Here is a 144,179-nt window from a genome sequence, read left to right on the forward strand (position 1 = left end):
ACGGTAGTTTAGACGGCAGTCGTCGGAAGTACCATGGCCCGGCCGTTGATATATATTGATGAATTGTTGATGACTCCTCGATGAATTGTTGTTGAACTGTTGATGAATTGTTGATGATTCATCGATGAATTGTTGATGAATTTGTTGATGATTCATTCAATAATTGTTAATGGATTGTTGTTGATGACAGCCTAGGACATGTCCATCAACAGTTTGTACTGTTGATGAATCGTTGATTAATTTCTGATGACTGGTACTGCAGGACTGCAGCACTCTCCTACGCATACAGCAACTTGATGTGACTCAAAATACCGATTTCGTAATTGAACTTGATATACCCATGCAGGTATTATAATTTCAGTCAGATGTTTGCAACGCAGTGAAGGAGGCACCTTCGACTATATAAAGTATATATATTCTTGATCAGGATCAACAGCCGAGTCGATCTAGCCATGTTCGTCTGTCCGTCTGTCCGTTTCTACGCAAACTCGTCTCTCAGTTTTTAAGCTATCTGAATGAAACTTTGAAGTTAGTCTTCTATATACTCTCACTCGTATATATGTCGAAACGGGCCGGATCGGACGACTATATCATATAGCTGCCATAGGAATGATCGGAAAATTTTTACAAAAAAAATTATAGCATTTTCAGTTTTCAACAAAATTTGATTAAATTTGATATATAGCATTTAACTATACTCTACAATTTTGCATAAAATTTTATGAAAATCGGACTACTATATCATATAGCTCCCATAGGAACGATCGAGAAATTAATACAATAAATTTATAACTTTTTCAGTTTTCAGCTGATTTTCATAAAATTTGAGGTATAGCCATTTTATATAAGTCTTATTTTTGTGTCAAATTTCATGAAAATCGGACGACTATATCATATAGGTGCCATACAAACGATCGTTTGATGTAGAGGAAAAATGCAAATCTGTGAATGTAAAATTACAAATATAATATGTATAGGTGAATGAAATGAAAGCAGGTATTACTTCATTGTTTTTTAACACAAATATATATAATTTATATTGTATGAATTCCTATTCATAGAAGTTCTATCTGCAAGGATATATAAACTTCGGCGTGCCGAAGTTAGCTTCCTTTCTTGTTACATTTATTTTATGTTAAGCCAAAGTCAAAGCCATGTGCTTTTGTTTAAGAGATTGTAAAGTCTTTGGTGGAACCGCCTTTGAGCTACATGAACCTTTTAGAGTATTATGTGCAAATTATAATGCTTTTACACACTAATCTCTTACGTAGATGGTCTTCCCAAACTAAAAACTTTAATTCTAACCCACGTAGTAACACTACTAGCACTAGCAGCACGACTAAAATTAAGGAATAAGCTCAATTAAATACACAAATAAGAATATCAGCATGCTGAATGGGAAGTTATTGAACACAAGATAGAAGATTAAATTAAACACGTGCGTTCACTTGGAAAGATGAAGAATGATCAACTGTAACGACTGTAGAATTTTAATATTTCAGAACTTAGGACTTCATGTAGGTATTGTTTCAGCACACGCAATGATGTACATATGTGTATTCTTATGTATGCGGTGGCCGCTCATATGATTAAAAAGTTTAAAGTTTAAAGTTTAAAGTGTAAAGTCTTTGGTAGAACCGCCTTTGAGCTAAATGAACCTTTTAGAGTATTATGTGCAAATTATAATGCTTTTACACACTAATCTCTTACGTAGATGGTCTTCCCAAACTAAAAACTTTAATTCTAACCCACGTAGTAACACTACTAGCACTAGCAGCACGACTAAAATTAAGGAATAAGCTCAATTAAATACACAAATAAGAATATCAGCATGCTGAATGGGAAGTTATTGAACACAAGATAGAAGATTAAATTAAACACGTGCGTTCACTTGGAAAGATGAAGAATGATCAACTGTAACGACTGTAGAATTTTAATATTACAGAACTTAGGACTTCATGTAGGTATTGTTTCAGCACACGCAATGATGTCCATATGTGTATTCTTATGTATGCGGTGGCCGCTCATATGATTAAAAAGGTTAAACAAGCATTAAGTAAAGATACCGTTCATGTACCTAAACAAAATATGGGAATATTCTAAAACTTTCTTGAGCAGTAGAGGTGGAGAGCTATCGATGGCACTATCGACACTATCGATGGTTTGGCGCTATCGCACCGCCATCGATGGCAGCCCTGCACTATCGATAGTTTTGCACGCGGCTTATCACATCACAAAGAAAAAATAAAGTTGAAAGTGGAACGCCAAAATATAGTGAAAAGCTAAAGTACAGCTGAAAGTAAAAATCTCCTAATGCTCTTTTTAAAAAAGAATTAGTTTTGTACTTCTTTTCCGCTCGAATACACAGTTCGACGATGTACTTTTTATACAATCCCTAATCAAAAAAATAAATAAATAAATTAATTTTTTATTTTTAAAGAGTTAAAAATATAATAAAGTTTTGTTCGAATTTCATTTTATAGCTTTTTTTACATCTAAAAATTAAAAAGCATAACACTAGCGATAGTACTATCGACACTATCGATGGTTTGAGAAAAATAATCGCTCACTATCGATTGCGACGACTATCGATAGTTCTCCACCTCTATTGAGCAGACCCCAATAAAGTTAATTGTTACTTAAGCTTGTTAATATTCTTCAAGCAGCAAAACTCCATAAAAAAGGTAGTAAAAAGAAGAACAATTTTCGGTGCTTTCGCTTGAAATTAACATAAGAGAAATGTTGCAAGAGATACATACATATGTACATACATATATGTAATGCGTTACCGGATCAAAAAACTTTACAGCTTTGATTTAAAGAGAAAAATAATGAACCGTATATATTTTAAAAGCCAAGATGGAGAAATATGTAAGGGAACAAATATTATTTGCATGGAACAATTTGCTTACCGGCAAGAAAATGTTGGAATTAGTAATTGCCTATCATATGCGGCTTAAGTCACAAAAGTCATGTAAAACACAAAAATAATGTCTTGTGTGTCGATGGCTGTGCTGTGTCTTCAGCTCCATAACGGCGAATACATCAATAAATAGTATTCCAATATCCAATTCGTTTGAGTTCCTCTTAATTTTACTTTATAAAGCTTATTTACAGCAAAAAGCAGGCTGAATTTTTCAGTGTGACCATTTGCGCGCATTTTCTTCAATTTCTTTGGTCACGACAAGCAGTGAAAGAGATCCAAAGGGAACGGACATATTTGAGCGCCGTTCTGTAGGCCTGTAGACGACGTGAAATCAAAATATTAATTAAGTTTCACGTCAGAAAACTCCTTGCTGAACTCTTTTATTTTATTTCCACAGCTCACACACGTAGTAGTTGTTGGATTAATTCACCAAACATTCCTACGGTAGCTATGTATATGCTATGGTGATATTTCTAACCTAAAAAAAAGTAATTATAATTTTTCGATCTTTCCTATCGCATTTATATAATATAGTTTTATTATTATTTTTTTATATTACTCATTTGAACATCCTAATTTTGTATTTTATACATAACAGACCGAATAACTTAAGTCAAATGATTACAGGCAATCAATTTATTTTCAAGCTTAAATTTAGTTGGCCGACAGCTGATAAGTACACAGGGGGATAAACAAATGACCGAGTCATCTGCAGTAACTGCGTCTATACTCTCCCACCATGTTTCAGGGATGTAATTTTATTTCAGTGTAAACAAATTTTTTAATTTTTTTATAACATATTAATTTTTATTGAATATTAATAAAATTGTGTAAAAATGATCGATTTAATATATTTTTTACACAAAACTACATGGTTCTTTTTGCATGGCTCAAGCGATCAATGCATCTATGCAGTATTCTATGATTCTCACACTCTTTTTCAGAAAAACGATCTGGAAAACCGAATTTTCTGTAAAAAGTGTTGGAAGTATACATATTTAGTATACTATAAATAAAAAATTCCAATATCCGTAGATATCCTTCAGTTTCAGCGTTTTATATGTAAAAAACACGCTATTTTTAATAGGTAATGTTAGTACCTATAAAGTTAAATTTCAGAGAATGTGCACAAAAGTGCACTTTTAAACTAGCATCAATGTAACAAGTTTTATGAGAGCATTTCAGGGTTTTCACTTTGTAGGTCTTTTTTTTTTTTTAATTTTAATTCACTAAAATTGTTGTTTTTTTATAGGATTAAAACATAAAGAAGATTATTGGGACACCACAGTAAGGCGGTCCTAATAACATAGCTGACTTAAGAGCTGTTGACTTAAGAGTGGCGTACTCTGGTAAAATTTCTTGTATGTAACATTACAAATTTATGTTATTTGAATACAAACAGGTTACAAAACATGCAATTTAACGACTTTTACAAAATGGATTTTGGTCAGAAAGTCGTTCGCCCCATAGTGCACCGTAGAGATAAAAGCTCACACACCAACAAAGGCGAGAAAAGATCAATAGAGTCCGCTTTATTCTCGGCAAGATAACCAAGAGTGAGGCTGAGGGAAAGACCGAACCTCGGGACGCCGAAGACCAGGCCAAATCCCTCGCGTCGATCGCGGAATACGAAACTTATAAATCGGCTAACTCAGGCAAAGTGCAATAGTTCACAGCACCTAGGAGGGCGAAGGACCCACAGGGTAGAGCAACAACCTTCGTCAGCAAAGCAAAGAAATTCAGTGAACTGGCCAGAGACAGTCTGGCTATTGCCCTGGTGCATGACCTTCACGCCGACGGTAGTCTGCCGTCTGAGAAGTGGGGGGTTATTGAGGACATTTGTGTAGAATAATATATGCGTTAGGCTGTGAAAATTTGACTATTTACAAAGAACATGTAAGCAAATATGGCAAGGAATAGTTGAAATATTTAAAAGTATCTCTTAAAGCACTTGTCGATGTTTAAAGTTGTATTCTTGCACCTAATTTTCTCGAATTTCTACTATTTTAAAAAAGACACCTATTTATACTTTATTTTTAATATATTTCCCCTTTGTGAAACAAAAATTCATACGAGAGTCTCTGAATCTCCGTCATCTAATTTATTTTAATGTAGTGGTAATTGTATATACCACAATCTGCAGTTTTTCTGTTGTTGCACAGACAAAATTGTTGGGAGCCTATTCATTTTTGTTGCACAGAAGCCACTTTAACCATATTTGTTTACGATTTGAACAGCCAGCAGCTGTTCGATCTGCTGTTATCGATTGGTGGGTTGAAATGGAGCTCTGTGAAAAATCTCAAAAGTTTCAAACGGATGGAATGTGTGTTCTTAATTTAAAGTTCTTAAAGTACGGTAGAGCAAGATGCAAGTTGCTTAGAACGGGTGTACCGCAGTTTTAAAGGGCAATACAGCAACACGAAATCAAAATACTAGAAAGTTAGATGGCATTAAGAGATTCCTTACTGTACACTTTAAGTTTTTTTTAAAGCAGGTTGCAAAAAATAATAAAATGAGGAAGAAAAGAGATAACGGGTAATATAAATATCAATAAGAAATAAATAAATAAGAAAACCGTAGGTCGTCAAGCACCAAATGGGACAGCTCCGCAGTTCGCCTTGCAGATTTCTGAGATCTCGATGCACCCGCTGCTGGTTTTTTAATTCAATTCAATCTGGCAAATAAATGAAAAATGAAAAACCTGTATCGGGTGCATTACACTGTGTACAGTGGGAATACGGTATTTTCTCAACTTTATGACATTCAACGAGGTATTTTGCTATATTTTGTAACTAACTAACTGCGGTCACACGATATTTCTTATTTAGTTTCGCACGTGTTTTTGAGTTTGTTATTAAATTGAGTATAAATTCGAAATGGGATTTGGACGGCCTAGTGGTAATGGTTCTGGCAGAGGATTTCGTGGCGGCGGCGGTGGATTTAACAGAGGTGGCCCTCGTGGTGGACGAGGAACTTTTGATAATGGTAATTTATTTCTTTCTTAAAAGTTAATTTCATACTAAACACATAGTATAATTTATAGGCCCACCAGATCGTGTCATTCCATTGGGCAACTTTGTTTACTCCTGTCAAAACGATTTGGTCTGCAAAGTCGAAATCCAAGATGTCCCGTATTTTAATGCTCCCATATTTCTTGAAAATAAGGAACAAATAGGAAAAATTGATGAAATATTTGGAACAGTTCGTGACTTTTTCGTATCCGTCAAATTATCGGATAACGTCTATGCTAACAGCTTCAATCCGAATCAATCATTATATATCGATCCTGGCAAACTATTGCCAATCGCTAGATTTCTTCCTAAGCCTCCACAACCGAAAGGAGTTCAGAAGAAGTCCAGTCGCGGTGGAGCTGGTGCTATGTCTGGCTTCCGGGGTGGTTCAACCCGCGGTGGATCAGGTAAAGTCAATAAAATACATCAAGTTTTGTACTGTATTAAATATATTATTTTTGTATTATCGCTAGGTGGACGCGGCGGTGCGAGGGGTGGCGGAAGAAATAATTTTGGAAGCGGCGGTGGATTTAGAGGGCGTGGCGGTGGCGGAGGTGGATTCAATAGAGGAAGAGGAGGCGGCGGTGGCTCCTCTGGCGGACGTGGGCGTTGGTAGTTCCTTTGGTGATGTCAAAACTTAAATCACAAAGAAAACCTAAAAACTATAATGTGCTCTGACTTTTCATTTAATTATAAAAAATTTAAAAACAAATTTTTTCCTTTTTAAAAAAAATAAATAACATTTATACACTAAAGAACACTGTTTCAAAACAGAGAGAGAGTGAGAGGCAAATGGCTTAGAACCAGTGCGGCCACTTTTTTTATTTAAAAAATAGCTAAAATTTAAAAGTTAAGAGGTTTTTGAGTCCTTAATATTTTCTCTTATTAAGAACCAAACATGTTTAATGATGTGAAACCTACCCATTGAACTAATGTCTTTTGTTGCTCAATTTCGCTTTCACTGTTGTCTTGCAATAGCTGCAAAATGCCCTTGTCTCCGTCCGTCTTATCCCTGTGAGGCCAAGCGGAAAAAATCGAAATATGTACATACATTAAAAAATAAATTCCCGCAATTCTAAATTTTTCCTGCATCTCAACTAAAGTCGGCCTTGCTTAAACCGGATGTACTAAAAATGGATGTTGGAGATTTCCAGAGCGGGTGTGAGAAATAAATTAAATTTTAATGAAGTACGATACGAAGAGGGTAAAACTGTGGTGGGTAAATTTTGAGGTCATAATTTGTTGACAGGTTATTATAATTTTAGTCAGACGTTTGCAACGCAGTGAAGGAGTCACCTCCGACCATATAAAGTATATATATTCTTGATCAGCATCAACAGCCGAGTCGATCTAGCCATGTCCGTCTGTCCATGATTCTTTTTAAGGTTTCCCTCTTTCATACAAATATTGTATTTGTCTTTGATAATTTAGTTATATGAACTGTTTCAGCCGTTGTGAACTTCAGAGTTCGTATTTTTCGCACATTATTGTTCATGGAAGGATTTATCATTCGAAATATTTTATTTAAGCACAATATATTTTATAAACGTTAAATCTAAAACTGGCTAGATTTAAGGCTATAAGCTGATGCCACTGTATTAGCTTTTCAATTTCCAAATTTGCCAGATCTGCCTGAAATGAGCTGAACTAATGGCACTGACTTCTACCTATGTTAAATGTAAACAACGAGCAAAACTGTTACTGTTCGATAACTCTAACTGCAGTATCTTATTGCATTCTGAAAATGTAGCCTTGTTGTTGGTAGTTTTATATACTATGTTTATGCTATTTGATAAAAGGAACAAAAAAAGAGAAAATGCGAAAGCCAACTGTAAATTTATTTTTTAATATTGTGTCCAGACCCGCTTTGACTTGTTCAATTCTCCTTCGCGACTTGGGCCATTTCGGGGGGAAAGCATACCATTCGTCCTTTCCCACAGCTCTATCATCCCAATCGGAGGAACTACCTATTAGGTCAATTGCGTTTTAGCAGGACTCTATTTTGTAACAAATTTTGACCAAAAGGCAGTTATGCTTTGGTTCAGTATCTGGTTGAAAAATGCATTTTTTAGCAGAAATACATGTACTATCGATCACTTCTGCACTATATTCTTTTCAAATGTTAAAATTTTGCTTCCTTTGCATTATTCCATCGATTAACACCAAGGGACCAACTCCACTTTTACAAATGGACCCCCAGACCGTAATTGAGCCACCCCCGTGCTTGACGGCTTGTCATTACTTGGTGACTGGATGTTAGGATCTCTGGCCAAATACCAGGATTGGCCATCAGAATCAAAACGATAAATTATTCTTTCGTCCGGTTACATAGGGTTAGGAATTTATTATGTCTACAGTATCCCAATCAGCAAAAGTCCAATGTTCGTGAGCTGCAGCAAAGTTCATGATGCAAATGAATTTTTAGTTAGGAATGGTTTCTTTTTCATTTCCTTAGCATTTAGGTGCCCATATGACGATATTCGTTACCTAAAATTTAATTCTGCGTGTATATCTGTATATATTTATATAGCCTCTGCAAACCATTTGGCGATTGTTAAATCGCCGCTTGCCAAGAAGAGTCTTCTGAAAGTCGCGGTGGCGACTGCTGGAGGATTAGTCTTCCAGGCAATCATTTGGCGATTTTTGAAGTAACGCCAAAAACAAAGAAATGAAGGAATATAAAACAATGTACCGGTGCTTAGAGGCAAAGCAGAGAATGCGTCCGAGAGCAAAGAAATTTTACAAACACAAATCCCTTTGCTTTTGAGAGAGAATAGAAATAAGCACCACTTCTTTTAAAATTTCTCTGTTCATTTGGTCGGACTTTGTTCTTTTGCCTTTGCGGTTGATCTTTGGTACCTAATTTCATTCGCAATATATGAAGAAGTAAAACTTTTATATTGTTTAATTAAATGTAATTAATTTTTAGAATTTACAATATTTGTTTTGAACTGACACTTGCTAAATTGAGAAAAATAATATGACATGAATAAAAACAGAAAAAAGACTTCTGCAAGTTCTTTAGAAAAGTCGCTTTCGTGCCCAATTTTCTTTCGACGGAAGATCAGAAATCTTCTAGAAGAGTCGCCTGCGACTCTTCCGCGATAGAAATGGTTTGCTGGGCAGATGCCTTGTACACACCCACGTTGACCATCGTCACTACGTTAATAGTAGTCCAAAATGGTAATACAAAATATACATAGCTACACTTTTCAACATTATTGTTTTTATTATTAAAGCGTACATAATGTATTTTAATTCTATATATTTCAAAAATGTTCATTATTTTTCAAGTATTATATTTACATAATCGCTTACGTCTGTGTGATTTCTACCAATGTTGTCATTATGTATTATTCACTTAAATGGTAGTGTAACATTTATTTATTATTATATCTTTTAATACATATTGTTGTTAACCCTTGCCTCTATCTATCAGTCCAATAATTATATATTGACTTAAAAAGTTGTTAATTGCTACATATGTATATAACTTCTTAGCTGCAAATAATAGTTAAAGTTATATAATATTCGTACATTATTGATATTATATACTATATATACATATTTATACATAGGTCTATTTTTATATGGTTTCCAAAACTGTGTGTTATTTTCTGTATTATTCAAAGAAAGACGTTTGTTTCCTAACTTAAATACTTAACTGACTCGAGCAAATATAACACTAAAACATAGATTAAATTATTATAATTAATTAATTATTTATAATTAACATTACATTTTACATATGCTAAAAACTGTGACTTCAATAAATAAAAATATATCAAGTAAATATTGCAAAATCGTTCCAACAAACACAAAACCATGAAAAACACAGAGGTAATGGAAGTATGAATGTGCACTTTTTAAAATAAAAATTTTATAAAAGTGATATTTTAAAACTAAGTATATTTTAAAAATAGGAATATAGGGCAAATAGGGTTCCAGTTGAATAATTTTGAAATTATATCTAATTTATGTTGTAATTTCCTTATTAGTTAATTTTGTTGTGAAGTCGAAACATATATAATATGCATTAAACAGTCTTTTTAAATTGGCAATGGCTTTTTATACATTGTTCCAAATATATAATTAATACATCATGTCCTCTCAAGATCATTCCTAAATATGGATTGAAAGATTGTTGCGAATTTACTTTTTTCTTTTCTTATATACAATATCCACACATGACTAGAGCCATACATAAATCCGTAATTATTTTATCACAGCAATATATATATATTTTCTTTTAATTTTGGGGGTTATTCCCGTTTGTGTAATCTAAATAATGTAGATGCCCTTTACTTTTCCAGAAATACGCATGTTGCTAAATATTTTGAATTTATTATTTATTTATTACATATTCGCGTTCGATCTGAATTGTTTATTTTTATACTTTTTAGTTTAGGTATGATAGTTTATTTAAGAAAATATAATAAATGTTATCTGTGGCGCAAATCATCGATTTGAATAAAAAAAACACACAAAATTATGAGGCGCGTATTTAAAATTTAGACTGAAATTAATTGTTTATATATATATTTTTAATTCGTTTTTTAATATTTTAATTAATTTTAGCACACAATCAATAATAATAATTAAATAATACAATACACAATGCCAATTTGTTGACTAGCCGATTGAGTTTTCGATTTCTATTCATTTATATATTGTTTTGTGCAATTTATGAATGATTGATCTTGGATTTACATAAGGCTCTAGTTTTTAATTTTTTTCGTGGGCTTTAAATACACAATACAACATTTTTTGAGATATGATGGAGTATTTTCTTATTCTTACGGAAATCGAGATATGTTTAATTAAGTACATAGTGATAGCCAAAGAATAATTACAGAAAAAACTAGGCACAATTAGTTCATTCATATTGTGATTTCCAAACAAAAATTTTAGTAGAAAAAAAAACAATGGTTTTTAATTAAGAATTATCATTTTTGTTAAAAAAAAATATTTATAAAAATGAATCTCAAGACTAGTTAAAAAATTGCAATTCAATGCGCCCTAAGCACTTGTAAAAAATAACAAACATTACCAAACAAATGATCGTTTCGTTAAATAAGTTAAAATGTTTGCTATATATACTCGGGGTTTATTTATGTTTGGAATAGTAAGTAGTTCTATCAGGTCTTATGGTCAATAAATTCGTAAGCATTTGTCAGTATTAGTACGTTCTATGTGAAATTGTTTGTCTATTTACAAAGGTTTATATGTATCTTTATAAGGTGCAACATTATATCATCTTTCTTTTTAAGATAATAGAAAAATAAATATTGAATTAAGGCAAGTCCCGAATGACAAAACACCTTTTGAATCGAAAATTTCCCAGAAATGTATTTTATATTAAAAGTAGACTAATAACAAGAAAAAACTGAAAGGTTTCTTATTTATTGAATTTAAGAAATCGATAATATGTTTAAGTTCTTTTAAATGTTAAAAGAGAACAAATAAACCATAAATATTGATATAAAGCTTACTTTGGGAAGATTTAGTTGTTGTACCCTTGCAGTTTACAATTAGAACATTGAAAACCGATATTTCATTTCAATCAAATGTAAAAATCATAAATGTAAAAAAAACTAAACTTGCTGATTTTCCGAGCTTCTCATAAAATTGAAAACATATTGAAAAACTATAGGTATAATCAGAGTTGATGAAAAAATGTTGAAGAACAGCGGAATTATATTTTATAAAATTTAGTTTCCCGATATGGCAGCTATATGATATAGTAGTCAGATCCGACTTGTTTTGACTTATTCATTAATAAGCCACTAGATCAGAAACTTTGGACTAAAATTAAAATACCCTGCGGGATTATAATAAAACTTTTACTTAAGACATATTAATATTGCAACAAAATGGAACATTTACTTAAAAAAAATACCATGAATTCGGGATATTTACTATTGTACTATTTTACTTTCTAATGTATTTAAAAAATCCATTTAGCAAATAAAGGTATATAAATGTGTTTTTTTCTGCAGTAGTTTTTATTGATTATGTGGATCTATTTGGCATTGCCTCTAGCTTGGGATAGATCTGAATATCAGGCTTCTCTATGTTAAACAAAACAGATATATGAATCTTTATTTGGCCTCTAACGGAGCTGGTCTTGTAAAGTTTTGTGCAAAGGGATACCTTATAGATTTAAATTTATTTCATAAAAGAATCAATGCTGGTGGTAGTTGGCACTAAGTAGTATTTATTTGATGGCCACTTTTTACGTAAGAATGGCGACGCGATGATTGAGTCGAGGAAGATTATTGCACACTGTGTTTTTATACAATTCTCAAAAAGAAGTCTAAATAAAATATTTTGTTGCTAATTTTGTACCCTATACTTCTGACGATCGGCTTCAAAGAGAAGTTATGACATTAAAGAGGGACATTTATTAGACATTCTTTGCAAGAGACTCTAAGAGCATGCTAGTATAAAAGTCTCGGAACCCGTTACTTTAAAGAGAAATGTACGATAACATGCGCACACAAACAACGGAACCCTGTACACGTGTGTACAGTGCTGAATCTCTGTTAAGAACTGTTCTCTGTGTCTGTTATGAAACGCTGATGGCTCCAGTTTCTGTAGCGCCGGCGCCTGAGGAAGTCGTGCTGGAAGTATTTGATTGCTGATGGTGATCAGCGGATTTTTCATGACTACTATCACATTCAGCAGCCCTGGGTTTTCCAGCATGATGGGAATTTATGGACAACATTGCCGTTGTCGTTGCATTGTTTATGTTACTACAAGCCGCTGTCACTTTACTTCTGTTATTTACCGCAGTCATATTCGACATATGTGCAGCATTTATTAACTGTTGTTGCTGCTGAAAATGTTGACTAAAGCTGCTCTTTAACAGCGACGACGGCTGGTGATGATTTGTCAATTGATTAATACTCAGGGGATTATTAATGTCTCGCGGATTAGCACCAATTGGATTTCGTATAATGTTTGGCATTACGGGAATTGGAATTGGGGAATTGCTTAAATTATTTAAGCTACTATTATTACCGAGGAATGGTTCTAGCTTATTTGTACCTGTACCTGTACCTGTACCTGTACCTGGACCGACGGCTGTTGTTGTGGCAAAAACAGGACTCAACCCCATTCCCAGATGACTAAAGCGATTGCCTAGCATCATAGCGCGTTCAGCTAGAGTTGAGGAAGTTCCGCCTCCTCCTGGAATACTGTTAGCTCCTGGAATACTGCTGTTAACCCCTGGAATACCAGTGGTTACGGGCGAGACTGTACTTGAGGTACTTGGGGTAGTGCCACCACTTCCACTCGACGCTGAGGCTGATGTAGACGATGCAGAAACTGATGCCGAACGTTGTTGCTGCTGCTCCGTAGCATTAACATTGATCAATAGAGCACCTGGATTTGGTGTAGTTGGATTAATAAAATTAATCATATTTAGAGGACTGGCCAGGCTCGTGGTGGTGGTCGATGGACTCTGCGCAAAACTGGACATGGATCCATGATCCAAGGATTCCGAATCATCATCTATTTTATTTGCAGAGTCGTCAGCATCCACACTTCCACAGCTTCCATTGAGCTTGACATCATCATCGTCATCATCGTCGTCATCGTCGTCGCTTCCATGATCATCCATGCCGCTGCCATCTTCCAGAATTCCGCTATTTCCATTCATTGCCTCCATATAGCGAATGCATTTCTTCTTGCGTCTAAAACAAATAATTTTTTTTTAAATAAAAAAAAAATAAATAAAAATTGTTTATAAGTTTATTAGTGTTTAGAAAACTTTTTGTAATCATAAAAGTGCAAAGATATAGACATTCCAAAAATATTGAATACACAAACACAAGAGAATTTCATGCTCAAGTTGGATTTCGGTACTCTTATTTGAGGACACTGGTAAAAATGTAACACACAAAAACACATATTTTATAATTATTAATAATAATTATAATTAAATTAAAGTAAACGCATGCGTCTCTCGAGAAAAAAATGCAATAAATATAAATATAAGCTTTTATTCTGACTAAAGGGGGACTTTATTAAACCAAAGAAATAACGAGAACGGAAGCTAACTTCGGCACGCCGACGTTTAAATACCCTTGCAGATTGCAATTTGATCATTAATTATTAATACAATATAAATGATACACATTTACGTTAAACAAGAAAGGAAACTACCTTCGGCAGACCGATGTTGTATACCCTTGCAGATAGCAATTCAGTCGTCAAAAATAAATATAATATATAAATTATAAACGACTTAATGCCCAGCTTCATTACATTAAAATATGCATATTATATTTACAGTTTTAACTCAAAGTATTGCTTCATTCTCTACATTTAACATTTTATGGCAGTTAAATGAAAATCTGTAAAACAAATAATGGCTATTTCAGGGGAGATGAAAAACAGCGAAGTTATAATATTTATACATCATATTATGGCCAAAAATGTAAGACCGAAATTTAAATTTAAATAAAAATGGAAAACAAGCAAACTCATTTTTTTTTTTTTGTATTTTGCTGTCGTTTCTAAGGCAGCTATATGATATAGTCGTCTAATACGGCCCGTTCCGTCTTAACAACTAGAGAGAGTATATATACTAGTTTTGCGTAGAAACGGACAGACAGGCGGACAAACGGACATGGCTAGATTGACTCTGCTGTCGATGCTGATCAAGAATATGTGTACCTCATAGGTTCGAAAATGTCTCCTTCACTGCGTTGCAAAATTGTATTACACTGAAAGGGTATAAAAACTATTAGTATTGTAAATTGTACATTAAGAAGACTATAAAATGCTCTATCGTCAAGCTCAATAGGTGATATAACCGGCTGTTCCCGAGTCAACTATAAAAGCCATAGTTTTTCTATTATAAAGTATTCATTAGAAATAACAAAAAAAAAATATATATATATATATTCCTAAAAACTGGCAAATCCTGATATTTTTCTTTAGAAAGAAATTAAGGAAAAAAAGTAAATTCGTAATCAGAATTAAAGCAATAGCAGGCTACTCAATCTCCCTTAAAAAATGACTAGATACGGATGCTTGATATTGGAACGAAATTATTTGAGCTTTTAATATTTTATAAATATTAACCATCTATATATAATACTAGAAAAGCACATCCGATTAAATAAATTAAAATTAAGAGCCTATTGGGGTATCTTTAAAGACATAATATAGTTAATGCTAGTGGTGCTAGTACTTCCAATTAAATAATTAAATAATAGTTGTAATATGTGAAGCCTTTTGTCAAACAACATTCAAATAATTTACTTTTTTAATTAACATCAAGTATAGAACAACGGGTAAAACGAACAACAATATTACGTCTTAATCAAAATGTATATCAGGGTTTTTTAAACGAATTATCGTTATTAGTATTATAATTTGGTAATTCTTTTTGGAAAACAAGCTTAAGAGTCAAATAGATGACTTATTAAAAAAATATATATAATTATATCACATATAGCCGTTGACAGCAACCGACTATGATGGTTGCATTTGAATCGATAAAAAGGTAGGTCTAATATTTTCAATAAATAATTCTTGAGTAAATAATAAAGATTAACAATATATATTTCCTTCTTTTTCTTCTAAGTTGGTCGATATAGACCGCATTTTGGCATTTGATAACTAAGGATCCGACAAACGCAAATCTGAAGAAAAAATACTTCCCTAACTCTGAATTACAAATTCATTCTCTGAATTACAAATTCACATAATGAATATAACTCCCTACCTACACGTTTTATAATTATAGTTTTACGTTTTCAGTTTTGCATTTTCCTCTGCATTTAACGATCGTTTGTACGGCAGCTATATGATATAATCATCCGATTTGAAAAATTCTAAAAGCGAAATTTTATCATAATTCAAGAATGGCAGCTGAATTCGGCAAGCCGAATTATGTATACCCTTGCAGTTTGCAATTCGATCAATAATAATAAATACAATTAAAAAACGTCAAGGAAATTCGTACTTATGTTAAATTCACATTGTATATATGTATATACTATATTTACAGATTAGCAGTTACAGTTTTACATTCACAGTTTTGAATTTTCCTATTCATTTAACGATCGTTTGTATGACAGCTATATTGTATATCCCTAACTTCATAAAATTAAAAGCGAGACTCTGGAATAATACAGAATGTTTGTATCTGAAATTTGATACAAGTTTGTTGAAAACTGCAATAGGTTCAAATTTGATGTATACAAATTTTCCGATAGTTCATAAGTCAGCTTTATGATAATAGTCTGATCCTGCCCGTTTCGACTTATATTCAAGAGTATATAAAAGACTAACTGGATATTTTTATTCGGATAGCTTTAAAACTAGTTTGCAAATAAAATGTCAGACAGACTAGAAGGCTAGATCGAGTCGGCAGTTAATGCTGATCAAGAATAAATATACATACTTTATAGGGTCGGTAATGAATCCCTCACTGTGTTTCAAAGGTATAAAAATATGCAAGGGTATAAAAATATCTATATTAGCTTAACATTTTCAAAATGATTGAATATATTTTGATTAATTTGTTCATTATTAATATTGTATTTAATATTCTTACAAAGAGTTTTTTTTAACTATTCAAATATATTCGGAAAAACTTTTTTTCATGCAATAAATAAATGTATATATATAAATATATACATAAACTATATATATAGCTTATAACCCTGATATGCATTTGTATTATTATTAATTGTTTGATATTTTGTTTAATTACTGGTCTCTCTCTCTCTCTCTCTGGGGCGTTGGAGCATTTTATTAAGATCTCTTGTTATTATATTTGATCCTGGGATCTCTGGAACGTCAGATTCTGTCCCTCTTGAATATTTTTCTTGTGTTGTTGTAGAGATCGATCCCTTACAAATTGACATATGTCGGTGGTGCTTGTGCCTGTGCTGGCTGTTGTGGCGACAGTTGTTGCGAGCAAGCTGCGATCTGTATGCCATTTACTGATCCGTTTCCATTACTGCCGTTCGGAGTCGCCATCATTAATTGGACATGCGTATGAGAAGACGAGGTGGATGATGATGAGGAGGACGAGGAGGACGATATCGCACCGCCAACAATACCACTTACAATGGGTGCCAACATGTTTACAACGCCAACACCGACACCGACACCAGCACCTGGTGAACTATTACTGCTCGTGGTCAAGCTCATGCCGCCTCCTCCATTATTATTGTTGCTTACAGTTGAAATGACGCCCAAATTGGGACTTCAGTCAACACGGAAAAGTCAATAAAATGTAGTCCAATAATTAATATTTATAAATCACATCATCAGGGCAGGCATTAGAAGGATGGGGCAGCATCAAAATATTTGTATAATTATAAAAGGTCAGTTAAAAGTAAGCCTCTTTAAAATTTCGAAATTAAAAACAAATTTGTAGACATAAATATTAGTTTAATGGGGGTTCTTATATTGATATTTAATCCCAAATAATATCGTTAATAAGTAATTAATTGTAGGATTAAGCCGAGTAATCGGATATATCATGTTTTGGCTTAAGGAATTATGTATATTTTATGTTATTACTAAGAACATGTAAAATTTTGGTGACCCCTCTATCAAAAATCAAATATCAATATTAAAACATATATTTATATTTCTTTGTATAAATATAAATTAAAAAATAATACTTATGGTAAGCTTAGATTGTTCTGTATATGTACAAGCATTACCCGCCGAATCATTCAGTTTATAAATAATATATAAATTAATGAAGGTAATAATAAATTATATTCATTATTTTGGGGTTGCATTTATCGTGATTACTGATACAATTTTAATAAAATATAATATTTATGTTAAAATTAAAGAGAATACCTATACTTGTGTCAGTGTGTGTATATTTTTTTTAAATTGTGGGACTGGTTCGAAAAAAAATCTAATAATTATATTGTGCAATTTTAGTCTTAATTATAATTTTATATAACTTAATATTTTATTAAACCAAAATTCACGCAAGGTACAGACAAATACCGATTGAATGCGGCATAATAATCACAGCAGAAATAAAAATATATATTTATTATTTTAGCTAATAGGCATTATTAATCTCTGAGCAACCCAACTTTTCTGAAAAACGTTTTTTCCGCCTGAAATGATGTTAATTCTTAAAAATTCCGGTATTCGCATATTCAAATCTTATGCTTTTCATGAATATAATTTATTTCAATGGACATGAAAACTTGCGTGAATCTTGTGTAAGCACAATGTTGTGTATTATTTAATTTAATATAATACAAAAAAAGGAAAAAATAATAAGAAAACATACCTGCAGGGCTTGCACCATTGATTTTGTTGGTCCAATCCAAAACGAGCTCGACATTTCTTCATATTATTCCCTGGTAAAAAAATAGGTACACGTATTTATTATACCTTTTATATATAGTATTTTCATTTGTAGTTTTATTAATGACTGGTTAGGACTATATAATATTAGTGATTACAAATAATATTTTGAGAATAGTTAACAGATTAGGAGAAGTCTACTAATAGCAATGCTAAACTGTCACAAAATAAAGATAAAAATGTCTATAAGCATGCAGCATGCCACACATATATGGACTTTTGTTTTTTAGTAACTATAATAAAGCAGAAGACGTTTTTAAGGGGGTTTGTTTCCTATATTTTTCAATTCTTAATTTGGTATTGGGGATTTGGTCTAAAGTCTCTATTGTTAATCCAATTATATTTATTGTGAAACTTATTTCCGATTAAAAATATATTCATATATTGTAATATTTACAGGTACAATTTTTGTTTAGCATTTACATTAAAAAATATATATAGTCCGATCGTCCAGTGTCTCTGTCAGTATTAATACTTTAATCGATATAATTTTGGCTCTTATATAAACGGATTTGGTTGTTTTTATATTGTAAAAGAATAAAAGAACATTTTTGGTCTAACCTCCTTCGTTGGTATCTTGCTTCCGCTTCCGCTTCTTGCCGCGAGAAGCATTGGTGCGAGAGCTCCAATCGGGATACATCTGCATGTGCAGCTGGCGTTCCCTTCGCGCCAACTCGTAATATTTCGCCTGCTCCTCACGCCCCAAAGCATGCCACTATGGGTTATTCGTTATTTTTCGTGTGGGATATATATATTGTACAACAGTATATAGTATGCAAACATGTATATCGCAATTTATGGAAATATATTTAACCAAGCTAGTTTTAATATTTATTTGAGGTAATTTCTTCACAAGAAATTAAGCTACCTTTTCGTTTCTGAATACTGTTTTATGATAAGGTTTGTTCCCGTAACCTTTACACAATAATACTTTAGTTTCAACTATATGAACAACGCAAAGGTTAAGACCTTTCAATAAAGGTTATATAGGTACTTACTAAATGATAAAACTTCAAATTAATTGTTTATTAAATATTAAATGATGTACGAATATTTTAAAGAATCTTATCAATCTATTTTGTAAATATCTGAATTCAGAGATAGGAGTTATATCCCTGATAGTTCTCCCTAGTCTTTATCTTAATACACCTGTCGTGCTGTTCACGGTCTTAATAGTGTCCTTCAAAATATTAGAGCACGCAAATTACAGTCATCCATGTTTTTTAACGCAGTCTAGAATCGGTCACTCAGCAACATCTGAGCACGACTCTTTTGGGTGAGTACACGGCAAAAATGTTTTTAAAAAAGCACTGCCCTATATGTAGGTCTTTGTAAAAGTGATTACGCTTGCTGTATGCGAGGAAGAAAAAAGGAAAAACCAAGTAAGGAAGATACATACATACATGTACATATGTATGAATGTTGTCTAGAAATGTACAAAGTACGAGCAGTAAAATATAGCATAAATTCAGATTAACTATGGGCATAGAATTTATGTTCTGGGCAGGCGCAGGCATACTTAAACAAACATACTTTTGCCAAGTGAGTACTGCAGACAAAGTAGCTCGGTACGGAGTTGAGCTAAATAATTTGATTTTTGCGCTCTTTTCATTCTCAACGTTTCCGTTGATGATCGATTTTTTTAAACAGTGTTTGACGGATATTTGCAAGGTCTGAAAATCTTAATCAAAATATTGGGTCAAAATATCTGTTATGCCTGGCATATTAATTATAATCTTTTTCCATACTATAAAAAAAAATACAAAGATCGATAGTTTTTATGATCAAGTTCTTAAAAAATTAAACATATGGGAAATTTCGAAACCCAATTTGCAAATACCCTATACATTTACAGAAAACCCAAGCGATAGTATCGAAAAAGTATCCCGGAAAAAAAATTGTTTTTCCGTTCTACTATACTATAAACTTGTTAGGCAATGGACTTGATCGATTTCAAATACGGTTTCGGGCGCATGCTTTTCGCCAATTTGATATATATTTCACAGGACGCGCCCAATTATATTTATAATAATAGTTGAAGAGATTATAAAGCAAAAAATTCGTTAGAAATTAAAACAAATTTTAAGCAAATATATGTTCCAATAAGCTGTTCCTTATTAATATATATAATTGTGTCCAAAATTTTGCCAATATTATTAATTTTTGGTGTGTTTTGTGTGTTTGTGTCTGTACATGTGTTGTTTTTAGTCAATTTTTTTGCAGCACTAATTATTGAATATTTAATATGATAGCTATGTGAGACGGATGACATTTTTCAAGGCTGTAATGTACCACATAAATTTAAATTCAAATATCCGATATCCGATGCATACATTACTGTTCTCATCCAGAAGACTGTTGAAAAATGTTTGGCATTCCCTTTCCCATTCAGAATAAAAGTATCATTTATCCCTATTTCATATACAATTATGGAAGCTGTTCTGTACGTATATAACATATAACTGTACGTATATACCATTTAAATTTTAAAACATTTTTATGTGTGTCTATTTAAATTATCCGTTAAATGAGTTGCCGTTTTTAAGGTTTCGCGTAGCATAAGTGTCTAGTTTCACAAATCCCAGTTGGAAATATATTTTGTAATAAAAATGTATAATTACAAAAATGACAAGATATAAATAACTAATTTTACATCGATTATCTAGAGTTAGGCTCGGGTGTTCAAAATCTATCTGCAAAATCTACTAAATCAAAGGTTGTACATCTTCCAAGTGAGAGTTTATATCAGCTTTAAGATATTAATTATGATACTTCAAGTATTTACACAAATTATATTAACTAACTGTTAATTTCTAATATTTTTTGTGGGTTAGTTGTTGATGTTATATGTGTGCTTTGAAGTTGGTATGTGGTGTGTTAATGAAATAATATAAAAAAGGGTTGAATAAATGCAATAAAAAGAAGAGTGTGTAACAATTTTTTTGTTTTGATAAAGAATTTTGTGCAATACCTCCCGAATCCGTTGTCGATCTGTCTTTTTTACGCTTTTTCTTTTTCGAGACATAACCGTAGTTATCCCGAGCGCTCCACCCCGGATATAATTCCATATGCAATTGTCGCTCTTGTCGAGCTTTTTCGTAATATTTGCTTTGTTCTTCACGGGATAGTTCGTGCCACTACAAAAATATATTATAATATTAAAATAAAGAAGGTAATTAAACAATTCCGTTAGAAAAAAATATATTTCTTTAAAATGATTTAATTTCAAGACTTTAAAGTTTGGTAATATTTTCGGCATTTATTATTTTTAATTTAAAGCTCGGTAAAACACTCTTTTTAAATCCAGCCAAACTAATCTATTTTTGGCTTAAAATTTGCGTAATATGAATTATTATGAATTATTTAATGAAATACATAAGGTCTTACCCGACGCCCCAATATCTGATTGATCGCCGCTGATTCCTTAAGTGTACATTCGGCCACCACTTTGGCCCTCATCTCCTTCATGTACAGCATGAAAGCATTTAATGGCTTCTTGATATGAGGTTTCTTCTTATCATTTGATATATCTTTCGAAGAGTCATTCGATTGATTACTCGATGTATTTTTTGTATCCAAGTTTCTGCAATAAATATGTATATATGAAATACAATAAATATGAACATTATCGGTATATTACAGCAAAATGTAATAAACAAGGCTTAATAATAATATTTTAGATAAGATAAATGTATTGCATATATTGATAAATATGATAATTTCAATTACATGTTCTTCAGCTTGGTTCCGTGATATTTGGTACTTAGATCAAACGGAGCATCTAGGATGGGTAATAACTCAGATTTGTTCATACTAGATCCAACATGTTTGAACATGCTGTTGGTACAGCTTTCCCTTACAGATGGTGTGGGCTTCATAATTATTTCAGATATTTTATCTATCGTTTTGGCGTTAGATGAATATTTATCGCTATTTGTTGTTGTATTAAGATTAGTTAAATTAAATACATCTGTTGGTTTGATTTTTTTACGATTTTGGCTTAGGCCCAAAATACCAGCAATTTTTCCCGAGGGTTGCGAAGAAATTCCATTCAAAAATTCAGAACGCTCGTTGATAATGTTATTATTCGTAAATAAACTCTGTGGAGAACTCATACTATCATTTTCAATAGTTTTAATGGCTGAAGAAGACAACGAAGCGTATTCTAAAATAATTTCCGCTGCTGTTGTACAATTCTTAACATCTTCCTTGTCGTTGGTAGGAGAGATGTTTCTTTTTTTCGTATGCCAAATGCAGTTGGGTTGGGTTAACTCTTCGCCATCATTTTTATCGTACAAACTATGCGTGTTGATCGCTGATGCTAATTTTAATATAATGTTCTCAATTTCATTGAGAGTTTTGGGCTTATCGTTTTTTTTAAGGTCAATTGGATTCATATCTTGGCTTTCTTCCGACAAAGCTATGGCCGCTAAAGCCATTATCGTATGCGTTGCGGTTGGAATCGTTTCTTTGGACGACGACAGGCCCAAGCGTTGTAAGCTCCGTAGGTAATACAGCTCCGAACTGCTCCATTTATTGTATAAACGTTTCACTTGATCCAATATCGTGTCAATTGCCTTGCAATTGTCTGTTAATTGCCTTCGAACTGTTGCCTCTAAAGCAGAGTCGGTAGTATTTACATCGATCCTATTAGTGTTCCATAAGTTATTTTGGAATTTTACGGACAGTAAAGAGAGTTTTTCCAGTCTACTTTTGACTTCGTTGAGTATATTTTTATGTTCCGTAATAAACTGACATGTGTACTGTAAGTCGTGTGATTTTTCATACTTATTTTCCTTAACATTTTTAATACTTTGATCCATATGTACTATATGATCTTGAAAGTTCCTTTGAGTTCTATTATCAAAAAAAGGTTGATCTTCGCATCTTAAGCTGCCTTCGTCTCCGTCTGCACTGGGTAACTCGTTGTTATTATTATTATCTTGGGAAGATGGTGTCGGTGGCAGATCTTCTTGTCGTATTATGGTTTTCTTTGCTAAACTCGGAAACGATGTATTCATTTTATCCATTTTTTCCGTTTCGGGCGACTCCTTGGGCTGGAATAATCGAGCATAGAATAGTTGAGTGGCCAAAATTTGCTGATCGGAGCATTTCTGTTGATTATATATGCAAGAAAATAATTCACTTCGATTTCGAAACATCTCATCCTCTGGACAGGCAGCTGTTTCTTGCTGCATCGGTGGCCAGAATTGTTGAGGCTGTCGTAAAAGAAGCTCCGATAATGCGGAAGGTGTTGTTTTGGCAGGGTATTCTTCCGTCGATGTGTGGTTATTATCTTCGTTGCTTCTTTTATATATACTAAATGGCTTGACAAGGTTTTCGTTGCTAGGTAAGGCTCCGAATCCAAAAATAGCGTCCACAACGTCGGTTGTTTTTTGCGATGATTCATACAAATCATTTAAAGAAGAATATTGACGTGTTTCAATGTGGCCATCGTCTTCATATGTATTTGGGCTTAACTGTATTTCCTTAAAGTCCGAAGATGAATTGGGCATTATTATTGGTTATCTTCAACCAAGACAATTACTGTAAAGATCCTTTGTTTGTATTAGTTCGATTTAAAGTTTGTACTTTCTAGAAATGAGCTCCATAGGCACTTTTTCCAAAAAATGTTATATTTTTTATTTGTATACTCTTGCAGGTTTGCAACTCAATAAACTCTTGGTCAGTATCAATAGCCGAGTCAATCTACCCATATCCGTCTGTCCGTTTTTTACGCAAACTAGTCTCCCAGTTATGAAGCTATCTATCTAATTAATGTAAATTTGAAGTTAGACATCTATACACCTCGTATATAAATCGGAACGGGATCGGATCGGACGACTATATCATTTAGATGCCATAGAACCGGTCGGAATAAATATAATAAGAATGGTTAACTGTAATGAACGTAGGAATTACTTTGTTGCTTTTAACACAAATATTATATTATTTGTAATTTATTACTAATTAATGATCGAATTGCAATCTGCAAGGGTATACAAACTTCGGCGTGCCAAAGTTAACTTCCTTTCTAGTTATATCTTTGCAGGGTATTATAATTCAAGTCACAAGTTTGCAACGTAGTGAAGGAGTCATCTCCATATACAGTATATACATATATTCTGTATCAGCATCAACAGCCGAGTCGATCTAGCCAAGTCCGTCTGTTGGTTTCTACGCAAACTAGTCTCTCAATTTTAAAGCTATCTGAATTAAACTTTGTAGTTAGTCTTCTATGTACTCTCACTCGTATTTATGTCGGAACGGGCTGGATCGGACGACTATATCATATAGCTGCAATAGGAACAATCGGAAAAATTTTAGAAAAAATAATTCTTACTTTTCCAATTTTTAACAGATTTTTATATAATTTGAGATATATCCATTTAATATTATTCTAAAATTTCGGTTTTAATTTAATAAAAATCGGACGAATATATAATATAGCTGCCATACAACAAATTTTTTACTGTTTTTTAACACAAATATATTTATATTGTATTAATTCCTAGTGATCGAAGTTCTATCTGCAAGGGTATATAAACATCGGGGTGCCGAAGTTCGCTTCCTTTCTTGTTTTTTTTTTATAGAGCTAAATTCTGGGTTAACTTTTATTGTCTTAGCTTCTGCGTTGTAATTACTGTTTTTGCTTATGCTTTTTTAGTTACAAAAAAATCTATAAATCCGTATTATATTAAAATTGTATTAATTTAAAATAATTAATCAGCCGAGTTTGTATTTAAATTTAATTTTGATTTAAAATTGTTGCCAAAAGTGTGCCCTTAAACTTTTTACAAGATTTGCAGTTGATGTTAATTCGCGCATAATGTAAATACACACTTTTATTTATTTATTTTTTTTTAATATTTTGGTTTAGATTTAATTTCAAGGGTATTTTAGTAACATTTCAAAATAAAGAAAAGGAAATGAAAAGCTCTGTCAGTCTTTTAATTATTTATCCCAGCTATCAGCACTTAAGGTTTTTATTATTGCAGCTCTGTTTAATGTAACTATTGTTTGAAAATACAGTTTAGTATCTCTCCGCTTATGTAGATTTTCTTAAAATTGTATATACTGGCACAAACAATATCTCTCTTTTCGGGAATTAAAAGATAAAACTTAACGATGGCGAAGCAAGCTCTTTCTCTCCGCCTGAGAGAGAGGAAGAGAAACGAATTACATGGGACGAGCCATTGCGCAGGACCTTTCCCTCATTGAAAACATTCGCTCACAATAACTCGTAAAAATAAATGAATATAACTTAATAAAACACTAGAGTAAGTAAATATTTTAAATTGTTCGCCACAAGTCGTTGTTTTACAAATATATTTATAATAACTAAATCGTTCTGCAATTCTTGTTGTTAACATTTGATACATTTAATTTTTGCAGGGTAGAAAAGAATCTATAAATGTTTATCTACTTGTTGATAGTTTTCAAGGATTAAAATCGAATAAAGTTAATCGATTTTTCTTCAGTATTTGCCATCCCCAATATGAGAGAATATACTAGAAAATACTACTGCTGAACACCAGCACAAAATATACCGCTTCAAACCCTTAAATCACTGCACTTATGAATTTGACAATTTATTTAAATGAATGTATTGTTCCGTGTATACAAACATTTGATTTTAGTACCCACGCAGGCTATTAGGATTTCAGTCAGAGGTTTGCAACGCAGTGAAGTATTTTATAAAGTATATGTATGTATTCTTTATCAGCAGCAACAGCCGAGTCGATCTAGCCATGTCCGATTTTTACGCAAACCATTCTCTCAGTTTTGAAGCTATCTCAATGAAACTTTGCAGTAAGTCTTACTCATATATATGTCGGAACAAGCCGGATCGGACGACGATATCATATAGTCGCCATAGAAACCATCGGAAAATTCTTAGAAAACAAATCTTAACCTTATACGTTTTCAACAAATTTTAACCAAATTTAAGATTTGGCCGTTTTATATTATTCTAGAATTTTGTTTACTATTTTGTGAAAATCGGACGACCACATCATATAGCTGTCATATGAATGATATAGAGATATAGAGAATCACAGAGATTATCCATAAGGTTTTCACAGTTTGGTAAATTTCTCAGTTTGTAATCCATCATAATTTAACCGATAGTAATGCGTTGGGTCTTTTATTGAACACTTTCTCAAGCTGGTAAAAACTTGAAAATTCACTACGTAAACGTAAACAAAGATGACATGGAAACATTTAATAAAATAGTGAACTCCTTATTCGACTAAATGCCTGAATTACTGGAAATATCGACGATGTTTCGCGATACTTAGACCCAAAAAAGTCAGGGGCAGAATGACAAAAATAGGAATTTAACCTTATGAAAGGATCTGATATATTTAAATGCAAACGCAAGGACCAACAATTGCATATAAATATCTAATTAATGTTTGAATTTGATTACATGGGGAAAAAAAATCTAGTACAAAAAGTAAGCCACACCGACCTCAGAGTCGCTGAACGACTGAAAATATCGTACATGAAGTTTGTATGGGAAAAATCTGTTTTCGATTTTCGATATTCTCAGTAGTTGTCATTTAGACCATGATACAATTATACAAGGTAGTCTCGTCGGCTGCCTAACCGTTCGGCTTATTTTCAGTGCGTTCGTGTTTGTCAAGCAGAAAGGTTGTGTGCGGACGATTTTTTTCTTACTATTAACCCTTGTGTGCGATGTCGTTCTGCTAAGAACATAAACATTAATTTAGATAAAAAAATTTTACTTTAAGATTCCGATATATTTTAAAATTAAGAATTTAAACAAAAAAATAGCTTTACAAAAACAAAAACAAAGATTAATGTCAAATTCCAAACTATTAAAAATTAAGTTATAAAACACTTCAACTCTTTTTACTATGTATGAACAATTTAACCCCCATGGACCATCTAAGGGCTAAACTAAAAGCTCTTTTGTCGTTTCACTCGCACTTACTACGCAGACTCCTCTCACTCGCACTTGTTGTGAGTAATGAATAGCGGAGTGCTTTTGCCGACGAGACTACCTTGTATAATTCTACCATGATTTAGACTATATGGAGTCCGCTAAAAAAAAGCATTTAAGCTTTAAGTACTTAAAAAAAAACTCGCCGGAATTTTTTTAACCTTGCTGGGTATGGGTATATGCTGATACCGAAATTCTAAAATAATATTAAATAACTGCAAAGTTTCAAGAATATATATGTACAGTGGCTCACAGCTTATTTCGTGCAGAGGTAAGCTTGAAATTCAAATTCTTATAGCTAACAAACGGTAAGAGATATCAACAAAATTTAAATGCAGTTTTGTTAAGTAGGAGTTAGGAATTTATTAAGACACTTTATTATTTTTAAATACTATTAGTTAACTCTAAAATCTAAAACAAACTAAAAATAACGAATTTTTTCATGTCACAGCTTATTTCGTGCAAGAACTTTAAGTACTCTAAATTTGTAATTCGTTAATCTTAAATAACTTTTTCTTGTTGCAATCCATTAGAGAAGATATCAACTTATATATTTATAACTTTTTAACGTTTGGTTACACTGAAAAAAAAAGTTTTCTTTGATTTACCAAAATGAGCACGCGTACACCCATGGAGCAGAGCAAATTGGTCCTAAATCACATTAAAAATGAAAAAACTAAACTTATTTTTGCTGAAATAGTAAACGTGAGCTATATTCTTGGCCAATATATCATCCAATGCTTCAACCGAGAAAATCTATTAGCAGATAAAGGCCAAAATGCTCAGAATAAAACTTTTTCAGGTATGGAGAAAAGGCGAATTATACCAAAAAATTAATTAAATTAATTAATTAATCCCTAAAATTGGGCACCAAAACATGAAGTAGATATTGAACATGAAATGGGAAAAGGTTTCGTCCGCCGCGACTTGCGGAAACACAACTTTAATGACCGAGTAGCCCGCAAAAGGCCTTTTATTAGGCCGAAGAATCAGAAGCGCAGGCTTAAATTTTCCAACGACCATGTAACTCATCCGTTATCGATCTGGAATGATGTTATTTTCATAGACAAGTCCAAGATCAACATTTTGGCCCAAAATTAGGAAGGGTGGAATTCAGTATTCTTGACATCAACTAAATACAGAGCTGCACACTAAAAATCTAATACCTACGGTCAAGCATGGTGGCGATAGAATCATGGCTTGGGGATGCATGGCGGTATCCGGAGTTGGAATTTTGGCGTTAATCGATGGAACTATGGACAAACATAAGTACCTTTAACAGTTGAAGGATAATTTTGACCAGGACGCCAAGAAATTCAACATAGAGGAGCTACCAATTTTACCAGGATAATGACCCAAAGCAAAAATCAGATTTTCTGCAGACCTGGATGCAATGGAACTGCCCTCACTTAATGGATACACCTGCCTAGTCTCCTGACCTTAACGTCATTAAGAATTCGTAGCCAATTTTGGATCCTGGTATCCGCAAGAGGTCGATACCCAACCAATAAGAGCTCAAAACAGGCCTCTTCGAAGAATGGCCCAAGATTCCAAAGAAACCAACGGAAAAATTTGTTTTTTCAATGGAAACTCGTTTTAAGGATGTAATTAAGCAATATGGAGGCCACACAAAATATTAAGTTTATTATTATAATTATAATTTAAGATCAAGTTGTTTGCACGAAATAAGCTGTGACATAAAAAAAGTCAGTATTTTTTTTGTATTTTAGTTTTAAGCGTTATCTAATGGTATTTAAAAATAATGAAGTGTCCTCATAAATGCCTAAATCCTACTTAACAAAACTGCATTTAAATTTTGTTGATACCTCTTACCGTTCGTTAAATATACGAGTTTGAATTTTAGGTTAACCTTTGCACAAAATAAGCTGTGAGCCACTGTACATATACATGCATACTTATAGTGTTCGGAGATGACTCCGCTGCGTGCAAATTTCTGGCTGAAATTGTAGTACCCTGCAAGAAAGGAAGCTAACTTCGGCACGCAAATATAAATATAAATTATTTATACTTATGTTAGAGAACAATAATGTTATGCCAGCTTTCTTTTTTTTAACCTATATATAATATATTTACAGTTTTAGGTTCACAGTTTTGCATTTTCCTCTATATCTAACAACAGTTTGTATGGCAGCTATATGATTGTCCGATTTTCATAACATTTTACACAAAATTGTAAAAAAAAATGTAAAATTTATCCCAAATTTAATAAAAATCTTTTAACAACTAAAAGAGGTATATTTTTTTGTAAAAATTTCCGATTGTTCCTATGGCAGCTATTTGATATAGTCGCCTGATCCGGACCGTTCCGATATATGTACAAGTAAGAGTATATAGAATACTAACTGCAAAATTTCATTCAGATAACTTTAAAACTGAGTTTGCCCAGAAATCGACAGACGAACATGGCTAGATCGACTCGGCTGTTGATGCTGATCAAGAATGTATATACTTCATATGGTCGGAGGTGACTCCTTCACTTCTGACTGAAATTATAATACCCTGCAAGGGTTTAAAAACTCCAAAACATTTTCTTGTAAAATGGCTGGGAGTTTATTTTTTGCAGCTGTTTCATTTATATTATTTTTGTGCAAAATAAATTTTGTTATACGCAAATTTATAGCAAAATGTTGGTATTTAGTGCAAAACATTTTGAAGATTTTTGATTGATAATTACATCAAGTTGCAGTTGAATATGTAGAATTACCATATTGTGATAAGAATGGTATCCGATATTAATATATGTACAACATATATAAAAACAAAAATAATTTCATGGAAATTATGCAATATGGTACGCGTTTTGTACTGTGTTTTCCAACAATTATAATTGGTTATATTATGCATAATTCATGTTTTTTTTTTATTTTTAAGGAAATTTAACTATTTGCCATCAATTTAAATTCTAGCATTTAACATGGCATTAGTATTGTGTTTAAGGACACATGAACTGGAGACCAGGGCGTGGCCAAACATTTTAGATACTCTTTATTTTTGGGTCAAGTGTCGTTTGTAGGGAAGCCAGTCGATATGGAACTTAAATGTTTGAGTTTTAAATTATTGAATTATTTAAATAATAAATTATACTGCAGACTTTACTGCTTTAGACAGTAAGTGAAGAGTGCAAAATAATATGCAACAAAAAGTCAGGTATTTTATTAAATTGAATAAAATATTTTGTATTTAATTTGCTCCTTAGCCACCTTAGATTTTTCAAAAAAAAAAAGCCACCCAGAAATTTATTTATAGAGCTTAAAGTGTAGAATAATCTAATAGTGAAAAAACTGTATGCGAAATTCGAGAAAAATGTTTCCAAGTTTCGAAATTCGAATGTTTTTGGGGGTTGATTTGTGAAAATGCGCAGGCGCTACATTTAATGAGAGGACCAATGAGAGAGTTCTTCCATATATTCCTTCAAAAGTCTTTTCCATTTGTATTCCTCATACATATGTGTGTGTGAATATGGGAGGCATTGTAGGAAATCTCCTCCATTGGTAAATTAAAGATGGCGGATGTAAATTTTGCGCCCTTAACTCCTATACCTCCTTAGACTTTTACCCTTTAAATTTAAACGTTAGAAATACCTTTAATGTAAATAAGCGAAAAATGTATTGAGGAAGCTAATGTTTTCTTAACTAGAAAAATAGTTTTCAACACTTAGTGAAGGGAACTATATACTACTCTCTTTATCTCTCTCTATCTCCAACTTAAGATATATTAATAATACCTCATAAACGAAAAAACAAGCTTTAAAACTAGAAATGGTATCGTTTAAGTTAAAGAATTTTACAACTAACAGGATAGGAAGCCAACTTAGCCATGTTAATAAAAAACGTAAGCCTCTATAGTAGAAAATCTTGCGCTTGGCCTTATAAAAAATCATTGTGTTATAGTTCTGTCTTTTTACATGGAATTGGTTAAAAGATGTTAAAGTGGGAGCGAAACTATAGCGAGAAATATTATCTCTTCTCGTTTCGCTTTGATTCCAGGCTCCACCAAGATCTCAGGCCTCGCACGAGCGAAAAGCTTGATCGAGAATACATATACTTTATGGGTCAAATATGACTAAACTATTTTACGGGTACTCGGTATACAACATTAGTCATATGTACATATTCTATACAACATTCAACAGCACTCACCTTGGATATCTATTATTCGTTGTTGAATCCTGATGAGAACCACAATCCTGTTTTGAGCTGCTTCCCACAATTGCCGAATGTGAATTCAGAACATGATGAGAGGTTGCATGTACTGAAGGCAGTAAACTGGGTGAAAATCTAAAAGGAAAGTCGCTGCGTAAGGTAGAAGATATTCCATAAATATTAATAGTATCATGAAAAGAACCTTCCATAATTGAAAATTTATTTTTATTAACATTTATAAATTAATACATATATGACAAAAAAAACATTTACCTTGGTAGCGTCGTATTTATCGGTAAAGACGAGGGATATGGTGTTCTAAAACTAGATGCTGAGTACACTGAAGGTGTGTGCCTGTGAATGAATTAATATAATAATAATAAAAAATATATAATAACAACATACCAAGATGCCACTTGTGACATGTCCGACCCCAGCATTGGATATGGATATTGCCCAGTCGCAAATGGGTATAAAGCTGGTCGAGTTAATCCTAAGAATATATATAATATATAAAAATAAGAGTATTATTTAAATATTTGTAATTTAAAACATGAAAAGAATATAACATCGGGACGCCGAAGTTTGTACACCCTTGTAGTTCGCAATTATTCCAGATTAATACAATAATACGTTTATATACCCTTGCAGATAGAACTTCGGTGACTTGAAATTAATACAATATAAACTATATATACTAATGCTAAAAAACAATAAAGTAATGCCTGCTTTCATTTCTTAAACCTATACATATTATATTTACAGTTTTTCATTCATTCCTCTATATCTAACGATCGTTTGTAAGGCAGCTATATATATATATGTATATATACGGTAGTCCGATCCGGCCCGTTCCGACATATATACGAGTGAGAGTATATAGAAAACTTACTGCAAAGTTTGATCTAGATAGCTTCAAAACTGAGAGACTGCGTTGCAAACTTCTCACTGAAATTATAATACCCTGCAAGGGTATAATAACTAGCTTAGGATAAAGGTCGAAAAAGGTTGTGCTTAAAAAAATAAATTGGTTCAAAAAAACAAAAACAAAAAAAATGGTGAAGACACAGTTGTCGAAATCCGACACTCCGTTCAACGATATTTAAAAAAACCTTTGGTCGACACTTTTCAAATGAAAACTTGTTCTTCTTCCTTTGTCTGCATGTCTACCTAAATCAAATTGCTGTTCTATTATATTTTTATATACTATTTAATATACTTCATAGCCCTTAAGATTGCTCACACATATATATTTCAAATTTTGCTTTCTTAAGAATCCTAGAATCACAAAAATTACCATATCTGAATTTACCTTGACAATTTATAAAACCCAAAAAATCATGTACCTTCGAGACGATGAAATGCAGTTAAATGGAAAGTTTGTATACTAAGAAGGTTCGTTTTCTAGGGGGTCAAAAAAATCGCTTTCGGAATTCTATGGATTGAAATAAACGTTGTCCAAGAAACCATACCACTAAAATGAATTCTGATGTCCCTCGTTTTAACTACCCGAGGGACACCTTCATTTTAAAGGATGGTTTCTTGAGCAAAGTTTCCTATTCCGATCCATAGAATCATATGTGCCTAAGCGATTTTTAAATCGACCCACCCTATTGTATACCCTTGCAGATTAAAAATGAATAGAATATAAATTATATATTTCTGTTAAAAAAAATAAGAATAGATCCCTTCTTGTATTACTGTCACCTGTATTTATTATATTTACAGTATTAGAGTCACAGTTTTGCATTTTCCTCATTATCCAACGATCATTTGTATGGCAGCTATATGATATAGTAATTCGATTTTCATTAAATTTGTAACAACATTTTTGAATAATATAAAACGTCTACTTTTCAAATTTGATCAAAATCTGTTGAAGTCCAATCCGGCCCGTTCCGACATACATATATAACAGTGAGAGTTTATAGAAGATTTATATAGAAACGGACACACGGACGGATAGACGGACTTGGCTAGATCAAATCGGCTGTTGATGCTATAATACAAGGAAGTGTATATAGAAGAGTAATTGCAAAGCTTCAGATAGTTTTAAAACTGAGAGACTACTCTCCGTAGAAACGGAAAGATGGACGGACGGACATGGCTAGATCGACTCGGATGTTAATGCTGATCACGAACAGATAACTCCTTCACTGTGTTGCAGATTTCTGACTGAAATTATAATACCCTGCAAGGGTATAAAAATCGTATATAGTTACACAGTATTTTCGACAATTAAGCACGCTTCCAAAGCCAGCCTGCCTCTTCCCTTATTTGAAATTGATAGTAATTCACAAAAATCACACTTAAGGGTTGCGTGACAAGCGAGAACACAAATATATTAGGGGAGGAAAATATATAATATTGCTAATAGGGCATGACCCTGCTCCCGGCGCTCTAGAAAATCTCTATTAAGGGCAGAAAAAAAGAGAATGCATTAAAAACATGTTGCACTCAACCACATAATAATGACATCTTTTTGTCGCTAGCTTAATTCATGGGATGGATGTTCCTCTATAGAACACATTATTACGTAGCCCGCGGGTAGCCCCGGGAGGGTTAACTCCCCTTCTTAGTTTTGAAATTTGTACAATTGAACTTGAAAACGACAACACAATAGAAAACATTTTAAGAGCAGAGACAACACAGTCTAGGCGGGGCTTAGAAAATAGAAAGGACAACAAATTTTCAATTTAAATTAAAATTCTGTTTTGGAAGCGAAATAATCCTATATTTATTCGTCTACTTTTACGGCCGGTGCTGATGCTGACGAGAAAGCATCCCTTTTAGTATAACAGGATATTTTTTTATCAGTTAATCAAAAAGCTCGGTGCCAATTTTTGTGAAAGAAAAATGTTTACAATTTATGGAACCAAACAGAAGAGCTTATATTTTCATGTCCGTATATTCGTATGGCTGTCCAACAATTCGGTACTATTGGTACCAGTCTTTTAGCTTTCAAAATGGATGTAGCTTAAAAGATCGGAATATTTACAGACAACTAACTGGCTATATTTAAAAATATTTTCGTCATCTCTTGATTCGAAAAATGTAAGCGAATGTAATATGACAATGGACAATGCTTCGTTATTTTTATACCCTCGCTGGGTATTTTAATTTCAATCAATAGGCAAACTAGTCTCTCAGTTTTAAAGCTCTCTGAATGAAACATTGCTGTTAGTCTTCTATGTATATATTCTCACTCGTATATAAGTCGGAACGGGCCAGATCGGCCGACTATATCATATATCTGCCGTATGGATGAACAGAACATTTTTAGGAAGAGAATTATACCTCGTCCAGTTTTGAACATATTTAAATCACATTTGAGATATACCCATTTTATATTATTCTAGACTTTCGGTATTAATTCTATGAAAATAGGGATATTATATCATATAGCTGTCATAAGAACTATAATTATAGTTATGATTACATTATATAATTATAATAATAATAAATATAATAATTATAATAATGAAACCGAATTTAATAAATCTAAGGACTTTAATACTGTTATCCGGAAAAGCCAAACGGAGAAATGGGAACGCCTCTGCAACGACGTCAACACTAACCCGTGGGGGCTGGAGTATAAAATCGTGATGAAGAAGCACAACACCGGAATTGGAGGAAGAGCAAATGAACCATATAGTCAAAACACTATTCCCCGCTCACGCAAATAGCAAAGCGAGATCTACTCCATCAATAGCAGAAGCACAGATCGAGCTCATCATAGTGGATGAGCTACTGGGCCCGAGAACACCCCAGCAGAGGTCCTAAGAGTAATCGCGGAGAGCAGACCCCAAATCCTGATGGATATGTTTAACGCGTGCATTCCCAGCGTGAAAATTCAGACGCCTGGATGATGCAACGATTAGTTCTGATAAATAAGGGCAAAGGAGATCCCCTAACCCCATCAGCTTATCGACCACTATGCATGTTTATCACAACCGGGAAGCTACTAGAGAAAATGATCACGCCACGACTATCAGCAGGGTTTGAAAGAGGTAGGGGTCTTTCCCCAATGCAGTATGGCTTTAGACCAGACAGGTCGACCATTGGAATTCGTTAACCAAGCGCTCAGTAGCCTAGCAACACTAGACGGTAGGAACGCATTCAACAGCGTTAAATGGGACAACATAATTGACGCTCTGAAAAGACGATTCAAAGTCTCAGGATACCTGATGCGGATAATACAGAACTGTCTTGACCACCGACGACTACTGTATTGAACCAAGGCAGGAGAGAAATTTATACAGATAACTTCGGGAGCGGCACAAGGATCAATACTTGGACCTGAACTATGGTACGCAGCCGACATGGTCGCAGTCGTCACAGCTCGAAACACCGAGTACGCAAGTTGAAAACTGACATTCAGTGCTCACATACAAGAGACGATTAAGCGGGCGACCGAGACTACAAAGGCGCTTAGCAGACTCATGTCAATCGTGGGCGGCCCCTTAATATCAAGACGAAAACTTTTAATGAAGATAGACCACGCAATCATGCTGTACGGGTGTGAGGTCTAGGTAGGAACCCTTGGGACACCTGCAGGTCAAATCTCTGCTGGAGGTGCAAAGAACCATGGCTCTACGAATTACTAGAAATTACAGGCGCTATACCAATCAACCTATTGGCCAAAAAAGATCGCGAAAAAAGATCTCTGAGAGAAAAAAAGAAAACAGATTCGTAAAAAAAAATTACAAAAAACATATAAGTTTCTATAAAAAAGACGAAAAAAGGACATAAATATTTTATAAATTTTAGTTTAATTCGAAGAGCTCTTCATCTATATTTTTGTAGATATATCTATATTTTTTTCATAGCCTAAGTATAAATCTCTTTCAATGTCATCTTCAATAATATTTATTTCGGCATCAGGTGGAGTTACTTTCGTGCCTAAATAATTTATGCCGAACATTAAATCTCCGAAAAGATTAGTCTGGTTGGAATTATTTGATTCGAAGTTTTTATTAATGCGTTGCGTGACTTCCAAAGTAGGTTTTTGTAAAAAATCAAATAAAATCAGTGTAAAGGTCAGCTTAAATCGCTGCTTTGTGATAATATTCATCTAATGCTGCCCTATTGAAATGCACCTTTAGTTCAATCCATTCATCTAAAATGCGTTTCACTGCATGCTCAATAGACTGCCACCTAGTGTCGCACACTCTAGTTATCTTAAGAAGTTCCTTAATAATAATAAATATATTCAAAAATCAAAATTAGCTAAAAATTAATTAAAATAGGTATCATAATTAAGAAACGGTTGGGACAAGCATATGGACAAAATGAATTATTAGCAAATAACACACAAATTAAACAATTTCAAAAAACTTATCGAATACCGAAATTCGGTATGAAAGCGTTGCCACATAAATACTATAAATTGCATAGATATTATTCAAAAAAAAAAAAAAAAAAAAAAAAAAAAGCTAACTTCGGCACGCCGAAGTTTATATACTCTTGCAGAGAACTTTGACGACTAGGAATCAATACAATATAAATTGTATATATGCTAAAAAACAATGCAGTAATGCCTGCTTTCATTTCATTCACCTATAAATATTATATTTAATTGTATTAATTGTATTTAGAAACCGACAGACGGACATGGCTAGATCGACTTGGCTGTTGATGCTGATCAAGAATGTACACCTTATATGGTGGGAGGTGTCTCCTTTACTGCGTTGCTACCCTGCAAGGGTATATAAAAAAAAGGAAAAGAATGATAAAAGACAAAATAAAATAAAAATGGATACATTTTAGGATAGATGTTTCGAAATTGTTGCGGACAAAGCAGTTTAATAAAGGAGAGCGAACCAGCGTGGAAACACATAGCAGGAATTGTGGAGAACATCCTCAGATCTTAGAAGCCAGATCTGAACGAATCAACTGGGAAATCTGGACGCAGACAGAAAATGAGAGCGTGTAACACTTAACTGGCACCTTGAAGTAATGCGAAAGCTTTTCCGAGGTGGATAAACGACAGAAAGCGAGGGGCAGGAGGTTATTAATAGTATTATTATTATTACTATTAATCTTAATATTATTTTTACTATTATTCTTAATATTATTATTATTATTACAAACAAATATCCTAGTTTTACACTCGAATATGCCGCATTCAGCGTCTTGACTAAAGTTTCCTTAATAAACTGGCAGTTTAAAATTCAATGAAATTAATAATATTCCCTTGATCATATATTTATCCCGACTGATCCAACAATCTGTAGTAAAAACAATTTTTCACGTTTGTTCAATACTTTTTAAATAAAAAAAAAAAACTGATACCATCGCAATCCTTGTTATATTGAGTGTTGTGCCTCATATCATATCATTGCTATTAAATCTAGAGTAATGAATAGAGGCAACAACAATGTCGAAGCAAGATGAAATTCATCCGATTTAAAAGTGGACTCTACTATGGACTCCCAAGGGTTGTTTTCGGATCACATGCGAGACCCTTGCGACGTTATTTTAACCACTTTGCAAACAGCGCCGAGGGCGGTCTCATCTTTTCATCCTTGAAAAGGAAAAACGCCTTTTTTTGTTAATGAATATTAGTTTCAGCATTTAAACTTTTACTATTTGTACTATAATAATTAATAACATTATATTTCTTTGTAAAAACATAAAGAAAAAGCTGGTGGGTAACTAAAAACCTAGACAGAAAACTATAAAACAGCACAATCAAGTTCACATGTTGAGTACAGCCTTCCTCATCCACTCGAAGCTCTATACTGGCGTCATTCAATTATGAATTACTTGGGTCATTATTATTATTTATTGAAAAGGTTTATAAATCCGTGTAATCCATGGGACCTCGGTAAATGCAAGCCTTTTATTTACGCCGCTGGTTGTTCCCCTGGTTGTTCCCATTCTGGTTCCCCTGGTTGTTCTTATTCTGATCGGTACATTTTTACCGAAACCCACCACAAAATCTATTCAGAATCTGCAAACAATGACGTAAATTTGGCTGAATGAATGGATCATTTGCCATATAATAATTTACAACCTTACCATGAGCAATTATTATATTCATAATTTGTTTGAATTTTGTGTTGTGGTTGGTTGATTTATAGGGTGAGAAAGTCAATAGCTTCATAGAGAGTGGGGTTAACCGCAAAACAATAAACAAAAATACTTATAATATTAAGAATAGAAATAATATTGGAAAATTAATAATAATAATAATAGTAATAATATTGCGACAATAATAATAATAATAGTAATAATATTGGGACAATAATAATAATAATAATAATAATAATAATAATAATAATAATAATAATAATAATAATAATAATAATAATAATAATAAGAATATAAATAATAATAAGAATATAAATAATAATAAGAATATAAATAATAATAAGAATATAAATAATAATAAGAATATATATAATAATAAGAATATAAATAATAATAAGAATATAAATAATAATAAGAAAAGAAATAAATAATAATAATAACAAGAAAGGAAGCTATCTTTGTCACGCCAAAGTTTTAATACCCTTGCAGATTGAAATTCGATCACTAGGAATTAATGCAATATAAATTATATATATTTATGCTAAAAAATAATGAAGTATGCTTTCATATCTATCACCTGTACACATTATATATTTACAGTTTGACATTCACACTTTTGCATTTTCTTCTATTTTAAACGATCGTTTGAATGACAGCTATATGATATCCCTTCAGTACCAAAATTACTTTCCTGACCGATTCCTGGTATCATGTTCGAAAAACAAAGGGTTTCGGTAACAGAACTCCAAAGCAAAGTAGGCAATTCTACCTGTGTTCGGCTACTGCCGAACAACAATTGTTGTTTTCGAAGGGATTCGGAGCAGCGGTTCCGAAATTAAAGTGAGATGATGAAAAATATTATTTACAGAAAAAAAAGGATCGATAGTCTCGATGTTGAAATCGATTTTTTCCCAGCTCTAATGACAGCTGAAGTATTTACAAGTGTTTTGTATTGTAATTTATTATTTAAGTGACTTATTTGTATTTAGTTAATAAATTCATTTCCAGAATTGCTTTTGAACCTGGACTCTTTTTTAACTTAGACGGTGTGGACGGGAAGGCCATCATATTTCCATAATTTGTTTTCTGTGTAATTTGTGTGTATATTTTTGGAAATATTGTCCATTTGATTCTAACAAACATATACATATGTATTTTAATTATATTTTGACTAGGCAACAGCCGGAAGGAAAGACCCGTAACATACGTTATGGGAAATGAAAGAAGTTGTACTAAGAAAAATTGTGGTAATCATAGAACAAATTAAAAAGTTTTTAAATAAATAAATTACGCCAGCTATTTTCTATGGGGCGGTGGGTTCCGCGGATCTTCTACACGTTTTCCTCTGGGATTCCTGGCTGATTCTACTCTAAATTCCCCTACACTTCCTTGGCGATTCCACCTGGTATTCCTTTGAGAGTCCTATCTGATTCCGTCTCGAATTCCTGGCTGATTCCGTTCAGAATCAGGTTCGAAATTCCCTTCTGATTCACGGGGGAATTCGTGTCGAAATTCACGACAATCTCCTAGCAGGATTCCTTACTGATTCCCGGATAATTCCTCGGGTAGTCCGAACTCAGGTTTTCTAGTCCGTTTCAGGACGGTGGCCTCTCCAATCCAACCTGATTCAGACCTGAATCCAAAAGGAATCTTACTGAAGGGATAGTAGTCCGTAAAATGTAAAAACAAATTCTAAATAAATATACAGTGGCTACATATTAAATTTAATGAAAATCTAGTAAAAACTGGAAAAGTTGTAATTTTTTTCATAAATACATATTTTCCGATCATTCCTATGACAGCTATATGATATAGTCGTCCGATTCGGCTGTTGCGAAATATTTACGAGTGAGAGTATGAGAAGGCTAACTGCAAAGTTTCATTGAGATTTCATTGAGCGTCAAAACTGAGGGACAAGTTTGGGTAGGAACAGACGGACATGGCTAGATCGAATCGACTATTGATGCTGATCAAGAATATATATAATTTATCTGGTCGAAGATGACACCTTCACTGCGTTGCAAACTTCTGACTGAAATAATAATACCCTGCAAGAGTATAATAATAATAATAATAAATAGGAATAAGCTGACCAAATACATACAGTCGGAAATGACTACTTCTCTGCGTTTCAAACATTTGGCTAATATTATAATACCCTGAAAGGGTATTAAAATGTTCAGATATACGCCAAGGATAATAAAACCAGTTCCCATCAACATAAACTGTAATATATACAATACTTATAATGCTATTAAATTTTACTTACCAATTGCCTTGGGATCAAGCTGATATGGCGGAATACCGCAGTGCGCTGGCGGTGGTGTTGCTAAAGGATCGGCATTGTGGCAAAAAAATGGCGGCAGTCCAATTTTGTTGGCCTTAAAAAAAAGTAAGAGAAGAATATGGTTACGCCTTTATTAAAATAATCAATAAAAAAATCTTAAAGAAGTGAGATAAAAGTGACAACTATATTTTACACTAAACATTTTTGTTCTTAATTTTTAACAATTAACACTTACATTTCCCTCAAATATGCCGATAGTTTCAATGGTAGCAATATCATATAAGCATCCGATTTGCATAAAACCAAAAACCAAACCAATAAAAAAAAATATATATATAAATATATATATATGTACAGCTGTGTTCACCGAAATAGGAGTACGACCGAAGAACTACTATAAAACGTTTTTTTTGCATCCTCCTTTTTTAAGTTTATCTCTTCCACATTAATTTTGTAAAATGGAACAGAGATAAGTTTTAAGCAAAAGTTCCGACAGATTAGCTCTATTTTTGTGTTATTTTGCAATTTTTTTCCTACGTGAAAATCGTTTTGGCTATTTACTGATACATCAGTTTTTGATTTTGTTAGGCATACAATTTTTTCTAATTGTTCTAAAAGTGAGTTTATTTAGGTTCGTTATTACATTTCATACGCAACTAAAAAAAAAAAACAAATATTTGCTTTATCATTTTTGTGGGTAGAGGACCTCGCTTCTTCAAGACAGAAAGAACACGAGGTTATTCGGGTCAAAAAGGAAGGTAGATCGCATAAAGAAATTCCAAGAATCTTTAGATTGTTTCCAGACTGTTTCTAATATCTAAATGTATGCCCGAAAAACAAGGAAAGTTTTCGCACAAACCAAAGAAGTCCGACACATACGCAAAGCAAAGCTTATCCGTTTGCATCCTCTAGGGATAAAAAAGGGGTCATTGGCTTGGGAATCAATGATGTGACCATTCGTTCTTCACTTTTTCAGAACAATTCGAATGCGTGAAGGCCACGGAAGGTGCCAATACTTGAAAAATGGCATATCAAAGTCAGGGTGAAGTTCGCCACAAATCACTTGAACTGGCCACTTTCCAAATGACGTAATATCCTTCGGACAGACAGTCCGAACTCGTTTTATTTAGTGGAAAAGGATTAAGACAATATGTCCGTCGACCTCCAAATATAGAATACCACCGGAACCTTACGCTGAAGACTAAAGCACGATGGCCTTAAAATCACGATAGGGGCCTGTCTGCTTTTCATGCAATGTTGTATGTAGGTCCCATACATATGATCGATGGGATCACGGAACAACATGGATATGTAAAAATATTAAAAACTGTCATGCAGCCGAATGCCGAGGAAAAAATGCCATAAATGTTGACATTTCCGCAGGATAATGATCCCAAAAATACCAATAACGTGGCCACAGAGTGGTTTAGTAATGAAAAAGGTAATGTAATGCCATGGCCAGCACAGCCCTTGGACTTCAATTCAATCAAACACTTATGGGGGATCGTCAAGCGCTACGTATCAAAAGACTTCTAAGACGCAGCTTTGGGCAGTTGTGAAGAAGGCATGGGGGAAATTCCTCTCCAGCGAAAAAATATTAAGTCTAAACCAAATTGTATTACAGTATAATAGGGTTACTTAAGATATTTTGATATTATAACATTTATTTGTAGTTTCTTTACTTCGACTGCTATTTCAATGATCAGCATAATTTATACTTTTTTGTTAATTTTTAGCTATATCTTCTAAAACGTTTAAGTTACCCAAAGGAAATTATTATATTATTAATAACTAAATACACTAATCCTTTATAAAAAAAACTTCTTATTCAAGTAGTATTTGTGACAGAAAAAAATGGTTTAAAAAAATCATCTAATTTTTCCTGTTTTCGAAATATTTTCATCAAAAATAAAGTATACGCATTTTCTATTAATTCAGAACTTCAGTTTCAGTCTTTTTTTTTTTAATCGGAAGACTATAATATATCTGATAGTTAAATGTAGAGACAAATGAAATACTGTGAATTTAAAATTGAAGCTTTTACTGTAATTTTAAATGTAAATATAATATGTATAGGTGATTGTGACAAAGGTAAGCATTACTTCGTTGTTTTTTAATATAATTACATATACATAGTTTATAGTGGATTAAATATTAATGATCTTGCAATCTGTAAGGGTATAGAAACATCAGCATGCCGCAGCAAGCTGCCTTTCTTGGTTTCTATTAATTTCCCGATCGCTTCTATGTCAGCTTTACACATACACATTCTAAAATTATAAAAAAATGTCAAACTGTTGATACTGATCAAGAATATCCATATAGTATTCCGTTGTGTTGCAAAGTTCGGATTAAAATATAATACCTCTTGCAAGGGTATAGCTATACAAATTGCATTTCTTTAAAATTTAGTATTCTCTTAGTGCCTACTTTATTTATTTAAATTCTAGGTTGTTTTTAAAGGGTTGCAGACCTTTTCATTATTTCTCTACTCTAATTATAACTACAGGGTATTGAAAAACAAACAGCACACAACCAATAATACTAACAAGCTGTAGACAGCATACAGCGGCAAAACGATGCAATGAAACTGAAAATTTTCTTTGAAGTCGCCGCCGCTTAATAGAATATGAAACGTGCCGCCAATGCTCGCTGCTTTTTTTGCTTCTGTTGTTACTATATATGCGATATCACCCCTATTTCAGAGATAGGAAATATACATGGCGACGGGGTTCATTTGCTTTAATTCTTACTTATGGCTAAGTAAGAATTTTTTAATATATTGTTCGGTGTTAAAGCTTGGAAAGAAAATATAATGTATTTAATTGATTTGTTGAAAGCAAGAAAGGAAGTTACCTTCGGCACGCCGAAGTTTAAAAACCCTTGCAGGTAGAACTTCGATCCCTAGGAATTTATACAATATAAATTATATACATTTATTTAAAAAAACAATGAAAATGCATGCTAACACTGCATTCACCTATACATATTATATTTACATTTTTACATTCACAGATTTCCATTTTCCTCTATATTTAACAATCGTTTGTATGACAGCTGTAATGTTAAATGGCTGAAAACTGAATTTATAATTTAGTTGTATTAATTTCTGGATCGCTCCGATGTCTATATAATATGGTCCAAATTTCATAAAATTTAAATAGATATTCCAGAGAAACACTTCACAAAAATCTATTGAGAACTGGAAAAGTTAAACTGTTTTTACTAAAAACTTTCCGGTCGTTCCTATGACAGCTATATGATATAGTCGTCCGATTCGGCCCGTTCTGACATATATACGAGTGAGAGTATATAGAAATCTAAGTAGTTGTTCAGTTAGCTTTCAAACTAATGGACTATTTTTCGTAAAAACAGTCAGATAAGGCTATATTGACTCGGCTGTTGATGCTGATGGAGAATATATATACTTTATAGGTTCTACCTCCTTTACTTTTGACTGAAATTAAAATATCCTGAAAGCGTATAAAAATAATCAATAAAGAACTCTGGATTTAGATCGACCGTTTTTAGAAGATAAAAAGATACAATCAGATGTACATATGAATGTAACATCTTTTACACTGTGGACGGCGATAATGTGCGCGATTAAACTACAATAAATTCTCTCAGAATTGAATCAAACAAAAACACAGCTAAACGCTTGACTTTCTCAGCTCCAAAAATGACTCGATTAATAGAAGAAGAAGAAAGGAAACTATACAGAACGCCGAACTTTGCAGATTTCAATTTGATCATTAATAATTAATATAATATAAATTAGTTAAATTCGTATAAAAAACAACGAACTAGTTCCTTATTTCATTACAGTAACCTATACTTTTTATTTTTACAGCTACAATTTGGTATTTTCCTCTACATTTAAAGATATGTATATGATATTGTCTCCCGATTTCCATAAAATTAAAACCGAAAGTCTAATAATATAAAATGGCTATATCTGGCGAAGGCTGGTGAAGAATACATAAACTTTAAGTTAAAATAAATGAATATAGATAGAAAGGTTACACCACTTGAGAATTGTTAAGAAATGTGTATTATTTGATTAATATTTGATTACAAATTGCAAACTTTATGGGTATACATATGTACTTTGGCGAAGTTAGCATCCTCTTTTGTTTTTGCTTTAGGTTTTTTCATTCTATTCCGTAAGTAAAACGCATTGTTTTTCCTTTTTCCTTGTCCTTAAGCCTCCCTAAACGTTGGTTGCTTATCGTTTATCTCAGATGAACAGAAAGGAGTAAGTACTATAGACGTAATAACAGACTTTAAAAAAAACACCCCGAAGCTAAAAATATGAGTATTCGGTATAAGATTTATTCGAAAATTGCAAAACCAACCCCCAAAAAAATGAGAAAAAATGGCGGTGATTTTTGTAAAGTTGAATTTGTAAAATTCATTAAAAAAGACTACACTTGAACGTTAAAAAAATAAAGGATAAAGTGTGTGCTGCACAAGAAGACTACTACTACTACTGTAACACTACATAAATTTATATCGCAACCAGAAATATCTTGATCAAAATGTATTTATCGAGCTCTTTTAAATTGCATACTTACAGAACAAAAAATATAAACTAATCGTTTTAATCAATTTATTATTTGCCACTAATATTTTGTGATTGTTAGTAGTAAAATTCGTTACATCACTTTTAGCACACCTTGTCAAGAGGTGTTCCTATTAATATAATACTAATAATTTGTTTAAATATTTAGTCAAAATAGAAATGATAATATTATGATGATAAAATTAACTTACCATTGTCACTGGCAGACCATTTGCAGCGCCATTTGCATACGAGTAAGGTGAGACCAGGTACCCCATATTGAAGCTTGGCGTGTGCGTATCGAGCTTATCTGAAATAATATTAACATTTATACTTATATTTATCTATTTATTATATCTTATATATATCTATATTTGTTTATACGTATGTGTATCTATTTCATTCCAGTAACTAAGCATAATATAAATATATGTGATAGACATATATATTTATGTACATTTATGTAGATTTAGCCATGTAGCCATGTATAAGTCGGATCGGGCTGGATCGGACGACTATATCATATTGCTGCCAATAGAACGATCGGATCGGAATTAATACAATAAATATTATATACATACTTTTGTTAAAAAACAATGATGATAAATACAATTACAAATTATAACCAGGATCAACAGCCGAGTCGATCTAGCCATGTCCGTCTGTCCGTCTGTCCTTCTGTCCGTCTGTCCGTCTGTCCGTTTCTACGCAAACTAGTCTCTCAGTTTTGAAGCTATCTCAATGAAACTTTGTAGTTAGTCTTTTATATACTCTCACTCGTATATATGTTGGAACGGGCCGGATCGGACGACTATATCATATAGCTGCCATAGGAATGATCGGAAAATTTTTACAAAAAAAATTATAGCATTTTCAGTTTTCAACAGAATTTGATTAAATTTGATATATAGCATTTTACTATACTCTACAATTTTGTGTAAAATGTTATGAAAATCGGACTACTATATCATATAGCTCCCATAGGAACGATCGAGAAATTAATACAATTAAAAATTATAACTTTTTGAGTTTTCAACAGATTTTTATCAAATTTGAGGTATAGCCATTTTATATTAGTCCCAAATTTTGTGTCAAATTTCATGGAAGTCGGAGGAAAAATGCAAATCTGTGAATGTAAAACTGCAAATATAATATGTATTGAAATGAAATGAAAGCAGGTATTACTTCATTGTTTTTAACACAAATATATATAATTTATATTGTATGGATTCCTAGTCATAGAAGTTCTATCTGCAAGGGTATATAAACTTCGGCGTGCCGAAGTTAGCTTCCTTTCTTGTTTTTAACAAATTTTCATCAAATTTAAAATATTGTAGACTTTCGGTTTTAATTTTATAAAAAGCTGGAGGGAATGTATTACAGCTGCAGTAGAAACTATCGTTAAATATAGGGGAAAATGCCAAACTCTAACTGTACAACTGCAAATATATTAAGTATAGCTGAGTGTAATGAAAGTAAGAATTACTTCGTTGTGTTTTAAGAGAAATATACAAATTTAAGTTAGATTCTCTTCTTTTTTTTTAATTTAAGTTTTACATTTTACGTTTACAATGGTCACAAGAATGAATTAAAATTTAAACACCAAACCTGAAAGTAAAATCCTGCAAAAACATTCAACATGAAACCCAAATCCAACACAATGAGACTTAAAAATTCCAACGAACAGCCATTAATTTTCAAGGATACACTGCTATATAAAAATTGCTACTATTTATATATATATATATTATAAACATATTTTTGGGTTTCATATTAAATGATTTTGTAGGATTATATATATTATCATATATATATTACATAATAATATAAATAATATATATCATAATAACATATATACGATTTTTTGTATTACATTTTTAAGATATTTGAATATCTCAATAAGGATTTCTAAAATGTATAAAATATCTTAAAAAATTAAATATCTAAAATGTAAAATTATCTTTCCTCTTTTATTGCTACCATTTTGACAACAACTGTATCATAAGTGCATTATCGACCAAAGTACCAAAAAAGTCTTCTCAAGAAATGCATAAGAATGTGTTATATGAATATAAGTACACATTTTTTCTTTGGCGATACTTAAATATACATATATTATTTGAATCACATAATTTCCTTAAACATAAATTTCTTATTTATCTGACTTGAACGTAAAACAAGGATAATTACGGTAACGTGGCGCAAAAGTTAGGCTTAGTACAGATCTGTTTCTGTTCTGTTTCACTGTAAGAGCTTTTCTCACATACAACTATAAACAAAAAAAGCAATATATATATATGTATATATATATACATAACAAAAAAAAAGTAAAGTAGCGTATCCGACGGTGAACGATCTTCATCACCTTGTTAGCACCATGAATATTGGTGGATGTGGATCCCAAAGTTTGAGTCAACACAGAGCAGCCGGTTTTTTCGAAGCTCCACCTTCTTCCCTCTTTCATCTCGCTACGCAGTTGTCTCTCTATTAAAAACATACTCTCTTTAAGTGGACTCTCCGCTCTGCTCTGCATCTACAACTCTACGTGCAAGAACGTTATTAAGACAATGCCTCTACAACCAACACACAGATGTATACATACATAAGTATAAATGTACATACATGTATGTATATTGTTTGGACGTCGTACATCATTTGTATATTGAGAAAGATTTTATAATTTTCCAAAACAGTGATTCTTGTAAAAACGTTTTCACTTTCAAAAGTAAATCTTCTTATGATTCAAAATACAGTTTATACCATACTTTTTACAGCATTTTTTAAGCAAAACCAATATTTATTGAATTTTTATTATATTGGGTTAAATCTAGTTAGAATATTTTTTCAGAAAGGAACACAAGATTTCTTATTTTAGGTATAGCTACGTATGTATGTGAGTCTAAATGTTGTATTTTAAAAAATAAATTGTTATTGTGGCTGAAGGCAAGGCTCGATGAAAATGAACTTACATTCCTTAAATTATATATTTTAAATGTTTAGTAATTGAAAATATATACTTACTGAAGACAGGGCTGTGGTCGGCCCTAACCACTTTTTGACTCTTTTCCTATATTGAAAAAGGAAAATAATTTAACAATATTATAAAATTGAAGCAAAATAAATAAATACTACAGATGTATCCTGTCAACTGTTTATGAATTATTTTTACAAAAGTTATAGAATATTTTAAACTTATATTGATGTTTTTTAAGCGCCAAACAACCAAACAGTTCACGGGCATCCTTTCGTTAAGGTAATAATAGATTTGTTTATCTCACCTCACTTTCCGTTAAATCAATTAGGCTTGATTTCTCTTCAACTAATAAGTTTTCAGACGAAATTTTATCATCTTCACGATCCCCTTCGTCCTTGAATATTTTAACCTCGTCTGTGCTGCATAAATCATCCCCAGATGATCCATGCCTGGTGTGTGTATGCGGCATTTTTCGCTCCTTTCCCAGGTGTTTGTTTGACGACGGTTTATTAGTTTATTAACTTTACAGTAGCGAGTAACCTATATACATATGTATATCCATAACGCTGATCGAAGACACCCAGCTGAAACCTAAAAAACGGCAAACAAATAACATATTGTTGTCTTTACGATAAAATATCAATATCAAATAGATTTCATTTTGCAAATTTAAAAGAAGACAAAAAGAGATTTATTTTTGAATCCAAATTTTGTAAACACTAAATTTTCAAATATAAATTGTATTTGGTAAACTAATATTATTCTCACTCTAGAACTGCATTCTCAATAGTTTTCTTACTGAAAATGTATGTTTAATAATTTAATAAAAGGTTGCCCTTTCGTTGAGTTAGAACAAATATTTGTAATTAATTGTAATTAAGGAACTTTTATTAAAAGTGTTTTATAAAAATAGTGACTTATTGACACAGAATATTTTCAGTTTTTGCCAGAGCTTTACTATAATATAAAGTGTTATCAGTGTGACCTCGGCTGTATTCTGTGGATTGCGTTAGCTACCTGGTAAAGATCACATCGTAAGATTTTCATGGATAGGTAGGTAGTTCCAAACTACATGCTTGTTAAAGAAAAAAGGAAAAAGAAACTCCTCCATAAGGTGCAACAACAACAAAGAAATATACGCATCGGGGTCGCAAGACTAATGACACAACGAGTTTCTATTTTAAACGAAGATGATTGTGTGGATATCAACAGGTAGAGACCAAAAATACAACACAAAATATGCGTGTAAAACAGAATACAGAAAACAAATTTATTTTTTTACGCAAATAAATAAATAAATAACAAAGTAAATGCCACATCGATGTGTGTGTATAAATGGTATACATACGATCCACACGTATGATCCTCATTCTTGCATATATGTATGTATGTATACCATGAGGCGTAAAATACAGACGTAAGTATGTATACATACCAATGCAATGGAATTCTTGTGAATTTTAAAACTACGTGAGGCTTTTTTTGAGAAATTTTGATAGAAATATATATAGTTTATGTTTTGTTACTTACTTAATATTTGTGCATTAATATCCAAGCGATAAAAACACAGTATGATGTACTCTGATGTTTTTGTACATTTTGATTTTACTAAATATGATAATAATATGCCGTCGGCCACTCATGGCTTCTACAGTTTTCTTCAGTGATTGCAGACTTTTAACGACGACAACAACGTGTTGCAAAATTAGGAAAGGCAAATATTGCTGTTATTTATCTTCTTCAATTTACAAGAAAATCAATCTTGATGTACACAACAGTTGTACACATATCATTTATAAACACACACACGCACGAGTAACGAATGAATGATCGCAATCACTGGTTAGGTCGGCTCCCGATTTACACTCACATATTTATACATTTCTTGTGATATACATTCACAGTATAATTTAAAACAATGTGCATATATATACATATGTACATTAATATTTATACATCAAAGCACAAGCTGTCGTAACCACAACGGCGGCACGCACATAATAATTTTACTTTGCAACTTTTTGTACTTGTTGTTGGGATTCAATTCATTTTAAAATTATTAATTAATTTATTTTTATCAAACTGGCACGAAATTAAAGGTATATTAGTGATAAAAACTTCAATCGCGCTTAACAACAAACAGAATCGTGCCGCACATCCGCATGTTTCAAAATTTTTTTTTGAATAAAATTAGAGATGCAACCTACAGTAAGAGTAATCGATGATTTTAAAATGGGCGATATAGTCTAGATTTAGCTTGAATAAAGCTAAACTAGCAACACTGACCCAAAGCCAACTACATATGTGAAGCAGAACCGAAAATATTTTCATAACCGATGTTTCCAGAAACATCGGTTATAAGGTACGGCATGGTGAGGAGAGAAAGAGAGCAAGGGGCAAATAGTTTCAAACGGCTGTTTGTCATCCCCGTTTTAATGACCTGTACGGAAACCCGAATACAAAAATACTAGAAATGTTGATGGCGTTAGGAGATATTTGACGGCACACTATTAGTATTTCTCGAGCGGGGTGCGAAAATTAAAAAATATATCTCAATGCTCCCGGTACAGATTTATTAATCGCCATTGTCAGGTGGATAACGTGGACCATGTTGGATGCTATAGGATTTCAGTTGCCAGCCTTATCGGGACTAACCCGATAGGTACCCCGAAGGAGTACATAAGTATGGCCTCTGGTGCCGCCATGTTATTTCAAGATCGAATTATCCGATATTCTTGTACAGGTATTCCGGATTTTTATCATATTAAGAGGTCTGGGAAACTTTATTTGCCTTTACCTACATATTTAATTATATTAACTGTATCAGCTCTTCTGAATTAATCTATTCCTGACATTTTTGTTTAACAATTTTATGTGAAAAAGTTTAATTATCCGGTGGAGCATACAGTGTGACCACTGTTGCTACCATGTTCTTCGCTGAAATGGACACCGATCCACCCTTTCGCATTGCATAGTAAACCGAGCTGTCTAAAGTCTGGTACTAAAATAAGATAAATTCTCCAAGCGGCAAAACGCAATATAAAACAGAAGGAGAAAAGCCATCTCAGCTTTCACTTGGGTAGGTACTTACATAACATAAATATGGCGACCGAAAAATTTATAGCGTTTCCATATTAAAAAATAAACAGCTGTGATTTTGTAAGCAAAAAATTTAATTGCATATATTTTGAAAGTCATGATAGATACATAAAAAAAAGCTTGCATGCAGCTCTTTCCAAGCCGGCAAGTAAAGGTTGGAATTAATACGTGCATTAATGACAACGCCCATATTATCAGATTTAATTCAAACAAGAAAGGAAGCGGCACGCCGAAGTTTATATACCCTTGCAGATTGAACTTCTATGACTAGGAATCCATACCATATAAATTATATATATTTATGTTAAAAAACAATGAAGTTATACCTGCTTTCATTTCATTCCCCTATACATATTATATTTGCAGTTTTACATTCACAGATTTGCATTTTTACTCTACATCAAACGATCGTTAGTATGGCACCTATATGATATAGTGGTGTGATTTTCATAAAATTTAACACAAAAATTTAAGACTAATATAAACTGGCTATACGTCAAATTTGATGAAAATCTGTTGAAAACTGAAAAAGTTATAATTTTTAATTGTATTAATTTCTCGATCGTTCCTATGGGAGCTATATGATATAGTAGTCCGATTTTCATAAAATTTTACACAAAATTTTAGAGTATAATAAAATGGCTATATTTTAAATTTGATCTAATTCTATTGAAAACTGAAAATGTTAAACATTTTTTTGTAAAAATTTTCCGATCATTCCTATGGCAGCTATATGATATAGTCGTCTGATCTGGCCCGTTCCAACATATGTACGAGTGAGAGTATATAGAAGGCTAACTACAAAGTTTCATGCAGACAGCTTCAAAACTGAGAGACTAGTTTGCGTAGAAACGGACAGACGGACAGAAGGACAGACGGACATGGCTAGATCGACTCGGCTGTTGATCCTGATCAAGAATATATACCCTTTATATGGTCTGCCTCCTTCACTGCGTTGCAAACTTCTGACTTAAATTATAATACCCTGCAAGGGTATAAAAAGGGATTTAAAATGCGAAAATAAACTGTTATTGGGAGTCGATGTTTATTTGCCATCAGATGTATAGCGGCGAAAAATAAATAAATATTATTCCAATATCCAAACCGTTTGAATTCATTTTTAAACCACAGATCTACTATCTCAGTTTAGGTCACCTTTCCCTGATCGCTCAACTTCAGCTCGCAGGAAACCTTGTGCTAGCAAGAAAGAAAATCTTGCCCACTTTATCTTCGCAGATAAAAGAGTTCCCTCGAGGACTCCCTGCACCTCTAAATGGAGCTTAACTAGGCGGAAGACGTTGAAGACACTGCAAAAATCCTTGAGAAAAGGATCAAGGATGCAACAGAAGAAGTCTCCGCTTATCAGCCTTAAGCGTCGGCTCAGGAGGGAGTACGTGAGAACGTAGACCCAGGATCTGAGGGGGATTCTCCGCAGGCTCGAAAACAGGATCAGAAAGCTTCTCAAACCACCGGCAAAGCTCTCTTGGCAGGAAGCTGGAGAAAGCGACTCCGAATCTCGACATACACTATGCCCTCTGGAAGTTTACAAGGAGGTACTAGAGACAGGCTGCCTCGAAATTTCAGTTTAGAAAGTTGACGTCTCGTGGGCACGATCACCATGGGACCAAGCAGCAGAATGTCTGGAGAAATGATTCTGTCCCGTTGAAACCTCGTGGGTTGGCAGAGTTGAAAAGTTCACGGCCACCCTAGAAGCTCCACACCAAGTGTCCCCTCCAATCCCTCCAATCAAGTTTCCTGAATTGAAACAGAAAATTAGAAAGCTGAAGAGCCGAAAGAGTCCTGGTCCGGATGGGATTACTAATCGAATGGCGAAGCTTCTGCCAGGTCGAGCAGTCATATTGCTGGTCCTGATCTTCAACTCAAATGTGCACCTAGGATACTTCCCTCTCTCACCCCTAAAACATCGAAAATAAATATATATATCGAAATGTGGGTCCATTTTAAGACCTCGCCCTCTAATACTAGTATGAGACTAGAGATTTCATTATGGATTTTAAAGCTAATGCATTGACCATGCATAGCCGGAAAAATAGATAGATCTACATAAAATAAAGTAGATACCGATAAAATATACCGCTTTAATAAAGTAAAATTGAATTTAAATAGTACATTTGGCCAGCTCATTAGAGGTCTAAAGTGAAAATGGTCCCGCAAAATGTATTATTTTTTAGCCGCGTTCTTAAATTTATATAGATGATATATTCTGCGCGAGATATCAGACTTGGTCAGCGCTTTACAGCGGCTTTGTTTATAAAATCACCAATAAATGGGATCATTAGCTTGTCTAGTAAATGGGTAGGACGAACTCCCAGATAGGGGCACGGATAGACACGTAGACGTCAGCCTTTCTAAACGGAAACTTTGATTCAGCCCGTCTCTAGTACCTCCTTGTGAGCTTCCAGAGGGCATAATTTGTGTCCGGATTCGGAGTCGCTTCCTCCAGCTCCCTGTCAAGAGAGCTTTGCCTGTGGTTTGAGGAGCTTTCAGATCATGTTTTCGAGCCTGCGGATATGCTTCTGGCTGATAAGCGGAAGCTTCTTCTGTTGCATCCTTGATCCTTTTCTCAAGGATTTTTGCAGTGTCTTCAACGTCTTCCGCCTAGTTAAGCTCCATATAGAGGTGCAGGGAGTCCTCGAGGGAACTCTTTTACCTGCGAATGTCAGATCCTGTGGCCAAGATTTCCTTTCTTTCTAGCACAAGGTTTCCTGCGAGCTGAAGTTGAGCGATCAGGGAAAGGTGACCCAAACTGAGATAGTAGATCTGCTCAATGGTCAGTCTACAGTATTGGACTCTAAATTAAATTTGTTGCCTACAAAATCACATCTGTTTATATTTTAATATGGCATATTTTAATATGGTACCCGCCCGAGCGAAAGCTGAGATGGCTTTTCTTCTTCTCTTTTGTATTGCGTTTTGCCGCATGGAGAATATTTACCTTACTTTAGTACCAGGCTTTAGGCAGCTCCCAGATGGTTTACTTTACTTTACTTTACTTGCCTATCTCTGAGATCTCGATGCTCAGCGCACAGTTTATTGAACGACAGGTCGATACCGTGGACCATGTTGGATGCCATTGGATTTCGGTTGCCAGTTTTATCCGGGACAGACCCGATGGATACGCCAAGGGAGTACATAGGCATTCTAAACCAGTGAACTGCTATTCAACAGCAAGCGGGATATTAGCAGGATCACGGCAGTCATCACGGGACATTGGGCGATCGGTTTGCACGCCATGAAGTTGGGACTGCCATGCAATGCAATCTGTAGAAGCTTTAAGCAACCTACAGAGCAAGAGACGCTGGAACATCTGCTCTGCTTCTGCCCAGCGCTAAATCACATCAGACTTCGCCACTTTGGTGCCTACCAGATGGAGTCACTGGGAAGCATAGGAAAGCTGAAAGTTTCGGCAATCCTAGGTTTCCTTACTGTCTCTGGGTGGTACTGATAGTGAACAACAACAAAAAACAGACGGAGTGGGTCAAAAAGGAGCTTAGCTCTAATTGGAGGCCCCAGTATTGGGGCTCACCACTGAAACTTATCTACATAGGCATTGCTACTGGTGGCAACATGTTCTTTTATGAACCTGTCACCGATCTACCCGTATCGAGTTATCCGATTTTCTTGTACAGGTATTCCGAATTTTTATTAGACGCCCGGGAGCTGTCCAAGGGAGGCGCCACCGCTAGAATCTATGCCAATAGCTTTAGGAAAAATTTTAATAAAAAACCAAGCATCAAATGTTTAACGTAGCTTAAGTTTAAAAAAAGCAGAATCAACAAAGTATGACAGCAAAATTTGCCCTCCAAAAATGTTGAAAAAAAGTGGAAACAGCGATCACACTTCGAAAGAAAAAATACGGTTTGGAAAGGTGAAACTGTTTCGCAGCGGAAAAACCTAATTTTTTTAATGTTTTATCGCTCTTTTCACTAGTTATTCAGCATTTTTTGGGGGTAACCCATCGGGCTAGGCCCGATAAGGCTGGCAACTGAAATCCAATAGCATCCAACGATTAATAAATCTGTACCTGGAGCATCGAGATATTTTCGTTTTCTTTTAGGACCCCGCTCGAGAAATGTGTAGTGTGCCGTCAGGTATCTCCTAACGCCATCAACATTTCTTGTATTTTTGTATTCAGGTTTCCGTTTCGAATTATTTCTCTTGGTTGTTTGAAATTATTTGTCGGAACTAAAATGCTACAATTCTTAAAAATATTAATAAATATGTTTTGGCTTCTTGCGCTGCAAAATTAAAAAAAAAAAATTCATTTGAATGTTAATTATATATGGTTTGTTGAACATTTAATTTACGGTCTTTTGCGTACTTTAATGCATGACGAGGACTTTGGAAATACTAATAATTTATCTTCTGAATTCGACCTTTGTATTAAATCAAAATTTTGAGCAAAATAACATATGTAGGTGCGTCATTCAATATTTTAATGAAAGCATTATTTTGTCATTCTTGAACCCACTCTAATATATCAGGATAATCCCTACGGAACCATTCCTTGGCAGTGGTGGCAAAGTTCGGTGATGCCTTGCACTGCAATTTGCTTGGCCAATTGTGGAATAATTTTAATACCTTTTACCAAGCAGTTGTTTGAGGTTTACAAGACATATACATAAACATTGCGATAACTGACGCAATGAAAACAGGAGGACGTCTGACAAACTTTGGTATTGATATTGCTTTGTTAACAAACATGAATTGGCTCGTGCGTTAGGGCCTTTTTATTTTTTGATTGAGACTGCACAACACTGGTTTCCTTCTTTTGACAACTGGTTGTCAACGTGCCTCCACCTTTTCCGGTTTTATCCGTTCAACATGGCAGTCGGCAAAAATAAGGGTCTTTCCAAAGGCGGCAAGAAGGGCGGCAAGAAGAAGGTTATTGATCCATTCTCACGAAAGGACTGGTACGATGTCAAGGCCCCCAACATGTTTCAAACACGCCAAATCGGCAAAACCCTCGTGAACCGTACCCAGGGCCAGCGTATCGCTTCGGATTACCTGAAGGGTCGCGTTTTCGAGGTTTCCCTAGCTGATTTGCAAAAGGATATTGATCCCGAGCGCTCCTTCCGGAAGTTCCGTCTTATTGCCGAGGACGTGCAGGACCGCAATGTGCTCTGCAATTTCCATGGCATGGATTTGACCACTGATAAGTACAGGTCAGGTTTATGTGGTTTATACATCTATAAATATATATATATATATAATTCAATTCTTATTTATGATGCAAATATAGTGATCTCAATTAAATTAATCAAAAACAATGTTCCTTCAGGTCCATGGTTAAGAAGTGGCAAACACTGATTGAAGCTATTGTTGAGGCCAAGACCATTGATGGTTATCTCCTGCGTGTATTTTGCATTGGCTTCACCGCCAAGGATCAGCAGTCGCAGCGCAAAACTTGCTATGCTCAGCAGTCGCAAGTCCGCAAGATTCGTGCTCGTATGACTGACATTATCACCAATGAGGTCAGCGGAGCTGATCTGAAGCAACTGGTCAACAAGCTCGCTTTGGACTCGATTGCTAAGGATATTGAGAAGAACTGTCAGCGCATTTATCCCCTGCACGATGTCTTCATACGCAAAGTGAAGGTGCTGAAGAAGCCCCGTTTCGATGTCTCGAAGCTTTTGGAACTGCACGGTGATGGTGGCGGCAAGTCCACTGAAGCTGTAGTTTCCACCGAGGGAGCCGTCATCGATCGTCCCGAGGGCTATGAGCCACCAGTCCAGGAAGCTGTCTAGAATTGCTTTTCATATGTGTTGCTGCTAAAAGAAATACACATCTAATCCACACAAATAGGAAAGTGTTTTCGTTTATTTTTGTAGTAAGTACTTTGGGATTTCTACTTTATATATTTAGGTTACAAGATTGATCGCTCGAAGCAGTATACAGTGTGAGTTTAAAAAATTTCCCATAATAGATAAGCCATTCTTAACATTTTTAAATTTCAGGAAGAAGACAGCGGATCGAAATCGAGGCCATTTCTACATTTTGGTATGTATATTAATGTCAATTAATATTAATAATATAACAAGAGTGGCGTATGCATTTTTGGAGCTCCAATTATGCATCTCGATTTTTGAGTGCGAACTCTTGCCAAACGTTTTTATATAAAAATATGAAGTTTTGTTTTATGTGATGAACTTTTATTTTTCGTCTCTTATTATATGTGATGAAGATATTGTTTCTGAAACCCACTTTTAATTTACTTATATATAAACTTATTGAAAATGTTATAATCTAACAAACTAATTGTTTATTTTTTTTTTGCTTTTTAAGGTGAAGGCGACAGACGAATACATGCTGAACGTGCTAAAGTACACTACAGATGTACACCCAGATGTGAAAAGAGCCTAAACGTTAAGTCATTTTTATACCCTCTCAGGATATTATTATTTTTAGTCGGAAATTGGCAACGCAGTGGAGACATTTTCGACACTAAAGTATTTTACATACTACGCAAACTAGTCCTTGCAGTTAGTATATATACTCTCACTAGTTTATACTTGAATGTCGGAAAGGGCCGAATCGGACGACTTTATTATTCAGATGCCGGAACATTTGTATACCCTTGCCGGGTATTATAATTTCAGTCAAGTCACCTCCGACTATATATAGTATATATATTCTTGATCAGCATCAACAACAGAGTTGATCTAGGCATGTCTGTCTGTTCGTTTCTACGCAAGCTAGTCGCTAAGTTTTAAAGCTATCTGAAAAAACTTTGCAGTTAGTCTCCAAATTTTCCGATTTTCATAACTTAATATCGAAATGGAATAAGTTTAAAAGGCTACATCTTCAATTTGATGAAAATCTGAAAAAGGTTTAATTTTTAAGTGTATTAATTTCTCGATCGTTCTTATGGCAGCCATATGACATAATAGTCCGCTTTTTATAAAATTAAAAAAAAAAATAGAATAATATAAAACGGCTATATCTTAAATTTAATGAAAATCTGTTGAAAACTAAAAAAGATAATTTTTTTTTAGAAATTTTTTGTTACGAGTGAGATTGTATAGAAGTTTCGTTTAGATAACTTTAAACTAGTTGACGTTGAAACGGACAGACGGACATGGCAAGATCGAGTCGGTTGTTGATCCTGATCAAGAATATATATACTTTATATGGTCGGAAATGTCTTGATCTCTGCGTTGCAAATTTCTGACTAAAGTTATAATATCCTGCAAGAGTATAAGAAGATATTAATTAGAACTTAATTTTTTTGGTTACTTAGTTATTAAAAATAATAATAATAATAAAAATGTACTCTGTTTCAGTTACTGTTACTATTTCATTTTTCCTTTGTGTTTTTAATTAAATAAAAATGAAAAATTGCGTCTATTCAGTTTAATATTTTCCATTTCAATCTTTTTGTGCTTCAAGTTCGGATATATTGACACATTTAAAAAAGAAGTGCAACCAAACAATACTGAACATATTTGGAAGACCGTCTATTTCTGTTTTCAGTGATTTTATTGCCTGACAATGAAATACCCTTTCCGCGGCGGAACTGCTTGCAGGTATGGCATGAAATGCAGAGGCTAGCTTCGACCATTCAGTTCGTAAGTTTTTCATCACTTGATAGCTTCAACATTTTCGCTATTGGGTACCCTTTTCCTTGCAGTACCTGTCTATTTCGTCTAGTGCGGTTTTTTCAATCTTAGCATTAAGTGGCAACTAAATTCGGAAAAAGGTAAGCTTTTTGTGTTTAAGTTATTAGAACTATGTGGGCTTTTTGGATTGCGTGAACAACTTTTAGTATTTGTTTAAGAGCTATTGTAGGTTTCAATATGATCTGCACACAATAAATTGATTTCAATCAGGCAATTCTTGAATCTGTGGTGCAGGTGCCTTATGCCGTACACTATCATTTTTCTTCCACATTTCGTCGAATAATTTGTTTTCCAATAAGGCAACCGATGAAAAATCCTCAATATTTTTACAATATTTAAACATTTTGAAAATTGATGCCATGACGGAACACAATGACGGAGAGCTGCAAGTTTGTAGTTTGTTGAGTCTTCAAAACACCCGAGTATTTTTTACTTAATTTATTTAGCATTTGGTATTCTTTTTCACCGGTTGCTTATTCCTTCTTTCGTCACATGTGCGAGTACCATCGGCACCGGCCAACGAAAAGTACCTGGTGTAAGAAGCATAAGAACAATCTGTTAATACAAGATGAGTTTATTTTATTTAAAATAGTCTTCTTCTGCTTTGTCGAACGAGTTTTTCAGCTCGTTGCCCGATATGGCCGCCAGTATGCCGGTGCAAGCCTTTTGAATGGTCTCTACGTCTGCAATACGCTTTCCTTACATCGGCAAATGCATTTTTCCGAAAAGGTAGAAGTCGCACGGTGCCATATGTTGATGGTCTATGGTTGATGGTTAAAATGTGATTTTCAAACAGTCAAATAGTCGGACACAAGCGTCGATCGCCAACGCCAACTTCCATCTTCGCGATATTCGGGCCGAACATGTCGAATACGGCGCACCAAACGCTTCAAAACTCCAAGATAGAATACCGCATACCGAATACCGGCCGTTTTGGCAAATTCTTTGTGGAGAATACCGTTGGAATCATAAAAACAAATCAGCATTGTCTTCACTTTTGATTGATTTGGGTTTCGGCTCGTCCGGCGCCTTCCATTCAGCACTCTGGCGTTTCGTTTCGGGATCATATTGAAATCACCATTTTTTGCCACCAATCACAATCTTGTAAAGGAAGTTCGGGTCTTTTTTTACCTCTTTAATGATGTCCTTTGAATGTTGAATTCTGAGGAATTTTTGGACGTCAGTCAATTTGTGCGGAACTAACCGTGCACATACCTTTTGTAAGCCCAAATGTTCGGTCAAAATGCGATAAATCGATGATTTGGAGATGTTCAATTCTATTTCAATGATGATTTCGGCTGATTTTTTATGAATTCACGCACAGTTTCGATGGAATTTTCGGTGATAACGGATTTTGGTTGTCCCACATGTTCATCGTCATTTACGTCTTCACGATCACTTTAAAAACGTTAAATCCACTCGTGCACTCTGCTACGGGATAGGCAATCATCGCCATAAACTTGTTTCATCAATTGAAACGTTTCGGTAAAAGTTTTACCAATTTTAAAACAAAATTTAATGTTGGGTCTTTGTTCGAAGCTCATTTTCGCATCGATGACAAAAACATGCCGACACTTAAAATGCAACAACCTCACTTCCAATAGATGAAATGTCATGAAATTTTTACTGGAAGTCGATAAACGATAGCAGATTCTAACGCACCAGTTGACATATAGATGGCGGTACTAGAGGGCGCTAGATTCAAAAAGTACTGTTTACATTGGAACTCACCTTGTATGTGATCCGATGCTATAAATATATGAGCATGAATAGAGTGGTCAAAAGTGACACTCTTGTGGTTCTTCGCTTCCCACACAATCCATCCGTGTGAAACAGTTGGTATTTTTCGCAGATGTGAAACTCCGATTCCCACAGAGCTACATCTCCATTCGAACAGCTGTGGCACATCCAAAACGTAACATAACTGCTTAAAGTACCTTTGACGGAATAAGTTAACAACTATTTTGGAAAGTTCAACAAAAAAAATTCAAATAGCGTCATTTAATGTTGGCTCTATATTAAAATGAATTAGAATTAGAACAAGACGCATTCCATATTTCATTCGTTCCTTGCCATCTTTGTTTACATTTCCGTAGTGGTCAAATTTTTACCGACAAGAATAATTCAGTGTTGCACCGAAAAACTATTGCCTAACTATCGTCAAAACAAGTCCATAAAATTCGGATGGAAAAAGGATGAGAAATTTCGGAACGGAAAAACTATGGACCATCCGTTCAACGGATAGAGGAAGGCAAATGGATCTCTGTGTGAAGACCCTCCGAACTGAGAGTTTTGGCATTGATCTGTTGTTTTTAAAGTGTGATAATAGATGAAAAATAATCCGTTTTTTAAATATAATTTATGAACGACGCAAACGGGCTTAAAGACGTTTTACAAGTGAAGGGGAAAAGAGGTTAGCCCTTTCTTCATCACTTACAAACTGTTATAGAAAAGGGCATTTAGGTTCTATGAGTTCTCCATATTTAATATTTATTGTCAGTCTAAAATAGTTGAGCCTGGTTCTTTTTGATTAAAAATGTATTTGAAAATTATCTATTCTTAGTGCCTAAGGACAGGAGAGTCTGCCAGTCCCTGCGAACAGCCCGGAAAACAAGGAAGGTAGTACACAGTTTTCTAGAAGTGTGATCATGGCATCATGGTGTCGACGTTTCATATCCAATTTCAAAGAACATGACGACGCTCTCCAGGACTTTATCAGATAAGGAAAAAATTCGAATGGAAGAAAAATTACCAGAAATCATTTGACAGTCTAAAAAATCCTGAATAATGTGCTAGTTCAAGGTACCATTTCGGAAAGAAATTAATATCAGTGGAAGACGTGTTATTAGAGACATTCGGATAGAAAGGGCCGACGGGGACAAGAGACACCTGCGTGACAGAAGAAGTCAAACAGGTACTTGCGGAAAACCATCACATGGCAAAAGCCGGCCAATTAGGGACTTTTAAAACGATGAGAAAGGTAAAAAACTCGGAATAGATCTGCGGTTACCGATAAACCTCGATTACGAGAGTAATGGAACCGGCGGCGATGACGGAAGGAACGCGAAAGGGGTAAAGATGGAACAGCGCTCAACAGCCCAGGAGGAGGGCATAGCACCCCCAGCCAAAGTAACGGTTGCTCAAACAGCAGAAGGAAAGTTGAAGATATCGCTCGCTGCGCGGGAGCCGGATGGAGGTCGCGCCGAAGCATGGTCGTCGATACCGAATCGGGCAGAAGCGCCAAAGACAACACCGATCGGGCAGCAGTACTACGCACCATGCTCATGCACCTAAAATAATGAGCAGTAGGAGTTCGACCTGGTAATACAAGGAATCTAAACGTAGTAGTCTACCTCTCAGTTCGGTTTACGGATCCATAGCAACTTTTAGGCCATATCTCGACCTTCTCACTTTGATAGTGCTCAGGGCCTTTGATTTGGATGGCTTTAGATCCCTTAAACCATTGGAAGTCCTCAGGGGCTTTTAAACTATTCTTACCTTAAAAGACTCCGGCATGCGATTCGCATACCCAGGTCCCGACCTGAAGCAGACATCGCCGCGACTCATTGTTCGAACCATTAAAAGTTAAGATTATCATTACTGCCTAATTACCCCCACGTTATATCCTGGGACCTTTTCGGTATCTTTTCCATCAAGCATACCTGAACAAAATTAAATATCTGTGACAAATCCTGGCCATCTATGAGCCACCCGAGCACTGACCGATCGTTCCAAACCTTGCCCGAATCCTTGCAAAGACAAATTTCCAAATTCCACTAGGCGTTGTGCTGCCCTTCCTGCAGTCGGTTACGCGTGGATATTTAGGGGTTCAATTCCGGGGTTGACTGCATACAGCAGTGTCGGACGCACTACCGATATGTTAACCCAGTGCATAAAAGTGGGGTAGAGACCCAACGTGCTGCTAAGCATCTATTTCGATGTGTATATTATATATGTATATATGTATATGTATATGTATATGTATATTATTTTATTATCTCCCTGGCTGCTGTTTCTGTAACCGAGCTGAGGGCCGATGGACAGACTCTAGTAAAACTATGCTTACGTCGTCTGCATAACCTGTTATCTTTGCTCTGGAATCTCTTGATCAGCAGATTCCATAGGATTTCGAAAGGGCCACACCTTGTGGCGTGACTCTGTTTGCTCCCTTCCATTTTACTCACCTACAACTTAGAATGTTCCTTATCCAAGTGGCTTCTTCTAGATGATTGTAGATCTGTTGGGAGATGGCCTTGTGCGCGTTGCCATCGGTGGTCCCTGTAGATCCTGAAAAGTTCGCTTGCATTAAAACTGTTAGGTCCTTTGAGCTTGCATTGCAATGTTCCCTTAACCTGGCAAACCACCTGAAGACGGCATATTAGCCTCCTTTCCAGTATATACTCGAGGGGTTTCACTGTCAGCAGTACGTGGTGGTTGCCTATCTAGCCATACAGCAGGCGTTTGATAGGATGTGGCATGCAGTGCTACTTTGCTAGCTCAATCTGTTAATTAACCCGCAAATATTCGAAATGGTAAGGAGCTTTCTCTCTGACAGGACGTTCAAGGTGGCCCAGTATGGAACCCTATCCTCTCAAAGGTTGATCAAAGCTGGAGTTCCTCAAGGAAGCGCCCTGGACCGACGTTGTACACCTTGTTTACCCACGATACGACAAAGCAGGTCAGGGAGTATAAGTATAAGGTCAAATGGACTCCCGATTAACCTTCGTCTAGCATACAAGTACAGTATGGAGCTTAATGGAGGATAAGGCCAGAAGGCTGCTGAAGGCAAATACTCACCTAAGGTCCGTATATACAATTCCATACTTGCACCCACCTCGTATTGGGGTCAAAACTAATCTGAGTCTCATCCAGGTATTCCACAACAAGTTCTTTTGGAGAATTACTGGTGCTGAGTGGTTCATCCGTAACGTAGACACAGCGAGAGATCTTAAAGTTCCCTTGATTGGTAACATAATCAATGAGCAAGTCAAAAACTATGGGAATAAGCTAATATCAGACCCAAATATCCTTGCCAGAAGACTTGAGTCTCGGCGGACTAGGCGAATACTTAAAAGAATTCATCCCTCGTACCTTGTAAGGAGAAAGATTTATTAAAATCAGTTTTAACTCCCTGACACTTCCTCCACCCAATTAACCAATTTTAACCCTGACACTTTTGTAAGTTTCCATTAGATCTTCTCTAAATCGCTTGCACGAATTAGGTACATTTTTCGAAGACTCCTGCTGTGTAAAAAATAAATTTCCAAGTACGACTATAACGATTTTTCCATTTAAATGTGGAATTTGGTAATGTAAAATTTATAAGATAATTAGAAAAAATATTATGTTTATGTTTCTTTATGCGTTCGAGTTTTTATAATCTTTAAAAATTGAAAATTTGATGCAAAAGTTTGTACACTCTTGCAGGTTGCAAATCGATCCCTACATTCACCTATACTTATTATATTAACATCTAATGTAGCATTTACTACAAACCAATATATCAAGTAGTCGTTTCCTAACATTTCAATTGGAAACAATAATATAAATAAAGTGTATTGTGAACCTTTTTGTTGAACTTCAACAGCAGGCATTTGTCTTTAAGGTGGTAAGTTGAAATGTCTTAATGTGGATTGTGCATTTGAGGTTTAATTCAACAATCTGTCCGTAGTCAAAAATGCCTAATTGACGACGTGCGAACATCGGCCGCCGCACAAGGCATGCAAAACAAGAAACAAGTGTATTCACACAACTTTAGCGAAGAAAGGCAAAATATAATAGAAGAAAATGCCATATTGAGACAAAGCGTGAGCACAAGAGGATCATTGGCATCATAATATCGCTTGGCATTCCAATATGATCCCACTGCGAACTACAGTGATTATGAAAATTTGGATATTGGACCAAATACCCCTATATTCTGATATTGCAATGCGTTAAAGTTCAAAAGAGAAACGGCTGAATTGTGTTGCGCAAGTGGAAAAATCAAACTGGATCCATTACTTACACCACCACAGCCACTGAAACCATTGTGAAGTGATCCTGATTCCAGCTATTTCCTTCAACACATCCTTAAATACAATAACTGCTTCGCATGACTTCCTTTGAAGCTAAAATATATTAGGTAAAAATTACACCGTATTCTTCAAAAAAGTTATTGTTTGCAATTACAAATACAAAGACAAATATATCATTGTCGCGGATGCACGGTGCTAACACCAGTTGAACTGCATCAATTTCTGCGAAGATATTCGTCGATGGTGAATCAGCTGAATGTGCGATGCAATATATAAAATATATATATGCGATATATATATAAAAGTATATATTTTTGATTAGGAGCCGCAGGCGAGTAGATCTAGCCATGTCCGTCTATCCGTCCGTTTCCACGCAAACTAGTCTCTCTGTATCAAAGCTATCTAAATGAAACTTTGCAGGTACTGGCCGGATCAAACGACTATATTATATAGCTGCCATAGGAACAATCGGAAAATTGTTATAAAAAAAAATATAACTCAGGTTTCCACCGGATTTTCATCAATTTATATAAATACTAGGAAACCCGGCGAACTCTGTTTCGCTACCAGATGGCTTCGTTTTATGTAACATTTCGTTTGGTGATTAAAAGAAGAACAAATTTATTTCATTTCACAACGGTAATGAATTTATTTCGATTACAAAAAGCGTTCTAGTTGTCCGCAAATTATCCATTTCAGTTCAGTGCTCGTTGGTAAACCACATTTTTATTTTTTGGTCTGTCGTTAACACAAACAAAGAGGATGGTTTCCAAACTCGTGAACACGCAACGTATAACTGCCCATGTGAAAAACAATGATTTTCTAAATTTATTCCGCAAACACTAAGCGATTGGCCTTACGCCTTTAAAAGGAGAACTGAAAATTGCAATCGTTTAAAGTCAAACGGAAGATCAGTCGGAATCATTGGTATTCGAGGAATACATACATGTTCACCCGCCTCCTTTCCGTTAATTCTGGTTGCTTCAAATTCGGCATAAGTCTTTTTACCGACAGTCGAATACCGTTGCAAAGTCGTGGTGGATTCAAATTACGAAATATCATAATAACTGTGCCAACTTTGCAAGTTGCAAGTTACATATGTGGTGGAAATCTTGGTAACTCCAAAGAGTTCAAAAACTCCGTCGGATAATTTACTACATAATCGGGATATGTTATGGCATCAACGAATTTGTATGTCACCAAATCGCCAGCAATTTTTAATTGAATGGTGAAATTCAGTCCGTCTCCATCATTATTCTTTGCGGCAAGAATTGCTCGTTGACCTAACCAAGCTTAATTCTGATAATTCTCACTAATGTTTGGGAAAACATTTTCAATAAGAGCTAATTGAGAGGCTACAAATCGGCTAAAGTCGTTGGTAAGAGTAATTAATCCAGATGTCGCATAAACTGTGACTTTTCCGTTTCCAACAGCTAACAATTGTTTGAAAAATTGTGCAGCACATTGATCATTTTGAAGTTGAACTCTCATATTAGTGTTTAGCGATAATGTTTTTACGTTATTCCATAAAGGTGATGCCTTCAGGCAAGCATTCCATTCATCTGCAGGCGTTCCACAGGAAATTACTGCCAACGTCTGCCTGAAATCGCCTGCCAACAATATCATCAAGCCTCGAAAGATGTTGTTATTTTGCCGAAAATCCTTCGTTGTGAAGATCAGTGCTTTCTTATGTTTGGATGGTAACTTAACTTGAGTGGTAACTTAAACGCAGAATGTGAAGTACGACCGTCATCTAGAAGAGTCGCCACAATGACAATAATCGCTACAGTGCTTCATTAGTACTGACGTATTTGTCCATTTAGAATTTGCTGATTTTGGCATTCGCATTTTGCAACGCAATACCAATAACACAGCCAGGTCGCTGCCTTTTGTGACGTACTTGCACAAATATTTGATTGATTTGCCCGAATGTCAACTCTTAACGATTGCATGTTTTTCGAAAATTCGTGATAGCAGAGGGCAATTTGGTACAATGAATTCATTTCCAATCTCAATATCTTGACCTCACGGTCCATGCACCATCTGTTTGCTTTTATGATGTTATCCACTTCATTTGAATGTAATTTGTTCAGCAACCAAATTAGGATATGAGTATGCGGTAGTCCACGCTTCTACCATTCCACCGAGTACATATAACAACGTGTGTCACCAAAAACTTGATACTTAGTAATCACTTCCATCATAACTGTTTTTGTCTGAAATACTCTGGAGCTATGTCATGGCAATCATGCAGTTTTTGACCCGATTCCAACTCACGTTCAATTTCCGTCCACTTCGTATTGCATGTGAACGCAATAAATAAATCCGGAGTTCCATAATTTCGCACATACGTCATAGCGTCTTGAGCGTATTGGTGCATGTGGCGTTGGCTTACGATATAAGATTATTGGAGAATCGTCAGACGTTCAATATTCTGAATATCACTATCTGAATGAATTGCATCACGCAGGTGACTGAATCGGATGAACGCGAAACGTTTGCTGTCGATAGTGAATTGCTGGAACAGCCAACGGTACTTCAGAATGACATTCTCATGTGTACGAATCATCATACGATACGCAGAGTAATTCATTGCGCTTAGATTTTTATTCGTTGATACGCCTGAAAATGCAACATTAAATGAATTGGTAATGGAAACCAATAATAGCAATATTAGTATGTAAATATTGTACCTGTAATTGGATCGAACATATTTAACATGTTCTTGCCAATAAAAGATTGAATATTGAAATGCATGATATTGCTTTCTCGCTGAACGAAAATGTCTCGCGATTTATTTTGGATCGCCAACTATAATTGCAGCAACATCAGTAACGGTGGATGCATTCAATACGGTGTAACTTTTACCTTGAAATGAATGAAATTAGCTCCAAAGGAAGTTGTGCGAAAGCACTTATTGTATTTAAGGATGTGTTGAAATGGCTGGAATCTGGATCACTTCCATCGAACAATGGTTTCCGTGGCACTGGTGGTGTCAGTAATGGATCCACATTGCAATATCAGCATAAATGCACGATACACATAATAAACACATTTTAACTTTTCACCTTAAAGACAAATGCCTGCTGTTGAAGTTCAACAAAAATTTTCACAATACTTATACAACAATACTTTATTTTGGATTTGTTTCCAATTGAAATGTTAGTAAACGACTACTTGATATATTAGTTTGTAATAAATGCTATATATCAGAGATGGATTTCCCGCTTCTCTGTTGAAGTTTTAATAAATCTTTCTCCTTAGAAGGTACGAGGGATGAATTCTTTTAATTATTCGCCTAGTCCGCCGAGACTCAAGTCTTCTGGCAAGGATATTTGGGTCTGATATTAGCTTATTCCCATAGTTTTTGACTTGCTCATTGATTATGTCACCAATCAAGGGAACTTTAAGATCTCTCGCTGTGTCTACGTTACGGATGAACCACTCAGCACCAGTAATTCTCCAAAAGAACTTGTTGTGGAATACCTGGATGAGACTCAGATTAATTTTGACCCCAATACGAAGTGGGTGCAAGTATGGAATTGTATATTTGAGTATTTGCCTTCAGCAGCCTTCTGGCCTTATCCTCCATTAAGCTCCATACTGTACTTGTATGCTAGACGAAGGTTAATCGGGAGTCCATTTGACCCCCAGGTACTTATACTCCCTGACCTGCTTTGTCGTATCGTGGGTAAACAAGGTGTACAACGTCGGTCCCAGGACTCTTCCTTGAGGAACTCCAGCTTTGATCAACCTTTGAGAGGATAGGGTTCCATACTGGACCTCCCTGAACGTCCTGTCAGAGAGAAAGCTCCTTACCATTTCGAATATTTGCGGGTTAATTAACAGCTTGAGCTAGCAAAGTAGCACTGCATGCCACACCCTATCAAACGCCTGCTGTCTGGCTAGATAGGCAACCACCACGTACTGCTTACAGTGAAACCCCTCGAGTATATACTGGAAAGGAGGCTAATAGGCCGTCTTCCGGTGGTTTGCCAGGTTAAAGGATCATTGCAATGCCAGCACTTTTTCAAGCCTTCGGAAAATAACTCAACTTCCGGTTAAATATGAGTATAAGATATAGCCGTGCTCTAAAGGGCAGAGTTTTTGCAACACGATTGACAATTTGATCCTCTCCAGAGGGCTTTCTTGGTATCTATTTTTTTAATGTCCATTTTAACATCCAGCAGGGTTACAGGTAGGTTCCACAGGGAGTTCCATTTGGTGTGTCATTGCAAGCTTGTCAGCCACTATCTGTTCTCTCCGGGCAGAGGCAGTTGCGAGAAGAGTAAATCTACCTTTCAGATTTTGAGCAAAGCTTCAACTCTGTCTTGTGTGGATTTTCGCCATGTGCCATCCTCCTTTTTGACAGAAAACTTGGGAGTATATTGCCTCTTATAGGATATATTCAGCTTCCAAAAGGGAATATTTAGAGCTCGCATCAGGTGTCGCGTTGTCCAGCATACGATCCGTAACTTCAGCCTTGAGTAATGTCCGTACTCTGTTTGAGATCCTCCTGAACAACCTGTTGATCCTTATAATGGATGTGCGGATATACTCACGCCTAAGTCCTTCTTTAGCAGCAGCAATCCCACTACTGCAGAAGAGAGCACACAATGACGCCTTGCCGTAAGAGAGCTTAAAGACATCGGTGGGGCGACAACAGCAGCAGCCTCCCTAACCCTTGTAAGGAGGGTGTTGATGGCTGAATCCACGTTCCTGTTTTGGGAGGTGGAAAGATCAAGGGAGTTATCCAGTGAATCTTTGAAGGTAGAGAGATAAAATCCTTGTTTCAGCTGCCTGGATTTAGAGACAAAAGTAGTAGGAGCAAGACGCCAAGGTTGCTAAAAACAGCAATTGGTCAGAGCTAAGATCATTCTTGTCCCTGATGAAGATTAGGTTACTTGTAATCGATTTGTAGATAATAAGATTAATACAGGACGGGGTAGCCCTAGAGTTGGATGGAAAGCACGTAGGGCTTCAAGTCGCAAGAATTTGTGCCGAAAAAATCGTTATAGCATCATGTAGAGCGCTCCCTCTACCGTCGTTTTGCATTGAAGTCACCGCCTAAGATGAACTTATGGCCCAGTTCTGACAGTAGGTGATTAAACTCAACACTATTTTAACATAATGAAGGAGGAAGATGTGCTGCACCAGTCAGCAACTCTCCCCTGCTAGTTGAGCCCATGACGGTAGCAAGTTATATTTTTAAATTCCTAACAACGCGAAGATGGTAATAGGAAATTTCATTTTTGATCAGAATGGCTGAAACACCTCGGCGACAATTGGTAGTGTGGTCTGCTCTCAGGAATTCGAACCCTGCAAAAGTAAAGTTGATACCAGGATGTAAATATGTCTCCGAAATTAACATGTCGTCAATTTTATGGTGTTTGGTATACATAAGCAGCTCATTCACATTTGATGCCAGGTAGCGGCCGTTCCAGAATCCAATGCGGAGGTCATTAGGCATAATTGGCTTTATAACTGGGAACTCTCAGAGAGGATTCTCCCTGAATCTAGTTGACATTCTGGGCTAGAGCTGCCACTAAGGGATAGCTGAGCGACCACCTTTTAAAGCTCTTGCAACAAGTTGGAATTGGAGGCAGAAGGAGCTACATGGGCAGAGGAATGATCACGAACTCTAGATCTGGATCTCGGATACTTCAACATCCGTCCAACTCTAGGGATCTTTAAGACGTCCCTGTTGTTGGGAGCAGGGGACGGGTTAAGAAACCACATGTTTTGATTGGGCTGGGCAATAATACATCCATCAGAGTTAACCCGAGAAGAGAGCTTTGATTTCGGATTGTAATTATTGACAACAAAGTGTCCTTGCTTTTTAAACTATTCTACAACCTTATCGACAGGAGGCTGCTAGATTGGGCTTGGTTTCTTGATTTTCAACGGGGAATCAGGTTTGGTATTGACAACATCACTCACTTCATCGACTTTCATCATCATCATCATCAACGCCCATCAGTGAGGCAAACTGATTATGGCCAAGTGGAGCATTGGACTGGTAGGAGTATGACTCAGTAATCCTCTGCCAAGCTGTTTATTTTTTTGTATATGGTGCCAAGTTATGCAATCGTCACCTCTTGGGCTGCCCCGGCTGCCAACCAATAGAGCTCGATTTGAAAACATGATCCATTCCGTTGGAATTCTATTCAGGTAGAATATCAGATAATATCAGAACAATCTTAGGGATAGCCGACTTTGCACGGGGCGTCTGGATCACAGAGTTCATACGCTAAGCACGCTTGGAAGCTACTCTGCAGATCTCAGCTGCAACGTCAATAGAGTGAGTAGGGGTGGACGATCGAGAATTATCATCTGAAAGAGAAGCGAAGATTTTTCCTTGATGTGCTTTAGGGCAGGGCAGGGTATCCTACTTCGCGCAATGAAATTTTTTTTTTATATAAAGAAGAATTGTTAAAGATTTTCCAAAAGAAATGTAGGACTTTGTTTTTGAGTAAATGGATAAAAATTCCCAAAAAAAATATTGATGTTTCGTTTTTTTCTGAAATTTAATTGAATTTAATTGAATGCAAACCAAGCTAAATAAAACAAGAAAGGAAGCTTCTTGTTTTATTTAGCTTGGTTTGCATTCAATTAACTTTATTCCTCATCGTCGCAAAAAAATAATACAAGTGTTTAGGAAATATATCGAGTTAAAAGTCATCCTCACTTTTCTCTTACCTTTAAAGGAATATGTTTGGCACAAAAATTGATATTGAAATTGAAATCGTTGTTTTATTTGCCAAAATCCAAATTTTGTGTACCATTTTTAGACCTTTTATTATGTACTTATTTTTCGTTAATTGTTGCAAGAAAGTGGCATGAGAAATAAAAGTACACTTTTTATTTTAAAAGATTTTGTGGTTTTATTGACTTATTAAAAATGTTTTTTATTGTTAAATATAATAATTGGGAAGACTTTATTTATATAATTTCTTTTTTTATATATTATGAATAATTAAAAAATTACGACATTCTAAAATATATATATATAACTTTCTAATTATTTATCAATTTTAATTATAACTTGTTTTTATAATTTCCATTGAAAATCAAATGAGTTTCAATAGTTTTTATGGAGAGAAACGAGAAAATTGCAAGGTAACACTGAAAACTTCTTCAAAAATAAATATTTCCAAACTTAAAAAAAAAAATGAAAACATTTATAAAATTTTAAAAAAGTTGAAATATACTGACTGGACTGTTTATAGATATCTTCTGATTTAATTTTGAAAAAAACTTTGCCAACTACTACTGCATCATTTGTAGATACCGATTTTCCTCCAAAAGTGAGCTTAAAGATGTTGTCATATCGTTGATGACCATATTTGCGCCCGGAAACGGATGTGTGGAACTGCTAACATCAGGCCACACTGACATTGGCACTTGATCAACTATCGATGCTGTATTCTTTGTTGTCTCCATCCAATTTTGACAGGATTGAACGTATTCCAAAGTACGCTGATATGTGTCTAGTTGCATTGAGTTGATATTTGAATTATTTATGGTTTCTGGGATCTTTTTAGTTGTGGTTAGGACTTCATTGTTAATATTTAAAGACGGAGACATTTGTGACTGACTAACAATGCCGCATTGTATCTCAATATTATAATTGTTTTGATTCTGATTTTCATTTCTTATTGATTTTCCAGCAGTGTTGACATTTAACTCAGGCAAACTAGTCATTGACGAGTCAATAATTTGATTTTGATTTGATTTCGCTATAGGTTGTGGTTCGTTTCTTGAAAAGTTATGGACATTGGGATGTAAAATTTGTAGACCTTCAGTGTCTGGTTGATCTGTTGTTTTGTTTTCTTTTGTTGGTAAAAATGTATCATCTTGACCTTGTTCTGTTTGTTTGTCTTCTTTGACCAAATTTAAGTACTGTAACATCTCATCGGGTAGTATTAGCTCCTCAACTTCATCTAAATTTATGCGTTCATTGGGATGTTGTTCGTTGCTCCGAGGCATACACATGTTGCTTGGGTTGAGTGCAATATTAACTTCGTTGGTTGGGTTGACGAGAGGTATATTAACATTATCCACCTTCACTGGAAGCTCTTTTCTAAGCTGCTGGTTGCCTTTTTGAATTTTTATAGAACTTTGAGTGGTAATTATTGGCTCAACATTTTGCTGATTAGTTGGTTCAGATTGGCGCCGAGACGATATATCATAGGGGAAATCCGATTCAGCTCGTATATAATTGGGAATAGAATAGCGACCGGAGTTTGTAGATTGAATCGGATAACAAACTCCTTCCAAGTCATTATTTTGCAATCTTTTTAAATTCGTGGCAATAACATGTGAAGAAGGTGGCGGAGGAACGCTATTGCTGTTGTTATTATATGAATTGATGCATTGGAAATTTAAATCAATTTCTGTCTTATTAATAGAGTCATTAATTGTGTTGCTATTTCCCGAAGGTAAGCTGTAACAACTTGGCATTATATTTGACATTTGACTGGAGGAGCGCCGCGAACAACCTGGTGAAATGGGATCATAGAGAGAGGCGGCATTTGTCGTGACATAATGTGATGTACAGGGTCTCATGGTGGATATTGATGATAGCTGTGATGTCTGACTGCTGCGTCGACTGGGCATGCTGCCATAATAAGTGCTACTTGTAGAGTTTTGGCTATCACGACGAAGGCTCTGTTGCTTATTGAATATTAAATTACGATTATTTACTTGATTCTGTGATGACAAATCGTCGGCATATCCTAAAATGTCAGATTTTGGGGAAGCTACAGAGGTAACTCCTGGTTCCATTTTAAGTTCTGTTATTCTCTGGTTTAGTTCACTAATGCCAATTGTACGGTTATGATGATTACTTTCCGGTATGTTGCATAATCCCTTCGTTTGCAGACGACTTCTAAAACGCTGCCTAACATTTCCACCTCCATTTAAATTTCCACCACTGCCAATATTCACCATGGCTCGGAGTACAATTGGTAGATCTGCTACATCGACATCTTCTTCACAATTCCAGTTACTGTCATCCAATGTCAGATTCTCAACCACGTGATCGGATGGATAGTGATGTAACGCGTCGGGAACTCCACTTACTAACTGATGATTGTGATGACTTGGAGAGTTGCAATCGGATTCGGATTTAATACTCGGGCTGGACATAACTCCCTTGCTAACATGTATATCGTCGCAGCAGGGACTCGAGTCGATGTTGTGTTCCTGTAGACTCTGCCTATTATTATGGCCACCACCGTTATTGTTGTTCCGATGTAATCGAGAGTTGACATCATTTACAGGCAAGCCTTTGTGCTTTTTATTAGCGTAAAACTCGGCGCCATGGACGGTCTTTACGTGTTTACGTAACGAACTTGGATCGGTATAACGTTTTGTACAGCCAGGTGCTTTGCAAATGTAGGGTTTCTGCAACAAAAAAGAAACAATTGTTACATTCAATCTAAAATATATACTTATAAGATGTTTATATCTCTACAGATACTTCTACTGAACGCATATGATCCTTAATCATGGTGCCAAAGCCAGGAGCGCAAAAATAGTACGCTACCTTTTCAGGATACTGATATGTTATATGGATTGAAATATTTATGAGAAAAAAAATAAGAAGAAATCAAAACAAAGGAAATATATATATATATTTTTTTTATTAGGATATTCCCTATTACTAAATTACCGAAATCGTCGGCAGTTGTTTCTTAAGCAGTATGACTGAAAAGTCAGTATAAGTACAGAGGTCGTACAGCGCAACGTTAACCGAAAAATATCGCCAAAAATACAAAAAGTCTATAGATCAGCGAAATATTTAGAAATTTAGTTAGTCAGATATATGACTAAATATTTTGTATTCTAATTAATATTCTTCGCTTATTCAAAAAATGTGGGGACTTTGTTCTATACATACCTCGTTGCTATGCGTACGATTTTGGTGCTTCGCACGATCACTGGCATTACTAAATGCCTTGCTACATCCTGGATATTCACAGGTATATGGCTTTTCGCCCGTATGCGAGCGTAAATGGGTTTTTAAGTTTTCCAAACGTGAATATGCCTTATAGCAGCCCTCAAACTTGAAAGAAAAGTTTTAGGTTAATTAAAAGTATTTAGATTCATTGAAATTAGCGGGAATATAATTAGTTTGTAATTTCTTAGAGCAACCATTACAATTACTACCGTCTCTAATGGAGCTAAGAAAACATTGTTTTTTGTTTTGATAAATTGTATACAAATTAGTTTCTTAACTAAGAAAAACATGGTATCTTACTGTGCATTTGTGCGGCTTTTCACCTGTATGGCGACGCATATGTACGACAAGCATATACTGAGCTTTAAATGGCTTTTCACCTCGCGTACAGTCCTCCCATCGACAGACAAAGGCCTTCTTATTAGTCTGGATATGATCGTTATTTATATGCTTAACCAGTTCATCTTGTGTGATGAACTCAATGCAACAGCTACGCCAATGGCAATTGGTTTCAATAAAATCACCAGGTTCGTCTTTAATATCCGTTGTATCAGCATTGGCACAATCATATTCATTTAATAACTCTTCACTGTGGTGATGGCTTAATTTTAGATCAGCATTGGGTGTACATTTAGCAATATTATCTTTTCTGTTATCAAAGCGATCCGATAAATTCGATGAGGCACTATCGGCTTCTACTTGGGCTACTTGGGTCTGGCCAGATGTTGACGATGGCTGTTCAGCTGGTGCCGTATTTTTAAGCAGACGATCGTGGCCTTTTTTTATAAACTGAAATAATTAATTAAAATTGTTATTCACATCATATGACAAAGAGTGAAGATCATGTGGTGCTTTAAAATCTGCTTTGGGACCATTTCTATCACGCTTTAACATTTTTTATCGACAAAGGGTGGGGGGTTGATAGCTGGAAATATAATCGATTTTATAGCCGATTTATCGGGTTTTCCAATTATGCTATACATTAAATAATCGAAGAAAAACTAAAAGAATATTATTAAAACACAAATATCCATGGATAAAATGTAAACAATTAAATTACAAATCGCTGATGAAAATACATTTATAATTTTATAATTATTATTTGAGCGTAATATACTTTTTCATGGACAAAATGTTATGTTTTTTTCAAATTATTTTTAAATTTAATTCAGCAAAAATTGATTCACTGAAAATTTATTTTTTTCCATTTAATTTTTTTTCGACTTCTGTATTTTTGTGTTTTTAATTATCAACATATTAAGAATGCAGTTTAAAAATTTGAAACCCTTCAATGTAAAAATGACCAAGTTATGGCAATTTGAATGGAGGTCGTTCTTTGTTTTATTAATGCTCTCCTGAAAAATGTTAATTTGGAAATCAGAGTCGTTTTAAGTCGTTTACTCGTTTTAAATTTGACACCTAATGTGTTCTACAGGTAGTGAGTCTCTATTTTTCATTTTCTGATTCATAATAATTACTATTTGACGAAGAAGCTTATATTTTGATTCAAAAATTGGGGTTTGTCTTCCAATTATAATTTAAACTAAGATAAATTAAAAAAAAAAAACTTTTGAGTAAATAACAAGGGGACTCGAGATGATTTTTATTTTATTTATGGTGAGCGATGGAGAGCTCCTTTTAACCTCACCTTGTGTTCATCATAGACATTAATTCTTGGGGCAGTTGAAGATGTTGGTATTTGATTCGGTAACTGTAAGGGTAAATCACTGATGTTTCGGGAAACCACTTCGGTTAAGTGATTTCCTTGGTTTACGGCAAATCCTACTGCCGCTGCTGCTTGCTCCGCCGAAGCCATAGGATTCAAAAGTCCAGCACTGGCGCGCAACAAGTGTGCTTGTATCTGCTGCAAACGCGGTGCCAATGTTGCGTGTGCGGGATGGGTCATGGGGATGTGGCCATAGGAGCCACTGGCAGCACTGCTCCCTCGAGAACCATTCATTAGTGTGGCCAGAGAATTTGGCGAGAATCGAATCATTGAGTTAATGTCAAATGAATCAGAATATGGCGATGAAGACAGAGCTCGCTTGCGGCTAATACTGGTCCTAATACTACCACCAGGCGGGGGGCGTCTGTTATTACCATTATCAATGCTGAATGGAAAATCGGTGCTGGCCAGCGATCCAGCCGCCGCGGCAGCTGCTACGGCAGCATGATGCAGATCACCCAACGAGCCCATGCCACAGGTGGCCAAAAAATCACCTGAACCTATGCCGAGGCCTGCCAGATGGAAGGCTGAGGCAGCACAGTTAACATACGGATCTGTATTAAATTAAAAATTAAAGAAAATTAGATGTAAAATAAACAAAAATGTCACTTAAAAAAAGTAATACCAACAATAATAAAAAATAATATTAATATACCATGAAATGATGCTGTTGAACTGGTGCGCTGAAGGGAATACAGCTGCTCCATGTACCCAGGAATTCTATAAGCTGGATGAAATTCATGTGCATGTTGCGTCTGCCCATGAACATGCTGATGATGCTCTGGGTGATGATGATGCTGCGGGTGATGTAAAATGTTCCCACTCGACGGAAGAATCGATGTTGTAGGAGGTTTAATTGTTGCTTCTGATGCTTCAGGAGATGCCTGTATTATGGATGATGGCATCGACACCGAGCTGGAAACATCCGTTGTGTGTACATTGGTAATGCAGCCCGGAGAACCTGAACCCGAAGGCAAGGCCGCAGCGGCAACGGCTGCAGCCCTTCGCGACGCTAAAAATTGTAATTCGGAGTACCTATGAAATAATAAATTGAAGAAAAAGATTGTACCAATTTGGGTTATCTTTAATTTATAGCTAAATTTTACTTATACAATTGCATGCAAATGTGCAAAACATGAGATTTTTTATGACCCTATATATTAATTAATTAATTAAAATGCCTTTCTGCTTGAAAATTTAGCAGCTTACTGTTTGAACGTCCTTCCGATTTTTCCTTGTCTGGCGTTGTGTTTGAAATATTCGTGTAAGGATAATTGAAACTTTTATTATACCCTTGCAGGGTATTAGGGTATTATTTTAGTCAGAAGTTTGCAACGCAGTGATGGAGACATTTCCGACCTTATGAGGAATATGTATTCTTGATCAGCATCAACAGCCGAGTCGATCTAGCCATGTCCGTCTGTCCTTCTGTCCGTCTGTCCGTTTCTACGCAAAATAGTCTGTCAGTTTTGAAGCTATCTAAATGAAACTTTGCAATTAGTCTTCTATATACTCTCACTCGTATATATGTATGTATGTCGGAACGGGCTGATATACGGCTGATATAGAAGCGATTGGAAAATTTGTAGAAAAATAATTCTTACATTTATATTTTGAACAGATTTTAATATAATTTGAGATATAGCCATTATAAATTATTCTAGAATTTCCGTTTTAATTTCATGAATACAAATTAACTTCCATACAAACGATCTTTACATATAGAGGAAAACGCAAAACTGTGAATGTAAAACTGAGTTACAGTTTTACAGTTAGTAAATCTTACAGTTTTTTTACCTAAATATATAAAATTTATATCGTATTGATTCCTAGTGGTCGAACTGCAATCTGGAAGGGTATAAAAACTTCGGCGTGCCGAAGTAACCTTTTTTTCTTGTTTTATAATTTTTTCGTTTACCCGGTGAGGAAATGCTGTTGAAAGTTCATATATTGTGTCGTCCTTTTCAAAATGTAAAAAATTTCCTGTTTGTCTGACTGAATCAAATCGCTGCATTTGATGACAGTACAAACATAAGATAAAACGCTTGTAAAATGTTGTAACGGCGCAAAAACACCGATTTAAAAAGGTAAACAATAGCAAAGATTGGAATTCAATATACATTTATGTACGTATGTGGAAGTCTATGAATTACATTTCTAACCTACCAACTTATAATTACCACAACAAAAAATTATTTTTTCATACAAGGAGCTTAAGCGTATTTTAGTTTTAACAATTTTTACAACTCGTCCTCTAATGAGCTCAAATACAATTTGTAATTTAAATTTTTGTTCATCGCAGCAGTATATTGTTGTCGGTCCACATTAAAAGTGCCGTATAGTCGTCTAGCTCTTTAATCAAATCCCTAATTAATGCGGCAGTGTTACGAAGTTTGGGTGAAAATTCTACATGTATCGTTCGAGAACAAATGTGGCCAATGAAATTAAATAAAGGCGTGAAAAGGGTCACACCGGCAGGTATTTCCTGTTTTTGTAAACAAAATTTATAAAATGACATGAGAATGAATTCGAACACATTTGCCTTGGAAAAATATTAATGTATTACGCTGCAATGAAACTTAAGCTAAGTAACAGAATGCGCCAACGCCGTCTCTAACCAAAAACAGATTATTTGAGCAATTGAAATATGTTTTAAGTCTCATATTTGTACCTGTCATTGCGGCATTTATTAATTTCAATCTTTTCGGCAACGCTTTATAATTTTCCTTTGCAACATTGAGAATTTTTTTCGCTTGTACTCTGCTTACAAGGCTTAAGCTGAATAACTGTTGCTCTACCAATTAAAAGGAGAGCAGATAAAAAAGTTTGGCTTTCCGTTCCGATAATTTCTGAGGGATACAAATATATCTGGCATTGGAATTAAAGAGTTATACCAGCGTTAAGAGTAAAAAAACTATTTATATACAATATGCTTTATTAATGCTACTATAAATATATACTTTAAACAAAGGTGCTACCTCACTATGATTTTTCCTCATTAAGAGGGTTTTGTTTTATATTTTTAAGCTGCCATAGGAACTATCGGGAAATTTAAAATAAAAAACAATTCAACCTTTGATTTGCCAAAACATTTTTATCTACTTCCCTTTTTGAATTTGGTTGTAATTGAATTAAAACCGGAAGACTATTTCATATTCTGTCAAGCTAATATTATGAAAATTGACACAAATTTGTTAGTGTTTTTAATAAACATATATAAAAGGATATATGTATGTTTTATCTACTATTTTAGAAGAATGTTTTAAGTTTTATAAGATTTGAATGGCCAAATATTTCAGCGGACATTAAATTTTTTTGTAAATGTATAGACATACATATAGTGTTAAAAAATAAAATAAATAAATAAAACTTACGCAAGTGGAAAGTAGGTGGGCAAAGCGTAGGCATCCATTTTATTGCAGCTACTAATATATTACCATTAAAACACTTGAATTCTAATTAATTATATATATATGTATATAATATGGGTTTGCCGTCGGTGTGGCACGGTTAGAATTATCGTAAAAAGCCGTTAAATTCGATTAGATAATAGCACATTAATTTACTTAAAACCGTGTGATTTAAATAATAAAATTCTGTTGGAAACTTCACACAATATTATTATTAACTTTGCACAAGCACTCATATTTAGGTATGTAATGTGATCATCATTTTCGATATCACTTCTAGGAATCGGCGGTACTTAGAAGCTTTTGTTCACTCAAGTTTCACTAAATCACGTATAAGCATATTTTGCCTTCGTTATTACTCAATTTATATTATTAAACAATAAATGCATATATGCACTTATGCTGCCGCCTTGTTGCTGTGTTACTTTCGAGAGGAGGACTGAGCGATATTAACAGCTAGGCTCTTACAATGCTTCGCTTAGTCTAAATGAAGCAGTTCGGAGATCGTTTCTCACAAATACCTGCGCCACATAACACAGATACTGCCTCAGATGCCACATAGATACGTTGGCACGCAGACAGATGTACCGCAAAAGTACACAAACAAGTGCAGCGCCGCGTATCTGTGTTTGGGCTACACAGATCACCAGCGAGCGAAGGCTGGCAGATCGAAGATGGCCACACAACACACGCAGCACACACGTACATACGCGTCCACGAGATACTTTTTTGGCTTGCCAGTGATGCCCGCTTTGGCTATTTACCATCAGATGTGGCTGCTTAGAATAAATTCCTACAGTTAGAGGCAGGTAGTTTCTTTTTGGCCTTGGTGGCATATAAGCCGAAATAATTTCTGTTTTCCAATGCATGCCACGTACATACTATTAGCCGCACCTCCGGTCCTTTTTTCCCTCACTACATTTATTTTTGCTACAACTCTCACCAAAGTAAAAATATAGGTTTGTATTGGTCTTGTGATCGTATAGTGTGTGTGTATTGGCTTATGGCCTGTGTGCACATGCATACATATATGTACATATGTATGTACTTACACTTAGTTTAGGAGTTTGACAGTAAAATATTCATTGTAAAGCCGATTTAATCGATTGATATATTGCTTTAAAAAAAAAGAAATGTAAAGAACAAAATTTGAAGTAAATATATTCATATTTAAATACATATTGTCCTTGATAAGTTTCGGTTCAGAAAGAGCGTTGTATCTCGATTTGTGCATATAGTGTATACATACATATAACAATAAATGGAAAATGAAATATGTACTTCACAAAGGTCAAAATCTAGCTGTATTATATTTTATAAATAATTATATTATATTATATTATATTATATTATTATATATATATATATTATATATATATATTATATTAAATAATTATATTTCTGAAAAATAAAAGTTTTTATACGCTTGCAGGCTAACAGCCGAGTCTATCTAGCCATGTCTGTCTCTACGAAAAACTTTTCTCTCAGGCTTAAAGCTGTCTGAATGAAACTTTGCAGTTAGTCTTCTATGTACTCCCAGTCGTATGTACAATATAAGTCGGAAAAGGCCGGATCAGACAACAATATCTTATGGCTGCCATAGAAACAATTGCAAATTTGTTAGAAAAAAATGATAACTTTTCTGTGACATATTTTTATCAAATTTGAGATTTACCCTTTTTTAATTCTTCTCCCTTTGCTATTAATTATTTATCATTTCACAATTTTCATGGATTATTTCAGAATTTCAGCTATTATTTTATATATTATCGGGAGACCATATCATGTAGCTGCCATATAAACTTTCTTTAAATGTTCATAAAAAAATATCAAACTGTGAATGTAATACGGTAAATATGTTTAAATATGTAAATATGTATAAGTGAATGAAGCGAAAGAAATCATTACTTTGACATTTATTAACATTATATTATAGAACTTATTATTATTATTAATATAATTAATATTATATTTTTTATTAGTATTATTATTTTTATTATTATTATTAATTATTAATGCTCTTATTGCAATCGATACGCTTTTAAAAACACTACTACAAACATACAATACATTTTTATACGTTTATTGGTTTTTAAAATCGATGCCCTGCCCTATTCAGAAGACTAATATAAATAATGATAAATATTCCTTCGACATGCACAATTTAAATGAAACAAATTTGAAGCCTAAAGAAAATGTTGACAATGTTGTTTGAAACATATTTCGCAACACTTAAAGTCAAATTGGGGTGGCTAAAAAATAAAGACTTTTAAAATTCAAAGATACTTTGTTATAAGTTCCATGATTATTATTCTGTTTTACTCAAAATTTCCTCCCCGTCCAGTTATTTGTTAAACTTTTCTACCTTAAATCTAAATGTACTATTAAAGCAAAGCTACATATTTTAATGATTTGTGAAACCAGCTTGATCTGCGCGCAATAGATAAAGTGTCCCCAACTATGCTAGCTCTATGTTATGTCTTATAGTCTATGAGATCTGTTGTTTTCACACATGGTCTATAGGAAATGGCTAAATCGACACGTCTGACGATAGTCGTGAAAAATATATTTACTGTATGGGATTGGGGGTCCATGTTACTTACATTCAAGTTCTTCATTAGCTTCTACGCTCACATTAGACCTACTCATATAGTAAAACAAAACATAATAAAAGTAAAAATTTTGAAATAATTCCATTATGTTCTCTTTATATTTGTTTAATGTTGCAAATAAAACTCTCAAAATGAAGCAGTCTATTGTTGATCTGTGTTAAAAGTTGATGCGATCTAGCCCATGTTCGCCTGTCCGTTCTTCTGTCGGTTTCAACGTAAATTTGTCTCTAAGTTTTCAAGCTATCTGAATTAAATTTTGCAGATAGTCTTTTCTATATTCTGTCTTTATAATATAATATTTATATTAGAAAGTAATCAAATTTGGCATTGCTTCGTTGCTTTAAACAAAAATGTATATTATTAATATTGTTCAACATATTTTAATATCTGAGATTTCGACATTTTTTATTATTTCGCAATTACGGTTTTCAATTTATTCTTTATTTAATTTAAGGTTTTCTTTTTATTTGATCAAAATTAATTAATTTATAGGCGTTTTATTTTGTTGAAAATTTAAAAAATTTCCAATCGTTCCTATATGATATATCCGGTCGATCCGGCACGTTCTGACATACATATGTATGTATATTCGAGTGAGAGTATATAGAAGACTAACTACAAAGTTTCATTCAGATATCTTTAAGACTTAGAGACAAGTTTGCGTAGAAACGGACAGGCGGACATGACTAGATCGATTCGGCTCTTGATCCTGATCAAGAAAACATATATATCAAGGGTCGTAAATGTCTCCTTCACTGCGTTGCAAACTTTTAACTAAAACTATAATTCCCTGCAATCACGCCGAAGTTCATAATTGGATCGTTAACAAATAATACAATACATAATATACAAATTTATTTTTGAAAACATTGAAGTAATGCTTACTTTCATTATATTCACCTAAGTATATTATATTTAGCGTTTTACATTCACAGATTTGCATTTGGCAACAGAAATTGTGATAAATAAACATTGGCTATTTCTCAGAGGAGATGAAAATATGTTGAAAAACAGTGAACATTTTCAGTCCGATTTTTATAAAATTAAATCAGAAATACTGAAAAATTAAAAAGGCAATATCTATAAGTAAATACAAATATTTTTAAACAAATCGAAGTTATAATTAAATATATGATATAAAAAGTACATATATTTTTTATCAGCATCACCTCGATCTAGCTCAATCCGCCCGACTTTTGACTAAATGTAAATTACCATGCAATGGTATAACTTAAAGGAAGCTCTTTTCGTCACCCCGAAGTTTTTATACCCTTGCAGATTGCAATTAGATCATTAATAATTGATGAAATATATACTCTATATATTTATGTTAACAAAACAAAGAAGTAATGGCTACATTCATTACAATCACCTATATATATTATATTTACAGCATTTCAGTTACTGCTATACGAATGATATAGTTGTCTGATATTGATCAAATTATATCAGAAATATGAGAAAAAAAAACACATATCTTAGAGGAGATGAGAATATGTTAATGAACACCGTAGTTATAATTTTTGTTGCACTCATTCCCCGAATATGCCTAAAAAATGTATATGAAAAAATGTAACAACGCTGTTTTCCATTATATTTTCGTCTCCTCTAAGAAATTAATTTTCTTTATTCAGAAAAGAAGTTTTCTTCACAAATAATACATATACATACACACTTACATAAGTGAAAAATAATAGCTAGCGAGAAGTAAAATTTTTAAAATCATACGATATGCCATAAAACATTATGTATAGTAGTAATATGTGCTTATGCTGTTTTCCGAATATTTGCATAAATAAATTATGTTTGTTTAATATCTTAAGGATGCACTATTGCTTGTGTATTTTTTAAATTAGTTCATATATGCATTTTGTTGTATACACATAAGTAAACACCTTATTTAAGGCTACATATGTATCTGATGAATGCATCTTCATATGTACATACATACGTATGTACATATGTACATACATAAATCTGACAAAAGTTGCCTTTAATTTTTGTTGCTGCTTTTTTGTCTACCTTCTTCCCTTTTTTATTTTCTTTATTTTTTCTTGCTGCCTCGACGGCGGACAACATAATTCCAAGGGCCAACTCTCGGCTCAATTTCTTGATAATGATGATGCTTCAATCTGTGCCTGGTGCCCTGACTCTGCGCTGTCGCTTAATGGAGAAAGAAACTGGATTTAAAACGTGGATGTATGAATGTATTTGAGCACAGTGTACAGATAAATACCTATACTATTATAACTTTGTCTTATGTGTGTGTAAAAAACGAAAATGTGTGTTGTTTTTTATTTTCTTCTCTTTTAGGATCGATCCGATCTGCGCTGACTAATTAAGCCTTTAAAATTTGTAAAAAGGAGAGAAGAAAATAAAGTCATTGGGCCTTTGCAGCCACTAAGGAGTTTTGATAGGGGAAAACCGGTGCGAAGAAGAAGGGAAAATACATTAATATAAATACATACATACATATGTATATATGTATCTATGTATCTTAACCGTTTTTATAGTTTTATAGCTATTTAAAGTTTACATGTATGTACATATGTATGTACATTTTATGTACAGTGGAATCGATCAAATTAAAGGTTTCTTTTACTTAGCGATAAATGAACTGAAATTTTTAGAAAGTAAAAGCTTTTTTTTATGTATATAATTTTGTTTATTATTTGGTTTGATGAAGTGAATACATTAAAATTGTTTTTGTAATGCATGTTAATCAAACTTTATTTTTCCCAGATACAAGTACATATGTATATCCCACAAAAATATAATTTGGCATCAGCGTTGTATATATACACAAATATACATACATATATGTATGTGCATATACATATCTATATATGTATGTATATATATATGTATCGTCCATATACACATTTATCGAATATCTGGTTTTGTTGTTATTTTCCAAGAACCGAAAAAAAAATGCTCACAAAATAAAACGAATCCCATGTGCTGCACATGAAATACATGCAAAAAATACAAAGATACATACATATGCACTATGTATGGGACATAAATACATACATACCGATAGATGTGCATGTGTATCTTTGACGCTGCTCCTTTCGGGGCAGAGCGATGAAATGAGTCGAGACTTGAGTAAGACGTTAAATATTACAAAAGGGCAGAGACGCAGACGCAGACGCAGATATAATAATGAGAACGTAGACGAAGCGCGCACAGCAAGCGATTCAGAGATTCAATCCTGCTGAGATCGTATTTAGAACATTGTTTTTGTTTCACAAGAAACAAGTTGTTGTTTTTGGAAGAACCAGTGCCCTCGCTCCAGGGCATCAAAAAAGGTTGTGCCTTGACTGTGACAAAGTCCACAGCTGCAGCAATATACAACCTGCAGGTATAATTGTGGATAGCATTTAGATCCATAAATAAACTGAAAATTTGTATACCCTTTGAGGGTATTGTGATTTCAGTCAGAAGTTTGCAACGCAGTGAAGGAGTCACCTCCGACCTTATAAAGTATGGTATGGTAATACATATACATACATATATATTCTTAAGCAGCATCAACATCCGATTCGATCTAGACATGTCCGTCTGAATGAAACTTTGCGGATAGTCTTCTATATACATACTCTCATTCGTATATAATCGAAGTTCTATCTGCAAGGGTATTTAAACTTCGGCGTGCCGATATTATCTTCCTTTCTTGTTGATTGCCAGTTAATTTTACAGAAAAAGATTTCCTAACGCAATACGAATCAAACGCCGAAGAAATTGTTAGAGTTGACACTTAGTCAAGGTCGTGAACTCTATCAATAATCAAAAAATCTATAAGGTTATTGCAATCTTTTTCAACTGGGACTCACTGCGTTTAGCAGAAGAACATGATCATAGAGCAGTAATTGATCAGTAATATGTGATCAAGTTTGTTCTGGTAAACGATCGTGATACATTATGCAGTCGTAAAAAAAATCGGCTTGAACCCTCCCGCCAGCAATCATTTGAAATTGTTTAAAATAAAACTAAAATGGACAACTACCAATATGTACCTGATACCATTTACCAGCTCGAGACGATCTAAAATATTCCTTAAGTTCGTCCAAGCAATAGCTTTCGAGGGTAATTTCATTAAAACAATAATTTGTATGAATATGCTGTTTTCGTCGCATTCTCATTCTCAGTGCAGCGTTCTCTAAATACTTGTATTTTTTGTCTGGATCAGTGCTGCCAGTTTAACAATTTAATGGCTAGATCTGTTTTTTTGAAGTTTGCAGTTTATAGGAAAAATTAGGTGCTTTGAGAATAAATGGGCGTGGTACCGCTATATTTTAAGAATGCTTTTATTTTTTCAAAATTTTGTTTGTTTTTTGTAACATATTAATTATTATTATTATTGTATTACAATGATTTATTTACAATTTTTTTTCAAACAAAATTACAGTACGGCTCAGGCGATTAATATGCAGTATTTTATGATTCTACACTCTTTTTCAAAAAAACGATCTGGAAGAACCGAATTTTCTGTAAAAAGTCTTGGAAGTATACACACATATGTACTATATAAATATATGATATTTTTAGCGTTTCATATGTCAAAAAACACGCTTTTTTCCATAGTTAAGGTTAGTACCTTTAAAGTTAAATTTCAGAGAAAGTGCGCAAAAGTGCACTTTTATATTAGCATCACATAAAAAGAATAGATAAGTCAACATAATGTAACAAGTTTTATGAGAGCAATTTTATTTTTTTTATAGGGTTAAAACTTAAAGAAGATTATTGGGACACCACAGTTATGTTCTACAATCCACGATCACCAACATAAAAAGAATCACTTATTAATTGTTTATACACTTTTTGTCTCTTTAAACTCGCCAAATTAACCAATAACCTTAGTAAGGCCGTCGCAACAGCCTTAACTCATCAGCTGTTAACTTAACAGTGCGCGGTCTGTTAAAATTTCTTGTATGTAACATTACCAATTGATGTTATTTCAATACATTCCGATTACAAAACATGTAATTTAACGACTTAAAAAATGGGTTTTGGTCAGAAAAAGTTGTCGTTCGCCCCATAGTGCATACTAAGTAGTTATATTCTTTATCAGCATCCATAGCCAAGTCGGTCTAGCCATGTCTATCCGATTATGTATATGCAAACTAGTACCTTAGTTTTAAAGCTAAACTTTGCCAGTAGTCTTATTTTTCTCTCCGTCAGAAATGGGTGGATCGGACGACTATATCATATAGCTGCCAAGAAATTGATTGTTAACAAGAAAGAAAGCTAACTTCGCCACGCCGAAGTTTATATACCCTTGCAGATAGAACTTCTGTGAATAGGAATATATATATATATATTAATTATATATATTTGTGTTAAAAAACAATGAAGTAATACCTGCTTTCATTTTATTCACCTATACATATTATATTTGCAATTTTACAGTCACAGATTTGCATTTTTCCTCTACATCAAACGATCGTTTGTATGGAACCTATATGATATAGTCGTCCGATTTTCATGAAATTTGCCACAAAATTTAAGACTTATATGAAATGACTATACCTCAAATTTGATGAAAATCAGCTGAAAACTGGAAAAGTTATAAATTTAATTGTATTAATTTCTCGATCGTTCCTATCGGAGCTATATGATATAGTAGTCCGATTTTCATAAAATTTTATACAAAATTGTAGAGTATAATAAAATGGCTATATCTCAAATTTGATCCAATTCTATTGAAAACTGAAAATGTTAAAATTTTTTTTGTAAAAATTTTCCGATCATTCCTATGGAAGCTATAGGATATAGTCGTCCGATCCGGCCCGTTCCGACATATATACGAGTGAGAGTATATAGAAGGCTAACTACAAAGTTCCATTTAGATAGCTTCAAAACTGAGAGACTAGTTTGCGTAGAAACGGACAGACGGACAGACGGACAGACGGACAGAAGGACAGACGGACAGACGGACAGACGGACAGACGGACAGACGGACAGACGGACATGGCTAGATCGACTCGGCTGTTGATCCTGATCAAGAATATATATACTTTATATAGTCGGAGGTGCCTCCTTCACTGCGTTGCAAACTTCTGACTGAAATTATAATACCCTGCAAGGGTATAAATATAGAAGAAAATGCATAACTGAATGTAAAACTGTACGTTACTTTACTAGGCTTAAGATATGAAATTCTACTTTATTATAATTTTTCTTGTATTTTCAATTAATTATACAGACTCATTAGGATACAGAAAAACGTTCTTTATTAATGGTAGTATTAATTTTTGATATTTTTTCTTAAATATATCTATGACACGTTAAAATGTACAATTCAATAGCTTTTATTTTCGCAGTTTCTGTATGATCCTTAGCTATTTCTACAAATTTTTTCCCAATTTCTGCTACCAAGAATCTGTTTATGGTACTTTTGCATTAATTTTCACTTTTATTTAAGATTTGACAGCACTATTGGGGTTTACCTAAGTGCGGGCAAGACGACTTCTTTTGCATTGTTAATCAATTATCTAAGAAAATTGATAGATCTTAAATAATAAAACAATTTAGAGTAAAACAAATATTGCTCTAATAAACAAAAATTGTATCTAAAAAGTGAATTAAGTACTAAAACTAAAATAAAAACAAGAAAGGAAGCTAACTTCGGCACGCCGAAGTTTGTATACCCTTGCAGATAGAACTTCTTTGACTAGGAATCCATACAATATAAATTAAATATATTTGTGTTAAAAACAATAAAGTAATACCTGCTTTCATTTCATTCACATATACATATTATATTTGCAGTTTTACATTCACTGATTTGCATTTTTCCTCTACATCAAACGATCGTTTGTATGGCAACTATATGATATAGTCGTCCGATTTGCATAAAATTTGACCCAAAGTTTAAGACTAATATAAAATGGCTATACCTCAAATTTGATGAAAATCAGTTAAAAACTGAAAAAGTTATAAATTTAATTGTATTAATTTCTCGATCGTTCCTATGGGAGCTATATGATATAGTAGTCCGATTTTTATAAAATTTTACACAAAATTGTAGAGTATAATAAAATGGCTATACCTCAAATTTAATGAAATTCTGTTGAAAACTTAAAATGTTCGAATTTTTTTTTTGTAAAAATTATCCCATCATTTCTATGGCAGCTATATGATATAGTCGTCCGATCTGGCCCGTTCCGACATATATACGAGTGAGAGCATATAGAAGGCTAACTACAAAGTTTCATTCAGATAGCTTCAAAACTGAGAGACTAGTTTGCGTAGAAACGGACAGACGGACATGGCTAAATCGACTCGGCTGTTGATCCTGATCAAGAATATACATATATACTTTATATAGTCGGAGGTGCTCCCTTCACTGCGTTGCAAACTTCTAACTGAAATTATAATACCCTGCAAGGGTATAATAAAAAATTAAAAGTTACGAAATAAAATATGTTTTAGGTGACAAGTATTTTGCTATGCAAAATTATTAAAAATGTAATCAAATAGCTGAACCTGGGGTTTGAAAACTAGAGAAGCTGAAATTGGAGGAGTTGATCCTGGAGGAAACCTCACCTGAAGAAGCAGAATTTTCCAGTTCGGGTGACAACGCTAGTATTAGTGGTAAAAGAGATTATGAGCAAACAAAGATGAGCTACAACGTGGAAGCGTTTGGAAAAACGTCTTCATCGAGTGGTGGCGTCTGGTGAAATTATGGAAGATTCTGACATGAAAAATTCCCAATGATTCCGAATTTACAACCAAAATAATTTTAGGATTTCTTTTAAGAAGATATGACTACTCAAAGTTGAAATTTGAAAAATTTTAAATTAGTTGACTTTCAGGTGATATAACACAAAAAATTCGGCACGCCGAAGTTTATATACCCTTGCAGATAGAACTTCTATGACTACGAATCCATACAATATAAATTATATATATTTGTGTTAAAAACAATGAAGTAATCCCTACTTTCATTTCATTCACCTATACATATTATATTTGAAGCTTTACATTCACGCTATAATTTAAATTTGATCCAATTCTATCGAAAACTGAAAATGTTAAAAATTTTTGTGTTAAAATTTTCCGATCATTCCTATGGCAGCTATATGATATCGTCGTCCGATCCGGCACGTTCCGATATATATACGAGTGAGAGTATATAGAAGGCTAACTACAAAGTTGCATTCAGATAGCTTCAAAACTGAGAGACTAGTTTGCGTAGAAACGGACAGACGGACATGGCTAGATCGACTCAGCTGTTGATCCTGATCAACAATATTTATACTTTATATGGTCGGAGGTGCCTCGTTCACTGCGTGGCAAACTTTTGACTGAAATTATAATACCCAGCAAGGGTATAAAAATTAATTTTTTTGGACCGACTGATAATTGCATAAATATCGATAAAAAATATTCATTCACGTACATAAGTTAATATATATATAATATATAAGGAATAAATATGTTATAAATATGCAATCATTATGGAATAAATAGGTTCAAAAGCCAGCACAAAAAAAAATCATTTGCAAATAAAATCGTTTGACGTTACGCATCTTTAACACTCTAATGTCTTTGCTGCAAATTTTGGTTGTAGATTCGGAATCATTGGTCTAGCTCAAAACCATATGGCCATCCTAGGATTAATAGATGTTATAAAAGTAGTTTGCAGTCGGTAATTATTTTAAACATTTATTATTCCAACTACTGTATCGGGTCCCTAAGGACGTGGTTAATATAGACCCGGTGTTAAAAAAAAAAATTTGTAATGCCTTAAATAGCATACATATATAATGGGGTTGGGGAAGCAAAGCAGACTGAGAAAGTTAATGTCAACATTGATAACCTTAAAGACAAATTTGCCAATATACAAGTACTTGAAGTAACAGAAAATACGTACCTAAACTATTCCCCAATAAACCGCTGTGATACCAACGAAATTAGAAATTTCCTGTCAAAGGTTTTTAAGCAACTTATGGTCGAGTAATTTTGTAAAAAGAAACTTTTCTTTTAAACTGCTATCAATCAGGCTATCGCATGAATAGAAGCTGAACCACTGCAGTAATAACAGTTACAGATGACATTCGTGTGCAGATAAGGTAAGAAGGTAAGAAGGTAATATAATTTATGTATATTACCTTCTTACCCTTTTAGACTTTAGCGAGGCCTCTGTAAATGACGAGATTCTTTCTTCAAAAACTTAAAATCTATATCATTACGAGACATTTGCCCTAAATACGTACTTGGGTAAGCGAAGCCAGCCAATTGTGACTTAGTGTGTGACACTCTAAATTTAGGGGTTCCCCAAGGATCTGTTCTTGGCCCCCTGGTTTTGTCATTTTATTTAAATAACCTTCGAAATGTATTGGCAAACTGTCCCCTATTTAATGCCTCTGAATGTATTGAAATTTCAAATGACGAGTTATTAGTGGTCTAAAACCAACGAACTTTTACTTAACCCGTTGAAAACGAAACCTTACAATTTCGTTGGACTCCAAGACTCAAAATTAACAATAATTATAAAGACTACGTATTAATGACAGAACATTTTTTTCACCATATGACCATATAATAAACCTTAGGCAGAACATACATGGTCCTTAGGCAGTTGTACCTCATTCATGCCCTAACTAACAATAAGCTCAAATAAAACTATTTTAACTTCCACGTTTTCTATTGCTTAGAGTTTTTTCGAAGTTTTAGTTTATCCAGACTAGTAACTTTGAGAACAACGTTTTAACAGCATTGCTAGTTATGTATATAAAATCGGTAGAGTCGACCACAGCACGGAGCACTCAAACAACATCTAAGGTATGCCTATACTATACTGGACTAACACTAGGGTATTAATTCAACTTCTTAAAATTGTAATGACGCACGAACCGCCATACCTTTAGGATAAGATTGAGTTTTTACTATCGCGAAGAACCAACAATATTAAAATCTTAAGAAATCGACTACAAAGTTCCGACAAACACTTTTTAGTGTATGCGTATAGGCTTTGGAATCAATTTCCAAATCATAGAAAAATAATAATGGAAATCATAAAATATCTGATTCCATAATGTTTAGCATAACTTAGAAAATATATATTTTAATTATGTTAATTTTAATTCTTTTTAAGAATAAGAGAAGCAAAATGTTAGATTAGAAAAACACCACTCTGTGCCTAGCGCAATAAATATAAGTTTTAAGCTTTTCGCACTAAGAATAAATTAATAAATAAATAGGAAAACTAAAACGGATAACTGTACCTGAAAAAAATATCCTTTAATTGTCCAAGCAAAAGTTTTTGGCCAGACATATCATAAAATAATATGTTACCTTATTTGGCACCTTATGTCGTCAAATTTATTTCGTCTACTGCCGCATGGCATAATGCAGCATTGCACACTGCGTCCCCGGGTGCTTTCTCGGGGAGGCGAAAACGAGGTCAAACCTAGAGGGGATTTGATCGTCAGAGGTGTCTAAATGCGTGACTGTCGACTGGCCTTACTTACATGTTACGGACCGGGCGACTCTGACTACTATCCACCGCTATTGGATCGATGCATGCGGGCCTGGGAGTGGGCCACATCGCCAAAAGGTGTGCTAGCACTGTGGACAGGAGCAAATCTTGTTTCTAGGGCGGCCAAGAAGGCCACTTGATCGCTGCCAGCCGGACGTGCGGTGCAGGAACCCTAGTATGGAGTGTCCTGTGTTCCACAGCTTCGGCGAATCCCTGGCAGGCTTCGCTCCTGTCACGGCGACGGAGACCCAGATGGTGGTTAAGGTTATAAAAGCCCCCGGCCCCGACAACACCCCGAATAGGGTGCTGAGATTCGCGCTTTCGCTCCGGCCGGAAATCTTTTCGGAGCTGTGGCCAATGCATAAAGATGCAGGTGGGAAAGGCAGAGGTTGTTGTTGCCGCCGAAACCAAGCAAGCCTAAGGACGACCCTTCGTCGTTAAGGCCAATCTGCTTTATTGACGGAGCTTGCAAGGTGCTTAGACACCTCATCGTAGGCGAAGCCGACGGTCGATTCCATCTCGAAGGTGGTATCAATCGTAAATTCGCAAATTGCTGATACGAGATGAAAAGGAGTCTTGACACAGTAACATGCCAAGATGGAGCTGCATCCTGGAGGTTACCCAAAACTGCTGGGATCATGCGAAACTATTTCGCGAATCGTATGTAAGAGTTCAACATCATACAAAGTGGTTGAGCTCTCCTACAGAGTTGCCTAAAGGTCCTTCTTGCACCGTTGCTTCGGAACGCAATGTACGGAGCGTCCGATCTAGTGAGCTTCGCCGAAGACATAGCAGTGGTCATGGTGGAGAAACTGCTCCCCAATGCTAAAATAACCTGTAAGCGCTGCGTCAATGTTATCAGCACGTGGCTTGCCAGCGTGGGGTTGGAGTTAACTCCGCAGAAAAGCGGTTCTGGTGAGTAGCAACGGAGCCTTTCCATCCAACCCATGGTTGGAAGTAAACGGGCTGTTATGAAAATGGTCAATTAAAAACAATCCGATTTGGACCTCTTCCATATCAGAATCAGAAATAGGCGAAGATATGTAAATGCACCTACTTCGACGGGAACGCTAGGACGAGCTCTCGAGACGCCAGGGCGGTTCCAAGACTGAGATCAATCGTCAGGCCGACGAAAAAGTTTACTAAGGTGGCTAGACACAGCCTTGCCGTGGATGGTCTCAACGACGATGGGCGCCTTTAAATGGAGAAATGAGAGGAGGTCGAAACCAAGCTGATGGAGATGGGAACAGATACACCCGAACTATCCGAGTCATGGGGTCCGACATCCTCCTTAGGCATGATTAGAAAGCACTTGGTGATCAGATGCGACGATAAGGTCAGCAAATCAAGGAAGGAGATCAGCATCAAGATCGTCCACGTCTGGGATATCCTAAGATGGATCAAAGCTCGCATCTGAAGACTGAGCTCGGAACCCAGATGTCAAAATGAACTTGGCCATCCCAGGGGTAGTGTGAGTAATAAAAACAAGTTCCTCATAAACTAGTGATGCCTAGAACAATCCTATCACAAGGTTCGCTACGGTATTAGGAAGGTCATGATCAAGGGCGTCCTAGCCGACCCGGACGACGTCCGCGAGGACGAAGTCGATGATATTAGCATGCTGTCAGACAAGTCATTGACGAAAACACCGCCGATATAACCCCAAAATAATGCCGAAATTCGAAAATCTTGCAGTCCTTATACGAAAGAAGGACATCATAATCGGCCTTGTACAATAGCCATGGACCTGGGACGGGCATATCTCCGCCACTAGATGATACTCAACATTCTAAACCAAGTCTACTGGTACGCCGATGGCGGACATAATCATTAAAAACAACCAAAACTTTTTTTTATACCCCAACTTTAGCAACTCAGATCCTCCGGGTATATGGCCCTCGATGAACCGGCACTCTCTGAAGCGTTCATCATAGGGATTCAGTATGCTAAGATAACTAGGACGACTTCCATCTTCGAGTGTAACGTCACTACCAACAAACAAGAAGGGTGATCTCTTTGCAGTTGAATTACATGTCGTGATGTCAATATTAGTACGTGAGAAGTGCAAAGTTTGAATGAGGAAATAGACAAAACTCCTCAAACGAAGCACGTAGGAAAATGTAGCGTATCGACAAAACACTTTTTTACAGACCATAGACATATATTCAAACTCGTTATTATAAAATTCCATCTAAGCAAGACAACAACAGAAAGAAAAGTGGCGGATTTTTGTCCCCGGTTTTAATATTGCCAGAAAAATGTTGACGAACTTAAAATATAGAATGTCTTTGCGACTCTGGGTCATTGAAACATATCGAAAACATATTTGCTGATCAGCAAATTAAAAGAAAAGTGCACTACAAAGGTTGCCTGGTAATACAGGACGGTCCGCGACACCCATAAGCGAGCTGCTTGAGCAAATGAAGTTGGCTTTTTAAGAGATTGACATTATGGCATATTTTTATAATTTTTTTATTTTATTTCACATTTTCAGTTTTACATTCATAACGATCGTTTGTATTTCAGCTATATGATTTAGTTGTCAGATTTTCATAAAACAAAAATCAAAATTTTAGAATAATTAAAAATGACTATATCGCAAATTTGATGAAAATCTGCTAAAAACTGAAAAGGTTATAATTTTTAATTGTAATAATTTTCCGATCGTTCTAATGGCAGCTATATGATATAGTCGTCCGATCTGGCCCGTTCCGACATATATACGAGTAAGAGTATATAGAAGACTAACTACTAAGTTTCATTCAGTTACCTTTAAAACTGAGAAACTAGTTTGCGTAGAAACGGAAAGACGGACATGGCTAGATCGTCTCGGCTGTTGGTGCTGATCAAGAATATATATACTTTATATGGTCGGAGGCTGGCAAAAATCCTTCACCTGAACCCAAGTTTGGAGATGCCTGGCGGCAGGCATAAAACGCAAGTGGTTGGATTCCCGGAAATAAATCAAATTATTCACAGGAATGGAGATAGAAGAAGCAACCAGGACTGGGATGTCAGCCCAAACGTCGGTGAAAGGCGTAGCTGGTACCACCGGCGGGCACGGAGGGGATCAATCCTCTCTGCGTGTCGCCAGCGGTCCCACCTCTGATTTCACGGGAGTAGGTCACGTCAGTTGCAACGGAGCTGCCATAAAAACGACGCCGTAGTCTCGGACCTAGAGAGCGTGCAGCTTTCAAAAGAGGAGGAAGAAAACCTTTTTCGCTCGCCTAAAAAGGGGGGCCAATGTGTGGTCCTCCAGATAATCAAGGAGAAGGAGGACATCCTGTCGGCGGAACTCCTCATTGCAATGGAGCAAGGGTCCGCCAATGTAGCTCTAGTCCAAGAGCAATAGATTGCCTAGGGCAAATTAAAGCACTTTTAACCAACCATCGGTAAACAGGGAAAGAACCGCCGTTCTCGTACGGAAGGATCTTCAAGCTTACCTTATGTCTCTATTACAGCTCGGACGACCTGACTGTGGTGTTGCTAGAAAGCAAGAAGAAGCGCATACTGGTAGCTTCCAGCTACATGGCACACGATAGGCCAGCTCCACCGGAAGAACTCAGGACTCATCCATACAGTTCCAATGCGAATTCGATCACTCTCCAAAACCAACAGTTTTTAGAAACCCCCGGAATACTAACTGGGAAAAGTTTAAAGAAATAATCGCTAGTCAAACAACGACTTGTCCGGGCACAGTAAAATCCGATAAAGATATAAAAAAGTCCTTAGAGACCCTCTCAAGGAAATTACTAGGCGCATATCACGCATGATGCCCGTTTTCAAGAACCAAGCAAAGGACCAGACCACTCTGGTGGAACAGGGACCTTTCGCTCCAACGCGATAACCTCAGGGAATTCTTCAAACTCGCCAAGCAGGCGAAGGATGATATAATCAACAAGGATACCAAATTCCTGCTAAGGAATTACAAAAAGGGCATACAGAAGCTCTTCTGCTTCAACATGGAGACGGCCCCAGAAACGACTAGACTACGGAAGTTGCTTTCAAAGCAACCCACTATACAGGCCCTAACATCACTAATACACGCGCACTTCCCAGACTGCACAGAGATCACCGATGCCAACGAGCACCAGGTACTAGCAACTAGGGGAGAGTATCTCCCAAATGATTTCATATCCTCAATAAGAATTCAATGGGATATAGACTCCTTCGCAGGTATAAAAGCACCAGGACTAGACGGAATATTTCCAGCCATTCTGCAGGCGACCAAAGAAGTCAATTCTCCATGGCTACACGCAATTTACACAGCTTGTCTAAGTACGGGCTCTATCCCAACCCACTGGAGGACCTCGACGATTGTCTTCCTGCTCAAAGTAGGAAAGAGCAGCCACGTCAGTCCCAAGGGCTATAGGCCGATAAGCCTCATCTCCTTTTTTCTCAAGACGCTAAAATAGCTGCTGGACCTATTCATCAAAAACGATGTGGGCAGATTACTGTCAACCAACCAGCATGCATACATAAAAGGGAAATCAGTGGAGACGGCGCTACATTCGTTAGTAGCCACCGTTGAGAGAGCCCTGCACAACAAGGAATATGCGCTCGGAGTCTTTGTAGACATATTCGGGATATTCAACAACTTAAGCACAACTTTTGGATATGAAATCTACTTAGTTGCACACGGGTACAATCAGATTGGGGCACCGCTTCCATGGTGAAAGGAGCGCACAGAGGTACGCCGCAAGGCGGACTCCTACCGCCCCTCCTATGGAATCTAGTGGTCGACGACCTAATCAAAAGGTTCGAAAGGAAGGCCCCGAAGATAAAAGCCTATGCTGCCGACATAAGCATAATTATCAAGGGAGTCTGTCCATCGACCCTTAGTTCGATCATGGAATCAACACTCAGGGAGATATGAGAATGGACGGAAAAGGTAGGACTCAATATCAATGCGGATAAGGCGGACCTCATTCTCTTCATTAAGAGCTACAATGTACCGCCATGGAGCCCCCCCAAAAATAAAAAAAAACAAGTCAAATACCGTGGCACTACTGGACAGCAAGCTGGCATGGAAACCCATTGTACTAGAGAGGGTGAAGAAGGCCACCATTGCGCTAAATGCATCCAGGAAGATGCTCAGCAGCATATGGGGTCTCTCGCCCGCTCTAATGCACTGGGTGTACATATCGGTGGTGCGTCCGACACTGTACACTGTACACTGAACACTGTACCTATACAGTTCTACATTTATTTTTCGCATTTCCCACTATATCTAAAGATCGTTTTTATGGCAGCTATTTGGTATACTCGTCCGAAGTTCATAAAATTAAAACAGAAATTCTAGAATACTATTAAAGACAAACTTGAAAACTTCTGACTAAAATTATAATATCCTGTAAGGGTATAAAAAATTGTTTTTTTCTTAAATTTGGTGTGGCGGAGAGGATCACCGGCTGACTGTCCCCAAAACAAGTTATTTATTGAAGAAAGAGAGTGAGGTTTGGTTTAAATTAATAGTAGTGGCTGATGAATCTATGGGCTGCAACTTTGCACTGGGTAGACACCATATTGATGCGTACGACATAAGGATTGATTTACCAGCGCTGAAAATGGTAACAGTAGAGAAAATTCAACCGATGGCGAGAGAAAACAGGAGTAAAAGTAAGCCAGCACAGAAGGTCAAAAGAATGTTGGCTGACGTATGACAAAAATCGATCCAGTGAACTGCTATCCAACTTCTGCTTCTGCCCAGCGCTGAATCACATCAGACTTCGCCACTTTGGTGCCTACCAGATGGAGTCACTGGGAAGTATAGGAAAACTGAAAGTATCGGCAATCCTAGGTTTCCTTACTGACTCTGGTTGGTACTGATAGTGATCAGGACCACCAACAACAAACAGAGGGAGTGGAACAAAAGGAGCTTAGCTCTAATTGGAGGCCCTAGTATCGGGCCTCAGGACTGTAACCTACGTACCATATATGTATGTTATATTTACAGTTTTACATTCACAGTTTTGCATTTTTCCCCTATATCTAAAGATCGTTTGTATGGCACCGATTTTCATCATATTTAACACAAAATTGTAGAATATTATAAAATGGCTATATCTCAAATTTAATGAAAATCTGTTAAAAACTGGGTTATAATTTTATTGTATATCTATATATATATAAATGCTCTGTTCGTGTCTACATCCTTCATAGACTTGAAAATTTAAGAACCTCTCACTATCACCTTTTCGCGTTTCCCCGTGCCCCTACTGCTGCGCCCTCTACAGGCAGCCAGCTGAATCAAAGCATTTCCTGTCAAACATTCAAAACATATTGAAAGAAGAAATTGGAGATACAAATTTTATTTTTTTGTTTAGGTTCAGTAAGAAACGAAGTCATGCCACCAAAGAAGTCGAGATTGGGTCGTCGTATTCGCAATACAGAAGCAAAAAGACGTAAGATTACGAATATGACTGACGAAGGACGGGCCTCCATCCGAGAGACTGAGCGGCTGCGCGATGAACTTTTACTCATACAGGTTAATGGTTAGGAGGACCGATTGCAATCATATATTGAAATGTCGTCAGTTGTTTCATTAGTCCATTGTCGATATGTATGCAAAAATTGAAACAGAACGTTTGCTGTTCCTCCGATTGACTCAGAAGAAACTTCGGTCCGAGGAATATATCCATTTGCGGGATGCTGTGATGAATGACCGTAATACAACCAACGTTGGAAAGCTCACGATTTTGCCATCCTTCCATTTTGCCATATGTTCGTTGCTACGGCCGTCCAGACTTATTTATCACCTTCACATGCAATCCAGCTTGGGACGAGATAGTACAGCTGTTATTTCCTGGACAATCATATAGGGATAGGCATGACATCACAGCCCGTGTTTTCAGACAAAAGCTCAAGTCACTGATGGATTTCATTGTGAAACATGAAGTTTTTGGATCTGTGCGGTGCTGGATGTATTCAGTAGAATGGCAGAAGAGAGGATTGCCGCATGCGCACATACTGATTTGGCTGTATGATAAAATTACTCCAGACGAAATTGACAATGTGATATGCGCTGAGATTCCACGGGCAGAGGTTGATACAGATTTGCATGCAGTTGTCATCAAGAACATGCCCATGTGGTACCCTCAACCGAAGTTCACCATGCATGGTAGACGGGAAGTGTTCCAAGCGATATCCTCGAGCATTTACAGCCAACACCGTAACAGGGGACGATGGATATCCTCTGTATAGGAGAAGGTCAAATGAAGATGGAGGGACTTCGGCAACTTTAAGCTTAGGTGAATTAAGCTAAGGTTAATCCTTAGGAGAAATTTAGGCAAAATTTAAGTTAAAAAAAGGTTAGGTACAATCTGAGGGAGAATTGTTTAGGTACTAGTTTAGGCGAAAAATGTTTAGGTACAAGTTTAAATGAGAATACCTTGGGTAAGCTTATGTGAAATCAACTCAGGTACAATCTTAGGTAAGCAGAATTTCCAATACCAGGTGGAAACAATTTAGGTTCAATTTGGAATGCAAATATTGTACATACAAGTATAGGAACCTTAAATGCAAAGAATTAAGTTGATGTACAAACATTGTAGGGAAAAAAATTTTACGCACAAACAAATTAGTTGAAGTTAGGTTTAAAAAATAAGGAAATGATACAAAGAATTATGTTAGGACATGAGAATGAAGAAACAGAATGAAGACCACAGATACCAAAAATAAGATATGAAATTAATATATTTAGAAAGCGCAAATCTGTTTAGCTGTGCTCCTCGGAGGCAGTCGTATAATGAAAACATAACGTTCCAGACAATACTGATTTCCCACATAGTATGTCCGTGTGAAACAGTTTGAATTTTTGTGAGACTCCGATTCCAACAAAAAAAACATCTCCATCCTCTATCCGATAAAAGCTGATCGAACAGCTATGGCTCGTCCAAAACTTAAACAAATCAGCTTAAAGTGGCTTCAGCGTAATAAGTTTCCAACTATTTTGGGCAGTTCAACAACAGAAATCATGCAGATTGGGGCAGATGATGTTGGCACTATATTAAAAAGATATTGGAAGTTCTCGAATGATTATTCTCTAACAAAGAGGAAATACTCCGAAGAGTGTGCATAGTTGTAGAGGTTCACAAGGATGTTAGAGGCAAAATAAAGTTCAAAAAGGAGTTGTATATTAAATAGTAGCCATTCGAAAAAACATCGACGAGATTCTTTGGGATCTTTGGCGTCTTCCATATTTCACTCTTTCTTTGACATCTAACAAGACTATGAATTTGGAGTTTCACCGAAGAACTATCGCCTAAAGATCGGCAAAACAAGTCCATCAAACTCGGATTCCATACAACGGATGGAGAAAAAAAACTAGAGACTTCGGCACGGCAAAACGTTATGGACCATCCGTTCAACGAATTGAGGAAGGCAGGTGGATCTCTGTGGGAAAAACCTATTAACTTATATATTTTGTTTGAAGGCCAGGAGGCCAAGTTTTGGCAGTCGAGTTAGTAATAAGCTATGGTGGAAACATTGAAATATTAGAACGCTCTCTCTCAAGGGGTAACCTAGAGGCTAAACCAAGCGCCGAGTAGATTTGCAAAAACAAAGACAAAATAATTTTAAAAATATCTTAGTAAATATCGTCAATATATATATGAATAAAAAAATTTGCGGTAGTATTTATGTCTACCTAATATCTAAAAGTTTGTCACTTTAATGTTAGAATTTAAACATATTTAAGAATTACCAATACAATGCAAATATCGGTTGCGATATTTTTTATTAGCCAAACTAAGCTTATTAAATAAAAAAAGTTGGTTGTATATTCTTATGCTTATATTTTTATACACGATAAAAAGTAAAATATCATTAAAGCAGTCATTTTTTCTTGTTTGTTAAAAAATAATAATAATGTTTCGAAGTGCAAAATCCAAACGAAAAATGTTTGAAATTTCTTTAAAATTCCTAAAAATTTGTCTTCTTTATGTCAGCAATTAGATATTTCTTCACCATCGAGAGTGCCAGCGACGTTTTCTAATTTTCTGGACAAGTTCATCTTGCGACAATTAATATCGCTTTCTAGAGCTTCCATTATCTAAAAAAAAATAAAATATGACAATTTCTGAAATATTAAAAAAGAAATCATACAAAATCGTTTACCTGGCTCTTATATTTAGTTATATAAATGTACAGCTCCTTTAAAGCCGAAATTGTATCAAATTCATCGTTTTGCCGCACGGATAATTGCTGCATAGCTGTGCTCATTTCTTGATCGCTTATTTGTGGTAGTCGCGCGACGTCGCGATAAAAGTCCTTGACCATTATTCTGTAGTTTGGAATATCCTGTAAATGTTATAATCAAATGGAGGTTTTGGGGCGTTTATAATATGTTTTTTAAGACTGGTATATTCTTAAATAGAATCAGCATTGAGTCAAAAGAAGCTTTCGTCGCTTATATCATGCACTCATAAAACTTGTCTGTTTATTAACTTTGACGTTCCGACGTTTAGAGGTATATTCTTCATCAGCATCAACAGTCGAGTCGATCTAGCCATGACCATCCGTCCTACTTCTTCTCTCTGTTTACTTATCTGAGTAAAAATGTGCTGATAGTTTTCTTCTTATCTAAATTAAGATATAACTCGAAACAAAGGCAGATCGGACCACTACTTATATTATTATATATTTATTATAACTTAGGTGGCATAGAAAACTAATAGTAATATTGGAATAAAATATGTCGTAATTATACACATGCAGGGTATTATCATTTTAGTAAACGAGTCAGTGAAAGAGTCATTTCCGACCGTTTAAGATATAACAGCCGAGTCGATCTAGCCAAGTCCGTCTCTCCGACTGTTCCACCTAAACAAGTCTTTCAGTTTGGACGCTTTTTGAATGAAACATCGATCAACTTCTAAACACTCTCATTACTAAATAAGGCGGAAGAGATCCGACAACTATATCGGACGACTATATCAAAAAGCTTCCATACAAACGATCGTTAGATCTATAGAAAAATATGTTGAAAATTTCATTTTTTCTATGGTAGCTACATATACAGTCGTCTGTTTTGGCTCGTTCCCACTTATATACAAGTGAGAATATAAAAAGATTAACTGCAAAGTTTCTTTGAGAAAGCTTTAAAACTGAGGCTAGCTTCCGCAGAAACGGACAGACTCAACTCGACTGTTGATGCTGATCAAGAATATATATACTTTATATGGTCGGAGATGATTCCTTCACTGCATTGCAAACTTCCGATTGAAATTATAATACCCTACAAGGGTATTTTTAATAAAATTAAAAATTATAACTTTTTTAGTTTTCAACAGATTTCTATTAAATTTGAGATATAGCCATTTTATATATTCCACAATTTTGTGTAAAATTTTATAAAAATCGAACGATTATATCATACAGGTGCCATGCCAACGATCGTTATATATAGGGGGAATATGCAAAACTGTGAATATAAAACTGTAATTATAATATGTATAGGTGAATGAAATGAAAACAGGCATTACTGCATTCTTTTTGAACATATATCATATATATATAATTTATATTATATTGATTCCTAGTCATCGAATTTTTATCTGCAAGGGTATATAAGCTTTGGCGAAGTTAGCTTCCTTTCTTGTTTAACGTTATATTTCTTTACAATAAGAAAAAAAAGAAAATTTAATTTAAAATACCGCAAAAATTCTGTTTTCTCCATAACCATTATCATCAGCTTAAATCACTTGATCACAAATGTTCTAAATTTGAGGTTAGGCAATATACAAAATTTATAAAAATCCATTCAAATAAACTGGCTATAAACGGTTAACCGTATATGCAATTTAATTATAACAAATAATGATTGAATATTAAAAGCCATATATGACTTTGTATGCGGTAGGGGTTAAGTAGTGTTATTTAATTGCTTATTATTATGAATTATATTGTATGTATTTTTAATTTGCATTATGTATTTGTTCTATATCTGTACTTACTTTTGCAAAAAGCAACTTATTAGAAGGGGAATCCTTCCCCAGTCGATGCTCCGAAGTTGAACAGGCGTCCATAAATGTTTGCGCTATCACACTTAAGCAAGAGTCAACGCTAAACGTTTTATTAACGTCAAATATAAAATCGGGGTTCTTAATAAAATTAACCCAAAACCGTAATGGTAAACAATTCGACTTCCAAGCATGAACAATATCGGTATCGGCGATATCATGACGTCGCGCCGCTTCATCTAATAAATCAAAAAGCCATTTAACTGCTGGGGGTAACTCTTCGTTAACTGTTAAAATAATTGCAAAAAAGTCATCGACGAATTTCTGAATCGTTCCCTTTGTGGCTAATAGACGTGTCAAGTATACCTCCGGTATCGTTTTATTAATTCGATCATTGCAATTATTAATGCATTGCGACGATTGTAAGGTTTGTGAAGCTCCTCCGCCATTACCGGATATAGCAGAGTTTTTAATATTCATATAGTGGTCTGGTACAACCGGCTTTATTAGATGGTAAAGCCTGGGCTGTTGTAAGCCCGATTCTATATCGTTATTAATTATAATATGGCTTTGTGAGTTATTTAAAAAATAATCTGAAATTAGAAAGAATATTTAAATACTTTAACACTTAATTAAAATAAAAGTGTAGAGACTTCAGATTTAGTACTTACAATTATGATATGGTGCTGTGTGCTGGTTTTTACTATACGGTATGTGGTAATTATCATTTTGCCTCGCTATTAAAGACATTACAGCCGACTCTTTAACGCCATAATGAGCTAAAGTGTTGAGTCTCTTCCAGCCATTAATGGTTTTTGTAGTCAAGTCCTCATCCTGCAGTGTGAGGTGACCGCCACGTCCGTGTCTCCATTCCAAATCCACTTCGTGTACCGAAGGTCGCATAGAAAAGGGAGTATTTTTAAAAATGGCATCTAGAATTTTCAGTTTAACCTGGGAAATTGTATCCCAATCGTTGACGCGACACTGAACCTTCTCGTCGAGATCATCTTGAAGAATGTGTAATATAACTACCGAATGTGTAACCTGTTCGTGGAGAAGTCTTTCTTCTGAGAGCGAATAACGAGCATCGTTGGTTACAGCATCAACTAGACCCTTTTCGATTTGATGCTTGATAGCCTTAAATAGTAAAAATAAGTTCGACCCCGCATACTCCTTGAGATAATCGTACATGCATATCGCCAGATAGTTAGTCAACATTTTTTCAACGACACTTTCCGTGCGACGCAGCATTAGTTGTGGATGCTTGCCCGCCAATGATTTGTCAATTAAGCGTAATAATAATGATTTTAAAATCTCCGTGGCATATTCCATTTTGTTCATTAAAACGACCATTAGTAGGGAAGCCACATTTACCCGGTCACGTATGGAAAAAGACGAACGCTGAGATTCCAATGTTTCGATAAAAATTAGTAAAAAATATTTGTTACCAATCAATTGTTCAAACTGCATCATGGCAATATCATAATTAGTATGATGGGAGCTTCCGTTTGCTCCTCGGAACTTTGGCGAGTTTAATATGGGATGATCGGAAACGCCAGGAAAGAAGACTTTCATAATATAATTGACATGATCGAGCGTGGGTATCCCCGAACTCTCCAAGTCGGCCGTTAAGTCAGTCATGTCCGTTTGTAGCTCGGCAAATGCCTGCTTACACTCGGAACGCACATTGCTCTCTAATGTTATCATTTGAATTTGTATTCGTTTATATTCCCGTTCGGCTTGTGTTGATTTTCTTCGAAATATGATTAAAACGGTAACCAGAATGATAACAAGGATAGTCACAGTCAGCATAACTATAAATATAGCGTGCGAGTACACATAGGGTTTACTCAAGTCGTACTTCAAATAACCAATTACAAAACGCAGGTTACTGCCAACTTTGACCACAACTAAAGGAAGATCTGTTGATTGTTCAATACCATTTTCATCTGTGGCTAAGGGTTGACTCTCTGGTGGAATGCATAATAATTGTGTTAAAGCCAAGCTGGTAATATTACATTGAGCTGTACCAATAGTCACATTTACATCGTATTCATCGGCTGCCAGATTCAATAGTTCTCCTTCAATAACCAAACTGTCGCCTTTATATAGCTTAATACCTTCATCGTTCGCAAATGGAAAATATTTCGGATCCGCTAAATACACAATCGTACTTCTTATATCATGAAAATATTTGTTCAAATCGCGAACTAATTTCACATTATCCATGACAAAGCTTAGTTGTAAGTTCAATTGGGTTTCATGGACCTTAACAAAGGTCGTCATATCCATATTATTATTATTGTTCCTATTGCTCAAATAGCTTCCTGTTCCTCCTGATGTTGTATAGATGTTCAAGTCGTCCTTAAAGTGTCGCTTTTTTCTATTTGTTTCGGTTGAAGAGTTTCTATAATCTGTGTCCATTTCCAATCCGTTTCTACTGTATTTAAATGTTTGAAACTTATGATTAACCGGCGGTGATGGACATTCCATTTGATTTGAGTTAATAACTCTACATGCCGTCTTGTTCACTTTTTCATTATCAAAGAAAACCTCCAATTCCGGCTTTTGTATGGAATCTAGATAAATCCCATGGACAGTCAGAGCCCGACCGCCGCTAACAAAACTCCGTAAGGGTTTAATTTGCATAATCCGAGGATCCTGTGTATAGTTAAAGATGGAACAAGGCTGCGGTGGAGGTATACGAAATGGATAAGAACCGAAATGTAATCGATTTTTATTCGTAATATTATTATGACATTCCAAAGTTCGATTAGCGCCATCGATAATTAAACGAAGACTGCGTATCGGTTCGGGCTGCGTCGCCTCTGAAGTTGTACAACTAACTTGGGAAGATGATGCCTGGGTAATGTTTATAAAACATTCGTATTCATCGAGAAAAGCTCGCATCATTGAGCCGATATTTAGAAACTTTCCAATCAAAGATAATTGCGTTCCACCCGATCTTGGGCCAATTGTTGGATATAATCCAGTTAGTTGTATATTTTTAAAATGAAATTGTACACTTGATTCGGTGTAGCCGGCATCGTTTATTACTTTTATAGGCGCTGACATTTCATGGAGCGCGGCTCCCGTACGACATTCGATCTTTACTGATATTTGATAGTTAACCAGTTCGCAAGGCACTGAACCTATCGATATTTTTCCTCTGACATCTTCTTCGCGAATCCCTAGGTTACTGCCTTCGATGGTTACCAGAGTGCCGCCCTCGATGGGTCCCGATAAGGGTTTTATAATATCGATTCGAGGCAAGGGACAATCGTTCGGAATTACTTTTGAATTAATAATAGATCTATTTTCTCCACTGCATGTCTCATTATAAACACATGCATTGCCACACCACGAGCATTGGTATTTTTGATCACGCGTCACACACAAGCTGCAATCGGCGTGATCACGATGTGATCCAAGGACATCGCATTTGTACAGTGTAATCATTGCAGTATCCACATAATGCTGAAAATTCCATGTAACGACGACCTTTGCCTGGTACTCATACGTATTTCTTTCGTAAAAGTAAGGGGTTTTCTCACAAACTACAATTCGATTAGATTCTATGTGGGCGGGAAGTAGCATTTGAGCCGCTTCAATATGAACAGTGCATAGAAATCCTGCATGTGCGCTTTTTGGTTTTGGTAAATTTTCAACCTCAAGCCGTATTTCCATGGGAACACGCACTGGCAATAGTATCTCTTGACGATTCTGTTTTAAATGTGGACATTGTCCTACAGAACTTATGGCATTTTCAATATTTCGACATTGTTGAGACTTCTGGTGAACGCATTTATTATCAAAAATACACCAATTGCAGCCCCAAGAGCTTTGAACGCATTCTTGGCAGTTTCCATGATGTGAGCAGTCAAAGAAAGCAAAAGATCTAGAGACAAAGTCCTTGTTGGTCTCCGAACTTCTAACAGATAATGGTACGAGGACATGATCGGTATTACTGGGTATTATGGGTCTCTGATCAAGGGGAGGTGTTGCACAGTTAAGACCTGCACCATTTTCTAGTATTTCAGCATCAATGGGCGTGGAATTGCCAAAAACGCAACGATATTTTGCATTAAAAGGCTCCGGCAAAGTTCGTATTATCAAATGCAAGTTTGTCAGCTCACTAATGGGTATCTTTTCGGGTATTATCGATTCGAAGTCTATACATTGCTGGCCACTTCCCAGAGATAGCCACCGCGAAGCGGAAGTATCACGTTTGCATGTTGAACGCACCGTACAACGTTTCTCCAACGAACACCAACCACAAAAAGGATCTCGGGATTCTAAGCAACTTGAACAGTTGCTGTACACCGAACAGTGTTCTATTCTCAACTTGGTAATCTTTCGCACAGATAAAACATATAAAAAATCCTTTTTAGGCGACATCATAGTATTGGGTAATATACGGTTACCGGCATCTACCACAATTTCCTCATATTCGCCGGGGTTTTGACCAGACAACAATACTTTCTTAATAACACCAACGTCTGTGCCAAGAAAGGCCAACGAATGCTGCTGATCCGTTGTTGAAGTGGCCGTCACAGAGGTAACCGAAACATTGTCGAAATGAAAAAGGGCATGCGTTGTTATCGGTGATACACCACTTATCTTGAGTCCGACAGAACAGAAATTATAGATATTACCAAGAGAACCGACAATAGGACATCTGCCATCATTAATTGTCCCCGATATATAGCCCAAGTTTCGATCCTTTATGGTGCCATTAAAGCATAAATGAATATTCTCAATAAACATATCCTCAATATCCTTTATGCTATATATACACATGGCCGATTGGTTTTCTGCCTGGTCACTTATCTCTTTTGAAGGTGAAAATACCGTAACTAGAACGTGATCATCCTTTTTGATGCCCATTTGCTGAGCTAGCTTTTGGCTCGCCGGCGTTACTTTAGCATCGCGTACTATATTATAATCGATATTACTATCGGTTGCAGTGCATTGTAGTGTTATTTCCGTATAACTATCATAATTGGGATCGGTAATACAGATGCGTGCCAAGCGGGTTACATAACCCGCTTCGTCTGCCAAATGGGATTTTTTTTGTACGATTATAAAGTATGCATAATCGGAAGAGTTGAACCCGTAGACATAGTCGACAAGAAAATGATCACGATACTTGACGTCAATATTGATAATCGATTGCTGAATTGAAAATTCTGCGTAGTTTAAATCATTAAGGCGACGAGAAGAAATGGCCGGGACATCATGACGATAATCCCCAACATTGGTGAAGGTTGTGCCCACATATAAAATATCTTCTTCCTTCCAGGAATATCGGGCGGGACCCACAAATGCATAGGTAGAGGCATTTTCGTCATTGGCGGCCAAGGGAATGGCAATAAATTGTGCGGCTGCTGGAAATCTTGGAAGGCTATAAATCTCACAAGAACCTATAAAAAGATAGGAGATTTTCAGTAAATAAGAATTAAATATAACAAATGCAAGGGTATATTAAATGACTATAAATATTTTTATTTACCTTGTCGAGTGCTACCACAAGAAATAAGAATTCCATCATGGGCATAGCTCACAACCAATATTTTATTATAAGTGTTTACCAGCGTTGTTTCAATATCCTCGTTACACCCGCCAGCATGGCACTGCGGTGAATCATTCAAAGGTCCTGTTACTGCCTCCGCGAGCACACGAAGGTTTTCATTAAGTTTTAATATCTTATTTGTGGCGCCCGCAAATAAAACATTGTTCATTAAATCGTAAGTAAGATGTGTAAAATAGTTTTTCGATTGTGAGTCTGCGGCATTTTCTACATTATTTGTACGATTTCCTCCAAGTAAGTTCGAAGAAGTAATAGGGGCCATTAAAGGCAGGTTAAATTGTGCTACAATATCGTTTGTTAAGAACGGAGGGTTGGGTTGCGGCGGCGGCATTTGTTTGCATCGCACCGAGTGTTGTCGCCAATCAAGCAAGTGGATAATGCCGAAGCCATAAATGAAAATTATTAAATCTGCACACATTACATATTTTCGTAGCATTTTTAACACACAATTGGCAAAACTTTTGCGATTTTGCATTTAGTTTAGAGTAAAAACATACTCTTTCACATTTTATACAATAACATAATCACTCCGTATTAAACACAAACGCTGTATTTATTTTATGAGTGTTTATCCGATGCACATAAGTAGCTTTATTAACTTAGTACTTTGAAATTAACATAGTTCATTGGAATTATTCAAATGTTATGGATTTTTAATGAAATAAATGTGGTTTTTAGATTTCTATATCGACAAATATGTATACTTATTTCCATAGTGTTTGGAAATTGCAACACTAATATTGTAGTGTGGCCAGATTTAATTTGAATGTTAAGAACAAAATCGTAGACCACACCGTAATAGGTTCCTCTCACAGAAATCCATCTGCCTTCCTCCATCCATTAAGGGATGGTTTATAAGGTTTTGCGTTTCCAAAATTTTTTCATTTTGTTCTCCATGTTCTCATTTTGTTTTGCCGATTGGCAATAGTTTTTTGATGCATTTCTGAATTCTTCTTCTTGTTTGTGAAAATTTAACAATTCGCTACGAAAATTTAAACAGAGACAGCAATGAAACAGTGTTTTACGGTATATTCTAGCCCTAAATTGTGTCAAATGGCTGCTATTTACTAAAGACCTCGAATTTATTCCTTATTTTGAATCGATTTTCTGGGCCTGTACAACAATGCAAACTCTTGGGGGCATTTGCTCTTTGTTAAAGAAAAATCAAAATCAACCAAATCCTAGTCAACTAATTTATTTTAATATAGTGCCAACGTAATCTGCCCCAATTTGCATGTTTTCTGTTGTTGGCGACTTATTACGCTGAAGCCATTAAGTTTTGTTGTTGTTTAACTTTTGGATGAGCCATAGCTGTTCGATCAGCGTTTATCGGATAGAGATGTAGCTCAGTTAAGAGTTTCACATCTCCAAGCAGTAGTTTAATTAGTAATAACTGACTTCAGCTGTGTTTTGTAATTAAATTTAATAATCTACTATATAAAACTAAGTAAAATGACTATTTAACTCCAGAACGTAAGAACCAAGCCTCCGTGAGGCTTACAGCAAGGAAAATTCAGGAAATCCATCTCTGATATATAGCATGTACTACAAACCAATATTTTAAGTAATCGATTCTTAGCCTTTCAATTTGCAACAAAAAAATTTTTATTCAATTTCAACAGCAGACATTTGTCTTGTGGTAAGTTCAACTGTGTTAATTATGTGGATCGTGCATTTGAGGTTAAATTCATCACTCTCTCCATAGTCCAAAATGCCTAAAGAACGGCGTGCGAACAACAAGTGTATTCCCAGAACTTATGCGAAAAAGACAAAATATAATAAGAGAAAATGTCCTATTGAGACAACGCGTAAGCACACGATCATCTTTGGCATTCCAATATGATCCCACTGCGAACTACAGTGATGATGAAAATTTAGATATTGGACCAATGACGCTGGATATGCCCATGTTGCAATGCGTTATATATATCATTTGCGCGGATGTAGGGTGCTAACACAAATTGAACCGCATCAATTTCCACAAAGATATTCGTCGATGGTGAATCAGCTGAATGTGCGGTGCAATATACAGGGAACACATCAAGAGACGAATTATTGAACAGGTGCAAGCGTGAAAATATACGATAATAATGCAGTAGTAAATATGTTTAAAACAGCATTGGAATGAATGCCATCGGATACGCTCAACTTTGTCACAAGAGTGGATTGTACCCCAACAGGTAAACAAGTGCGGAGATTTAATGCACCCACAATTAATGATGTTGCTGCAAATATATTTGGCGATCCAAATAAATCGCGAGTCATTTTCGTTCAGCGAAGACGCAATATCATGCATGGTGCAATCCTGCAATATCCAATAATTTATTGGAAAGGTCAAGACAGATACGACGTCAAGTTGAAGATGGTCGATTCAATTTCAGGTACAACATTTACAAATTAAGTATTGCTATTATTGCTATTATTGGTTTCAATTAACAATTCATTTAGTTTTGCATTTTCATGCGTATCAATGAATAAAAATCTAAGCGCAATGAATTACTATGCATATCGACTGATGATTCGTACACATGAGGAGAATGTCATTCTGAAGTACCTTTTGCTGTACCAGCAATTCGCTGTCGACATGTACATATGTAAGACCTAACGTTTAGCGTTCATCCGATGCAATCAGGCTAAGCTACGATAAGAGGACTGTAACTATATTCACTTGCGTGCTATTCATTCAGATGGGGTTGTTCAGAATATTTGACGTCTGACGATTCTCCTTTTATCTTATATCTAAAGACGCTATGACGTACGTGCGAAATTATGGAACTCCGGATCACATGCAACCCATAGTGGACGGAAATTTAACATGAGATGGAAACGGGCCGAAAACCGTAAGATACCCATGACCTAATCGCCGGAATGTTTCAGCAAAAGCTCAAGGTTACGATGTATGTGCTTACTAAGTATCGAGTTTTAGATGACACAAGTTATTATATGTTCTCGATGGAATGGTAGAAGCGTGGTCTACCGCAAGGTTATATCCTAACATCATATCATATTCACTTCATATCAGCTGAAATTCCAGTTCCAGTCACTTATCCCCATCTTCACGACATTGTGACGACACAGATGGTGAATGGACCGTGCGGTGGATAAAATCCATAATCGCCATGCATGTCTGATGGAAAGTGGCCAAAACGATATCCGCGTTGTTGATATTGCAACGACTTTGCAACGGTACTTGACTTTCGGTAAAATAGAGTTATGCCGAATTTGATTGAAGCAACCATTATTAATGGAAAGTACGCGGGTAAAAATGTATGTATTCCTCGAACACCAATGATTCTGACTGATCTTCCGTTTGACTTCAAACGATTGCAATTTCCAGTACGCCTTGTATTCGCAATGACAATTAACAAGTCGCAAAAACATTTTTTTCAAATGGTTATACATTGCGTGTTAACAAGTTGGGAATTCATCCTCTTTGTTTGTGTTAACGTCAGACCAAAAATCATAATAAGTTGTCTTCCAAAGAGCCCTTCAATAAAACGGATAAAATTGTCGGACACCTTTAATGCTTTTTGTAATCGAAATGAATTCAATATGCAGTCGTGAAATAAAATAAAAGTTTTTCCATTCAAAAATAAAACAAAACAATGTATGTTCTTCATCTTTTAATTGCCAAACGAAATGTTGCATAAAATGAAGCTATCTGGTGGCGAAACGGAGTTCGCCGGGTTTGCTAGTATAATATGAAGATAAATTCGAACGGATTAAATATATGGAATTGAAAGGCAAGCATCCGAAGGCGTTACACCCGACTCCTCCCACTGACAGATTATTCTCATATTCTCATTTCAAGCACCTTTTGTGAATTCATATTATGGGCCTTGTCATTCCGCCATTTATTAATTCCAATTTCCATTTCTTTCGGTTTCTTTTTTTGTTCCGGCAACGCTTAACATTTTTCGCTCGAAACATTGATTTTATGTTATGTTATTATTTAAACAATATCGATAATTAATATTTGATAATTGTCAAAATTTATGTTGTATTTTTTTTATATAATATATATGTATGTGTATATAATAATTTAATTAACTTTTTTACCAATTAAATATTATATATAAAAATGTATTGAAACGTAAAAAATCGTGTGTTATGTAAGTTAACACAAAAATCCACACATTTCATTTTATTTCCACTAATGATCTAAATGTTAAAGAGTTGAGAATTGTTGCTTTCAAAACCAAATCCAAACATCGATAGACAGTTTCGATTTTTTGCCAACACCGTTACAACTTAGCTCTGCATTTGCAGATATTTATCTGACTATGCCGAAATGATTGAAATTGAGTGATCTTGGATAAATTTATGTAAATGTATATTAAAACAAGCAACGGCTACACAAGTAATATAACCTATTTGTATCTGATAACAGTTCTTTTTATCAAGCAGCACAAAATCGGGTACATGTTCATGTTTTTACATACATATATATATATATGTGTACATGAATATGTGTGTGACCAAGTGAAATGTTCAACATCTACTTACATTTAAAAACGGTAAACAAGCGTTTATTTTATTTGTATAAATTTATACCATATTATTATTAGTAACCTCTTTCTAGATTACAAATGGATCTGACATTGGATAATTACTTTTCTCATCTTAATTCCCTGTCTGTTAAAATTGCTTGTGATATAAATGGAGTTAAATCAACGTATGACAGAGAAACTTGGCGTTCATTAACTTTGAAAAATCAAGAAAACGTACTGAACAGTTATTTTATAAAACCAGATGTACAAAATAAGTACAATAACAAATCGATTGCGAAAAAAGCTTCTCAAGTAAAGACTAACTTGGTTTATTCATATAACGGTCAGGATTTGCATACTTATGGTTATCAAAATATTGGTATGAAAATGTTGCATGATGAAACCCATGCTGGGGAGTGCAGGGATGAACATTCGTTTCCATTTAGTTATCGCACTAAATCTCAAATAAATATTCCATCTATAGAATCTATTAGAGCGGCAAGCACACTAACTGATGTCTCAAAATCCGTACAATCGATTCAATCTGAAGCTCTTAACAATACTACGAATCTATCTATTATAAATAATACCAAAACTCATTATAAGAGGGATGATTATCAAATTAAAAACAGTGTTGGACAACACGATAATGATAAGGAAAGTAATGAAACATCACAGTTACTATTAAAACGTCTTGGAACAAAAAAAAACATTTTGGGTGATTTCTCTGATAGTGATCCCGAATTTAAAGAAGGTAGCGGCCAGGAGGAGCGGGATAAACTTTTATCTCCGGCTCTACATATACCGCAAGGTTTTGACTTTCTTAATAATTGGTAAAACTAACAACTTATTCCTAATTCAAACATTTTTAAAATATAAAATTGTAATATCTTAAATAAATAAATAACAATACAGTGCGAAAATGCTTATTACAGGTTGGTAACTTCATATACATAACAGGACGTTGAAGTTTTTTATAGCCTTATCCTTTGCAATTGTATCTTGAAAACCAATCTGTTATGGTCAAAGCCGAACAGAAAAATATATAACATTTACAAGGAAAATCATATAGGTTCTTATATATATTTATGTATATAACAATTTGCCCTTTTAAAATCGTTGCTTTAATTACACTGTTCATCAGTTTTTTTGGCGGACAACCGCGAGCCATTGCACATTATGGTTGAGCCAGCTGAGCTGTTAATTATGCGGAGGAGTTCCTGGCACATCAAGCGAGTTCAAAAATTCCGTCGCATAGTTGTATTGAGAATTCATCAGAAGAGGCGTCATTTTGTAAAATGACTCTCATGTAGTGAAAATTGACTTCACTGCTTGACTTGACGCCACAGAGGACCATTTCAGGCAAGCATTAACCTCATAGGCAGCCGTAGATTTCGGGATGACAGGTAGTGTTTGACGAAAATCTGCGGTGAGCAATTTCAAAACCCCACCAAATAATCTTGAATCACCTCTATAATCCTTTCTAGATTAGGCTACTGCTCCAAAAGCTCGTTTATGCGCCATCATTCATCCCAAATTTGAATTTACATTCTGTCATTAATTTTGATGTCGCCGAATTTTTGTGCAGCAGCATCTTCAATGCGGAATGTGCAGTTCGACTACCTTCCAACAATGTGGCTGCAATTTCAGAACAGCCAGCGCTATATGTGATCTTGACCGAATAGTTGACAGAATCAGAGCGATTAAAATCTTAATTTATAGGTTGTCTTATAAAATTTCGTCAATTCTGAGGTAGCGTTTTTGAAAGGGTGAACCTGTGCATGTTGGGTCTGATTATTACGAATATTCATTTGCCAATTTGCAGCACGTGTACGCCGTCCAATTTTAGGTCATATAATAGCAAGCATTATTAAAAAAAAACTCACAAAGATCACTTGGGTAATTTTGCGCTTACGTTAACAGTGAGTTGTCAACATCTGTTGAGGCTCTGATTAATTTTCAAAAACAGATTTTCTTGAAAAGTTTAAACAATTGCAAAAAATGTCATCCAAATCGGTTTAGCCGTTCTCAACTGCCTATGTGAAAAACTATGATTTTATATTTTTATTTTATCCCGCAAACACCAAGTGATTGGCCTTGCGACTTGTTAGGAATACATACATACATACATTTTTACCCGCGTACTTTCCATTAATAATGGTTGCTTCAATCAAATTCGGCATAATTCTTTTACCGAAAGTCAAGTACCGTTGCAAAGTCGTGGTGGATTCAAATTACGCAATATCAGCAACTAACGGTCGCGGATATCGTTTTGTGCACTTTCCATCAGTTATGCAAGGCGATAATGGATTTAATGCACCATCTGTGTCGTTACAATGTCGTGAAGATGGGGATCAGTGACTGGAACTGGAATTTCAGCTGATATGATGGATAACATCATTGAATGAAATTTGTTCAGCAACTAAATTAGGATATGAGCATGCGGTAGTCCACGCTTCTAACATTCCACCGAGTACACATAATAACTTGTGTCACCTAAAACTCGATACTTAGTAATCCAACCATAGTAACCTAGAGTTTTTGCTGAAATATTCCAGCGATTATGTCATGGCTATCTTGCCATTTTTGGCCCGTTTCCAACTCACGTTCAATTTCCGTCCACTATGGATTGCATGTGATCCGGAGTTCCATAATTTCGCACGTACGTCATAGCGTCTTTAGATATAAGATAAAAGGAGAATCGTCAGACATCAAATATTCTGAACAACCCCATCTGAATGAATAGCACGCAAGTGAATATAGTCACAGTCCTCTTATCGTAGCTTAGCCTGATTGCATCGGATGAACGCTAAACGTTAGGTCTTACATACATACATGCCGACAGCGAATTGCTGGAACGGCAAACGGTACTTCAGAATGACATTCTCCTCATGTGTACAAATCATCATACGATACGCATAGTAATTCATTGCGCTTAGATTTAGTCGTTGATACGCCTGAAAATGCACATGTTCACCTGTTGGGGTACAATACACTCTTATGACAAAATTGTGCGTATCCGATGGCATTCATTCCAGTGCTGTTTTACTACTTATTTACTACTGCATTATTAGCGTATTTTTTCACGCTTGCAACTGTTCAATAATTCGTCTCTTTAACTGTTGTGTTCCCTGGCCCGGATTTTGGCCAAAACAATTGCATTATAAAGAGGATAGATTAAGCTATCTTTTCTCAAAATTTTATGACTTTCTTTTCAATGGGTACGAAATAACAGCTAAACAAAGTGGATATTTGCGTTTAATTTTTTCATTCTATTGGCAAAAATAAAAATTTCCTGCCCCTATGCGGGCAGCTATAGTCACATCGAAATGCTTTTAATGTAACTAGTAGAACCCAAAATTAAAATTTATTTTAGAAACAAATTTAAAAAGAACCCATTTTTCACAAGTTGTGATTTAAAACTTAGGGTACCTCCTCCGATCAAATTGAAAAAAAATTTAATTTAAATTTGAATATTTCGCTTTTACGTATAAGCTGTCCCAAATTCGCACTCTGATGTTTTTTATACCAAAATCAAATTTTTAAACTAATATTATTAAAAAAAATTGTTATAAAACTGCCTAAAGGCAGGCAAGAAATAAAATATACAAGCATTGACAAGCAAAAGTACAATTTAAAAAATTTGTGGCATACTTTTAGTGCCACACTATACAAGCATCTATAAAAATGATTTTTTTTGCTGAAAACTTTTAAAAATTATTGATTTAAAAACTTTTTTTTTTGTTTTTGTTTTAATAGAGACCATATTGGAAGTAAAAAACAAAAACTGCGGTAGATTGCTTCAAAGCTGTTCATGTAATTGAGAGAAATTTGAAATGAAAGGGCTTAAAACTGAAAAACTACTGCATTTAATGCAACAAATATATTTTTTTCTAATAAATATTATCTAAATATTTATTTCTGTAAAGTGAGATACAAATCGAATTGCTAGTTTTTTTTTTTAATGAAAAACAAAAAAAAAAGGAAATATTTTTCTTCCTTAAAAAAATATATTTTCTTTTACTAATTTCTGAACACATAAAATTCAATGTTTTGAAAATGTGCATGCAATATTTCAAGTTTCAAGTTGCAGAATTTTGGCCAAAATATGAACTTTCTGGCCCATAGTGCAGTGGTTTATGATCACTTAATATTGCAAATGGTCTGCCAAATAGGTATGACCCGAAATATTTTGTTGCCCAAACTATTGTTAATATTTCTTTCTCGATAGAAGCGTAGTTTATCTCATATTCGTTCCGAGTTCGGCAGCCGAAACAAACACGCTTGTGATTTTGTAACATTAATTATTTTTTGTAATTACTCGCATCAGTTGTCAGAGAGAAATGTTTTCAAAAGTCAGGGCAGATTATACCTTTAATACCTTTATACTTTAATTTTTCAAATGACTCGACGTAATTTTTGCATTTTACGTTTATTTCTGCTCATTTCTTTAACTTAAGGGTCATATTAACCATGATACAATTATAAAAGGTAGTTCCATAGCAATGAGTGCGAGTGACAGGGGCTCAACCTAGTAAGTGCGAGCTTTAAGTTTCCTTTTGTAATAAAACGAGTAGAACATTTTTATACCCTTGCAGGGTATTATAATTTCAGTCAGAAGCTTGCAACGCAGTGAAGGAGGCACCTCCGACTATATAAAGTATATATATTCTTGATCAGGATCAACAGCCGAGTCGATCTAGCCATGTCCGTCTGTCCGTCTGTCCGTCTGTCCGTCTGTCCGTTTCTAAGCAAACTAGTCTCTCAGTTTTGAAGCTATCTGAATGAAACTTTGTAGTTAGCCTTCTATATACTCTCACTCGTATATATGTCGGAACGGGCCGGATCGGACGACTATATCCTATAGCTGCCATAGGAACGATCGGAAAATTTTTACAAAAAAAATGTTAACTTTTTCAGTTTTCAATAGAATTGGTTCAAATTTGAGATATAGCCATTTTACTATACTCTACAATTTTGTATGAAATTAATACAATTAAATTTATAACTTTTTCAGTTTTCAGCTGATTTTCAAATCATTTTCAAATTTGAGGTATAGCCATTTTATTTAAGTCTTAAATTTTGTGTCAAATTTCATGAAAATCGGACGACTGTATCATATAGGTGCCATACAAACGATCGTTTGATGTTGAGGAAAAATGCAAATCAGTGAATGTAAAATTGCAAATATAATATGTATAGGTGAATGAAATGAAAGCAGGTATTCATTGTTTTTTAACACAAATATATATAATTTATATTGTATGGATTTCTATTCATGGAAGTTCTATCTGCAAGGGTATATAAACTTCGGCGTGCCAAAGTTAGTTTCCTTTCTTGTTTTTTTATAATTTAATTTTTAACAGTTTGGAGTTGGAAATGAGCCGTTGTTTTTGTTTTTGCGTGGCGAGCCTTTTGTTTAAATGCTTAATCCTAAAGTATATGCCCGTTTTAAAATAGATCAATTAAGTAGTGAAGCAAAATTACATGTTGCATGAGGGTTAATGTTTGAAAAAAAATTGTGCGCACACAACCTTTCACTACGCCAAACGAAGACGCACTGAAGCAAACCCCAACCCCTTTGACTGCCGAAGAGACTTCCTTCGTAATTGTATCGTGGGTTTAACTACCTTGGCAAAGTCTTTAGTCCCGAAAATGATTTTTTTAGCTTAGGAGTCTTAGGTAACGGAAAGTTGGTTATAGCGATAGTTTTTTTTGGTTTGGTTTTGGCTTTATACCATTAGTAGTGACAATATGTCCAAGGAATTCTGTTTCTTTCTACATGAAGTCAAATTTGTCTAACTGTAGGATACAGATGTATGGCCGTTTGGTTTAAAATACGATTTTCGCAATGAAAACTTCGTCCATTTGAATAGTGAAATATTGGCATCTACCTATTTTGTCTAATATTTCATCCATTCTGGGAATCGGCAATTTATCATTGACATTAATTTAATTGAGATCCCTGTTATCATCTACTTTTCTGAATTTCGGTTTCACCCAAATTGGTGAACAATACGGGGATTTCGATTGTCGAACTAAGTCGTTTAATATCCTTTATTTGTTTGTTAATCTCGCGGTCAACGCTTCGAGGATATTTGTATAGTTTACGAAAAAACGGATCTTCAAGATGAGTCTCGATGACATCTTCAATTGTACTGGTAAAGGTCAAATTTTTGCCTTATTTGTACTGAAGGTCTTAATATTCATAAAGGACCTCTAGGATGCTCTATTCTGAACTCGCTGCATGCGCGTGTTTCGTTGTAAATTGCGATGCTGACTATTTCGTCGTCAAACGGACTTGGGATCAATGTGCTTAGCATTTTTGTCCTCATTGTCATTGCTTTAGGTGTAAGGCATTCTGCAGGTGCGGTCTTTTCCTTCTTTAGTTTGAGAGTGAGGCACTCTTTCGGTGCGGTCTTCTCCTTTTGTTTCGGGTCAAGGCATTTTGTACCAGAAGAAGAATGATTTTGGTTTTGATTTGGTAAATTTTGAGGTTTAGTGTTAGTATGTGTTCAGACGAACACTAATATATAGATATAAGATTGTTGTGCTCCGATAATATTTGTTTAAATGCAGCGAGAGTCATATATGTACATATTTTATCGAATATTTGACGTGGGTGCACGCTGTACATGTAACCTAAGTACACTCCACTTAAAATAAGTCCCTTAGCGGGGGATCGTAAATAAGGTCCATGCCACTCCAGACGTCCTCGACACAACTGGGACTATTTAGTTAGGCCTCTGCATAGGTCATATATCGAGAATAAGTAGCCTATATAAACCGGAGCTGCGTCGACATAAAATTAGTTTCTTACAAAAACTCGACAAGGGAAGGTCTTTTTATTTGGAAGGCTTTTCAGTATGATTAGGTGTGGCGCAATAAGAACTAGAATTATAATATATTTGTTATTATAAAATCCTTGGTTATTCTATTGGGTTTTATTTCCCTCATTTTTATGTTTGTGCCGTTTAAATCTTTGTGAATATTGGTCTTCCGGGTTTGAGTCATAAAGATAGTGGCTTATTTAAATTTTGGAATCGCGTCAATATCAATAATAACAACTATTTAACTCGTTGTAGGGCGCTGTTCTCACAGGACCCAAAACAGTTTTATAATTTTATACACTAAACGAAAGCCTAAAACATATCCCTCCTCGCTTTCATTTGAAAATACTACCGCAAATAATAATCAGGCAATAGCCGACCTATTTTCGAGGATTTTTAAAAAACGTATTTAAACTATTTGGATTAAAATCAGGCTTATTCATACGTCATGACAAAATCGAACTTAATTTTCAGTCCTAGCTTTATCGAAAGCTCTTTTGTTTTAGATCTTCATAGTGTCAAGCCAGTTCACTCGCCAGGTCCCTACGGTATTCAGGTATTGTCCCGACGCCCTGTGCTATGTAATCTATACTGATTTTAGTAAAACATTTGACTTTGTTTACCATTCTCTCCTCGTTAAGAAACTCGATTAAATGGAATTCCCAGTTGATCTTAGTTGGATCTTAAGACAGGACGCAAAAGTTCTTTTTTTAAGAATAATTTATATAATGTTCTAAGGGTTTCTTCTGACGCTCCGCAAGGGAGCTATTTAGGTACCTTATTGTTTACATTATTTATATGACCTGCCCAAAGTCTTGACTAACTCCAGAGTACTTATGCACGGTGATGATATCAAGCTTTGCGTGCAATACAAGTACGTCGCATGCTGGCCGGATTTACAAACTCAATCGATCAATTTCTATATATTTTATTAGCTTTAAGCGTTCTTAAATTAATTCCTATTCTTAGCGTCATGTTTAAACAATTTAAGGTACAAACTCGTTACTAAAAACACCAAATAAAACACCAGTACAGTGTAACAGTCGTACAAAGCCTTTGGCGAAAAGACGTAATAGATGAAGAGGTGGTAGCGAAAGCCAACTATCAGGCAGATGTAGAAGGCCGCCGGCAGCATGATGAGTGCAGCGTAGAGCGAAGCTATAGCGAGTCAGCGGCGATATAGTAGGGTGGCTGTACCTGCATGATTCCCACGCTACGCAGATCCGAGCATAAAGTGTGGACAATCAAATAGAGGAATGCGTGTATCTCCGCACAGTACGTGTTTAGGGTGACGAAGAGGCCTACGATGACGGGGTTGTAACTGGTCTGACTTATGTATCCTGGTGTCAGGTCAATAGTGGACAGGCTGTTCGAGTTGCCCTGATAAAAGAAAAACATTATGGCCAAGAACATCGTCATGATGATCTTGTAGACGTGCACCAAGCGCACCGAAAACTTTCGAGCACTGGTCGCAAAGACATCGCACAGCTTGTAGGTTTGCTGCAAGGCCACAAGAAGGACGGAAAGCAGTAGGATGTTTTGCACCTTTTGCAGCAGGGCAGCCAACAGCAGGGAGCTGGTCAGGTTCGTCTGAAGCAGTTGAAGCAACACGCTTCTCGTGCCCAAGGTCGGATTGGTTTGAGGCAAGGCTTCCCGATAGCCCAGCCCTAGAACCAGTGCCAGGCAGCACCAGAAGATCACAAACGTGGGCACCAATAATTTGGAGGCCAGATACGGTGCCAGTTCGATGAAGTGCACCTGGCCATTGGGCCCACGAAAGCAATAGACCATACACAAAGTCGCTCCACTGGCCACCGACTGCATCCAGCTTGCGCTGTGGTGAGGCAGGCGCGCCCACAACAGCTACAGTGAGAATATCATAATGGTGCTCCGGATGGCCTGCAGCCGGTGGATGTAGCGCATAAGGGTGAGCATCAGCATCACAAACAACTTCCTCGTCTGCCAATAGACAGCGTGGGTATCTCCACGGTCAGTAGCACGGAGAGAGTAGGAGCCAGGTCTTTTTGATTGTAGGTCTTTAAGCTGGATAGGGCCTTGCTGCAGTTCTCTGAGTAGAGGTATAGTGGTATCAAAGTTTCTGCCAGCGTATTGCCGCCATGACCCCCGCCATCGGCCATGCCATGATCACCAGTTAGCATGAGCAGATAGTTGGGAAGGTTCTTATGCTCCAGTATCTTCTGCACCGCGGCAATCCTTGAGCTGGCATTTCCTTCCATATGATCAATGTGGTCCAGTCCTAGATATTGCAAAGTCAGCAGCGACCAGTCACTCTTGTCCAGTTCGGATTCCAGTACTTAAGTCACATTTCTATCGCATATCGTAGAAATCGTTGACAAAAAACGAATCGCTGTTTTCCGTACGTCGCGTAAACTCGCTGGGAAAAAGATTTACCCAGGTGTTGTCAGCGGCGAATATGCCGTCATCGTCGATATGTCCACATGAAGGGTGAGCCTTTCACAGGCCCTGGCATGTGCCACCGGCATGGACGTTGCATCCGGAAAGTCGTTTCAAAGTGCGTCGATCAGGAACAGTATAAAGGAATCGTAGGCAGGTGGCTCTAATTTTACGCCGTGCAATGTGGTGGGCTGGCCCTCGGCTGCTGTGCTGTCCTTCTCCGCCGCCAAATAGGACGCCGAAAAGAAGCCGATCAAAAAGAGCACGGCTCCGAGGAGAAACAGGGTAGGAATGCCGAGGGTGTACCCCAGGCGACTCTTGTGCTGCTCCATACTTTTATTTTCATTTCTTTGAGCGCTCCTGCTCCACCAGCAACAACCAGTGTCAAACGGAATAAACGAATTAAACGGATCTTAATAATTTCCAAAAATGTTGCCGCGTAAACTCATAAAACTTAAACGACTTTAAATGCAAGCTTATGACATTTTCTCGTGTCGGTCCAAAGCTTGCAACTCACACGCTGAATTGCTGCTATTTAGAAGAATTAATTCAGTTGATGATTAGGGCGTCCGCCTATATCAAGTGAAGTAACTTTATCGATCATAATTCGTCCATAGTGAATAAAGCCAGGGGTATGCTTGGATTTATTAAACGGTGGTCGGAGGAATTCAAGGACCCCTTTGTTACTAAACCCGTATATTTTTTCTTAATCTTTAGATGCAAACCAAAGATTACCTTCCTATTTTAGTAGACTCCTTATTAACTTACCATCCTCAGGGTTTGTCTATCTATCTTAACCTTTATCTATAACCTCGTTCATGGTGACGTGAAACTGAGTCAGCTCGATTTCCACGTACCAAGTAGAAATACTAGATCCTATATAGCATGAACCTTTTAGAGTGCAAATTACGATGATTGCAAACACTTCACAAACTAAAAACTTTAATTCAAACACAGCACGCTGGTAGTTCATTTCCTCGTACTCTTTTTCTATATTTCCTATCTCGCCTACTTACACTTAACCCAAAAGGCACGTGCCTGGTGTCATACAGACCACTTGTATTTACTGACCGTAGTGCATCAACGTCCATTAATAAAGGAGGTAATAGTTAATCGCGGTAAAATCTTTACTGAAATCAGAATAAATAATATAGAAGCCCTTTATATTAAAAATAAACAATAGTTTAAAAAAAACTAAAAAAGCACGTTTTTATAAATAACCGAACTAAAAAGAAGAAAATAATTTATAATTACAAACAAAATTATTAAATTCAGAGCAATAGTATATAATTATAAAAAAGATCACTAAATTCAGAGTTAAAAGCGTGGTTTCTATGGCAGCCGTATTATATATTCTCCCGATTTTCATAAAATTAAAGCCGAAATTCTAGAGTAATATAAAGTGGTTATATATCATTCAGATAGTTTCAAAACTGAGAGACTAGTTTGCGTAGAAACAGACTGACTCGCCTGTTGATGCTGACCAAGAAGATATAATTACTTTAAATGGTTGGAAGTGACTTAGTCACTGTGTTGCAAACTTCTATATTTGTATATTTATAATACCCTAATCAAATCCGCTACTCAATCCCCTAGGCCATACCCCATGCTGAGTAATGGGCGGCGATTGACGGAGATTCTAAAAATAAGTGTGTTTGAAAGGACTAACATGATAGCAAAAATAAAACTTGAAATAATAAAGTATTATATGTAACATTTTAAATTGTCTGCAAATATAACGCACAACTAATTGGGCTCTATGCATGCATCGAACACATTCGACTTTATATTTCTTACTTGTTTGTTTAATTGTGCATTTAGTAATTGCTTTATTTAATAACTTTATTGTATTAATATGCAATAATAATAAATAAGATCAAGCTTTGTGATGTAGCCAACTTACATTTTCAGGCTTAAACCATGGGTATACATATTTTAAATGTTATGTTGATTTTAATTACATAATTATTTTCCAATACATTTTATACCCTTGCAGATTTTAGTTAAAAGGTTACAACGCAGTGATTGAGTCATTTCCAACCATATTAAATCTATATATTCTTGATCGGCATCAACAGCTGAGTCGATTTATGTTATAACTTTTTCCATTTTTCAACATATTCTCATCCAATTTAAGATAAAGCCGTTTTGTATTATTTCAGAATTTTATCTTTAATTTTTCGAAAATCGGACTGCAATATGATATGGCTTAAAAAATATCGTTAAATGTACAGCAAAATTCCAAACGGTAAATATAATATAATACAACTGTAATGGATGTAGGCATTACTTTGTTTCCATTATTATATCTGTATACTATAATGATATGTATATTATGAGTTGCAATCTGCAAGGGTACAAAAATCCGGCGTGCCGAAGTTTACGAAACAATAATTTGAAATACGAATATCAACTTTATAGGGTCTGGGGTACTATCCATGCTAGTGCATGGACAAAGCGTATGGTGATACCTTGCGACTTGTCTTTAAAGTCGGAAAGCATGATACATGTATGTATATATTTTCAATAGTGATTAACACAAACATCCAGAATATTATCTAAAATATCATCGTTCCTACTGTACTCCCCGCTATTTTGGAGATAGTGAAACTGGTCATCCAGACTGTCTATTAAGGGTCGAAAGTTTGAATAATCATAATTAACAGTTATGTTGCAAGATTCCTGAATATTGTCTCCTTCGGTAAGTGATGTAGGTTCCACTATGCCATTGAATGTAGAAGAAAAAACCTGTTGATAAAACACATATGTAATATATATATATAAGTATATATCTTAACCTTACCATATTGGCTGTGTCTCTTTTCTCAGAGATTAAACTATAGAGGCTCTTTTCGCCTTCGCCATAGCGTATTTTTTTTGTTTCCTTATCATATATGGTGTATAACGAAACTTGTTCTTCAGATTGAGCAATATTTTGCATCTGTGTATTTGGTTCTATTATTTTCTGGCATTTTTTTATATTAGGATCCTTAACAGTCTGTTTACATAGTTTTCTGTTACGAATGCGCTTTCTTTCACATTTCTTGGGATCAACTCCCAACTCCCAGTATCCGCCTTTCCCTTTCTTTTCTTCGCGTTTCCTATTGCGGAAGCAGTGGTGAAGTGACAAGTTATGTCTAATAGAATTCTGAAAATAACAATTATAAAATGATATCTGTGATTGCAACATTAGTATTCTGAAATCGGTAATCACTTACATTCCATTTCTTGCGAACTCGGAAAAATGCAAACTTAGACTCAATCCACGAGCAAATCTCTTGCAATGTTACGCGTCCATTTTTTAACATAGCCATGCCAATAATATGAGAATAATTAAATGGCGGTTTTTCGGTAACATCTGTTTCATATTTGGGGGCTAACTTTTCATATTCTGTTAAATCACTGTTTAGATAAATTTTTAATTTTAAAAATCAATTAAGGATTGTAGAAATTATTGATACTGTATTGGTTTTTTATTAATAGATATTTGAAAGTTACGAAAGATTGCGAGAAAAAAATATTTTATTTAATAATTCAGACAAATATACCAGAAAAATAAATAACACAAATAAATAAAAAATTATAGATATTATTGATATTTTAAAGTTAAATGGGTTATTATTCGACATTTAGAATTCCAAATATCAAAATAAAATAACGACAATTTATACTAATTTCTAAGTTTAAAAATAGTAGGTACCAAAGTCCAAGATAATTCCGATAAGATAATAACCGCGAAATTATTGTGGATATATGACATTCGACTCTACTTTGCAATATGTAGTTTTAATAGTCAAATCGTTTTTATTGCCTTATTATACCCTTGCAGGGTATTATAATTTCAGTCAGAAGTTTACAACGCAGTGAGGGAGGCACCTCCGACCATATAAAGTATATATTCTTGATCAGCATCAACAGTCGAGTCGATCTAGCCATGTCCGTTTATCCGTCCGTGTGTCCGTCCATCTGTCCGTCTTTGTAGTTAGTCTTTTATATACTCTCACTCGTATATATGTATGTCGGAACGGGCCGGATCGGACGACTGTATCATATAGGAATGATCGGAAAATTTTGACAAAAAAAAAATTATAACATTTTCAGTTTTCAGCAGAATTTTTTTAAAATTTAAAACAAGCCATTTTATATTAATCTACAATTTTGTGTAAAATTTTATGAAAATCGAACTACTATATCATATAGCTTCCCTAGGAACGATCGAGAAATTAATACAATGAAAAATGTTACCTTCTTTTTTTTAACAGATTTTTATCAAATTTAAGATATAGCCATTTCATATTATTCTACAATTTTGTGTACAATTTTATTTAAACCAGACGACTACTTCATACAGGTGCCTTACAAACGATCGTCATCGAAGTTCTAAGTTCAAGGGTATATAAATTTCGGCGTGCCGAAGTTAGCTTCTTTTCTTGTTTTTTATAACATATTTGTAATTATAATAAATAAATAATAATTCATACACTTACCGCTTAATTTTGTTGAGAAATATCTCATAGCGTTCAGATGGCGATGGTCGTTTTGGTATTGTTTTTTGCGATTTAGTAACACATTTTGTTAGCAATGCCGGTTTCGTTTGGTTTGTTCGAATATTTGAGTTGTGGCTTTCAGAGGTGGCTTTGAAATGTTCTTCTGTGTGTGAATCAATAATGGTTTTTGCCCACGTCAAGTTTTGATTCCTTAAGAGCCAATTTAGATTGGTCAGCTCGCGCTCTTCGTCGGATTCATCCAACTCATGCAAAGCTATGTTGTCCCTATGGAATGACGACGATCGTGTTGGATGAGAACTATCGCTTCTTTCATTCATTGCCATTTCTGTATATATGAAAAATGGGGAATTATGTTAAAGTTCCCACAATCTTTAACTGTCTGCAATTATCTGTAAATTAATCATATCTATTTTTATTCTTTTTCTGTCAATTTGTTCAAATAGCAAATGATTTGAGTTCTTTACACACGTCTTTAAATGTATTAAATATTAATTATACTTTAAATTGGTGGTTTTAGAGACCCTAACAAGCAAGCACTCCCTCTTTAAAAACAGGTTAAAATTTATATAGTTTACATTATAGGAATGTCAATCACATCTGACCCGAATTTTGAGTTGTGATTTTTACGATTTATCGTGTACATAATACGCACATAAATGAAAATCGAAACCTAGAACTACGTAATATCCGATATTAAGTAATAGCAGGACACCTGCGTTCTAAGCCATTTTGTTTAAAGTTATGTAACCAGAGAATTGTAACGGAATAAGGAAAGCTAAAACTACAAAAAAATTCAAAATATATATTTTAAAAATATATATTATAACACTTAACACTTGTAAAGACTAATTTCGTATTATTAAATATCTTTAAAACATGTACAGGTGCAATTTATGAACGTTTTAAATCAATACTTTATGTAGTTCCTTGTTAAATTAATTTCTGCGTTTTTTAGTAATTAACTCTTTTTTTGCTTGCAAACTGCACTACTCCGAAGTTGCTGCACCTGTGCCCTTGTTCAAATTGGTAAAGCAACCCTCTTTTTCCTACTAAAGTGACAAAACGTTAGTGGCTTACGGCCGTATAGGGACGATTGAAACTAACTGAGGTCAGAAGGTGGACTTAGACTTGCGGTCACTTTATGCAAGTACATGTAGTATAATTTCATATATACCCCTTACTGGTTGGTTGCCTTAGTTCTTACCCTTATTTTTATTAAACAATCGCACTAGGAAAACTTCCACGAATATATATATCTAGGGTGTTGGGCATTAACAACCCTATTTTACCATACACACTTAATTGCCCCTGCGCTGGACATATGGACGTAACACTACAACGGCAACTTGTCATCGGATTCTTTCACCACGAATATGTATGTACAGTTGCGGTAAAAACATTGGTATTCTTGGTATTATTACTATTATGATATTATTATAATTTGTTTATAAGTTAAAAGGAGATACATTTTGGATTGGGTGGCGTTATTTTTTATTATCTCAATCAGTATAAAGTGATAATGGCGCAATAAAACGTATATATAAACGTTAAACATTACTTATAATAATCATTTATAATGAAATTGATTAATTAATTAATACTATTTAATTACTAAATTAATTAACACTATTTTTGAGCTACTATATTGAACGTAGCTGTATATATTTGTTATTCTCCTTATCCTTATACTGTACGCTTGCTCAGTTACATATGTACATATGTATGTACATACCAGGCCGGAAAATAATGTCAAATCCAAATAAAAAACTTAGAAGTAGAACGGTTCTGTAGCATATATGTACATATCTGTTGTTTATTAAAAATAAATGATATAGTTACTTTTAAAAGAAATTTTAAATTTAACTCTTTTGCCTGAAAACATAAAATAATGGCTTTCGTTCTACCAAATCTGTTTATTGAACAATATTGTTTTTACAGAATTATGAAGTTATTCCCGGGAAAAATGTGGTGAAAAATTATGAAACCTCGTACGTCCGCGACCGGTACCTAATTCAATAAACATAATTCCTTCTGAATTTACTACCCTTCAAAAATATTTGATAGGTTCTGGAATATTTGGTTTCAATTCGCCGATTTTAGCATGCTATATTCGAACTACACTGAAAATAAAAACATTGCTAAACATGGAGAGTAAAACCGAACACCACCGCGGATATGCTTAAATATATATATGTACATACATATGTGTGTGTGTGAATATATATACCCTTCAGTACCATTCCTTAAGGATTCAGGTCTGAATCAGGTTGGATTGGAGAAGCCTCCATCCTGAAGCTTTCACACAAGGACTACACGAGGGGTTTACCGGGAATCATAAAGGAATCCTTCAGGAATTCGTCGTGAATTTCGTCACGAATGCCCCCCTGAATCAAAAGGGAATTTCGAAATGGATTCTGAACAGAACTATTCAGGAATTTGAGACGAAATCAGTCAGTAATCGTAGGGGAATTTATAGTAGAATCAGATAGATTCTCAAACGAATGCCAGGCGGAATCACCAAGGAATCGTAGGGGAATTTAGAGTAGAATCATATAGGATTCCCAGAGGAAAACCTGTAGAAGATCCGCGGAACCCGCCGCCCCATAGTAAATATATGGCGCAATTTATAATTTATTTTTTTTATGTATTTATTTATTTAAAATAACTTTATATTTTGTTCAATGATTACCACAATTTTTCTTAGCACAACTTCTTGCATTTCCCCTAAACGTATGTTCCTACCGGCTGTTCCCGCGCCAAATGGACAACATTTTTCATATATATGTATACGTACCAATTAAACAATAATTCGGGAAATATAATGGCTTTTCCGTTCAAACCGTCTAGGTTAAAAAAAACCAGGTTCAAAAACAGTTCTGCAAATAAATTTATTTACTGAATATACCTTACCTTTTAATAAAATCCAGGTTCAAAAACAATTCTGGAAATTTCCATTTTGACTGAATTTATTATTGCAAATTACTGTAGTGTAGCAACTTATGCAATAGTGAGCGGAGGAGTTCATTGGATTATTACAAAAGTGTAAGAAGTGAAGAAGTAACAAGTGGCAGGGAGTTTAGTTAGTGTTTAATAAATTTTCCTTCTTGGTAGGTCCGAGGGATGAATCCTTTTAAGTCTCCGCCTTGCCCGCCGAGACGCAAGTCTCCTGGCTAGAATGTTTGGGTGAGACATGAGCTTATTTTTGTAATGTTCGGCTTGTTCATTGATAATATCCCCTAACAAGGGAACTTTAAGGTCCCTCGCTAGGTCAGTGTTCCGAATAAACCACTCAGCACCAGTAATTCTCCTCAGGAACTTGCTTTGGAAGACCCGGATGTAACTCAGATTAGATTTGGCCGCTATGCCATAAACTTGAATCCCATATCTCCAAGTAGGGGCAAGTATGGACTTGTATATCTGTACCTTATTCGCCAGACTCAGGTGATTATTTGCCTTTAGGAGCCAGTACAGCCTTCTGGCTTTATCCTCCAATGAACGCCTAACTAACCTTGTATGCTTGGCGAAGGTTAATCTAGTGTCCAGGGTGACCCCCAGGTATTTATAATCTCTGACCTGCTCAAGAAGCTCTCCATGCAGGAACAGTCCAGGGCACGACTCCTTTCTGAGGGAGTGCGTCACTACAGCACACTTTGCCGGATTAATTGAAATGTTCCAGCGACAGGCCCAATTCTCAAACCTTTTGAGGTATAGCTGAAGCATATCAGTGGCGTCATAGATACAGTTGGATCTGGAGAGGACAGCAGTATCGTCAGCAAATGTGGCCAGCATAGAATTATGATCATGTCCCGTGGACTTCGGCATGTCATGAGTGAACAAGCTGTACAGCGTCGGTCCCAGCACGCTTCCTTGGGGAACTCCAGCCTTTATCGGCCTTAGAGAGGATAGGGTACCGTCCTGAACCACTTTGAATGTCCTTTCAGAGAGGAAGCTTCTAACCATTTCGAACAGTTGTGGGTTTAGTAATGGCTTGAGTTTATAGAGTAGCCCTGGATGCCACACCCTATCAAAAGCCTGCTGTATGTCCAGGTAGGCAGCCACCACGTATTGTTTAGAGTGAAACCCCTCGAGTATATACTCGAATATATACTACTACGAATATATACTACAACACGGTGCAGCTGTTCAGGGGTGCCATGCCTAAGTCTGAACCCAAACTGAAATTTGGGAAGAGCGTTCATTGCCAACTGAGACTGACGTAATCTTCTAAGGATGCATCTTTCCAGCAGCTTACCAAATGTGGAAAGGAGGCTAATAGGCCGATAACTGTTTAGGTCCTCGGGTGGTTTCCCAGGTTTAAGGATCATTACAATCCGAGCACTCTTCCAAGCCTTTGGGAAGTAGCTCAACCTCAGGGAAGCATTGAAGATGAGTATAAGGTATAGCAGTGCTCTAAGAGGTAGCGTTCGTGCAATACGATTATCAATTTGGTCATCTCCAGGGGCTTTCTTGACATTTAACTTTTTTATGTCCTCCTTAACCTCCTGCACAGTTATAGGTGGCACCGGAAGCTCCATTTGGTGTGTAATCGCAAGCTTGTCAGCCACAATCTGTTGTCTCCGGACAGAGGCTGTTCCGAAGGGAGTAAATCTATCTTCTAGACTTTGAGCAAAAGCTTCAACTCTGTCTTGTGTTGATCTTGTCCATGTACCATCCTCTGTTTTGATTGGAAACTTAGGAGTAGCTTGCCTTTTATAGGATCCAGTCAGCTTCCAAAGGGAATAGTTGGAGCTCGCATCAGCTGTCACGGTTTCCAGCATGCGATCCGTAGCTTCAGCCTTGAGTAACGACAATTTTTTACGTACTCTGTTGGAAATCCTCCTGAACAATCTGTTGATTCTCATGTCGGATGTGCGGATGTACTCTCGCCTAAGCCTCTTCTTCAGCAACAGCAATCCCTCAACTTCAGAAGAGAGCACACAATGACGCCTTGCCGTAAGAGAGCCTGGAATCACCGAAGGGGCCGCAACTGCAGCAGCCTCCCCAATCCTAGTAAGAAGGATGTTAATGGCTGAATCCACGTCCTCCTTCGTGTTTAGGGAGGTGGAAAGCTCAAGGGAGTTATCCAGTGAATCTTGGAAGGCGGAGAGACAAAATCCAGGTTTCAGCAGGCTGGATCTAGAGACAATGGTTGTAGGAGCAGACGCAAATGTTGCTACCAGCGGCAAGTGATCAGAGCTAAGATCATGCTCGTTCCTGATGGAAAGCAGGTTACTTGTAATCGATTTGTAGATAAAAAAGTCAATGCAGGACGGGGTGGCCCTAGAATTGGATGGAAAGAATAGAATTTGTGCTGAAGAATTCATAATAGCATCATGTAGAGCGCTCCCTCTACCGTCGGCTCTGTAGCTACCCCAAAGTCGATGTTTTGCGTTGAAGTCCCCGCCTAGGATGAACTTATGGCCCAGTTCTGAAAGGAGGTGATCAAATTCAGCACTAGTCCAACCTAATGAAGGAGGAAGATACGCTGCACCAATCAATAGCTCTCCACTGCTAGATGAGATCATGGCGGTAGTTAGTTGAACTTTCCAATCCCTGACAACATGAAGTTGGTAATAGGAAATTCCTTCCTTGATCAGAATGGCTGAGCCACCTCGGCGAGTATTGCCAGGGTGGTCAGCTCTCAGGCATTCGAATCCTGCAAGAGTAAAGTTGATTCCAGGGTGTAAATAAGTCTCCGCAATTAACATGATGTCAATTTTATGCTGTAGAGTAAATATAAGCAGCTCATTCGCATTTGATGCCAGGCTGCGGGCGTTCCAGAATCCAATGCGGAGATCATTAGTCATAATGGGCACTATATCTGGGAATTGTCAGAGAGGATCCTCCCTGAATCTGGTTCACATTCTGGGCTATTGCTGCCACTGAGAGGGATAGCTGAGCGACCACCCTTTGGAGCTCTTGCATCATTTGGAACAAACTCAACAAGTCAGGAGTGGAGGCAGAAGGAGCAACATGCGCAGAGGAAGGAGCACGGACTCTAGTTCTGGATCTCGCTCTCTTGCCATTACCAAGAAGGTTAGGAAACTCCGTGTTATAGTTGTTTGTATTCCAGTTACGAGGAGACGAGTCCATTTGAGAAATAGGCTTACTACGTTGCCCGATAACATCCGCAAAGGACAGTCCATTGCGGACAGCCAAGGACGGGATAGATTGGTTTTGACATCTAGAACTTGGTTGTCGTGGAGCGGCAAGGTTAATCCCAGATCGACGATTGTTCAGTTTGAGGGAATATACAGGACAAGCTCGATCATAAGCCGCGTGATTACCCAGGCAGTTTACACAAATGAGGTCGTTGGTAGTCTTTGCCAAGCACAGAATAGAACCAGTTGGGTGTTCAAGTGAACATCGTCCACACACGGGCCTCTTTAGACAGTAATTTTTAGTGTGGTCGAAGTCGAAACACCTGAAGCATTGCCTCAGAGTATTATTCTTTCTGGGTACTTCAATTGATACTCGCATTCGGCCAACTCTAGAAATCTTGAAAACGTCCCTGTTGTTGGGAGCTGGAGACAGGTTTAGGAACCATATATTCTGTTTCGGCTGGGCATTGATACTTCCATCAGAGTTGACTCGATGAGGAAGCCTCGACTTCGGATTGTACGCATTGACAACCGAGTGGCCTTGCTTTTTAAACTCTTGGACAATCGTGTCTACAGGAGTTGAGGCAGGTAGATTACGCACCACTATACGGAACGTTTTATCCTCGTCTAGGCAGAAATGGGTATACTCAACATTATGAGCATTAAGCAACTTGAGTATCTGGCGGTGGGTGTTAGAATCCTTTGCGTAAATTCTGACATCCCCAGCAGGAGACAATCGAAATTCAAAATCATCAGATGGGATAATGGGGGAAAGGAAGGCCTCCAAGGCATTAATATCAACGACATCTGGAATTCTAATGGGCCTTGGTTTCTTGATTTTCAATGGGGAATCTGGCTTTGTATTGACCGCATCCTTCACTTCATCGACTTCCACGATGTCATCATCATCAACGCTCATCAGCGAGGCAAACTGATTATGACCAAGTGGAGTATTTGGCTGCTGAGAACGTGATACAGTGGGCAGTTGCGAAGCTATAACATTTTTGAACTGCGGTGCCTGATTTTGCAATCGTCGTCTTTTGGGCTGCACCCGCTGCCAATCAATAGTGCTCGACTTAAAGACATGGTTGATTCCTTTAGTTTTCCATTCGGGAAGGTCAGCGACAGTACTCTGGGAGGATCCAAGGGATTTCTTTGGCTGGGCACGTTTGAGAGCAGCGCTGCGGAGCTCAGCCGCAACGTCAATTGAGCTAGTAGGGGTAGCCGATCGAGAGTTGTCTTCGCGGGTTAACCGTCGAGATAGAGTAGCCTCCTCCTTATTCGAGGGGCCAGCTGTGGGTGGCTTCTGCATAGCAGAAACCACCAAGCCACAGCCGGGCAAGGTATCCTGCTTCGCACAATGAATACTGTTTTCTTTTTAAATTGTTTTGAAGAATTTTCCAAAATGAAATGTAGAAAAATTTAGTTGTAGATTCGATATTTCCGTAGTTTTTTTTTTTTTTTTTTTTTCCGAGCTTAATAAAAACGAGACGTCCCAACTGGTTGACAGTAAAGTCAATGTATACGTACCAATTAAACAATAATTCGGGAAATATAATGGCTTTTCCGTTCAAACCGTCGAGGTTAAAAAAAACCACGTTCAAAAACAGTTCTGCAAATAAATTTATTTACTGAATATACCTTACCTTTTAATAAAATCCAGGTTCAAAAACAATTCTGGAAATGAATTTATTTACTGAATACAAATAAGACACTTACCTTTAAATAATATTTAAAAAATCAATTGCAAAACACTTGTGAATACTTCAGCTGTCATTAGAGCTCCGAAAAAATAGATGTGAACAACGAGACTATGATTTTCTTTTGGTAAATAATATTTAATAATATTTTTCTTCATCTCACATTAATTTCGGAACCGCTGTCCTGAATCACTTCAAAAACAACAAAGTCAGAAAGTCGGATGTAGCCGAACCATAGGTAGATTTTTCATTGCCTACTTTTGTTTCGGAGTTCTCTTGCCGAAACCCATGAGATTTGTTTTTGTTTTTCGAACATGACACCGGGAATCGGACAGGAAAGGAATTTTGGTACTGAAGGGTATATACATTCGTGCATCTTATTGCACTTTTAAATAAATGTTTCTTACCCTGATCAAGAAAATTTACACATTCTTGTTGGTTTAAATAAAAGTGTAATTAGGGCTATTGTTAAAATACTAAAGGTTTTTTTCGAGTGACTGACAATAAATAAAAATTACAATAAGATTTTCGAGATTAAATAGGCTTTTTTATTAATTAACCGAACTTTTTATACGCTGGCAGATCGACCCCGTTGTTGATCCTGATCCAATATATGCTTTCTAGGCTATATTTATTTACATCTAAAATTAGAATTAGAATACTAAAATTAGAATACTTTCCAAGGGTATAATAAATAAAGTTACCTGGTCAGGCTTAAAAAGATGTGTATGAGGCAACATAAACGATGAAGCATTGTCAGTCATTGTTCAGTCACTGTATTCGCATGCTAAAATTAAATTATTTTATATTTAAATAAAAATAGGTGTATTAAATTTGTTTACATTGATATCCGTGGTTGCTTTGGATCCGATGTCTTTTCAGCTAAAAATTAAATATACTAAATGTCAAACAAAAAAGGAAGCTAACTTCCGGACGCCAAAGATTGTATATCTTTGCAAATTACAATTAAATCATTAATAATTTAAAAAATATAAATGATAGACTATTGTGTAAAAACCAATAAAGTAATACCTACTTTCGATAAAATAACCAATGCATACTACACTAACAGTTTTACAGCTATGGTGTTACACTTCAGTTTGCATTTTTCTTTATATTTTATGACAGTTATATGATTTTTATAAAATAAAGACTACACTTATGCCTTATACCCTTGGAGGGTATTAAAATTTCATTCAGAAGTTTGCAACGCAGTGAAGGAGTCACCTCCGACCATATAAAGTATATATATTCTTGACCAGCATCAACAGCCGAGTCGATCTAGTCATGTCCGTGTCTCCGTCCGTCTGTCCGTTTCTACGCAAAGTAGTCTGAACGAAACTTTTCAGTTAGAGTATATTCTCACTCGTATTTATTTCGGAACGGGCCGGATCGGATGACTATATGACTATATGACTGCTATAAGAAGTGTAAGGATTCAGACGCGATGGTAACTCAAGAATGCAGGCGCACGCGATTTTTGCACGGCTGTGCTCGTCGGCTTGGAAGTGGTGGTCTTGCCTTATTGTAGACTGTGCCTATTGCCACCAATATTTATTAATTTTTGCGAGCATCGTCGAAGGGGGAGAAGGGACAATCAATAATCACACACAATCATGGCTATATACAATGAGCTGCAATCCTCAGCTGAGGTTGTGTTCGCCCTCCCTACCTATGGTCATCTGCGCCAACTTAATTTATTTAATTTTCTAATCTTTTAAATAACCTATAAAGTTTTACTTTTTACCACCAGCATGCCCGGTGGAGAGAATAAAATGAGTATTTTTGAAACATTATAATAGTTATTTATTTGGGGCTAACATTTGGATTGCTTATCAAATAAAATTTCGACCACTACTAATATAAACATAAATTGACAATTTTGATACGTAATATTTGGTGAAAATTAAAATCAAAAGTTTTGGCATTAGCCTCTTTTAAGATAAACTTATGTATTTGGGGTGAATTTGAAAAAAAAAACAACGAAAAATTAGCTCAGCAATAAAACCGATTTAATTATTTTTACTTTTTGCCACTTTTCGGCACGTTTGCCCTCGCTAATACATACTTATTGTGTTTCTTATTTCGAGATTTTATGCTCTCATGTACGAAAAAATTGCGGTGGCTAATAACATTTCAGTGAGCCCTTTGAATCGAAATATATTGTTTTTTTGTTTTTATTGCGCTTTTATTAGTTCGGGATGTATTTATCTACTTTTAAAGGGCTTCCAAATATCTGATAAGCTTGAAACGTTGCATACTTCCCAAGGACCGATGACAAGGAAATAATTTGGTAAAAAATGTTCATTATCCTGATTAGGATCGTCAGGTTTGATAAATTCTTTTCTTATAGATTCTCCATAAAGGAGTTTGCTGCTGGACATCTTATGTAGCACTTAATCGTGTAAGAACCTTAGACGGTATTCGCATTGAAGAACTTGATTGCTCAAAGTTAACAGGGAAAACCCCATGCAACAAAGAGGCCCTAAATGAAATAATGAGATTACTATATAGTTCGTAAGATATTTCATAACTACATGTCCGCAAAATGTTATTATTGATAAATCGAACTAAAATACGAAAGATAACTGATAGCTTAGGAAATTAAAAAAACACTCGTTTATAGGTACCCACACTAAAAACAAAACAAAAAAAAAACATGTTTTATCTATAATTAATGTTACAATTATTCCAAGGGCAACTATCTGTAAGGGGAGAAAAAAAACAGGTAATTCGCGCGAGATACTACCGTGCCTCCGGACGCACCCTACGCCTTTAACTCTAAATTTATTTATTTATTTTTTGTATTATCTATTTATTAAGTGAAGAAACAGTACATCTAATTATACCTTAACATCACATTGAACGCAGATGTAAAAACAAACCAAACCTAAATTACATAAAAAGGTTTACATATATGGAAATGGCAGACTTATTGTCTCCTAGTTGTTTTGGCAAAACCTAGTCGTTTAAGACGCCTCAGTGGTCTAGCTGGTAGTAGCAAGTAGCAAGTAAACTGCGGTGTTTCTCCAGTCTTTCACTGTATCTGATTGTGTGTTTTCCAATCTGCTCTTCCACAGTGAGCAAATTTAGGTCTCTATGTAGCGTGGCACCACGCACGTACCAGGGACAGTCTGTTATGCTTCTTAGGATCCGATTTTGCAGCACCTGAATCCTTTCGTAATTTGTTTTGGCTGCAATCCCCCAGATTTGTATACCGTAAAGCCAAATTGGCAGGATACAATTCGCATATACCGCCCTTCTGCATCTAAGTGGCAATTTGATCTTCTATTTACAAGCCAGCGTATTGCTGTGTCCTTAGATTACATTTTTTAACAGTGTTCTTGAGATGTGGGCCAAAGGTGAGGCGTTTGTCCAGGGTAATGCCAAGGTATTTTGCTTGCGACTGCTGCTCTGGAGTAACTCCTTCTAGTTGGATTAGAGGGGTATTAATTATTAGAGTTTTCAGTGTGAAACAGGTGTTCGTTGTTTTCGCCGGATTGATCTTCAGGTTCCATCGTTTGCACCAAGCTGCAATAGCGACAAGATACTCCTGTAGTCCATTGGCTGCTTCTCTGTGACAGCTGGAGTTGAAGATAACTGCGATGTCGTCTGCATAGGTCGCAATTAGTGCTTTGGAGGGGTCTGACATATGTTGACTGCTAGGACTGGGTATATCAGCAGTGCACAACGAATATAGCAACGGTCCAAGCACACTGCCCTGTGGAACTCCTGCTCTCATTCGATAGTTATTCGACAACGTATTTCTAACTTTGACCTTAAACTCTCGATCTTCCAGATAAGATCTTAGAAGTCCATAGTAGGGAGCAGGCAGTAGAGTTTTAATCTTGTGCAATAGGCCAACATGCCATACCTTGTTGAAGGCTTGCTGCATGTCAATAAAAACTGCGTTAGCATATTCCTTGTCATCAAAGGCCTGCAAGATGTGTTGAACCAATCTGTGGACCTGTTCTACTGTGCCGTGTCCTCGCCGAAAGCCAAATCGATGATCTGGCAAGATATGGCGATTTGCAATAAGTCTCTCCCAAAGTTTTGACAGAGAGGGTAAGAGGCTTATTGGGCGGTATGACTCAGGTTCAACCTCTGGCTTACCGGGCTTATGGATCATCAGTATTCTGAATTTAGTGATCTTGTTTATAATTATATACTATTGCTCTGAATTTAATAATATTGTTTGTAATTATAAATTATTTTCTTCTTTTTAGTTCGGTTATTTATAAAACCGTGTTTTTTTAGTTTTTTTAAACTAATATTTTTTTTTAAGAATTGATCCTTTCCTGTCTTCGCAGGGGCAACGTGAAATAAGCGACAAAATATATGCATACTCGCGGTTTTTTTGCTCGTTTTTCACCTTTTTAGTCTGAAAAAAACTGAACTGTTCAGCCCGACTACCAAGATTGAAAAGAAATTGGAGACGCCCCGAATTAAGCGCGAAGTCTCTTACTGACCCTCGACTTTCTTCGGGACACAGCTTTTAACTTTTCCAGTTTTCAACAAATTTTCATCAAATTTAAGATTTAGCCATTTTGTTTTATTCTTCAATTTCTTGAATTTTTATGAAAATCGTACAATTATATCATAAAGCTGCCATAGGAACAATCAATAAATGAATACACTAAAAATTATTACCTTTCAGTTTCAAACAAATTTCCATACAATTTGAGTTATAGCCATTTTATAATATTTTTGAATTTCAGTTTTAATCTTATAAAAATCGGTACTCTATGTCTTATAGCTTCCTTAGAAACTATCTTTAAATGTAGAGGAAATGCAAAACTCTATATGTAAAACTGTAACTGTAGAAAATGTAAATATAACAAGTTAATGTGACTGTAATGATTTGTTTTTTAAATACACAAATAAATATAATTTATATTGTGATAATTATTAAGGATCGAATTGGAATATTATTTAATATTAAATACTAACTTAATTCTGAGACATCAGTTTATTGTATCGTTCTTAAATGTCAGAAGTAAGTACTATTTACTTACTTCATTTTAGATGCATTTGTTGTTGAAAAACCGTCACGAACAACGGTGGTTCCAGTATTCGTCTGTATTCCCAAAGAACTTGTTGAATAATTTTCTTGAGGTCGGCCAGGATTAATTGTGACATCGTGTGTACGTATTACACTTTTCCATGTAATATCTGGCAATGATCTATTAGTACTTTGGTTGTTCTTCAAACGATGATGGTGATGAGAAGAGATATACGGCCAGCAATATTTAGCACGGGGAATCATCAGGGAAATGGAGCGTTCAGTTTGATAGGATTTGTCATGATTCTCAATTGCCTTTCTAATATTAAGAATATCGTACATATTACGTATCGGAATGGTCTCTACTTCATGGCACTTCTGTTTATAAAATTTATGTACAATATAAATCAAATTATTCTGTTAAAAGTTTTTCAAAATGAACATTACCTCCAGAGAAAGCGAGGACCCCTGACTGGATTGACTTGTAGTGTCGTTTCTATGACTTTCCGTTGTTGTTATCATACTAGAATGTAATGTGTTGGCCATAATAAATGCCTTCTTTCTCTTTCTACTAGTGTTTATAAGTAATAAATAAAATAGTAGAAATATAGCCAGTATTGTACCGACAATAATTATAAAGATTACTATAATCTTAATATTAACTTTGCACTTGTGTCCAGCATACCAGGAATGACACATACATTTCACATTTTTTTTTTCTGTAATAATACACTTCCCATGATAATTACAAATATCACATCCAATGGTATTGTCTGAGCAAATTCGGCCGGGATATAGAGCATTATCTGATATATCTATATGACCATTCTTGCAACTACAAGTATAGCTACCAATTAAGTTAAAACAATGGGCATTTATGGAACAGTCGTTAAAGTTTTCGGAAACGCATTCATCGAAATCTAAAAAAAAAAATTATATATATAAATTCTGATATAAAAATATACAATAAATACTTTTATAAAAAACAAATGGTTCATACCTTTAATGTCCAACGAATCAAGTCCATTCTTTGAGGAATACAATCCAGTATTTCCAATACTAAAGTTGCTTTGTCGTAAATATTTTTGAAAAATAGTTTTAAGTCTATTTTCATTACTGTTTTCGGAGAGCTGAAAAATATTGTATTTACATTGAAAATGCAATTTTTTAAGGATTATCGATAAGAAATTATATTTATATTGACACAAATATATCGCGTTGAATAACATATGGAAAACATATAATTCGATAAATAAATTTAATAAACAAATGGTGACCGTAAATCAAAACGGTCTGAGCACTCTAAAACATGTCAAACTGTTTAATTGATGTGTCAGATGGCCACTGGCAATAGTTTGTGTGGCCTAGGGCGAAAATATACATAGATAGCACCCCTTTAATTCGAAGTTTAAAAATATAGAATTTTATGTAAATTGTTGATCAGCATCAACAGCCAAGTCGATCTATTCATGTCCGTATATCCGTCTATCTATCCATCTTTCTACGCAAACTAGTCTCCCAGTTTTTAAAATATCTTAATAAAACTAGTTAGGCTTCTATATACTCTCACTCGTATACATATATGTAGGAACGGGGCGGATCGGACAACCATATCATATAGCTGTCATAGGAACATTGGAAAATTTTTACAAAAAAATTTAAGTTTTTCAGTTTTCAACAGAATATTATCAAATTTGAGATATAGCCATTTTTATTTTTCTACGATTTTTTGTTAAGATTTATGAAAACCAGACAAATATATCATATAGCTCATAAACAAAAAAACGTTAGATATAGAGGAAAATGCCAAATTATGAATATCTGTGTAAAACTGTCAATATAATATGTACAGGTTAATGAAATTAAAGTAGGCATTACTTCATTGCTTTTTAACATAAATATATATAATTTACTAGCTGTACCCTGCCACGTTTCTCTGTGGCATATTATGGTTAAGAGGGCACTTCTGAATACATCGAGGTTCTGGCAAAATCATCTTCCTGGCATAAGGTGAAGAAGGCAGTCAGAGTTGTCGCTGGCCGATTCAGGACTCTTTCTTGCACATTTTTTTCTGTGAAATAGACACGTTGACCATTCTCCAAATGGACTGCCACGTTTCTCTGTGGCATATTGTGGTTGAACGCATAAGAAATAAGTCAAACAAAAAATAATAATTTTCAAATTAATGTAATTCTGTAATACTTGTTGGTATAAAATATTCTTTGTTTCTCCATTCTCCGCGTAAGTATAAAGACTTTTTGGTTTTCCGACTCGTGAACACGCAACATATAATTGTCCGTGTGAAAAATAATCTTCATCCAAATCCAGACCACACAACTCCAGAGATTGACCTTGAGCTTTATTTATGGTCATTGCAAACGCCAAACGAATGGGAAACTGCAATCTCTTGAACTGGAACGGTGTATCTGTCGGGATCATAGGAATCCTAGGAATGAGGACATCTTCACCTTTGAAAGGACCAGTTATGATCGTTGCTTTTACTATGTTGTTCATCAATTTCTTGACTGCGAGTCGCGTACCGTTGCAGAGTTTCGGCTGTTTTATATTCCAGAGCATGATAATCGGCACACCTATTTTTAATTTCAATATGTGTGGTGGCATTCCAGGCAGATCAAGTGAGTTTAGAAATTCGGTAGGGTAATTAACTGCTTCATCTGCCTCCACAACGGTATCTATCGACTTATATGTAATTTCGTCAGTTTCTATGCTTTTTTGGATTACATGATTGAGCTGGTAGACATCTTTGTTCTTGGCAGCGAGAATCGCTCGTCCACTGAGCCAATCGTGGTTCCTATAATTTATTCGGATATTGGGGAACACTTTTTGGATAAGTTCTTCCTTCGATGTAACTAAATTACAGAAATTCCCGGGCAATACTATTTTTCTCGACGTCTCATTGACTGGCAGCTTTCCGTTCCCAATGTCCAGTAGCTGTCGTGAGAATACGTCGGCTGAGTCATTGTTCTGTAACTGGACACGCATATTCGTCTTCAACTGTAATGTACGTACATGTTGCCACAATATAGAATATTTTAGGCAAGCATTTATCTCGTCAGCTGGTGTCGATCGGGAAATCACAGGCAACGTTTGTCTGAAATCCCCTGCGAGCAATATTAACGCGTTCCCATGCATTGCTCTCAGCCGCTCAGTCTCTCGGAAGGAGGCCCGTTCTTCGTCAGTCATATTCGTAATCTTACGTCTTTTTGCTTCTGTATTGCGAATACAACGACCCAATCTCGACTTTTTTGGTGGCATGACTTCGTTTCTTACTGAACCTGAACAAAAAATAAAATTTTTATCTCCAATT

The 144,179-nt window shown here is 35.4% G+C and overlaps 7 protein-coding genes, 6 long non-coding RNA genes and 1 pseudogene across 50 annotated transcripts; 6 read left to right on the forward strand and 8 right to left on the reverse strand.

The window, feature by feature from the left end:
• Positions 1-5,697: 5,697 nt before the first annotated feature.
• Positions 5,698-6,692, forward strand: Gar1 (Gar1 ribonucleoprotein). The gene is made up of 3 exons (XM_020954256.2): positions 5,698-5,911; positions 5,970-6,344; positions 6,411-6,692. The coding sequence occupies exons 1-3, from the start codon at positions 5,803-5,805 to the stop codon at positions 6,551-6,553; spliced, it is 627 nt and encodes a 208-aa protein (XP_020809915.2). The 5' UTR covers positions 5,698-5,802; the 3' UTR covers positions 6,554-6,692.
• A 2,449-nt stretch (positions 6,693-9,141) lies between these two features.
• On the reverse strand, positions 9,142-50,531 carry pan (transcription factor pangolin). Of its 23 annotated transcripts, none has more exons than XR_015270303.1 (14): positions 49,828-50,531; positions 48,602-48,888; positions 48,345-48,390; positions 45,536-45,633; positions 40,742-40,853; positions 31,843-31,930; positions 31,711-31,791; positions 31,435-31,587; positions 21,694-21,889; positions 18,868-19,021; positions 18,230-18,299; positions 17,029-17,167; positions 16,670-16,918; positions 9,142-13,634 (listed from the first exon to the last, which is right to left on the reverse strand). XR_015270303.1 is itself a non-coding variant. In XM_020954339.2 (12 exons), exons 2-12 carry the CDS (start codon positions 48,764-48,766, stop codon positions 12,506-12,508), a joined length of 2,292 nt encoding a protein of 763 aa, XP_020809998.2. In that variant the 5' UTR covers positions 48,767-48,888; positions 49,828-50,531; the 3' UTR covers positions 9,142-12,505. The 23 variants fall into 23 exon arrangements, 8 of the variants coding, with proteins under 8 accessions (XP_020809998.2, XP_020809997.2, XP_086682678.1 ...); XR_015270302.1 differs by lacking the exon at positions 18,868-19,021 and adding an exon at positions 21,278-21,443; XR_015270301.1 differs by having other exon boundaries at positions 16,670-17,167.
• A 237-nt stretch (positions 50,532-50,768) lies between these two features.
• Positions 50,769-52,494, forward strand: LOC147644540 (uncharacterized). The gene is made up of 2 exons (XR_015270308.1): positions 50,769-50,980; positions 51,041-52,494. It is a non-coding gene; the product is annotated as an uncharacterized LOC147644540 (long non-coding RNA).
• A 3,724-nt stretch (positions 52,495-56,218) lies between these two features.
• On the forward strand, positions 56,219-57,219 carry RpS3A (ribosomal protein S3A). Of its 2 annotated transcripts, XM_086826557.1 has the most exons (3): positions 56,219-56,374; positions 56,431-56,582; positions 56,699-57,219. In XM_086826557.1, the coding sequence occupies exons 1-3, from the start codon at positions 56,336-56,338 to the stop codon at positions 57,162-57,164; spliced, it is 657 nt and encodes a 218-aa protein (XP_086682683.1). In that variant the 5' UTR covers positions 56,219-56,335; the 3' UTR covers positions 57,165-57,219. The 2 variants fall into 2 exon arrangements, with proteins under 2 accessions (XP_086682683.1, XP_020809921.1); XM_020954262.2 differs by having other exon boundaries at positions 56,219-56,582.
• A 1,536-nt stretch (positions 57,220-58,755) lies between these two features.
• Positions 58,756-60,506, reverse strand: LOC147644541 (uncharacterized). Its single transcript, XR_015270309.1, has 2 exons — positions 60,252-60,506; positions 58,756-60,198 (listed from the first exon to the last, which is right to left on the reverse strand). It is a non-coding gene; the product is annotated as an uncharacterized LOC147644541 (long non-coding RNA).
• A 4,042-nt stretch (positions 60,507-64,548) lies between these two features.
• LOC110185464 (uncharacterized) lies at positions 64,549-65,170 on the forward strand. The gene is made up of 2 exons (XR_002319784.2): positions 64,549-64,644; positions 64,708-65,170. It is a non-coding gene; the product is annotated as an uncharacterized LOC110185464 (long non-coding RNA).
• Positions 65,171-66,741: 1,571 nt separating this feature from the next.
• Positions 66,742-68,200, reverse strand: LOC110185437 (uncharacterized). The gene is made up of 3 exons (XR_015270310.1): positions 67,922-68,200; positions 67,747-67,864; positions 66,742-67,675 (listed from the first exon to the last, which is right to left on the reverse strand). It is a non-coding gene; the product is annotated as an uncharacterized LOC110185437 (long non-coding RNA).
• A 3,711-nt stretch (positions 68,201-71,911) lies between these two features.
• On the reverse strand, positions 71,912-80,911 carry ci (transcriptional activator cubitus interruptus). Its single transcript, XM_020954178.2, has 6 exons — positions 80,118-80,911; positions 77,399-77,778; positions 76,666-77,297; positions 75,318-75,806; positions 74,958-75,122; positions 71,912-74,461 (listed from the first exon to the last, which is right to left on the reverse strand). Exons 1-6 carry the CDS (start codon positions 80,153-80,155, stop codon positions 72,323-72,325), a joined length of 3,843 nt encoding a protein of 1,280 aa, XP_020809837.2. The 5' UTR covers positions 80,156-80,911; the 3' UTR covers positions 71,912-72,322.
• A 21,118-nt stretch (positions 80,912-102,029) lies between these two features.
• PlexB (plexin B) lies at positions 102,030-111,544 on the reverse strand. Its single transcript, XM_020954215.2, has 5 exons — positions 109,728-111,544; positions 104,887-109,638; positions 104,210-104,808; positions 102,372-102,554; positions 102,030-102,306 (listed from the first exon to the last, which is right to left on the reverse strand). The coding sequence occupies exons 1-5, from the start codon at positions 110,278-110,280 to the stop codon at positions 102,199-102,201; spliced, it is 6,195 nt and encodes a 2,064-aa protein (XP_020809874.2). The 5' UTR covers positions 110,281-111,544; the 3' UTR covers positions 102,030-102,198.
• A 2,449-nt stretch (positions 111,545-113,993) lies between these two features.
• On the forward strand, positions 113,994-115,218 carry LOC110185436 (uncharacterized). Of its 8 annotated transcripts, none has more exons than XR_002319774.2 (3): positions 113,994-114,130; positions 114,196-114,322; positions 114,388-115,218. XR_002319774.2 is itself a non-coding variant. In XM_086826574.1 (3 exons), exon 3 carries the CDS (start codon positions 114,395-114,397, stop codon positions 115,130-115,132), a length of 738 nt encoding a protein of 245 aa, XP_086682700.1. In that variant the 5' UTR covers positions 114,000-114,136; positions 114,213-114,322; positions 114,374-114,394; the 3' UTR covers positions 115,133-115,218. The 8 variants fall into 8 exon arrangements, 5 of the variants coding, with proteins under 5 accessions (XP_086682700.1, XP_086682695.1, XP_086682696.1 ...); XM_086826574.1 differs by having other exon boundaries at positions 114,000-114,136; positions 114,213-114,322; positions 114,374-115,218; XM_086826569.1 differs by having other exon boundaries at positions 114,000-114,136; positions 114,213-114,322.
• Positions 115,219-122,077: 6,859 nt separating this feature from the next.
• On the reverse strand, positions 122,078-123,872 carry LOC110185483 (uncharacterized; annotated as a pseudogene).
• A 1,468-nt stretch (positions 123,873-125,340) lies between these two features.
• LOC110185450 (uncharacterized) lies at positions 125,341-135,992 on the reverse strand. Of its 8 annotated transcripts, none has more exons than XM_020954285.2 (5): positions 135,869-135,992; positions 128,028-128,373; positions 126,759-126,942; positions 126,344-126,688; positions 125,341-126,288 (listed from the first exon to the last, which is right to left on the reverse strand). In XM_020954285.2, exons 2-5 carry the CDS (start codon positions 128,369-128,371, stop codon positions 126,064-126,066), a joined length of 1,098 nt encoding a protein of 365 aa, XP_020809944.2. In that variant the 5' UTR covers positions 128,372-128,373; positions 135,869-135,992; the 3' UTR covers positions 125,341-126,063. The 8 variants fall into 8 exon arrangements, with proteins under 8 accessions (XP_020809944.2, XP_020809946.2, XP_086682694.1 ...); XM_020954287.2 differs by lacking the exon at positions 135,869-135,992 and adding an exon at positions 129,253-129,722; XM_086826568.1 differs by lacking the exon at positions 135,869-135,992 and adding an exon at positions 129,253-129,304 and having other exon boundaries at positions 128,028-128,312.
• LOC147644542 (uncharacterized) lies at positions 131,009-131,376 on the forward strand. Its single transcript, XR_015270317.1, has 3 exons — positions 131,009-131,090; positions 131,160-131,231; positions 131,304-131,376. It is a non-coding gene; the product is annotated as an uncharacterized LOC147644542 (long non-coding RNA).
• Positions 135,993-136,374: 382 nt separating the features above from the next.
• Positions 136,375-136,717, reverse strand: LOC147644543 (uncharacterized). The gene is made up of 2 exons (XR_015270314.1): positions 136,554-136,717; positions 136,375-136,490 (listed from the first exon to the last, which is right to left on the reverse strand). It is a non-coding gene; the product is annotated as an uncharacterized LOC147644543 (long non-coding RNA).
• Between the last annotated feature and the right edge of the window lie 7,462 nt (positions 136,718-144,179).

Source organism: Drosophila serrata, unplaced genomic scaffold (assembly GCF_035046125.1).
Source record: "Drosophila serrata isolate PLE 108 unplaced genomic scaffold, ASM3504612v1 contig_160, whole genome shotgun sequence".
In the NCBI taxonomy this organism is placed as follows: Eukaryota; Metazoa; Arthropoda; class Insecta; order Diptera; family Drosophilidae; genus Drosophila; species Drosophila serrata.

Coding starts and splice junctions, on each gene's coding strand:
- Gar1 (XM_020954256.2), top strand. CDS start 5,803: ATGGGATTTGGACGGCCTAGTGGTAATGGTTCTGGCAGAGGATTTCGT. Junction 5,912..5,969: donor ACGAGGAACTTTTGATAATG/GTAATTTATTTC, acceptor TATAATTTATAG/GCCCACCAGATCGTGTCATT. Junction 6,345..6,410: donor TTCAACCCGCGGTGGATCAG/GTAAAGTCAATA, acceptor TATTATCGCTAG/GTGGACGCGGCGGTGCGAGG.
- pan (XM_086826552.1), bottom strand. CDS start 23,822: ATGCCCAATTCATCTTCGGACTTTAAGGAAATACAGTTAAGCCCAAAT. Junction 21,444..21,693: donor ATCAGATATTGGGGCGTCGG/GTAAGACCTTAT, acceptor ATATTTTTGTAG/TGGCACGAACTATCCCGTGA. Junction 13,635..18,229: donor CAATGGTGCAAGCCCTGCAG/GTATGTTTTCTT, acceptor TATTTGTTTTAG/ACGCAAGAAGAAATGCATTC.
- RpS3A (XM_020954262.2), top strand. CDS start 56,242: ATGGCAGTCGGCAAAAATAAGGGTCTTTCCAAAGGCGGCAAGAAGGGC. Junction 56,583..56,698: donor TTGACCACTGATAAGTACAG/GTCAGGTTTATG, acceptor ATGTTCCTTCAG/GTCCATGGTTAAGAAGTGGC.
- ci (XM_020954178.2), bottom strand. CDS start 80,155: ATGGATGCCTACGCTTTGCCCACCTACTTTCCACTTGC. Junction 77,298..77,398: donor TTCAACAGCATCATTTCATG/GTATATTAATAT, acceptor AATTTAATACAG/ATCCGTATGTTAACTGTGCT. Junction 75,807..76,665: donor ATGTCTATGATGAACACAAG/GTGAGGTTAAAA, acceptor TAATTATTTCAG/TTTATAAAAAAAGGCCACGA.
- PlexB (XM_020954215.2), bottom strand. CDS start 110,280: ATGCAAAATCGCAAAAGTTTTGCCAATTGTGTGTTAAAAATGCTACGA. Junction 109,639..109,727: donor TTGTGGTAGCACTCGACAAG/GTAAATAAAAAT, acceptor ATCTTTTTATAG/GTTCTTGTGAGATTTATAGC. Junction 104,809..104,886: donor CACAGCACCATATCATAATT/GTAAGTACTAAA, acceptor TTCTAATTTCAG/ATTATTTTTTAAATAACTCA.
- LOC110185436 (XM_086826574.1), top strand. CDS start 114,395: ATGGATCTGACATTGGATAATTACTTTTCTCATCTTAATTCCCTGTCT.
- LOC110185450 (XM_020954285.2), bottom strand. CDS start 128,371: ATGGCAATGAATGAAAGAAGCGATAGTTCTCATCCAACACGATCGTCG. Junction 126,689..126,758: donor GAGTTCGCAAGAAATGGAAT/GTAAGTGATTAC, acceptor TGTTATTTTCAG/AATTCTATTAGACATAACTT. Junction 126,289..126,343: donor AAAGAGACACAGCCAATATG/GTAAGGTTAAGA, acceptor TTTTATCAACAG/GTTTTTTCTTCTACATTCAA.